This window comes from Lepisma saccharinum, chromosome 30 (genome assembly GCF_977018435.1).
Source record: "Lepisma saccharinum chromosome 30, izLepSacc3.1, whole genome shotgun sequence".
Classification (NCBI taxonomy): domain Eukaryota; kingdom Metazoa; phylum Arthropoda; class Insecta; order Zygentoma; family Lepismatidae; genus Lepisma; species Lepisma saccharinum.
In genome coordinates, this window is record NC_139258.1 from 3,433,020 (window position 1) to 3,549,320 (window position 116,301).

Consider the following 116,301-nt stretch of genomic DNA (forward strand, 5'->3'; position numbering starts at 1 on the left):
AGGAGGTTAAAATCTTCTCTCTGGGGTGAAAAAGAAAAGAACTGCTGTTACTTTGGGTACTTTTTCGTGCATATAGCAACACTTGCAGTAGAGTATCCAATAGTTCCAATTTTGACCACCCGGCGTATTGAGGCGCCATAGTGCTTCTCTTTCGCAGACCCGCGAGTCATGTGCACTGTACCCCCGCGAGTAGGGGAGGGGGAGAGTTCACCATGCTTCCTTATGGCCCGAGGTGGAGGGAAGAAGGGAAAGTTGCGCGGGGACTTCTCGTCCCAAGGTTTTTTTCCTTGTGGTCGATGTGAAACGTAAAGTGACCTTTGATACTAAACTAACCTTGAAAGTGAAAAGATAAACTAAAAATAAGCAAATCACCATGCACTCGTTAAACACCAAAGAACCACGAATCTTTCTGTGTGGTCGGCGAAGAAGAAGAATTTACAGTCATAAACTAGGCTAACAAATTAGTTACTAAAAAGCCACACCAAAGCGACTGAATTCAGTACAAACTTTGAAATGGCATCGCTAACAAAAGGTTAGTATTTCTTTATAACAATAAATGGTAAGAATTTACAATATAGAGAAAGTCTCCAATTTCGTTAATTTTCGGTATACTAACTAATTTTGGCCACCTAATCACGAATCTGTTGTAAAAAACCGGGGATCACGTCTGGAAATTGTACATTTTGATGAAAAATGGTTTGTTAGCACCAAAAACCATCCACGGGTAGCCCCACAAACCATTGACGTTAGCCCCAAAAACCATCCACGGGTAGACCCACAAACCATTGACGTTAGCCCCAAAAAACATCCACGGGTAGCCCCACGAACCATTCACACGAGGTTAGGTTAGGCCTGTTAGGTTAGGTTCCATTAGCACTCATTTCACCCCTAAATTCATCGAAAAAATAGGGATCGTACTAGAATTGAACATCATAAATCATTTTCTTGTAAAACAACGGTGTGGTTGGACACAATGACAGGAGATTACATTTTTGTTCGTAAAACTACGCATATACACCTATATATAAAAAAAATTCAATTGGCTTTTTTTCAAATTTTCAGACGTGACCCCCGGTTTTTTTCAACAGATTCGTGATTAGGAGATCAAAATTAGTTAGTATACCGAAAATTAACAAAATTGGAGACTTTCTCTATATTGTAAATTCGCTCCCAATAAATACCTAATATATGTAGTTCTAAATTATTTTCTTTTTCATGTAGTTATTTTTTATTTTCAAGAAAGTGTTCGAATTTTCGTGGTGCGGATCGAATTCAGTCTTCCGCCACCTTATTTTTCATTTGTAAACACGTTTTATTAGTAGTAGATACACATAATTGAAACAAATAAATAAGCACGTCACAAAAAATGGTCATAATTCAATAAGATATATTTACGTGCAGGGGAAATTCGGCCGCACGATACATCCGCGCACAGTTTTCTAAATTTTGGGGAACTCTTTACTATACAAGAGACGGATTTCTTCAAACACTTTACTATATCAGAGACGGATTTCTTCAAATTTACAGGAGGGTCATTCCATATCAATTCAACCAAAAAAAAGAGGTTTGGGAACCCACCATCTCAGATTTTTATGAAACTTGGTACATTCAATCCTTCCATGGTGGTAAGAAACCACATAAAATTTTTCGCCTCTAACTCATCTGGTTTCAGAGTTATGGTTTCTCAAACTTTCAGCCAACTCTCGTTTTCCTTCATTTCCGAAGCCCTCATTGAAACCTGCAGTGCTTTACAAAAAAAATTCTATCTCGCTCACACATGATTCAATCCTTTTGAAATTTCACAACAATATTAACCAAACAATAGGCATTTCAGAAAAAAATATGACATCACGTGATATCAATATTTTAGTAAAACAAAAAATTAATAAAAAAAATATTAGCGGGATTTTGTTGCCGAAAACATGCCTTGCTAAAATTTCAATTATCATTAAAAGGGAATGAATTAATACCAGCATAAGTATTTTTAAAATTAACCTAGATATGTATTCTAACTTATCCAGCAATAAAAGTTATGGTTATTTTATTCCTTCTATAAATATAATATACTTTGTCTGATATTTGGATGAAATGGCTTCCGGAGTATTAACATATTTTGGTTAACTCAAAATCAATCAAATAATGTGTTATAAATTAATCAGTGAAGCAAACTCGAAATTCTAAACTTTTGTTTATCATTTGAGCATTGTTGTCTTATTATTTCCTTGCTTATTTATAAAATAATTTATCCATATATAAGCAAAATATATATGGTTCAAAAAAATCTTTGTTTAATGTTGTGTTCTTTGTAAGCAGCAGTTTGATGGTATGTCAACATTACCTGAGACAGAATAGCAATGAAGATAATAATAATAATAGTTTATTTTAAGTGTTGAACACAGTATGAAACCTAATACAGCACTAAGTCAAATACAAAAGTACAAAGTTACATGAATAAAATACATAAGCTGCAGAATAACATAACATAACAAGTTAGCACATTTACACTTCAAGTTACAGTTTTCAATGAGATCTATTATGTCTCTGATACTAATAATTGTTTATTGTTATATAATATTGTGCAATTAACTGTGTATTGTTCTAATAATAATAATGATCATATTTATTGAAGTGATGATAACGATTAAACAACCACTATGTTATACAAAATTAAAAAATTGAATACATAATTATAAAATAAAACAGTAGATCCTACAATTTTATACATCAACATAAATTCAAATTGTAGGTTTCAACAAGATCAGCTACTAAACCTCTTGCCTTGTTTATGATGACAATAATGATAATAATAATAATAATAATTTATATTATTTTATTAATATGAAATCATCATTGAACAATATCAGTTATTATGGTATCCCCTCCTGCTTCAACATTTGGTGTTTGATGATTTATCCATGTAGATATTTAAATGTGATTGACCAAAACACAGGTTTGAAAATTACTGAATATTCCATATATTGCCTATATATATTTTTTACCTTTCCATATATGTGCATGCAACATATACAAAAATTTACTTTGTGACACAAGTTGTATACTTTGACACGTTGGATTATCTTGTCCATTGAACTTAGAACCTTTGCCATCCAGATGTTGTTTCTGGTGGATCAACTTTACAACAACATCCCGTTGATCTTCATCCACTTGAGATACCATTCCAAAATACCACAACTGATCATACAAGCAATGTAACATCCAGGAAAGAGTTCATGTACGGTTACAATAAAAGATATGGTGGTTTTTCAGACAGTACGTGACAGATGGGGCTCATCTTGACTGATTCTTCTAGCCACAATGGTGCCTGCAGAATCCAGAGGTCTGAAATTGTAGAAACTACTAGTGCCTGGAACTGTTTGTACATCTGTAAGCCGGTTTCGAAGTGTCAAATGGGTTGAATCAACTTCACCTTTCTCAATAAAGTGAAATGCAATATTTGTAATTTTTTCCACACAGAAATTGTAAAAATCCCCTGTTGTTGTGATCTGTCTCTCAAATGGTGTCTGTAAACTCTCTTTTCGTGCAAAGCGTTTTGCTGTTCCGACAATCCCATTACATTCTGATTTCCCATGGCTTGTTGCAAAATATAACCATTGTGCCTCTAGCTGAAAGTCCTCTTCATGCAGACACAAGTTGAGAAAGTTAGATTTGTTGTTGTATTGAGCAGCACTCCTGTCACGAAAATAGTGTATTTTCTTGACATGTGAATTTTTTTTCAGAAATCTAATGACTATTCCTTGAATTTTGTAAACCATGTTCACATCTTGCTTCAGGTCATTATATATGATGCAGTGTGATGAAACAATCTTTTCCCCAACAGAGTTCTTACAGTAGACTACCACAGGATGTACAGTACATGACTCAGAAGTCCAGTGGTAACCTTGGGCCTCATCTTAGATTGGATTCAATCTTTTATTGTAACCATAGATGAACTCTTTCCTGGATGTTACATTGCTTGTAAGTATGATCAGTTGTGGTATTTTGGAATGGTATCTCAAGTGGATGAAGATCAAGGAGATGTTGTTGTAAAGTTTCTTCACCCCCATGCTCCTTCCCCATCATTCTATTGGCTAAGACATGAAGATACATGTGCAGTACCAATTCCCCATGTGCTGGCTGTTGTTGATCCACCAGAAACAACATCTGGATGGCAAAAGGTTCTAAGTTCAATGGACGATAATCCAACGTGTTAAAGTATACAACTTGTGTCACAAAGTAAATTTTTGTATATGTTGCATGCACATATATGGAAAGGTAAAAAATATATATAGGCAATATATGGAATATTCAGTAATTTTTAAACCTGTGTTTTGGTCAATCACATTTAAATATCTACATGGATAAATCATCAAACACCAAATGTTGAAGCAGGAGGGGATACCATAATAACTGATATTGTTCAATGATGATTTCATATTAATAAAATAATATAAATTATTATTATTATTATTATCATTATTGTCATCTTCATTGCTATTCTGTCTCAGGTAATGTTGACATATCATCAAACTGCTGCTTACAAAGAACACAACATTAAACAAAGATTTTTTTGAACCATATATATTTTGCTTATATATGGATAAATTATTTTATAAATAAGCAAGGAAATAATAAGACACAATGCTCAAATAATAAACAAAAGTGTAGAATTTCGAGTTTGCTTCACTGATTAATTTATAACACATTATTTGATTGATTTTGAGTTAACCAAAATATGTTAATACTCCGGAAGCCATTTCATCCAAATATCAGACAGAGTATATTATATTTATAGAAGGAATAAAATAACCATAACTTTTATTGCTGGGTAAGTTAGAATACATATCCAGGTTAATTTTAAAAATACTTATGCTGGTATTAATTCATTCCCTTTTAATGATAATTGAAATTTTAGCAAGGCATGTTTTCGGCAACAAAATCCCGCTAATATTTTTTTTATTATTTTTTTGTTTTACTAAAATGTTGATATCACGTGATGTCATATTTTTTTCTGAAATGCCTATTGTTTGGTTAATATTGTTGTGAAATTTCAAAAGGATTGAATCATGTGTGAGCGAGATAGAATTTTTTTTGTAAAGCACTGCAGGTTTCAATGAGGGCTTCGGAAATGAAGGAAAACAAGAGTTGGCTGAAAGTTTGAGAAACCATAACTCTGAAACCAGATGAGTTAGAGGCGAAAAATTTTATGTGGTTTCTTACCACCATGGAAGGATTGAATGTACCAAGTTTCATAAAAATCTGAGATGGTGGCTTCCCTGGCCTGGTTGAACTGACGTGGAATGACCCAGGAGAAAGTACTTACACAAATCATTTTCTGTAGCGTTGTTGATGTTCGGGAATGTAGTTTTGATCCATTTTAATGCGAATGCATGTGGTTTTGTACGAAAATCTATTTCCGACGCGATATTGCTGCTGCCGCCATTTGCTTTCTGCACGAGAGCACAATACGCTCCCGTATTGTCCGTATATGCTAAATTGAACGAAAGGAGTGCTAATGGAACCTAACCTAACAGGCCTAACCTAACCTAGTAGGCATACCTCGTCCCCGTGATGGTTCGTGGGGCTATCGTGAATTTTTGGGCTAATGTCAATGGTTTTTGGGGCTACCCGTGGATGGTTTGTGGGAAATAAGGAACAACAGTAAGTACTCGTTAATGTAAGAAATAGACATTATTTTCGTTAGAAATTCATTATTTCACCTAAATAAATGTTCCGCAATGCAGAATAGTACGTTAGCAATGTAAAAAATTGCAAAATAAATCATTGATAGGTGTCTCTGGTATAGTAAAGTCGTAACAAATTTTGCACATTTTTACTACGTGGAAAGGATGTAACAGACATTAGACAACCCTCGGCTAGTTTACGTCCTTCTTGCCCGTTTACGTCTTTCTTGCACACTCCTTCTTGCCCGTTTACAAAACCGTGCTAGCAGACAGCCGGTGCTCCGGCATGCGTAGGGTAAGTAATTTTTTTTTTTTTACACTTTCTGTCACTAACCATTCACGGGAACGAGGTTAGGTTAGGTTCCATTAGCACTCATTTCACCCCTAAATATGTGCCTCATCATCGAAAAATGTCCTCAGTACGTTCAATCACGCAAAACCGTGCTAGCAGACAGCCGGCGCTTCGGCATCCGTAGGGTAAGCAAGTTTTTTTTTTTACACTTTCTGTCACTAACCATTCACGGGAACGAGGTATGCCTACGAGGTTAGTTTAGGCCTGTTAGGTTAGGTTCCATTTGCACTCATTTCACCCCTAAATATGTGCCTCATCATCGAAAAATGTCCTCAATACGTTCAATCACACATATCCGGACAACATTGGTTTTTCTCGATTTTCTCCTCCAGGAAATTTTTCCTCGCCTTGGGATTTACTTTGTTGAATTCCTTATAAAATAACCTTTCCAACAATATATGATACATATTCCTTAGGAAAAGGACGTAAAGTAGAGTCTGACCCAACCCTCCGAATAAGCACAAAGTGTGTAGCATATTAACCCTTTTTCATATTTTCTTAGGAAGTTGTTACAATGCGTTCACTTTGATTTTCATGGAAAAATAGAAGCGATATCGCACCGTTACGTGCGTTCGGTAGCACTTAGAAAAATACTTTATTTTAGTAGAAAAAGTGTTTGTTTCCGTGTAAAAAGCATAATGGCACCTTGAACTATGTTCCGCAATACACAATTGGTAAGTACGAACCATGCGAAACACAAAATATCCAATTTTAATGTGTCTCCGATATACGGAACTGGTACCAAAACCATTTATCCAACATTTGTTAGATCAAGCAGACTTTGCTTGACATTTGTGTGAAATCGTCATGTTCCACTTGCCTTTTTCCCTTCAGTGTAAAGTCTTCATTACTCAGCCTTCATCTTCAGGGTTTTATTATTACTTTGTGGATAGATTTAAGAGTTGAGGTAACAAACCAAAACCCATAAATCTATGAAGTTTGAGACAGAGTATGGCTCTTAAAATATTGGGTCAAATACCACTACAGTGTCGTTTGGATATTCACCATAGATAAACTAGTAAGTCAAATGGTAACGGTTCCGATTGTTTTTATATTTTTTTTATCAAATTCTTCTAGCAGGAAGACTAATTATCGTAGAAATTTGGAAATCATTGTCACATGAATTTGATCCTTCCTTAAAGTAATGAGCACTGTTTGTATTTCGTAAAAAGTTATTTATGCTGAAAAAAGGAAAAAAAAACTTAAAAATTACCTTACGCAAGCATGCTCGCTTGCCATGGACAATATATTTTCTGTTGACAAGCGCCTGTAAGTATCGTGGACTAGTGGGAATTAATGTAGAATTAAATCGGAACCTAAGTAGAATGCATTTATCGACTTTATTTCAATGCTAAGAGAACCAAACCTGTTCTGCCTAACCTAACCACGAAAGCATATATTGAAGAAAATCTTAAGTAATCGCTATAACTCCACAGTATGTGTTAACATGTTGAAATTGCAATAAACAAAACAAACTTGCGCCAGTCAAATTGTTGGTGATTATTACAATTTGAATTAACCACAACAGTGTCCATCTCTTATAGTTGCTTAAGCATGATCTAATTTGTATGTCTAGGGATCTTCATTGTTGCCGCCAAGCGAACCCCATTTGGGACGATGGGAGGGAAGCTGGTGCAAAAGACGTGTGTGGACCTTCAAGAGATAGCAGCCAAGGCAGCCCTTGCCGCAGGAAATGTGAATCCAGAAATAGTCGACTCTGTTGTTGTGGGAAATGCTCGTAGTGTATGTATTATGTCAAATATTTGGTCTAGGAATTAATTCGTGCGGTTGTTACGCACACATTGAGGCAGTAGTTGAAACACAAAGTACATAAATACCTTAAGAAAAATATTGTCCATCGCGAGCCACCACTTTCGCCTATCTGTCAGGCAAGTTACGGATTCCGTGGCGAAAGAAGTCCTCATCCTTTGAAGCGATCCAGTCAGAGACCCATTTTTCGAACCGTTGTCCAATCAAATCGTTATTCATGCAATCGAACAAGTAGTAGTCCGAAGGAGCAACGTCTGGTGAATACAGCGGGTGGGGTAAAACTTCCCATCCGACATTTTCTAAATAGGTTTTGACCAGTTTTGCGACATGTGGCGAGCATTATCATGTTGAAAAATAAGTTTATCACGTCTGTTCTCCCATTGTGGTCGTTTCCTGGCCAGAGCTTGCTTCAAACACATTAATTGTCGTCGATAACGTTCTCCATTGATAGTTTCACCCGGTTGCAGCAGCTCATGGTACACCACACCTTTCATATCCCACCATATGCACAGCACAACCTTTGCACAGTGAGTATCTCGTTTCGGTTGTGATGGACCTCGTTCACCTGGCTTCACCCAGGCCTTTTTTCATTTCGGGTTCTCGTAATGGATCCACTTCTCATCGCCAGTAACAATGCGATGCAAAAACCCCTTTCTTTTCTGTCTTTGAAGCAGCAATTCGCAAATGGTTTTTCGTCTTTCAACGTCTCTGTCTTTCAATTCATGTGGAACCCAACGTGACATCTTTTGAATCAATCCCATGGCTTTGAGGCGTTTGGAAACTGTTGTTTGATCAACGCCTAATGCTTCTGCAAGTTCTTCCTGCGTTTGACACGAATCCTGATCGAGCAATGCTCTCAATTCTTCGTCTTCTCAATTTTTTTGGCTGTCCAGGTCGCTCTTGGTCTTCCAGGCCGAAATCACCACTTCTAAACCATGCAAACCACTTCTGACATGATCGCTCAGCTAGCGCATGGTCACCATACACTTCCACCAAAATACGATGACTTTCGGTAGCACTTTTCTGCATGTTAAAGTAATGAAGCAGAACACCCCGCAAAAACACTTTATCTGGCACGAACTGCGCCATGTTCAGTTGACTACAAAATGCTGTTGTTGACACGTCAATCAACTGCCCTATACTACGAACGATGCGCGCTGACAGGAGTTTTCAACGCATGTGTGGCTACACGGAACTGTGGGACGATATGCTCGTTACGCAATCTCTTGTCCAGGCGCATGAATTAATTCCTAGACCAAATAGTAATTATTTTGAAATTGTCCTCATTTGAACAACCTTAGGATGGTTGTTATTATAAAATAATTTTATAAAATTTACCTCTGTTGGGGCCAATGTGTGAAAATGTAAAATCTGCGAATGTAAAATCAAAAACCTTGTTCCCATGGTAATTAGGGTGGGTTATTGTTTTTATGGTAAGAATTAAGAATACAGAGAATGTCTCCAATTTCGTTAATATTTAGTATACTAACTAAATTTGGCCTTCTAATCACGAATCTGTTGTTAAAATGTGGGGGTCACGTGAAAAAAAATTGTACACTTATGTATATATATGTTGCCACAAACCATTCACAGATAGCCCCCCGAACCATTTCCGGTAAGGTAAGATTAGGTTAGGCAAGCTTAGTTAAAATTTTGTTTGTAAAACAATGTGATACAGCTTTTTTTAAAAATAAAAAAAATGTGAACTTAATATTGGCTTTTTTCCCTATTTCGAGACATGTCCCCCGCATTTTAACAACATATTCGTGATTAGAAGGCCAAATTTAGTTAGTATACAAAAAATTAACGAAATTGGAGACATTCTCTATATTCTTAATTTGCTTCGTTTTTATTTTAAGTATGTAGTAAGGAGTGTGGAATAATATTGACCCATTGAATTATGCTGATTTTTTTTAATAGACAGATTTGTTTTAATTAAGGCTCGGCTGGACCTTTGGCATTTGAATGGGCGAATTTTTCCAAATTTTCTTCTCCATTCGAACAACCTCTTGGATATTTCGAAATATGAAAAATTACATACTCTTAGAATTGCTTCTAGAGCATTGACGTGAATTTTCTTGTGGTTTTCTTTCACTGTTGTCAATGGTTTATCTATAGTTTCATGATTATGTGAGTCTATTAAACTATTGATAATATTTAGACAACAGTGAAAGAAAACTACACGAAAATTCATGTCCGTGCTCTAGAAGCAATTCTAAGCGTATGTAATTTTTCATATTTTGAAATATCCAAGAGGTTTTTCAAATGGAGAGGAAAATATGAAAAAAATTGTCCAACTGAGCCTTAATATAAAATTTGTTCGAGGATGTGGAAAAAAAACAAATTACAGAGATATTTGATTCCAAAGTATGGCTCACGGAAGTAAAGCCCTGCCATTTTGAAAAACTTTTGCTGCTTTTTATTAGTAAAAACCATTTGTATGCACTCTCAAATAGCGAATTTAACAAGTTGAAAATAACTATCAGTCCCAAACCTAACAATCCTAACCTAACGATGTAAAATTATAGCTGCTGCTGTGGAATGTCATCTTGGGTGCTATAATCACTTGCGCAAAGCCTTCGGGCTGTTCTGCTTCATGGTAAGGTAACAGTAGCACATTTCTGGGAGCTAATAGCAACTGAAAAAAGTTCATAACATAATCATCTTAAACCATACAAAATATTTCAATCTTTTGAGGGGATACAGAGTGTCAAGGGTACCAAATGTGAAAAAAACATGAAATGTTGTATTGTGAACGTTGAGGTTTAGCGCAAGAATTATGTATTATGCAGATTAGTATATTGCATAAAATTTACGTACGTAATACAAGGTGTCCACGCTAGAGGGATCGAGAGATAAGTGATAATTTATAGTGAACAGAATGTATTGGTAACATAAACTTTTACTTGATACAAAACTCAGCGAGTTTCAGATGATGTTCAATGCAACTCGATATGTGCACCTTTGGTGGCTCTGCACACATCTAAACGGTATTCAACTTCCCGCCAAGTGTTCTCTAGCATTTGGGGAGTCACAACCGCTACTGCATTTGTGATGTGGCCCCTCAGTTCCTGCAAATTTCTTGGTCTGTCTCCTTGATAAACAACGTCCTTAACATATCCCCAGAAAAAAAATCCAAAGGGCAAATCGGGTGACTTGGGTGGCCAGGCAAGGGGTCCTTCTCTTCCGATCCACATATCGGGGAAACGTTCATCCAAGAAGTCACGCACCTGTCGATGATAATGGGCCGGTGCTCCATCTTGCTGGAAAATCGATCCTGGGGGAAATTGGTCTATGGCGAAGTTCTGCAACATGTCCAGATACACATGTCCTGTGACTGTAGCCTCTAAGAAGAAGAATGGTCCAATGACAGAGTTCCTCGTCAATCCACACCAGACATTCACTTTAGGCATGTCTCTCTCATGTTCTTGAATAACATGGGGCATCTCTGAACCCCATATCCGGCAGTTGTGCCTATTGATTTTGCCGCATAAATGAAAGGTTGCTTCATCCGAGAAAACAATCTTGTCCAGATACGAGTTGTCATTTTCAATTCGCACAAGCATTTCAGCTGCAAAATGTGCCCTAAGCGGACGATCATTTGGCTTTATGTGGTGATGAAGCTCGATCTTGTAAGCAGTCAAATGGAGTCGCTTGTGTAAGACCTTGTGAATAGTCGATCTAGGAATTTGAAGTTCGGAACTAGCTCTTCGGATAGACTTCCTTGGACTCCTTGCAAATGCCGTTCTCACACGTTCGATTGTTGCCTCGTTCACAGACACTTTCGCATGTTTGCCGGTTTGCGGTAGTAAAGAACCTGTTTCTCGGAGTGTTCTGTCCCATTGGAGAATCGCTTTATGACCAGGTGGATCCACATTCCACGTACGACGAACACGGCCTTGAACCCGAGTAACAGATTTCTCTTCTGCTAGCCATAACACGCATTGAACTTTCTGTTGCGGTGTCCACATGTTTTCCACTGCGCGATCGACTACTGAATGGCGCCTGGCTTCCTTTCGAGACAAAAGCTATTGACGTGCATGCGTAACTGTCTGAAAACAGTGTTGCACAATCTCGGAGAGTTTCCCTTTCCTGTCATATGAAAAATACAGCAATATCCTTATCTGGTTTTAAATGGCGAGCATTTATTTCTCGATCCCTCTAGCGTGGACACGCTGCATTTACGTATGCTTTGCCCTCAAAATACCTCGCACCCACTAACCCCTCCTCCTAGCAGTGCCTCTGGCATTCTGTCAGACGCGAGGCAGCAGTGTGGTAAGGAGGGTGCAAGTGCTGAACGTCTTGATTTTGTATGTTTTGTTGTGCACTGTACATCACTTTTACTGAGTTGCTCTAGTAAAACGAGGAAAATCTTTCACGTAATTTTGACATTCGTAAATTCGATTTTGAAAAACAAAAAGTTAGAAGCAATCACTATTTCTTGTAAAACTTTACATTCATTCCTTATTCACAGTGTTATAAATATTATTATTGTTTGAACTTTTTGCCTTCGTCTTAATGTACGTACATGCTCGTCAGTCAAGACATTCTATTAAAACATTCTATGCTTAATAAGACCATATTTATACATTTTTAAATGAAGAACAAAACACCAATATAAGGAAAATAGACAAAATAATGTTAAAAAAGAATAGCCATTTTGTTTTCATGATGTAGAGGTTCTGTTGAAAATCAGTTTCTTCATGTACGTAAAATGCACGTAGCGCTAGTTACAATGTAATATAGGACACGGTAGTGTTCTAGGGTTAAAATGTTGATAGGTTTTTATTTAGTAAAGGACAAAGGAGAATTTTCCATGCTCGGAGTGGCACCTTGTGTATGCTATGGAGTCTCGTGTTCATGTTTATTTGTGCTTTTGCACATTCTATAGAGAAAGAACATGTTAATATTTTGCAAGGAAGCATAACATCTGATGTGTATGTTTGTATTCATAGTGTAATAGGGATTTACAGTGATTTTGTGTCTGCTTTTTTACAGGCCACATCACCTGATGCTGCTTATGTCTCACGACATGTGCTGCTCCGCTGTGGAATTCCCATTGATCGACCAGCTCTTACGGTTCACAGGCACTGTGGGTCTGGTTTCCAGTCAATTGTTAATGGAGCACATGTACGTATTAGACTTCTTTATATATGTTTATATTGAAGTGTGACACTGTTGTCAGCTTGGGGATCATTTGAGTCACAAGGGATTGCAGCAAATCACAAAAGCAAGAGGTTTTCATTTTATAACTTAATTGGCCTATCCTGTCAAGAAGAGGAAAGGAGAAGGATACCAGAGCGAAGCTCTCTCCACACTTACCGTGACCCAATCGTGATGATGCTCAATGTAAGGTTCTGGGTTCGAGGTGCAACTTACTGAAGCATCTCGCACCATAACTTATACGTCGCCTCGCAAAAGTGTCCACTATACTCAATGAATTCTGATTCCAGATTGAGCCAGTGTTTTTCTATTCGGGATGTTTTATACTTTACTTACGATCCCGTGACTCCGACCCTTCATCGAGAGGTTAAAGCCTCTATCCTCCACGGAAAGTCCTCAGAGGATGTGAGGCCAGGATTACATACTCAGTGGTATGCAGCTTTGTCGTTGAATGATCGGGTCGTTGATCAGTCTGGAGAGGTGGACAAGTAGAGCTTTTCCAGATTTCGCTCAGTATCACTTCAATACAGGGTGTCTCACAAGTAATAGCTCAAACTGGCACAGGTGAAAGTACATGATAATAGAAGCAAAAAAATCTCAGTAAACATGGGTCTGCAAACGAACCATTTTCGAGGTAATAGCGAATGTGTGATTACAAGCCACCAGTGACTTCATTGTTTGTAAACGTTGTCCTAGTTGGTAAAAATGGTAATAATGTGTGCGAATGTGTGGTTACAAGCCGTCATTGATTCCATTTTGTGAACACAGATTGCTTTGCTCCTTGCGTGGTCCGACGTTTGCTCTGTGTTTACAAAACAGAACATTTCCGGGAAGTGGTCTTGTAATCAAACAGAACATTTCCGAGAGGTGGTATGGCTTGTACCCACACATTTGCACACATTATTAGCACTTTACCAACTAGGACGACATTTACAAACAATGAAGTCAGTAGCGGCTTGTAATCATACATTCGTGATTATCTCGAAAATGGCTCATTTGCAGAGCCATGTTTACTCAGACATTTTTGCTTCTATTATCGTGTACTTTCACTTGTGTCAGTTTGTGCTATTACTTTTGACACACCCTGTATGTTTAGCTTTAATAGGGAATTCCTCAGTATATATAATGCAAACTATTAAAACAAACTTCTAAACCAGAATTTCGGTTATTTAAAGAACTTGAAAGATTGGTTTGTGTATGCCATTAATCATTCCCCATTGCACATTTTTGATCTCAGGGTTTCCTACATGATTGTATGCAGGGAGAGCTAGGGAGCCGAAGCAAGTGGCTATTTAATAAACATGTGACCGGTGGGGCCATTTCCACTGCTGCAAAGAGAGTTGGCAGGAGAATACTGCTTGTTCCTTCCTGCTTTCAGTGCCACACTTGTCAGATACAGTGTTGCTACATGAAGGGAGAATCCAGGTCCAATTTTAGGTAAAGAGGGAGATTTAATGAAAAATATAGAAATTGCTGGAAGATTTTTAGTTGTGAGACTTGTTTTAAATTTATAAATAAATACCTTAATTTATATCCCTAGGTTCTTACATTCTTTATTTGTATATTTGAGTTTACAATTGTTTACAAATCTGTATTTTTCCATCCGCTAAATGGCATGATGAATGGATAGACATATTGAGTATAGATCAAACTTCATTGCTATAAGAGTGATCGGTGATAAAACTAATAATAGATGCAAAATAATAATCATAAAAATTAAAGCTCGACTTGCATGACCAGTCAGGCAGGGTCACTCATATATCCCAATAATATTGAAATGGGAAGTTTTCTTACCCAACCTGACGGCCCCTGTGCCGGTGTGGTTAGCACATTGTGGTACGAATCCTGGTCTGGGCATGGATGTTTGTGAGTGTCCATTCATCAATTTCATCATGTCATCACTCATCCCCATCTTCGTCAAGAGTGGCACAAGAAGCAAAGTAAAATAAAGCAAATCAATGTTACACAACCAGTTGTGTGGGGTCACTCAGTGCCCCGAGAGTGTAACCAAATTGAAGGATGCCTCTTCGATGTAGACAAGGGAGTCCTAAGAAAGGCACTGTTCCTTGCATGGCAGCAGAAACTCCAATGGAAGAATAGGTGGATGGATGACGCCAGCCATGTCTAGAAACCACCAAAGTTTTGGGCTACTCAATGCCCCAGTGTGCCAACCGTAGGGTTAACATTGAAGCGAGGAAGGAAGGTTGCAAATGTGATAAACTGGGGAACTTGAATACAAGCAAAAGAGAACCATTTTCTTGTGTAGCAACTGCGAGAAGACTAAACAAATTGCTTTATTGTCTGAACTGACCTGGTCTTACTCTTCTTGATACAACTGTATGTAATGATTTCAGCCACACTTATGATGCATAGTAAAACACCACTTCCATAGAAATAGATTGATGACTATCAATATCCACTAGTTTATCCTATTCCTGTAGTTGTTGTACGTGTGTTTTCTTACACCGGAATAATGTTAACCAGAGACTGGTAATTTTTATGACATTCCTGAGTAGTATCTGATTGGCCTACTTGTTCATGTGGCCGTCAAGATGCTGTACATAGAATGTTTGGCATCCGGCGTATGTGTCCCACTGGTCTCTTGTGTCGAACGTGGCTAGATTGTGCATGGCGAATTGATGGACGTAGCTGTCACTTCCTCTGACCAATCGCCAGTAGTTGGATTTGTTGATTCTGTTCAAGGGGTACTGCCCCCCCCCCCCCCCCCGTATGCCGTATGCCTCTTAACAGTTTAACGTTGAACCTGCTGTTCATCTGTCTGGAGATTGTATCACCTTGAGGTTGTTCCACAATCGACCCAGCTGGCGAGATATCATGTTCTCGTATGCATCCTGATCAGGACTGGTTCTTCCATCGCTGGATGTTGCATGAGCTCTATCTCTCCCTTCCATCGTCCTCATAGTAAGATGAAGCAATATTTCAGGTCTCGAAGCTTATGTTGCTTTTTGTCACTTCTCGAAGTAAAAAAAAAATTGAACATGCTCACTAACCTGATGAAGATGAAGCTGGTGTTCCAGCACTTTGTGGAGAGTATGAAGGAAATGATGATGGTTATGCTGCTTCTTCTGTTCTGGCTTGCTTTGCAGGTGGTCCTTGTGTCCACTTTCCTTGCTGTCGTAACTTAGTGTGCACTGCGAACCACTGCTTCGGGTTACGGTGTAATCTAAAGGCATCCGGAACTCGACTGAAGTTAAAATAAACGTGTCTTCATATATATACAATCTAAATCTCTTTTATCATTGACCTTTCGATTCGGTGATATATATACGAGGTGTGGCTAGAAAAAAACCGGATTGATGTTGCTGTGGATAAACGGCAAGCACGTCAAGGTTAAGCGGTGCATGAGTCTATAACGTGATATCCTGCGTATGGACTGTGTGATTTCCCAGGGTGCGCGGCGATCAGTTCCGCTGTAGCTTGTGGATGAAGTGAACCGTACATCTGTGCTCCGTCGGAAAAATGTTAAGTGTGAAAGTGGAATAGCATATTCATTTGTTGTCTCTTATGAAACTCGGAAAATCCGCCACAGAAACTTATGGTTTGTTGAAGGAAGTATACGGAGATGAGTGTTTATCATGCACGCAAGTGTTAGAGTGATTTCAAAGGTTTAAAGAGGGACGAGAAGTGATAGTGGACGACTGGCATCCTGGACGGCCTTGCACGTCAAAACTGAATCAAACATTGCAAATGTCGGTAAATTGATTAAAAAAGATCGTCGCTTGAGTATTCGAGCTATTGCAAAACAACCAACATTATTACATTATGGTTCTGACGACCCTTCGTGAGCGACCAAGAAGACTACAACGTGATTTGTGGAAAAGCAAGTCATGGATTCTTCATGAGGACAATGCTCCTGCCCACACCTGTCAGTCAAGGTTTTTTTTGGCCAAGCATGGGATCCCAGTGTTAGAACATCCACCCTATTCACTGGATCTTGCTCCATGCGACTTTTTTTTTATTCCCAAAGATCAAATCAGCACTAAAAGGAACAAGATTTACGACCGTAGAATCTGTGAAAACAAAAGCGACGGAGGTCATGAACATGGTTTCAGAAAATGATTTCCAGCAATGGAAGATCCATATGGAGAGGTGTATCGATAATTCAGGGGAGTACTTTGAAGAGGATAATGTTAGTATTGTATAAAATAACCAATAAAAGATTTTGTAGCAACAGTCCGGTTTTTTTCTAGCCACACCTCTTATATGGGCAACTGTCCAACGTGACTAAAAGAATTTAAAATGTTAAAAAATATATGCAAATGTAAGAAGTAAGGTTATACTGTAATAATAATAATAATTTATTTCCATAGATGTATAATAACTGATATCCTTGCACTTGATACGATCATTCACTATATCTACATTAGGTAGCCTGCCCGATGGCATAGTGGTAACATCATTGCCTTGTAATCAAGGGATCCCAGGTTTGGTACCAGGTGGAAGGGTGTAGTGGTTCGGATCCCACTTTGAACTGTACGTCCAGTCCCGATTAATCTATCTGTGCTAAAAGTAAACTTAAAGCAAAAACTCAAAATTTTCTACATTATTTGACATCTATTATTTTTTGCTTATTGTAGGAGATTATAATGGGAGATTCAAAAGTTGTTCTTGCTGGTGGGACAGAAAACATGAGCCAGGTGCCATTTGTCATTCGGAACATCCGATTCGGAACAAAACTGGGCACAGATTATAAAGTGGAAGATGCCCTGTGGGTTGGTCTGACAGATTTGCACTGCAAGACTTCAATGGGTATGACAGCAGAAAACTTGGCAGAGAAGTATAAATTGACAAGACAGGAAATAGACGAATACGCGTACAGGTCCCAACAAAACTGGAAAAAAGGTAACGAACTTAAGTTTAAGTTGATTTAACCCTTAAATGCCGGCTTGTGACATACTGTCACAAGGAGTTTTTTCTCGTAGTATGTGACTTTTTGGACATACTGTGTCTCGGATAATGTTCGGATATACATGTATTGAGTTCTGCATGAGTCTAGAGGTATGTAACTAACAATTAGTAAAGTTTAATTTCGTTGTTACTATTTTGGGGGAGATGATGACCATTGCGATTTATTTTCATTGGTTTCAAAAACATCGCTTCTTTCTCAATTTTGGTGTTTCAAAACACACTTTTGGCAATAGAAGTACGACCTTCTGACATCCCCGGTGCCAAAAGCACAGGGGGGCCAGCAGAAGGGGGCTCCTTTTGTAGATTCACGTCCTGGCGTAGCCTGCATGGGGGTCAGATGAATTTCAAATTTCATGTAAAAAATAGTTACTTTTCCTTTTTTCTTCTTCTAACTGATCATGGAAAATGTATTTTTTTCCATCAGGATTATAGCCCAAAGTATACGGAACAAAATGAGGTATCATTTGTAACTCTAACATTCTTAGTCCCGGAAATATAAAATTTCATTTAGAAGCATGCAGAATTTCAAATTTCCCATTAAAAACATGCTCGTCGTTTGAGTAAATACCTGAAAAATCAGCCTCGGCTTCTAAGGGTTAAAACCTGTATGACGCATTGTGCAAGTCTAGTATACATTTGTTTAGTTGTGCATTTTATCCCTATTGGGAAACATATTTCCTTTTATGTTGACTCAGCATCATAAGTTGCAATTATTGAAACATATTTTCCACAAGTACCAAACACTGATTTAGTAATATTTATGTAATGTCTATGGTAATGAAAACAGTTTGATTACTTTATAGATATGTTAATAATACTTAGATTTCTGTAGTGTGCTCCTGTCATTGTAGGCAATATGTCAGTGTTATACCTTTAGTGTCCCAAAACACAGACAATATGCAACTTTGCCTTTTTGTTGTTATTTGGGAGGGTCAGGGTAGGCAAGAGGCATATTTCCATGTTTTGCTAATTTATTTTCTCAGACTGGAGTATACATACCAACCAGTGGTGTATTTTCTTATGTTATCTGGTTTACCACCGGTAACCCAACTTCGCCCATATATGTAGAAATAGCCGTTAAATTTGAAGTTGGCAGATTTTTGTTATTTACTTGCATGCCTGTTTTGGCTTTATATTTCTGTTGTTTCTAATTAATATGTAATAAATATATGCAACATATAATAATTATTTCAGTAAACCAGGTCAAACTTTCAGAATATGCCACTGGTACAAGCATATATCTGTGCTTTTTAAGGAATTTAAAGGGTGTAAGGGGTGATCTTCCACATAGTACACCCAACTGTCAACCTCACTTCCACATAGTACACCCTGGACTGCATTTTGAAGACGAACGAGGCTCTGGCGACTGGCACTATGGCCAGTATAATTTTGTGTGTGTTGTCCTGTTTTTTGTCCCTATGTGTGCTGAGTGCCCGTTTACACCCTCAGCTTTTAACGGAAGTCAGAATATTTTAAGATTTTTAGTTATGCAACGTTATAGTTGTTATTTGTAACGGTAAGGGGCTGGACCCCGTATAATGTGACGGGTGCAAAATAGCCTAAGTGCTGACGCATCCAAAGTTTTAAAATCAAATTCAAAATTAAAGGGTGTAAGGAACCCTTCCACGTAGTACACCCAATTGTCAACCTCACTTCAACATAGTACACCCAATTGTCAACCTCACTTCCACATAGTACACCCAATTTTCAACCTCACTTCCACATAGTACACCCAATTTTCAACCTCACTTCCACATAGTACACCCAATTGTCAACCTCACTTCCACGTAGTACACCCAATTGTCAACCTCACTTCCACGTAGTACACCCAATTGTCAACCTCACTTCCACGTAGTACACCCAATTTTCAACCTCACTTCCACATAGTACACCCAATTGTCAACCTCACTTCCACATAGTACACCCTGGACTGCATTTTGAAGACTAACGAGACTGTGGTGTCTGGACCTACAGCCAGTGGCGTGCCCAATGGGAGGTTGATGGGGGTTATGACCCCCCCCCTTTCGCCCAGTATTCCTAAAAAAAAGAACGTCAAAGGTAGGGAAATATGACAAAATGAGGGCTGACTACCAAGAAAAACTATACATAACCCCTCCCCTTCGAAAAGTTTGCGCACGCCACTGCCTACAGCCAGTATAATCCTTGTAGGGCTGTTTGTGTTGTCCTGTGTTTTGTCCTTGTGTGTGCTGGGTGCTCCTTAGCCTAAGCTTTTAACCCAAGTAAGAATACTTCAGCCCTCCGACGGTACAGTCATGTTATATAAGTTACATTTTACTTACGGTAAGTGGCTGGATTCCATATAGTGTGACGGGTGAAAATAGCCTAAGTGCTGACGCCCAAAATTTCACACTCACTACTCAATTTAAATATTCCTCTACATCCTAGTACAAATTACTTCTCTTGTGGTTTATGGTTCTTACAAGCACATAAACAATTTTTTATGTGATGTTTCAGGAGAACACACACTCCCTTCATCAAACATTTATTCTTAGTTTGATTAATTTTGTAACCTAGCATAACCTAACCTGCATATATATGGGTCAGTGGCGAAGCGTGACATTTTTACATAGTCATTGCAAGACTTGCCAAAGGTCAGGGTCAATCTTTCAACCCAGGAAGGGGAAGGGGGAGGGGGCATTCCTACATTAATAATGATGATAGCAGTGTTCGTACATGACGTGTGAAGTAGAGATGGCTAAATCTATTCTTTAAAAAAAAAATTACATAAAATTAGAAATATTGTGAAACTTTTTTCTCTGAAATTATGATTGCTTCCGAAATCCGGGTAGTAGAAATTTTGAATCAAGATTTTTAGATTTTCCGGAATCCTGATATTTTTGGCCATCCCTGGCGTGAATGAAAGATATGTTAGGGAAAAGGTTCTGTGTGAGTAAGTATGTCTATCACCTCGAGAACAAAAATCTTGATCAATCTTGTCATTTCTAAGCATGGTAAACACAAAACAGCAAGAAGTACTTCGTGTTTTGTAAACCAAGAACATTTTTTCCCCAAAAATCGATATTTGAACCGCAGGATCCAAAAAAATTAAAAGAAGAAATACTATGGAGAAAATAGAATGGATCCAGAACTGCTTTTTTTTCAGTTCTTTCCAGCACTAACCGTGGGGAAATATATAATTTTGCTTACTGATATTTTTTTTCTATGCATCATTACTTTCATCATGTATTCTGTGTAAGTTGCGTTGCATGCTTTACAGTGCTGAACATTCTGAGAAGTTTCATCTTGATGTCACAGAAACCCTGCCATGTTTGTAAACAAGCAGGCTGAAAAAAAAAAAAAAAAAGATCTCTCATGGATTCGCAGACCTGCTGCGATGAGCTGGCCCGCCTGACACCATTGCACTCAACGGAAACACAGCGGGACAGTTGGGCACGGGGAGAGGGGGTGTAGAACTGGGCTCTCCTTTCTATGCGCTAAACTTAGCAAATCTCTTGCGTATTTCCAGCTGTTTAATGGTGTTATCTGACTAATTTTGCTCAAATGTGCGAATATTCTGATTTATTTTTTCTTCTTCCCCTAAAATATTTAAAAAGCAATATTTTTATTATTTTGCTTTGTCATCGTCGCATCTCCCGATGGGTCTGAAATGTGAGTATATCCAAAACTGAAGCACTTGTAAGCATAATGAAATACGATCAGTATAAAAAAAAGCTATTATCACTAGCTTTTACATCAAAACTTATCACATTTAATTTTGCTTGATCGCTAGTTTCTAGATAACTTGCATTCTAACATTAACCCTAGTCGTACAGATAGAATTGCTGTGATCAGCAACAAATGATAATGATGTCTCTCTTACAGCCAATGACAATGGCTATTTCAAGGAAGAAATGGCTCCAATAACCTTAACAATCAAGAAGAAAGAGGTTGTCATGGATACAGATGAACACCCGAAACCACAAACCACGATGGAAGGGCTGGCGAAACTTCCTTCTGTCTTCAAGAAGGATGGAAAAGTCACAGCTGGTTCTGCATCTGTAAGTTCTGTTTGCATGTGCAGAAAGTTATTTACTTAAAACCTTTAGACCGCCGGGCAGGTTTTACGGAAGTAACCCCTGTTTCGCCGAGGCTTTCCCGCTCGAATTTTAAATTTGTACACTTTTTGGAGAAAAATCGTGAGAACTCTGGCACTATGAGAGCAATCTACTTTGGATAACTTTTGTTTTGCAGCTAAAACATCAGGGCAAGCAACCGTGTACAATTCAGAATGCCGAACCGAGGGGAAGGGGGCGAATTTCAATGGAAAAAATATAAAAATCTGGAGTCCCCCCCCCCCTTTTGCCCACTATTTTGGGAAGAGGATGCAAACTTTAGTCTCCGGCCGTATCTGTTCTGACCTGACAAAGGTGTTTTGTAGAATGTGCAACAGGGGCCAAAACGTCCAAATTCCTGTTGTTCTACTTCAAAACGGTTTCTTGCAAATTGTAAGAGCCATCATAACCACAACACAGCAAGCGGTAATAAACACAACACAGGGTAGTTTGGCAAGTGCTTCTCCCTGCTTTCCCTCTCGCGTTTGGAATCCTCCTCTCCAGGTAGTTTCGTCTTCCTTGGCTGAAAACAGGAATACTGAGTTTGAATTCCAGATAAGTAAAAATTATTTATTATTTTTCTTCCATCATTATTACAATGGAATCCTAATATCATTTTCCTGCATTCTATGCATTTTCACCATGGTACACACGACCGGATCAAGAAAGTGTGGGGCGTTACCCCCACACCCCCTATACGCCTTCATGGCGTGGTGCTATGCACAGGGGAACACTTTACCTTTTTTTTTTACCTTTACCCCTGAAAAAACTTGAAATCGACGTTCCACTGTTTATCTTTCCATTGTCATGATTAGAGCCCGGAAGTTTGGCAAAATGCCTCTTTTTATTTACTGCACATATTGATAAAATTTTTCCGGATATACGTTTCTTATGTTGTTTCGAATGTTTTGGAAGCCTTTTCATTTTGCCTATTTGGGACCCCACTGCCTATTTTTAATTATAAAGCCTTTTTTTGCCTTTTTCAATGAAATTTGACATTTTTTAAAAAAAATGTGTATATAAATTATTTTTCTCCCAAAAAACGTTGTTGGCATTTATTTTTCTTCTGTTTATTATGTGAATAATTTTCGCCTTATTTAAGTAACATTGAACTCACACATGTTTCAACATTGCTGAAGGAGAAAAGTGTGAGAAAAAATTATTTCATGCTGAGTCAGTATATTGCCTTTCGGTTAACATTTCTTGTGCATGATTGACTGCTGAAGTGGACATGTTGATTTCGAACACAAAGAAGATATTTCTGAAATCTCCCTCTCGAACCCGAAAATTTCAGGAAGTTGCGATTGAGCTTAGTTTACCTCAGCAACCAGTCTTGACGAGATAGGGAACCTGGATATCAGCAGCTATATATTATGCTAACAACCTTCAAAAAATCAGTGAGGTGATGGATGCTCTTCCAGAAAATGAAGCGGCTTCAATTCGTGAAGTGAAAAAACTCCCGTGCTATTCAAGTTTACTTTTGCACATTATGGTGCATTGCCAGAGACAATTACAATTATAGCATCCATGAAAATCTTCGAGGAATCTATGCAGCAGATGATGGAAGTGCCAGGAGAAAAGGGGTGAGCTGTTGCGGAAAAGTGCAAATAGGTAGTGAGTGCAAATGAGGACTTGAAACAATTGAAAACAATTTGTGATATTCTAAAAGGTGAAAATGCTGTTACCAAAATCAGTCCAGCTACATTAGCTTGTTTTATGTATGCTCCAATAACTTCTGTCGAAGTAGAAAGATCATTTTCTATTATGAAAAACATTCTCTCTGACAGACGACTATCAATGAATGTTTAGAACTTAAAAAGCACCTTGTAGTTATGTGCAATCAAGACGGAGAAAATTGAAATGCTCTTCCCAATGTAGATTTTAACATTTTGCCAGAAATTATAGATAAACGTAAGCGACTTCCAAATGTGCCTTTTTTCGGTTTATTTTGCCTTTTTTTTCATTTTTAGTGCCTATTTTCCACATTATAAATGCCTTTTTGCCTGCCTATTTTAATGAAAATAAATGCCTGAACTTCCGGGCTCGTCATGATAAACCTAACGATATATAGATAAAATAAAATTAGGGAAGCAATAAGAAAGTTTTCCATAGAATCATGTTGTCCCTGTGGTGCTGATCACATCACTTCCAAAATGGCCAAGATCAAGAATGTGTGAGACCCTACCTACACATCTCCTGAATGTGCCTTCATGACACAGTGCTATATGCAGAAGGAACTTTACCTTTTTACCTTTACATAAAACATGAGGTTCATTATTTATTTGGTAATAATATTAAGCCTTGTTTCCATATTAAAAACACTAAAGTTGCTCACCAAAGCAGTTTATTAAGATTTAAAAACACTTTACTTGCATCATTTCTACCCTCTATGAGGTGAGGGTCTTCCTCAGACAAAGAACTTAAGAAAGAAACTGTTTTTAAATCTTAATAAACTGCATTGGTCAGCAACTTTTGTGTTATTATTTATTTATTTAATTTTGATTTGAAGTGTATATTATTCCCAGAAGGCCTCAGTAGAGAATTAGGAACAAAAATTAATGGTAAAAAGAGTTCTCCGTGCTTATAACACCATTCTATTTAGGGGATGTGGAGGTAGGGCCCCACACATTCTCGATCTCGGCCAGTTTGGATGCACCACGCTCTGGCTGACTTTACCCCCAGGTACCCATTGATTTGAGGCTGGGTGTTAATAATAATACCTTGTGAGAGACCAAAATGTCTTGAAAGTATTGGATGGTATCGGTAGATGAATTCCAATCGATACCGATAGATCGGCATCAGTATCGGCTCAGCCCTAATATTGATACAACTTCGCAGTTTTGGCAGTGTCTGTGGAAGTGGAGGAACATAAGCATTGGCTTTGATGAAACGCCACAGGCAAATCGCTCACTGTGAGGTCCAGTGACAGGGGCAAACCAGAATCAGAAAATTCACACAAGACATGCTTCAGAAGGCTTGGCAAGAATGAGACATCTGTCCTGCCATACATGGGGCACACATTGAATGCATTTAAGGTCTGTGTGAAACTTCAAATATCCCTCTTTCAAATGATACTAATATCATGTATTTCTGTTCATTATTGGTGAAGATAAAGTCTTACAAAATCGAACAATCATTTTTCAACAGCCAGTATAATATAGGACATTTCATTGCTCCTATTTTAATAGGTGTATTAAGTTCTGAATTTTTGCAGGGCATCTGTGACGGTGCAGGATCAGTGATCATCGCCAGCGAAGAGGCGTGTAAGCAGCACAACTTGAAGCCCTTGGCAAGGCTCGTGGGGTATGGCATCGCTGGAGTGGAACCCACAATCATGGGGATTGGCCCTGTTCCTGCCATCCAGAAGGTCCTTAAAGTGTCTGGGAAGAAACTGAAGGATATTGATTTGGTTGAGGTATGCATTTCTTTGTACTGAATTTTCCTGTGCATTTTTTTTTTTACTTTTTCATTACAAGTTGATTTCTAGTTACGGACGTTCGTATTAACATCTAATCATTTTAAAGTTCTTGTCGTTGCTATTTTTGGACATGATATGTTGCTATTCAAGATTTTAAGCACGTTCAGTTGTTTAATGGACTCACGGTAATGTGTGGTTAAAAATTTCTGGGTAAAATGTGTACCTACAATGATAGCACCTCACTCACTTTTCATGTAAATTCATTGTTCACAAGCCGACCTCCATGACAAAATAGTTAGCACAGCATGCTACAATGCCAGGTTTGAATCCTGGCCTCGCAAGAGTGTTATTTGCGACTGTCCCTTTATCAAATTTCATCATATCATTACTGATTCTCATCTTCGTGATTAGTCAAAACGGTAAGAAAAGCAATGCTGAGACTGTCTTCTACATTCACAAATAACCAGTATTTATTTTATTTCTATTGTACACATGTTTATGAAATTAACAGGGAGTCATTGAGATTAAGAACATTGTCTGAATGTTAATATTTTTATAGTTGTTGATTTTGAATCGTTTTTGTTATGTCTTATGATAAAAGTTGCAAATGAGTTTGTATCGGATTATTTAAAGTGAAATAATACTTTAAGAAATTAAGTTGTGCTCTTTTAACTGTTGTAACGTAAGTTACATAACATTATGGAAACCCAGTTGAGCGCTGAGGACTGGAAATTCAATTTTAAAATTGTGTAAAGGTCTGCTCATCCTATGCGTACCGTATGGACTATATATTCATTGTAAAGTATAGTAAAGAAAGGTAAAAAGTAAAGTGCTCCTCTGTGCTTAGCACCACGCCATGAAGGCATATAGGGGGTGTGTGGGGTAACGCCCACAATTTCTTGATCCGGTTGTGAGTGGGGGTGATGTGATCAGCATCACGCCCCTGACCGCCTTTACCCCCAGGGTTTCCCCCAGGTACCCATGTCATTCGATGCTGGGTGGCCGCTTCCGTTCCCGGATTTGAACCAGCCGGGGATCGAACCCGGGACCTATAGCATGGTAGTCAGACGCATTATCGACTGAGCCACTGCAGCCATAAAGTATAGTTGCAATGCTAAATAACAAAAATTAAGCAAAATCACCTTTCACAAAATGTCTACTGTGCAACAATGTCATGATTTCTTTTTTTTTTCTAGATCAATGAAGCCTTTGCTGCTCAAACCCTGTCCTGCCAGACAGAATTGAAAATCGACTCCGAGATCCTGAATGTCAACGGAGGGGCAATTGCACTCGGTCACCCGCTGGGTGCTTCTGGATCACGGATCACTGCACACTTAGTCCACGAGCTGAGGTGAGATATTTGTATGCAGAAAGTTCTTCTTTTTTTTAGGCCTTCCCAAGTAACCGTTGGGCCAACTGTACTAAGATTGGTTGGCCCAATGTAAGAACATACTGTTGGACAATATTAATTTTGGCTATTTTTATAGTATAGATTGGTTTGTGTTCTGATATGTAAAATTTATTGTGAGGCCAGATATTAACTCCAGTTCAAATCACTTTCCCATTCATACCCAGCTGGAAATTTTTCCAGTTTGTTCTGATAGCCAATATGAGTTTTTAGACACACTATTGGAACCGATTGCCCAATTGGAACTGATTGGTCAGTTGGAACCGATTGGTCAATTGTAATGAATTGGTTTCTATTGGAAAGTATTTTATTGTTTTCAGTATAATGCTTATGAAAAATTCTTATCTATACAACTGTAAATGCAATTGAGAAAGCATGTGGAATTTGTAACTTACAAAGAACTTTCACATACAAAAACTTTTCAAATATATGAACATTTTTAACTCTGTAGCTTCATTGTGTTTAACACACTTATAGAAAATCGAAAAACATGCTGCTTCAGTCATAAATTGGCATGTTGTTCTTCCTGTATACATGCGAAAACAGCAACAAATTAGGTTAAACAAAGAATCTGACCCACAACACTTGGAAACAAACAAAACACTGTCGAGATCGACTTAGTTGATCAAAAGATTGCTCATTTTTCCAATTGCATTACGTACACAAAAGATTAACCATGGAAATCCCATTTTGCAAAAAAACAAGAACTGATATGGACATTTATTCTAACTACTAGCTGATTTAAGGTTGAGTTGGTTCTTAAGAAAGAGTTCTTCTTAGGTATTTCGGAAGCTAAATCTGACTTCAGTAGTATGCATTAGAATTCAGAAGAAATTCGGTTCAAGTGTGATGTTTTTCCAATGAACTTCTAAATCACAGGAAATGTGGTGTCAAGGATTAAACTACCTATGCTTTGAGTCAATAAACGAATTTATAACATATTGATTCTACAATATGTACAAAATTACAATTGAATACAATTCACCAATTGGTTGAAACCAATACATTCCAATAAAATCAGATTCATTCCAATTGAAACCAATTCAATCCAATTGAAATTTCAATTGGAACCAGTAGAAAATTCCAGCTGGGTGTGGTGTCATTGTTTTCAAGTTACCTTCAAGTGGTTCACAAAAAGCTTTTCTAAGGTTTACTTACTTTTCCACCTTTCATGGAATTTAGTCTGCACATACGAGTGTGTACCCTAAAGAAACCAGAATAACGCTGCGCTGGGCGGAGCTTCCGTAGTACGAATTTTTCCCGCCAGGCAAGCATCGAGCAACTCGTTGCGAGTTCACTGCACCCAGTGGCTTCGCCGGGGAAGGTTGTCTCTGGTCACGGTGATTTTTTTTCGTAAAAGCAGTTTCACTCGCACCTCGTTTTTTGTGATGGCCGATGTAAGAGAACAGTGTGCGGCTGTGAAATTTTGTTTCCTGCTCGGGAAAAATGCTGCAGAAACTGTTGTGATGTTGAACACAGCGTACAAGGACAGCGCTATGGGAAAAACTGAAGTGTACGAGTGGTTTTCTCGTTTCAAGAAAGGTGACATGTTGATTGATGACAAACCCCGTTCTGGACACCCGTCAACTTCCAGAACGGACAAAAATGTCGATAAAATTCGTGAACTTGTGCTCGACGACCGACGACGGACCATTGAAGGGCTGGGGACGTTATCTGGACTATCTTGAAGCCTGGTTCAGCGAATTTGAAGATTTGGGAATGAGAACGGTCTCTGCGAAATTTGTGCCTCGGAATCTGAGTGACCAGCAAAAAGAGTGTCGAGTGGTAACATGCCATGCTTTGAAAGAAGAGTTCCGAAGCATGACTCTCTTGCCCCATGCCCCTTACTCACCTGACCTCACTCCGTGCGACTTTTTTTGTGTTTCCCCGAATGAAGAGGAACATGAAGGGACAGCGATTTGATAACGTAGAAGAGGTGGAGAAAAAAACGAGGAAGGAGCTGTCAGCCATCACAACAGATGAGTTTAAAAAATGTTTCCAAGAATGGAATCACAGATTGGACAAAGGTATTAAGTGTCATGGAGAGTACTTTGAAGGTGATAAAATTGTTTTGTATTCATCCATGGTGGCTGACAAAGGACTCATGAGTGACTACAAGTTAAAAATAGCTTTTACTTTAACAAAATATTGTTTCCAGTACGTGCTGTGACTGAAATATTTCACAAGAAACCAGTGGCGAAGCTCCTATGAGGCTTTTGAGGCCTAGCCTACCCAAGTAATGTTGAACTTAAAATGTTCTTGTACCCTGTAACAATCAAAGTTCATTAAAACGAATTAAACTATGTAATCCGAACGTTTGGTTCCACCGCTCCTTCCAGATATCTCGTCAGTCAGGCCAGAAAGAGGAGAGCGCGTTCGGTCCGAACTGTGAGGCTTTTGACGAAAAGCCTCGCGTTAAAAGGCAGCTACAGTGTGAGCTCTGCGTAGGTGGAAGGGGAGGGTAAGGGGAGGGGACTGCCGATTCGCTGGGTAAAAGTGGCTAGCCTCAGAACCAACCTGTTGTGCTTCTAGACTTCTTGTGCAAAGTGCGTCGTTCACACGCTGCATTGTTGAATGTTATTTTACTTCAAGTGCATGCGCACCTGTGTTTGTGTGTGTGTCACATAGTGTATTTATGTTATAAAAATATAATACTGTGAAATTATGTGTTGAAAACTCTAAGAGGATTTGCAGTAAAATAAATGTAAGTGCACAAGACTTCGTGGCTCTCAGATGCTTAACCTACGAAATCTTGGACACACTGACTGTACAACTGGAAATACGTTTTGGAGATCTTGAAAAAGATAAAATTTGTTGAATTGGTAGACCAAAATAGCTTTGGGGAATATAAACTACATTTTCCTGTGATGAAATTAAGTAACCTTCTGTCCACATATCCATTTTTCAACAAAGAACGATTAGAAAATGATTTTAAGAATATCTATACTGATGAAGAAAAGCATTTACCTCCTGCAGACCTTCTAAAATTCATAGTTAGCAATGATCTTCAAACAATCTACAAAGAAGTAACACAACTTATCAAGTTGGTCTTGACATTACCTGTTACAACAGCTTCCTCCGAAAGAAGTATGAGGACCCTCAAGAGAGTAAAAAATTATCTCCGTAATTCAATGAAAAATGAAAGATTAAGTTCTCTCAGTACAATAGCCATTGAAAAAAAAAAACTGGTTAAAGAACTTTCTATTGATCAAGGCTTCAAGGAAAGAGTAATTGATACTTTTGCGACCAACGAGAATCGACGCATGGACCTGCTGTATAAAAAAAAAATATAAGCAGATTTTTCAGTCTACCCAGTATTTACGCCTTAGCTTCGCCACTGCAAGAAACACTGTTACATGTCACTTATTTTACACTATAATTTACAGCATACTCTTGAAAGTTGTCTGAACAGGAGAAATAATTTTTAAAACTGATTTTGACTCACTTTTCGATAGTTGGGCAATCGTTGGTGCAACGTAAGACCAACTTCAGTTTGCCAACCAACGTAAACCCAATCTTTCCCATGTGAAGACACCAGTTGGCACAACAGTTGTGGTTACGTGGGCTGTTTCATGTCAAAAACATTTTATGTGAAGGCAAATTATAGAGATGGGCCGATATGAAATTTTGGCCGATACCGATATAAAATTTATCGATACTGATAAACGATATTCTACCGATCCGATATAAAATCAGAAATGATCCTTGAAGAACCTGAAAGGTTCATTGACCTCCTTAATAAATGTGTATTTCGAGGTGACTGCAGTGAAAGAGAAGTTGCATATTTAGACATTTACTTTTTTAGAAAGTAGTGCATGGAGATTATCCAAATAAATTTTACCGATAAACCGATATGCCTATATCGGCCGATACCGATAGAGTACCGATTAATCGGTCCCATCCGTAGCAAATTATATAAGGAAAAGTAACTATCATGTGTTTAATTATTTTTTTTGTCGTGGAGAAAGAATAATGGTGGCCTTTGAGTTACTTATGCCGGTATTGGTTGATGTGCCATGCCAAGTTTGAATGTACAGTCTGAATTTTGTGTGTCAGTGCTTGAATATTGTAATACAGTGGACTCTCTCTAATTTGAACTTGGATAATTCAAATTACTCAGTAATTCAAACAGCAGTGTATTACCCTTGAAATCATCTTTAATGATACATGTTTATAATAATAATAATAATAATATAATAACCCATGGCACAACAGCCTGCCTTACTTCACAACTGCCACTGTGGGAGATCATCTGACCAGTTAATTGGGTGACATGTGACATGACAAATCCTGCCTTCCCTGTCATCATTGTAGGTTTCCATGGCAGGGTAAGGTTACACATTTACAGCTCCCCAATTTCCTCACAACGGTGGATGGCCACTGGTCCCATACACAGGCCGAAATCTCAAGAGAAAAGTTGTTACGCTTGCTCCTGGAGACTCAAACCTGTGCACGTCTTGTAGTCGGAGACCAAAGCATGATGCCTTAGACCGAGGGTCCTAGGGCCAGATCTCCCGTATATACAGGATTGTCCCCTTTTTTTAAAGAAATGTCCCGATGTCCCGGAAAATGTTCTCGGGATGCCCATTTGTCCCGTTGTTAGCTAAAGAAAAAACTAATTCAAATTTCAAAATCATTTTATACAACAAGAAATATAAATATGGTAAATTTCTTATATCCGGAAAACGGCTGAAATTTGCTAGTTCATTTAATTTGAATATTCGTACTTACGTATTCTGCATTCAGAAATATTGTTGAAGGTGGCATTTGGCTTATTTCACGGAAATATGCTCTATTTGCAGCATATCAAATAAGTAAGTTCTCTCAGTTTCTTTTTGCCTTCGGTAACATGCAAAATGGCAGTCACCCAAAAATACCTACGCAGCCCCACGAACCATTTCCGGTAAGGTTAGGTTAGGTTGGGTCACATTTAGGTTAGAATAGTTAAAAATTGGTTTAGAAAAAAATGCGTAGCCCCCCCCACACCATTCTCGCATAGCACCACGAACCATTTGCGGAAACGTACCTTCTTCGGTTACAAAAACACGTGTTTGGGAACACTGACCGGCATTGACTGTGATTACGTCATCACACACAGGCAACATCCGGCTGGAAGGAAGTGGATGCAACAGCTTTCATGCATCAGTCACACATTTATATCGAAAAGTAGATGATTTACCGGCAAAATTCAATGAACGATGCGAGAAAACACTTCCCCGAACTTCCACAACTATAAAGAAACTGCATTCGGTAAGTAGTTTCTCCTGTAAATTTGAAGAAATCCGTTTTCCGGATATAAGAAAGTTACCATATATATAAATAACAATTTATAACTAACCTAATTGGATACCAATTACCATTTACCACTCAATCCTCATATTAACATTGGCGTAGAACTGCTCGTTGTCGATTGTCGATATGTCGAATAAGAAGCGACTCACGACTGGCAAAGGCAGTTCTGGTTCTAATACACTATCACTTGTTTCTTTTCTTGGTCAATGGAATCAGAGTGGAGTGGATAATATTCAGGGCTTAGGTGATGTAAAACGTTTTCTTTTATTTCGTCATGCCAAAAAGAAAGTGTTCTTATAGTAGTGATTATTCTAAACAAACGTCCTCATAATGGACGGCCTTGTAATCAAGGTGTCCCGGGATCGATACACGGTAGAGGCACATAGTGGTTCGGATCCCACTTTAAACTGTAGGTCCAGTCCCGATTAGCCTTACTGTGCATAAAGTGCACTTAAAACACCAAATAAATAAATCAAATCTTAAAGGATGCCAACTGTTCACTCAAATATTAATATAGTTTGTCAAAAAGTTAAAAATTCGGCATTAACAATGCTTTAAACTGCAATTGATTTTGTAATGTTTAAAATTAAATTTAACTATATCCATGTCTATATGTCCAGTTTTTTTTTTATTTTCGAAATCTGGCAACCCTACTTAGATCGCACAGTGTTTGTTTATTCTAATTGTGGATGATTCAAAATTTTTTGTGTCCCCTTGGAGTTCGTATTAAAAGTCTCACCGGGACCTTTAGTACATGACCTCTGTCTGACACTTAGTCCGGAGACCGAAGTCCCCTTCCTAGGTGTCGGGCCCAGCTAACGGTTTTGATTCCAGGGTACGTGTGACCGGATCGGTTTTTACCCCCGACGAATAGCCGACTCGTGCATAAAGTGACGTTGAATAATAATAATAATAATCAATAATAATAATAATAATGAAGTAGATAATAATAATGATTGATGTTAGCCAGCAGAAATGCTTTGCTGACTTAACGTTGAACTAAAACATAAATACCAACAGTTATGAGGATTAGTATACTATTTGTATAAACGCAAATCATAGTCAAACCTAGATAACAAAAATGTATATTATATAACACACAAAAATAGACAGATTACACAACCCCTCACTATCATTCAAGCATTCACACACTCTCTCATACCGCAGGGGAATAATTACATTAACATAAATACATTGGCCCTTTTTTAGACACCATGTGATATTTAGTTTTTCTTATGAATATTAAACTGCGCCCGAAGACGTTAATTTGCTTAGAATTAAAGATACTAAACTTTCATCTGCGCGTGCTCAATACATTCTGCCAACGGGCATGACACGTAAACTTTTTATTCTTGCAATGTATTTAGACATTTAAATAATTGTGGTAGAATTATCACTAATGCGCCTTGGAACTTCAATAACATTAGGCTTAGATATCAACTGCAAGGCACACATGTTTACAGAATAAAAAGTGAAGACACTTATGTATGAATATATTAAAAATTGCACGAAGTTAACTTACTTCCTCACTTAGCAAACTTGAGAGGTGATCTCTGCAAGAGATACACGATTTACGCAGTTTTAATCAAATATTTACCGAGTAAAGCATATAAGGTAACATAAATAAACATTATTACTCAACAGCTCGGTGCAGAGCGTGGAAAAACAACAGTATGCTGTGAATATCTCTTCCGAATTAACAATTGTCGTGGAATTTAGATGATGCTGGCGAGAAATAATTATAATCAATACCTTCGCGACTTTTAATTTTAAATACTGGTATCTTTTCGTCCGACGGCCGATCTTTGGAGGCTTGGGTAGATGATCACTCACACATATAGAAAATTAACAGTAGTATACTATACCATCTCGGCATTCTAGACGTTTCAGCGACGTTTATCGTAGTCCTCTAAACGGCGGCGTGACGTTAACCCGCGGTCCTCTTTGCGACACTAACACTTCCCCATGCTACTTCTTTGTAGCGGCACTTCGCAATCTTCTGGGACACACCTTCCTTTTACGCTTCAACATCACGGCGATCATCTTGTCGGCCTCGTAATGGAGCGATTAATTGCTTCGCATCGTCTCTCTCTCTCTCTATGGGGGGACGGCGAAAACGGGCGAAGTTCCTTTACCGGGGGTACTCGTGGATTCTCGCTGCTAATCTCACGCGGGACGTCGGCGTCGTCTCAAGACGCAGTAGGTGTCGCTTCATTATCTCAATCTTCTCTTCTAGACGGTAGATCTAAGTGTGGGCTGGTGTTGCTTCATCTTCCAATTTCTCTTTCTCTCTCCGTAGAATTCTCGTCGGGCGTCGGCGTCTCGACTGGCGGCTTTCGGCGGTATCATTTCATGACTTCTAATTGGGCTGTGGGCGTCGTTTGTGGCGATGTGGCGTTTTAGTGGTGTGACGTCGCGACGCTGAGCGATGATCTGCTGCGTTGTCGGCTTCATGCAGGCTAGGAAGACCCATGGCCCTCCTTCTCTCGTGATTAGCCCGCCATTGTGGTATTAATGTTCCTCGTCACAAAACGAATAACCCGAATCCAGTGCACAGGTCACAAATTAACACGGCGTATTCGTACAACTAGTCACTGTCACTCACTCACGCAGGTTAAAATACACGGCGCGGTAGAAAAAAGACAAAGTCCCAAATCTTTACTCCGACTGTCGCAGAGGTGTTGTCGGTTCAAAAACTGGCGGTAGACTGTACTTGTTTGTTCATTCTGTCACTATATAAAGACAGCTTGAAACTTCGAATACAACGGACTGACTTTTAGGCGCGGGAATCTGAAGTTACGACGTTGATGGTCAAGCGTCCATTTTTTGCCTGGTCCAGCTTCTTCAAGCACACGTGTTGCGTTAGAATGGGGTGAAAAGAATAGTTCTACCCTCATCCGGTACGTAACATGTTCCTTCAGTAATTGGCCTCCCAAGTTGACTTTCCGTCGCCAAATGCACAAAAGTCGCTCAGAAACAGTGAAAGATTTATCACAGCACATTGTTGGTTCCGAGCTCCTACGACCGAAAGGAGGAAAAGTCGACAAAAGCAGAGAAACACAAAAGGTTCAGAAACGTGGTGTTTTTCTGCCGAAGCTTCAAGAGGATACGAAGGTTACAGAAAAATATAAAATAACGAAAACGTAGGTGACAAAAACTGATTGTCATATCTCGCCCCCCCTAACTTCAAAAAAAATTGTAGGCCTAAAAATCGCTCTCGGCTGGGGAGATTTTTGAAGGTTACATATTTTTTCAAAACACCCTGTATATGAATACTTTTTTGAAACACCCTGTATATAAATCTATACATAAAAAATATTTTTTTATGTGAGCACCCTGTATATAAAATTTCACACAAAAATTCCTTGATGATTCACAATAATAATACACAAGTAAACAGGGCTCAAATAATACATAATACAAAAATACATAATGTTGAAAAATAGCAATGAAGTTAATAATATAGAAATAAGTGACATATAAATAAAAACACAAAACAAATCAAATTGTACCTTCCCTTCACTATGTCTCTTAAGTGCCCAATGGCAAATTGCAGATTTCGCGATACCTTTTCATCCAAACTTCCCGTTTCTCTTCAGAGCAGTTCCATCGTTTGCAATTCTCCACGTGCTGCGGCGCGAGATGTTTTCCTGTTACGCAATCATCAAGATCCAAGATGTTCATTGCAGGTTTGCCCTTAGAGAGATATGGTCCATCGTACATGAAAAATAACTTCTTTATTTTTCCTTCGACCTGCGAGCTCAGGCCGTGGTTCTTTACAAACACGAGATCTCCTTGATTGATCTCAGCGCCGGTTCGCATCGCCTTTTCATTCGCCTTTCTCCTGGCGCTCTTGGCACGCTCTACGGCCATCATGATTTTGTCACTGACCTTCGGGTCGCGGTCATCCTCCTGTAACCCGAAGTGACGTATCACATCTCCTCGTTGGACACTTCCGAAGTGAAGCTCTGCGGGTGTAAATCCTAACCTGTCGGACTCCGTGTTGTTGAGTAAAAGTACAACAGAAGTGACATGCTTGCTCCATTCCTGGTGGTTACCGTGACAGAACACTCGCAGCAGTCGCTTCATCTCGCAGTGCATCTGCTCCACCTGGTTCGCCTGCGGCCTGTAAGACGGTGTCCAGAGGGGTTTCACACCGTAAGCATGAAGGATATCTTTCCAGACACTGCTGGTGAACTGTGGCCCTCGGTCTTCCATTAAGCCTCGCAAAACCAGGATCCTTTCATTATCCCCTAAGGACAGCTCCTCTGAGGTAGTTTCAAATCCATCCAAAAATGCAGACGGTAAAACCCGATCAGCCCCGTTGAATCTTTTGAAATGGGTTTTATATTCAAGAGGAAAAATAGCTGTTCTCGCAATTGTGGATGCCGAATAATGACCTTCGCTGCTGGTGGTCGCTAGTCGAGTGGGTAAACCGGGGAAACTCTCATTTACCGCTAGCTCATTGATACTTTTCAATTCAGGCAAAGGGTCCTCGTTATTGCTGGTGGTCGAAGTACCTGGGTTCGTCCTCGTAGCCGTGGTCGTTTCTCGTCTCTGAGGGTGAGAAAGGTCCAAACTGCCCATTCTTTTTTCCAAAGCCTGTATCTTTTGGGAATGGTCATCAACCTCGCCTATTGTTTTCGCCACGCACTCTCTCAAACATTCGGAGTTTTGGTGACAGGTAGCCTCAAGCTGCGCCGAGGATTTCCTCAATACTGCCAAATCCTGGTCCGTCTGGTCTGTCCGTCGCGACAGCGTTGCCAACTGCTGGTCCTGGTCATCAACACGGGAATCCAAGCGAGCGACTTCTGCGTCGAGTTTCTTTTCATTGTCTTGCAAGCGCGTGGAAAAACGTTCAGTTATTTGTTCAGCCGAAACACGCACCACTTCCTGAAATCGGATCTCAAGTTCTTCGATTCGCGCTTGCGTTTTCACATTAGCTGCATTTATCCTCTCATGGAGCCTCCCTTCCAGTTTCGCGTGTTCCGCTTGCAACAATTGCCGTAGCATTTCAAAAACTTGGTCATTGGTGCCGGTGTTATTCTTCAACTCGTCAGCGGCTGGGATGGCTTCTTCCGGGGAAGGGGGAGTAGCGGTCAGCTGATTCAGGTCTTGAGAAGCCGGCGTGGATTCAGTATTTACAACTAAGCCCCCGTGTCCTGACATTCCTGACGAAATAACACAATTACTACAACGCGGCTGCGCTTCGTTCAACGGGTCTATTACACCTAATGGGATTTCAATCCCACAAATTACACAATTCCGTGCTTCGCTCATGTTTCCGTAAATAATTTTACCACTTCTCAATTTCATTAGATTCTTAAAAGCACTCACTATGTCCTGAGGTTGTCAGAAAATAAGTCTACACTTCAAAAACATGAAACGCACTACAGAAAAACAATACAAACAAATAACTATCAAAAGTGCAGAGAGGAGGGCACGACGGGTCCCCTTTTCTGCTACCTACAAAAGAAGCCTACGCGCACACACACAAAAGAAAGTCGCCACTAAATTTGCATGAAATAATTCCTAGAAAATTCGCCCTTGCCGATATTCGCCTACTTAATTGCCCTTTACGTTAATCAAATACGCGCCAAGAATGAATAACGCAAACTCAAAATACTAAATGACACAAAAAAATAATAAAAACGCCACAAGAATACATGTAAACACAAAATACCCAATAAAAGTTTTTCCAAAGCAATGAAAAAAATCCTCACGCTATCTATCAATTAAAAAATGAAAATGTACTTCCCTCGACGAGGGTAAAAGATAGACCGGTCCCTGATCGGGATGCCAAATTCTCACCGGGACCTTTAAGTACATGACCTCTGTCTGACACTTAGTCCAGAGACCGAAGTCCCCTTCCTAGGTGTCGGGCCCAGCTAACGGTTTTGATTCCAGGGTACGTGTGACCGGATCGGTTTTTACCCCCGACGAATAGCCGACTCGTGCATAAAGTGACGTTGAATAATAATAATAATAATCAATAATAATAATAATAATGACGTAGATAATAATAATGATTGATGTTAGCCAGCAGAAATGCTTTGCTGACTTAACGTTGAACTAAAACATAAATACCAACAGTTATGAGGATTAGTATACTATTTGTATAAACGCAAATCGTAGTCAAACCTAGATAACAAAAATGTATATTATATAACACACAAAAATAGACAGATTACACAACCCCTCACTATCATTCAAGCATTCACACACTCTCTCATACCGCAGGGGAATAATTACATTAACATAAATACATTGGCCCTTTTTTAGACACCATGTGATATTTAGTTTTTCTTATGAATATTAAACTGCGCCCGAAGACGTTAATTTGCTTAGAATTAAAGATACTAAACTTTCATCTGCGCGTGCTCAATACATTCTGCCAACGGGCATGACACGTAAACTTTTTATTCTTGCAATGTATTTAGACATTTAAATAATTGTGGTAGAATTATCACTAATGCGCCTTGGAACTTCAATAACATTAGGCTTAGATATCAACTGCAAGGCACACATGTTTACAGAATAAAAAGTGAAGACACTTATGTATGAATATATTAAAAATTGCACGAAGTTAACTTACTTCCTCACTTAGCAAACTTGAGAGGTGATCTCTGCAAGAGATACACGATTTACGCAGTTTTAATCAAATATTTACCGAGTAAAGCATATAAGGTAACATAAATAAACATTATTACTCAACAGCTCGGCGCAGAGCGTGGAAAAACAACAGTATGCTGTGAATATCTCTTCCGAATTAACAATTGTCGTGGAATTTAGATGATGCTGGCGAGAAATAATTATAATCAATACCTTCGCGACTTTTAATTTTAAATACTGGTATCTTTTCGTCCGACGGCCGATCTTTGGAGGCTTGGGTAGATGATCACTCACACATATAGAAAATTAACAGTAGTATACTATACCATCTCGGCGTTCTAGACGTTTCAGCGACGTTTATTGTAGTCCTCTAAATGGCGGCGTGACGTTAACCCGCGGTCCTCTTTGCGACACTAACACTTCCCCATGCTACTTCTTTGTAGCGGCACTTCGCAATCTTCTGGGACACACCTTCCTTTTACGCTTCAACATCACGGCGATCATCTTGTCGGCCTCGTAATGGAGCGATTAATTGCTTCGCATCGTCTCTCTCTCTCTCTATGGGGGGACGGCGAAAACGGGCGAAGTTCCTTTACCGGGGGTACTCGTGGATTCTCGCTGCTAATCTCACGCGGGACGTCGGCGTCGTCTCAAGACGCAGTAGGTGTCGCTTCATTATCTCAATCTTCTCTTCTAGACGGTAGATCTAAGTGTGGGCTGGTGTCGCTTCATCTTCCAATTTCTCTCTCTCTCTCTCTCTCTCTCTTTCTCTCTCCGTAGAATTCTCGTCGGGCGTCGGCATCTCGACTGGCGGCTTTCGGCGGTATCATTTCATGACTTCTAATTGGGCTGTGGGCGTCGTTTGTGGCGATGTGGCATTTTAGTGGTGTGACGTCGCGACGCTGAGCGATGATCTGCTGCGTTGTCGGCTTCATGCAGGCTAGGAAGACCCATGGCCCTCCTTCTCTCGTGATTAGCCCGCCATTGTGGTATTAATGTTCCTCGTCACAAAACGAATAACCCGAATCCAGTGCACAGGTCACAAATTAACACGGCGTATTCGTACAACTAGTCACTGTCACTCACTCACGCAGGTTAAAATACACGGCGCGGTAGAAAAAAGACAAAGTCCCGAATCTTTACTCCGACTGTCGCAGAGGTGTTGTCGGTTCAAAAACTGGCGGTAGACTGTACTTGTTTGTTCATTCTGCCACTATATAAAGACAGCTTGAAACTTCGAATACAACGGACTGACTTTTAGGCGCGGGAATCTGAAGTTACGACGTTGGTGGTCAAGCGTCCATTTTTTGCCTGGTCCAGCTTCTTCAAGCACACGTGTTGCGTTAGAATGGGGTGAAAAGAATAGTTCTACCCTCATCCGGTACGTAACATGTTCCTTCAGTAATTGGCCTCCCAAGTTGACTTTCCGTCGCCAAATGCACAAAAGTCGCTCAGAAACAGTGAAAGATTTATCACAGCACATTGTTGGTTCCGAGCTCCTACGACCGAAAGGGGGAAAAGTCGACAAAAGCAGAGAAACACAAAAGGTTCAGAAACGTGGTGTTTTTCTGCCGAAGCTTCAAGAGGATACGAAGGTTACAGAAAAATATAAAATAACGAAAACGTAGGTGACAAAAACTGATTGTCATAAAAGAGTCCACTGTAATTAAAATTTGTGCAAAATATTTATTAATATTAATCTGTAAGTATTACAATCAGATTATAAGCATCAGTTTACTAGAGATTTGCTTCAAAATATTGAATCATTACATCAGAATATTAAAATCGATATAATCACAAAATACAGTTTTTCCACACAAAACTGGTACAAAATTAAATTGAAACTTCAAATTTTGCATAATTTCCAGACTGCGAAAGTTCCGCGTGGCATTTGTGTGAAGCCTGCGAAAGACCAAAACACTGGAAGGGTATTGGTTAATAGAATCCAACCAATACTGTTCATTATCGATACATTGGCTCAACCCTAACCTAACTAGTAGTAATGTAAATTTATATGTTAGAGTCTGTATTAATTTTCACTGGTTCTTTTGTTCTAGGAGGAGGAAGGCGAAGTATGCCATTGGCTCAGCATGTATTGGGGGTGGTCAAGGAATCGCTCTTCTGCTAGAGAGTGTGTAAAATATTGAGATGACCTGGAAGTGCTCCACAACAAGACTGAAGACCTAAACATATTGCTTTCACCTTGTACAATCTGCGCAATCAACTGAAAAAAATTGTGTACAGGGTGTTCCAAACATAAGCAGAATAACTTCAGGAATGTGCTCCTCGTTTGTAAACAATGAAAATAGATAAACATAGATCCAGAAATGCTTTGTTTCCAAGTTATAGGCTTGTGAGGCAGAATGTCTTTGTCTCCTACAGGTGGTCTAACACTGAGTACTTCACAAAACCCTACAGGAGTTGCTCAAAATGTCCCTCCTGCCTCAAGATTGGCTGCACATTTACGTTACATGGCCCTGTGAACACGCTCCCGAATTCCTGTCTCTACAGCAGTGGTTTCCAACTTCAAAAGGTCCGAGGGCCAAAATTATATCCAGCAGTTGATAGGTGGGCCGCATTTTGGGGGGTGGATTAAAAATTATAAAAATTGTAAGTACTGAACTGAAAATGTAGTACTTTCTCATGACCTAAATTTCTAAAATGAGGCAATAAAACAATAGAATTACAAATCAAAATTGTATAATTACAATTTATTTCACAAAAACCCAATACTTATTGATGAATTGAAAGAAATTAAAGACACACCATACAAATAAGGTGTTCAATGTGAAAATTGAGCCCGATCTGCTTCTTTTATTAAAGTTGTATTTGAAAGTCTCAGAAGGTGAAGCAGTGAAGAATCTGCCAGTCTGCTTCTGTAGCGGTTCTTGATGAAGAAAGAAACACTTTCACACGTGTATGTGCTGCCGAACATCGGTCATTCTTTGCCCAAAACTACGAAGGTTTGAAAGCGTCCCTTTTCTTGCCTAGTTTGAAGGAACACATCGCCTTCCAAATCACGCAATTCAAGTTGGAGAGAAGCTATTTTAATTTTCAATCTTACGTTTTTAGGAGATATTGCTCATTTCGATATTTGAACAAACTTTAACAATCAGTCACAGTATAATCCGAGTTGGAACACTGGAAATCTCTTCGTACTTCCTGCGTAGTAAAACAGATCTCTATAGCGCCTCTCTGCAGTTTGTTTCTGAACACGAAGAGTGAAGCCTTCGCGGAAGCAGGCGAGTTCATTCCACATAGCGAAGGGATGGAATGCATGGTGTGAAGAGAAAGTTATGTCACTTTAGATTCTTCTGATGATCATTATTGACTGCAAAATCAATTCTACCTGTGATATTGTATTTCTTCACAGAGCATCCGTTCCCTCAGTAAAAATAGAACGTATTTTAATAAAAATAAATAAAATTAATGTATTTTGCGAACTGGCTTCGCGGGCCGCAGAAAAAGGCAACGGGGGCCACATGCGGCCCGCGGGCCGCCAGTTGGAAACCCCTGCTCTACAGTATTGCCATCTGCCAAACCATACATCTGATTTGTGTACATGGTCTCAACAATGTCCACTCAAGAAACTATTTTCATTGTTTACATATGAGGAACACATTCGTGAAGTTATGCTGCTTATTTTTGGGACACCCTGTATATACGAGGGTTAAGTCATAAATCATGGCAACTATTTTTTTTCTCGCGAACAGGGGACAACACGTGAAATCTAAGATATACGTTTGAAAGTGTATGGAATGAACCTTTGAATGAAGCCACCAGATGAAGTCTGGATGCAGGAGACTGTCGTAGGGAAGAGGCAGAACACAGGACGTTGGAGAATAGTGTTTTAGTATGAGGCAGATTGGCAGTTGACACACTGCCCCTTTGAAGGCCTCCACCCACCTCACCACTGTTCGATAGGGCATGGCATGCACACAGTGCTTCCCGTAGCTACAGCATCTTGAATAACGTAGTGTGGAAAACTGCACGGTTTTGGGCACTCTGGCTGGTTCCACTCTAATGTGATACCGCTAGAGGCGCTGGTGTTGGTCTCAGTGCTTGGTATTCGGCTGCTTATAATGGAAGTAAATGGAGTTTTCGCTGCAACGTCTGATTCTTTTACGTGAAGAATTTCTATGAGTGTGATAATGGATATGATATTTAGTACAGTGGTCGCGAAGATATTAACGAACATTCTAGACAGTCGACCACATCCTGTTATCGTTATACTTTCATTAATAATACGGGAGAAAAAATACGCATGGTATGCTCTTGGTAACTAAATTTTTGTGTATGAATTAGGTTTATTATTATCATCATTTCTTTTAAAGATATACACACTGAAGCATTTGTATTTTTGATATTTACTGTCTCTTTTCTTCCGCTTTAAACTAATCGCGGCAATGATGATAATGATGATTGCATGAAACGACAAGGTGAAACCCACAAAACGTCCTTAATGCCATCGACATGAGTGTAAGGAAACTTTCAGACCAATGGGACAAGCGACACGGTATGTTGATGTGACCAGTGACACAGACACTTCCAGACTAAATAGCATTCATTGCGCATGAGGGTCGAAACAGTAAACGACACGTTCATATGTCGTATTAGCATGCTACTTGTTACTTCGGTCGGAAAGCTCCTTACAGGAAGAGTGGTCAGACAGAAGTGATGCGCTACAGGGGGAGTTCCCAACTAGACAAGCGACAGCCTTGAAGCAGCACTTCAGTCTATTAGCAAGCGTTTGCTGCTAATTGTGCGAGCAACAGATCTAGGCGACACGATAAGCCACACGTGTCACTTTGTCGCTTGTGTGTCGCTAAAACTGGGCCATTTCCTCAATAGCTTGCAACGTGTTGCCATGGTTTGTTGTTCGCGCATGCACGATGCAATGAGTGTCTTTCTTTAGGGATATTGTGCACCAAAGCGCCATAAGAAAATTAGCACCGATTCTGATCGCACTGCCGTCTATGTTCTCATCCGTCTTGGGAACCAGTTTCTTGGGTTGTTTTCCACACTACGTTATTCAAGGCGCTGTACCGTAGCTCTGTATTGCATTCCCGTGCATTTCTGCTGCGGAGAACTGCTATTTTAACATACGAACGTTGCTCCTGCTTCATGACCTCCATTATCGAACTCTGTCACTCATCGACTGAACTTGGGTGCGTGCTTATTACCCCACCTTTATTCTCATACAACATCTGGTGGCTTCTTTCGAAAGTACATTCCATACACTTTCAAACGAAGATCTTAGATTTTTAGTGTTATATAGTTGCCATGACTTATGACTTAACCCACGTATTTTTATAAAAACTGTGTAATTATTGAAAACAAGTGCATATTCTAAATAATATTAATAAAAAATGAAGATAACCACTTCTGTTTTACGTAGTTTTCAATATATGCTTTGATTTTTAGGATGATGAGTATTTCAAATTTTGTGAATGAAATCCAGTTTTTAATACCTGTGATAACAATTTTGGTGCTGTATCATACTATTGTTGGAGGAGAGGATTATAATAAAGAATCCCCCCCCCAAAAAAAAAACAAATATAAACTCGCTCACTTTTTCGTGTAGCATCGTTATTCTATTTACTACACATTCCTAATTTTTTTCATTTACAATAGTCACTTTATACAGATTTTTTTTACAAAAATGCATTGAGTTAAGAAGTAAGAGGTGTAAGTAATTTGAACCATACTGTCGCACATAATTTATTTTACACTAGAATTTACATCATTGTCCTGAAGAGATCTTGACAGGAAAAAAGTCATTTTCCAACCTGAATTTGACTAACTTTTTCATGGTTGGGCATTGGAAACAGATCCTGGGACCAGTGGCGTTTTCTGAATATTTGACCTGGTTTACGACAACAATTCTTATTTATTCTATATATTAATTAGATATAGTAGAAATGAAACACAAATGCAGGCATGGAGGTGAAACAAAAACAGAAATGTTACAACTTGAATTTTTTTCGGCAACTTGTACCAGATAAAATATGGGAATATGCCACTGGTTGGGACAGTGTACGAGAAACTTCAATTTGCCAGCCAACCTTTCTCACATAAAACTCAAGTTGCTCCTATGGTTCTGATTACTTGCAAAATTTCACAATTTTCACCTTCTGGACGTAATTCATAATGATAGATACCTGGATATATTATTTTTCTACTTGTTTGTGGGGATGAGGCAGACACAGCCGCTTAAGGAAGTCTGTGTCACTTCCTATCCATTTTATTGCCAGGGTCATACTCGCACAAGCTGTGAGATGTTACTGGTATAGCATTCTGTTTTACTGAGAAACGTGACTGTACACGCACACTACTTTTGTTCTTGTATTACGTGTAAAGAGTACCATGTTGAAAGTCATTGAAGAACATATGTATATTTTCATAATGTTAAATAAAATATTGTTACAAAAATAAATATTTTCCACACAAAGTGTCTGTGTCCTTTGATTAATTAAACTAAGTTATACAGCGTGTTCAAAAAGTGACGCAACCTTATGCTGGTTATTCAGCACCTATAACGAAACAAGAAATCTTAATAATCTATTGGAGATTGGAAATTAGTAATGAGATTATATGGTTATCTCCTCCAGACTTCCTCTTGTGGGGTTATCTTAAGGACTCCGTCTAAATTATTCATCCGCACAGTATTCCGGCGTAGCTGTGTTGGTAAGATCTCACAGACAACAATGAAAAGGGTTTTCAACATGGTTCATCGTATCGACTTGTGTGAAGAACAAAACGGCAGTCACTTCCAGCACTTAATGTAAAAAATGTAATAAGAAATGTTTTCCCATAAGGTTGCGTAACTTTTTGAACACCCTGTACCTTTAGGGATTTGAAGTAATTTTCTGTTGAATTTGAGAAAAATGTGTATTTTTTAACGTATAAGGATCATTGGATATAAATACAGTGAAACTTCGATTTTACGTTTTTCAGGGAACCAAGCTGAGAAAACCTATAATATGGGGAAATGTCAAATCGAGGAAAATTTTATGACGTTTTGCTTTCGTTGGACCATCAAGTTTGTTTATTGCAGAAAAATGTAAAATCGGGGTTTCACTGTATATAGTGAATAATCATAAATATTGTTGCTTCAATACCCTTAAAAGCTGTTTCCTTCTTCCACATGTCAGGGTGATATTGTTTAATAGGGCCATAGAGCTATAGTTCTCAGGTCCACTGCAATGGTAACCACTTACTTTAGAACCAACATATAGAGGCTATCCATGAGTAAATGAGAACAAATCAGGTGGCACATTCGATTGTGAAACTAAAGCACAATAACTTCAGTTTAGTCTTAAGTATTACTGCATGTGGGAAATTCAGAATTGTACTTGCTGCTTTTTTTTCTATTTGTGCGTCAGATCCTTTTTTTTATCTATTTGTGTGTCGGATGATATGGATCACATAAAAGCATTTAAAGGCAAGGAAAAGAAGAAAATCTTTATAAAGCAAAGGATTTTTGAGATGTATTTGAAGAGCAACCAAGTAGTAATGTGTGATTGTTCCAGGATGAAATACAGGGTGTGGCAGAAATAACACTCTGATTTCATATCTAAATAACAAAGCAACGATAGATATTATGCAAAGTTTCATTTCACAGTTGGAAAGAACAAAGTTTACCATTGTGTTGCACATTTGCGAATAACAAAATGGACCACTGTGTTGTACAGTTACAATGAACAATATGTAAAAAATTGCCACGTCACCATTTTGTGACATTAGTTCACTGTTTTGAAAGTGACGTCGTCCAAATGCCGAATGTGCACAGTCTGAAGTCTCGCCCTGAAGTACTGCATTACCCTCCTACTCATGTCTGTTGATATTGTTGTGATTTCCTGTCAGAAAGCATCTTTCAGTTCATTGGTCATCCTTGGCTTTCCTTTGTAAACTTTAGCCTTTAGGTACCCTCCCAAATAGAAGTCTCAGGGTGCGAGATTCGGGGAATGAGCTGGCCATGGAATGTCACCTCATTGTAGTGAGATCAGACACCCTGGAAATATTTCACATAGCACGTTCATCGATACGCATGCTGTGGCACCATCCTGTTGGAACCACACAGCTAAATTGCTACGTTGGTTCAATTCCTGCTGCAGGAAGCTACTCAAGGCCACAACCCGATTTGCCCGCATCAGGTAGCGGTAAATGCGAGAGTAATATCCCAATACATATTTTAAACAAAATGGTAAACCTTGTTCTTTCCAACTGTGAAATAAAATTTTGCATAACATCTATCGTTGCTTTGTTATTTACATATGAAATCCGGGAGTTATTTCTGCCGCACCCTGTACATTTACATTTGGTAATATTTATGCATACTTAATTGAAATTACTTGTTCCTGCACAAGACTGGCACTTGAAGCATATAAATGTTTGTGTGCGTACAACTATGTTTCAAGTGGAGAAGTGCAAGATGTACGGACATATAAAATTGTGGAAAAGGTTTGGTTTGTTGTGGCTTCAGTTGTGGGGATCCAACAGGAATCAGTAATGTATTCCTGGACACACATATGCATGAAAGATACTCCCACCCATAGCAGATCTATCTATCTGTCTATATATACACTCACACATACCGGGTGATCCATTTGAGATGTCAGAAAACATTAACCACAAGAGGTTAATGTACGTATCTCTTAGCAGCTTGTTGTAAGTTTCGAGTGAGTGGAGGTTTATGGACTTCAGCCACATGGCGGCGCTAATATGCATGGTAACCAGTGATGTGCTGTAGACTATAAGTTTACGTCTACATGCATTGTCTACACGTAATCTACGCGTAGATTACCTTGGGTTGTAGTTTACATAGACTACGCAGACAATCTAAAGTGCATTAAAATTAATTTTCAAGGGTTTCGTGAAAGGAAAGTGACATTTTCAACTATATTGATTCCTAACGAAATGAAAAGAATCCTATTTAAACCAAAATTTCTCTTCTCTTCTATCATCAACTATGGAAAAATATAAATAGTAATATGCAAAAAACAACAAGAGATGGCAGTCGTGAGGCAAAAGTAGTCTTTTTTCCATAAAACACTAGAATATTTCCTGTATTAGGTTTCTTCCTAGGTGAGAAATTGTTCGAATTTGGAAGAAAGAGTATGAAAAGTTGTCCTCACACATCAGCAACTGATACGCAGCATAATTTTCTTTTAATTCCACGGCGCCCTTTGCTAAGTTATCACCTTTCGCCATGTTGTTTACATAGATTACGTAATCTACGTGTATAAAATAGTCTACGTGTAGAATGTAGACTATCGTTGTTTACGCGTAGACGCACATCACTGATGGTAACAAAGGTGGTGATCACGGCACCAGGGGGTGCTCATTCGGCGGCGCAGATCGTATGCGCAGTTGTCCGTGGATGCATGACGTCACCATCGAAACACTCGGCACGGAAAAGGCTGGTTCCTTATGCAAATATTGAGAAATTTGACAACGAATATCTTCTAAAATATAGTAGCAAGGGAAAAGTTACAACTTTTACTGTTAAGATTCATCCTTTCTAATCAATTTATCACAAAGTTGATTCAAATGTGTAAAATGGTTTTTAAGAAATCGTGTTACGAAGGAACCCCTGTTTTGTTCTCTCCATGCTTCCAATGTAAGGGAGTTTTAACTTAAGTGCGTTGGATTTCTTTTTGCTCATGTTTTGAAATAAGATTATTTTGTTCTTGTCAACTGAAATCATGCCTAAATGCTATGGAAAGCTGTGAAAACTATTATCAGAAAACTAACGGAAGAAAACTAAAATATCACAGCTTGATTGATATAAAAAAATGCGAGATTGCCCATTTTTGTGAAAAAGGCATTGTGCGAGATCTAAAAGCAGAACTTTGTAATATTGTATGTAAATGTAAGGGTGTAATAAACGTGACTGCTTCCCAGGCACGTATCCAAGAGGGGGGGCTTAGGGGGCTCAAGCCCCCCCGAAAGTTTTCGGTTTACACTAGATAAAATGAGATTTTTTGTTTCTTGTGGTGTCAAATAAAATAATGTGACGTTAATTTAACGAGAGAAATAATTATCGAGGCAAGACGGAGAATATTCTATAACCCTGTTATTGGTAACAGCTCGTATCCAAGGTGGAAATCAGGGGGCTCAAGCCCCCCTTCAGAAAATTTTCAGTTTACGCTAGATAAAATTAGGTTTTTGGCTTCTTGAATAATATGGTGATAATTTGAGAGAGATAATTATCTAGGCAAGACGGAGAATGTTCTATAAGCCTGTTATTGTTAATAGCGCGTATCCCAGGTAGGGATCAGATGGTTCGAGCCCACCCCCCCCCCCCCCGCTCCCCAAGGAAATTTTTCAGTTTACACTGATAAAATTAGGTTTTTGACTTCTTGAATAATGTGACGATAATTTAAGAAGAGGAATAATTATCGAGACAAGACGGAGAATGTTCTATAACCCTGTTATTGTTTATAGCGCGTATCCAAGGTGGGGATCGTAACTCGTGGACTCCTCCCGCCAGGAAAGTTTTCATTTTACACTAGATAAAATTAGGTTTTTGTCTTCTTGAATAATGTGACGATAATTTTAGGAGAGAAATACTTATCAAGGCAAGACGGAGAATGTTCTATAACCCTGTTGTTGATAATATTGCACGTAAACTTTTCTTACACTTTCCGTGTTGTCGTAGCGAACTTGAACACTATGTAGAAGAGACTTGTCAGCATTTGGAAGCTGCACAACAAAGGTAGCGCCGCAGGTAGGGCGATTCGGATTCATTGTAATTTTTTAATCTCTGGAAAGCGCGAGAGAGAACGTTCTTGAAAAAGCGAAGGAGTCGGACTACTGGCAATATTTACGAATCGTGATATCTGCGAAACGTTCTAGAATATAATGAGGATATTAATACGCGGCTTCAATTTCCCGGTTGATCTGTAGAACAGAATAGGTGGAGACTTCAGAGGTAAGTGTGACAATTCATACAGTCGATTAGTGATCAGTCAGTGTTCATTGGTTGCTTTATAAGATCTAGTGATTCAAAAATGAAATGGACTAAAAACCGTAAAGTAACGAAGTCTACCACTAGTTCCAGTTCGGTCCCAAAGCTAAAGACATTGACGACAGCGGAACTTCGAGTAGTGCTACGAGTAGTTCGGGTGGAAAGACGAAGAGATCGAAGGTCTCTCTCTCTCTCTCTCTAAAGTGAATATTTCGGCAGTATCGGGCTGGGCATTGGAGCGATTTATTAAAAAAGAAATAAGCTGCACAGATCAACTGAAAATCAAAGTTTTGAGTGATGATTTCGTTGTGCCAGGACCAAATTTTGTGCATGCAGTCCGAGAATTTCATGGCATAAAAAAATACTTTTGTTTAAGGCTACTGGGTTCGACACACACTCAACAGACAATTTTGGACACTTGCGAGTGCTTAGGCATGAATATGAACAATTTGGTGGGTTTCGGCTTTTATAAGAGCTGCAAACATGGGAGGACAAGACACATTAGTGGTGTTCAGGCTCGAATGAGAGAGAAATATTCGTGAACTGCCTGATTCCAGTTCCCTGCACACAGTTTGAATCTTGCGTTGTCGAGTGGATTGTGCATTCCGTGCATGTGTAACACCTTCGTAAAAACACTTCTGGTACATAGATGTTTTGATGCCTGATGAGAAGAAATGGACAAACATACAGACTGAGATGGTTCCGGCACACAATATTAATGCATGGAAACAAAGGAGTTGAGTGGTAGAAAATGTTCCGATTTCACGTTCTGATTAAAATGACAGCCTTAAACAGTGGCGACGATTTAGGAGACAGTTGCCCCCCATTCTTTTGCCTCCACACTATCACACTATGGTCTCTATTTTGGAACCCAATTGCCACCACTGGCCTTAAACATACAATTGTGATACCCCTTTAAAAAATGGTGTTCAACCGCCGGCCCGAAAGAAATTCCTGGATACGTGCCTGTTGCTTCCCGTAAAATATCACTGCACTCTCTGCACTCTCCACGTTCTTCTTCTTCTGACTTTTCTTTGGCGCCGTCAATAGCTTCAACACGTTGTTTTTTTTTTATATATATTTGTCACATATTTGTTTTAATTAGTATTCAGCTCGTTCCGCCACCTGAACGCAGCAGCTACGGCTCAAAGGGCAGTGTAGTTACACCGGAAGAAGGCTCGGAAATGGCAGGCTTCAGAAGTTAACTCATCCAAATTAAATGTGCTCTCTTTAAATTTAAATCATAGTTCACAAATAATTTGATTAAAAGTTTTAAAAGTATCTGTTTTATTTAATAGCGTATTAATTGGTTCATTCTTCTCCAGCATAGCCATAGGCAGTGACCACACTAGAGGGGGGGGGGGGGCAGGAACGCCTAACAATTCTCGTTCGACAATTTCTCTCTCTCTCTTATCTGCCCCCAGTAAAACGACAAAAATAAATAAATGAATGAATGCTCTTTTAGCCAAAATATGCATTTTTGTGTCGTATGTAACGGAATAATAAATATGATTGCCCCGGGAAAATATGATTTACCTCTCCATCTTTACTATTGCGCCGTCACTAGCTACAACATATTTTGATTTCTATTGTTCCCACATATTTATTTTAATTTTAGTATTGTGAATCATATTCCACTGTGTTACCTCACGTAGCCCCCCCCACACACACACAAGTACGACTTCAGTTGTAAGTTTTAGACTAAGCTTGTCAAATATCCACCTATATCTTTGTATTCTTGAGCAATTTAAAAAAAAAATCATTTCGCCCCTTCTTCTGGACTATTTCATAGGAATGTTTCCCCACTGGAAGCCCCTTTGCAGATCGAGATCCGGGGCTATAGCCTTCCCAAGCCAGCGTCCCCTCCAAATACTCTCTTGGCCTCATGAAAGACAAATATATGTATTTCTACGAAATATTAATTTGACTTGGCAGTTTCTCTTTTCGAACAGGAATAAGTTTTAAATTTTAATAGCTTATAAATTTACACTATCAATTTTGAGTAAAGGTTTTGCGTAACCCTAAAAGTACATTTAGAGACTGCAAGGTCAACTCTCGATATTTCAGATATATTAATAATTTTCATCACAACATCTTGTAATAATTATTTGTTACTTCAATAACCTCCTCGCAAATGTTTCTCGCATATTAAAACATAGATGCCAATTTCTGTTTATTTCCTTGTAATGCTAATCTCCGTGGCGAAGTGGTTAGCACAACGCTTTACGATGCCAAGGGCCCCCAGGTTCGAATCCCCGCCCGGGCATAGGTCTACTTTCCTTTCTTCAATTTCATCATATCATCACACATCCTTATCTTTGCGATTAGCCATATGTGACAGATAAGCGAAGTAAAATAAACTAAGTCTATTAATCAATTATTTTTTTAAACTCTTTAATTCTTCTTTAGCATGCTACGTTTTTGTTAAAATTATATTACGATTTGTAAAATGACGAAATTCTAAAGGAGAACACGCAACTTTCTTTGTAGCGCATCGGTCAGAAAGTTTCAGGAATATGGATTTTCAAAATACATTTTTTCACATGTACTTTGCCCCCTTTTTAAAGTAGCGCGTTTTCAATTATGTTACTAATCATTAAAAGGATGCCTCAATACCATCTTGGAGGATGACAATTATTATTTTCCCCCTCCTAAAAGTAATAATATACTTCCGCTCTCTGAATCTCCCATATAAATGCTAGGGGCCGTCTGCTTCAGCCGAGCTCACTGCTTCTCCGGTGACGTCACGCGTTCGTGCAAGATCGGTAATCTTCGGATGGGTTTACCTAATCTCTATATTCCTTGCACGGCACCACCACGGTCGTGTATTTGAAATTTTCGAGTATTACATGCATGCTACTGCTGCCACGCCACGCAGCTGAAGTCAGTAAACTTCCACTCATTCGAAACTTACAACCTTTCTGCTTATTTTACAACCAGGGGCGGTTACTGTTATTGTTCCAGTGTTGCATAATGACCGGATATTTTGCAACAAAAATGTCATACTTTTTGTTAGGCCGTGTCCGGATTGGCAAGCGCTCCGGACCGTTGCTCTCGTGTGCCGTCGAAGTCACGTCCAAATACGGTTGTCACTTTTCCCGCCAGGTGTCAGCCCGAACTTCACCCACCGCGCTCTTGGGCGCAGGCGCACCACACGGAAGCAGAAGGCAGACGCCAAACAAACATCACAATGATTTTCACCTATTTACCACTCATATTAAAAATGTAACATGCTATTTCATCATTTACAATTTTTCTACATTCAGTATTATCGATAAAATGTTAAAGTATCACTAAGTTTTACATCGTCTAATCAGTAAATGTTGTCTGTACAAAGTGAAAGTTAGAATATGGCTGCCAAGCGCATGGTCACAGCGAGCTCAAGCGTGCATCTGTCGCGCCTCTCTGCTCTCCCCTCCGAGTCTACGTCGGCCGCAAATTCGGACAACGGAGGTTGGCTTAGTCCCCGGATGGAACGGTGCCCTAGGTGACATCTGCTGCCGAATCGGACGCAGCCTTAGTATATTTTTTCATTTGTTTTCCCATTAAATATATTGAACATAAACAAACAATTTTGCCCTTCATTGCTTCATAAAGCAAATTCCATTATGATCTGTTAAAGAAAAAGAGGCAACCTGCAAGATTTCACAGTATATGAGTAGATGTACAGGTACGCGTTGCAAAGCGTATCAATTTCTCAAAGTATTTTAAATTATCTTCATCCAAATTCGAACAGTTTCATTAAATAATAATATGTTTCCTAGTGCAAGAGCATAATACAGAGCATTCCGTGACATTCGCTACGAGACTCGGCGGCAACGGGCCGGCGTCAGCCATTGTCTTTCCCGGTGAACGGGTCCACGACGGGTCTCTTTCCCTCAGTTGACGTTGCAGACTGACGCCGCCATAATCCTCCCTCGGAAGTTGTGTTCTGTCGTGTCCGTGTGTTGAACATTGTGGCTTAATATGGCACCACAAAAGTTTACATTACAACAAAGGATTTATCTTGTCGAGTGTTACTTCGGAAAGAGGAATTGTGGAGAAGTGCGACGACGTTTTGGAACGAAATTTCCTGGTGTTCCCGTTCCACATAGGACCACTATATTAAACCTCGTAAAAAGGTGGTAAGTTCTGAATAAGAGTTGAAACAAAAACCCACGTGTACTTACTGAAGAAAAACTCGATGAGATAGGACAAAGGTTAAAACAGTCTCCTCGGAAAATCTATCCGCTGCCTCTCACAAGATGCGGGTGTTTAAAAAACCACAGCAATTTTAGAGCCGCTAAAATTGTCAACTTGCAATTTTTATTTATGGGGAAATCTAAAAATAAAGTATAGTCAATCCGCACACCATCCGTGTAAAAAATAAAGTTATACAAAGACAATCCGCACACCATCCGTGAGTTAAAAGAGAGTATTGTACGAGAAATCGGGAGAATAAAGTAGACGAACTTGCACGTGTAAATGCCAATTTCCATCGGAGATGCCAGGAATATGTTGCAGCAAAGGGAAATCATTTTCAACACCTTCTGTAGTCAAGGTTAGTGACTCGGCCAATTTTAATAGCCGCACTGTCGCGGACCCCGTTCACTGGGAAAGACAAGCGCTGACGCCGGGCCACTTGCCAACAAGTCCAAATATTTCCACACAAGAAATATAATGAACAGAGTGAAACTTTTCACCCCTCGTTTTTCCACTGGATATGCTCATTCATAGACATTTGTCTGTGGCCCATGCAACTAAGCCCAATGATGTAAATTCTGCAGTGCACCAATACTGTAAACGTTAGTCGGGTTTCTCACAGCCGCACGAAAGTTCTAGCGTGGGTGATATCAACCTAATTATTCTATGATATCAATCATGCTTTTTTGTTTCTTCTTTAGTACCTGCATAACTCGGCTCTGGGACTCACTCAGCTTATAATTAATGCGTATCTGGCGCCAACCCTGGAAGGGAAAGGCGACCGGAGCGTGGTACTGATCGCATCATCTCCAAAAATGCTTTATATCTCGTCATTAGTGACGTCAAGAAGCTTATTGGATAATAATCTGTGTCTGTCATTTTCTATTCGTCAATTAATATAATCTGTGCATGATATACAACTATGGCGGCGAAGAGGAAACCAGATTCACAAGTCCCCGCTGAAGAGAGTGATTACTTATCCATCAGGCCGTTGTATGTATATTTTTTCTAATTACGCGCAATTTTTTTTAAATGACTAGTGTTGTAACTTTATTTTTCGTATCCCAAACTGACAGCTCGTTGATTTGGAATGAATGCCACATTATGTCATGCTGAAATGATGCTTTGCACTAAAAAAGTTTGTGTATAGAAAGTAGGTGATCGGAATTAACATTATTTTGGTACTTGTTTACTATCCTTCGGACAGATTTCGTACATAGCCCCACGAACCATTTCCGGTAAGGTTAGGTTAGGTAGGGCCACGCATAGGTTACAATAGTTAAAAATTGGTTTCGAAAAAAAATATTCGGTACTACTTTACTATACCAGAGACACCTATCAATGATTTATTTTGCAATTTTTTACATTGCTAACGTACTATTCTGCATTGCGGAACATTTATTTAAGTGAAATAATAAATTTCTAACGAAAATAATGTCTATTTCTTACATTAACGAGTACTTACTGTTGTTCCTTATTTCCCACAAACCATCCATGGGTAGTCCCAAAAACCATTGACATTGACCACGGTGGCTCAGTCGGTAACGCGTCTGACTACCATGCTAAAGGTCCCGGGTTCGATCCCCGGCCGGTTCAAATCCGGGAACTTTTCTAACGATGGAAGGGGCCCCGGCACCCACCCAGCGTGGAATAACATGGGTACCTGGGGGGTAAAGGCGGTCAGGGGCGTGATTTATTTATTTATTTATTTAATTTAATTGAAACACAACAGGCGCATGCCCAATTACAGTGTTCAATATGGGATGACACCATTACATAAACAAGAACATAACTAAGAAAATTAACAAGAAATATGAATGACGCAATATTCATTTTACATTTAAAAACAATTGTGAGAAGAAATTAATTATTAGATTATAGAAGCAAAGGGAACACAGAGACAATACAATAATAAATGAAGCTAAACTGTTGGATATAACCTTACAAGCTGAATGAAAACCAAAATTCAATGAACAAAACAAAACAAAACAGAAATTCAGCGATTAGATCTTTTGTTACAATTACATTTAAATAGGTCTACGCTTGGATTATTCTTAGAAACTGAATTAAATAACTTGCACATTCTCCTCATGGGTTCAGCTTCGGTCATTTTGGTTCTTCCAAGGGGGATTTGAAAGAGATCAGTTCTGGGCCTTAACATACAGTTTGGCACATAAAAATTTAAATTCGACAACAGATTAAAATAATCTATTTTACCATTGATAAGCTTGAAGAGAAAAGTTATTTGACTTGTTTGCCTCCTTTCGTCGAGTGACGGAATATTAAAGATTTCGCGTAATATGTTGCTAGGAGTGAGTTTTGGATATGTACCATCAAGTTTAAATAGTAGATATCTGAGAAATTTATTTTGAAGCTTTTCTAATTTTTCGATATCTTTCTTGAATTGCGGGTTCCAAACAAGAGAAGCATATTCGAGTTTAGATCTGACGAGCGTATAATATAGCAAGAGAAATGTTTCCTTTTTTCTAAATTGATGACCCATTCTCATTATAAATCCCAAATTTCTGTGAGCTTCGCTTAAAATGCGGGCAATATGTGATTGGAATGTTAACTTTTGGTCAAAAGTGACCCCTAGGTCGGTAACTATATCCTCACTTTGTACTAACACATTAGAAATAGTGTATGAATGTTGAATAGGGTGTCTGTTGTGGGTGAATGATACAAGTTTACATTTCTTTAGGTTTAGGCTGACTTTATTAATTTCACACCACTGAAGCAAGTTATTCAGCTCTTCATGTAATATCGTACAGTCATCAGCGTTTTCGATATTTTTGTATATTTTAACATCATCAGCAAAGATTAATGTCTCACATTTTGTGAGTAGTTCTGGCAAATCGTTTATAAAAATTAAATATAGCAAGGGACCAAGGTTCGACCCCTGTGGGACTCCCGAACTGGCCACGAATTCGGTTGATCTGCAGCCTTGATACACGACATATTGTCGGCGGTTCTGCAGATAGGAAGAAAGAAGGGTAATAAGTGGAGGAGAAAGGCTATTGTTGGCAAATTTCTGTATTAATATATCGTGGTGAACTGTATCAAATGCCTTTGAAAAGTCTGTATATAAAACGTCAACTTGCCCTTTATTAGCTATACTGGGTGCAATGTAGCTTGTCAGTTCGACAAGATTGGTTACGGTTGAGCGTTTTTGGACAAATCCGTGCTGTTTGGGGGAAAGAATGGGTTTAATATGAAAATATATATGTTTGTATATTATCTGCTCGAAGAGTTTTGCTGGTACTGACAATTTTGCAATAGGCCTGTAGTTACATATGTCAGCCTTATCAGCGGCTTTGGGAATCGGACAGATTTCTGTTGTTTTCCATATTGCTGGAAATCTCGAAGTTCTGACAGCCAAGTTGAAAAGGGTGTGAAGAGGGTACTTAAGAATTTCCGAACATCCTTTAATTACATAAGGGGGGATTGAATCAGGGCCGGCGGATTTTTTAGGTTTCAGTTTTTTAATGGCTTCCTCAATTTCATTTAGCGATATTTCAGAGATATTTAAGATACTAGGAAGTGAGTTCATGTTTACATTAGGATGCGGATCTTTGTAGATAGATGGTTCCTTGGAATATACGGATTCAAAATACTTTGCAAAGAGATCTTGGACACTTTCATCATCGTCAATGGTTTTATCATTATACTTAGTTGGCTGCACGGGTGGATTTTTTCTTTGATTTTTAATGAAGGACCAAAACTGGTTAGTATCGTGAGCAAGATTGACCTCTGAAGCCTCAATATAGTTTTGGTAAGCTTTACTGATCTCCCATTTTAATTTCGTTCTTAAGGTTTTATACTTAATTTCGTGATGCGTTACATTTCCCATTCTTTGTTTCCATTTTTTGTGGTGACGTGATTTTGCTTTCAGATTTTTAATAATTTCCCGCGTGAACCAACATGGGTAAGATTTTTTTACAGAGGAGCGAGAGCGTGGAACACATTCATTAAAAATGCTTTCGATTATTTCATAAAATTTATCAACGGCAATCACATCACTCCACTCACGACTGGATCAAGAAAGTGTGGGGCGTTACCCCCACACCCCCTATACGCCTACATGGCCTGGTGCTATGCACAGGGGAACACTTTACCTTTTTTTTATTAGCCCAAAAATTCACGATAGCCCCACGAACCATCACGGGGACGAGGTATGCCTACTAGGTTAGGTTAGGCCTGTTAGGTTAGGTTCCATTAGCACTCCTTTCGTTCAATTTAGCATATACGGACAATACGGAGCGTATTGTGCTCTCGTGCAGAAAGCAAATGGCGGCAGCAGCAATAGCACGTCGGAAATAGATTTTCGTACAAAACCACATGCATTCGCATTAAAATGAATCAAAATTACATTCCCGAACATCAACAACGCTACAGAAAATGATTTGCGTAAGTATTTTCTCCTGTAAATTTGAAGAAATCTGTCTCGGGTATAGTAAAGTGTTACACACCATTCTCGCATAGCCCCACAAACCATTGACGCATAGCCCCACAGGTGTCCGAAGGATAGTAAACATTTACCATTATTTTAATTACAAAAGAAATGAAGCTATTTATACATAGTCACAAGCAAAAACTCAATTTCCAATTACAAAAATATGACTGCTGACCTCCGCGTTGAAAGAGAAGGGGTCCAGGTTTCGAATTCTCGATAAATTATGAATATTTTTCATTGGTTCAACGTCCACTTTTTCGTACTAATAAAATTAACCTTTCATCAAGGAAGAATAACTTCAGGGTAACAGTGGCGCCGAACGGATTTAATCATTTTTACAGAAGAAACTACTTACGGAAATTAGTTTCCGTAGCATTCTAAAATTTTATGGAGGGGAAGACTCTACTTTACGTCCTTTTCCTAAGGAATACGTGTCATATATCGTTGGAAAGCTTATTGTATAAGGAAGTCAACAACGTAAATCCCACAGCGAGGAAAGGTTACTTGGAGGAGGAAATCGATAAAAACCGATGTTGTCCGGATATGGCGTAATTGAACGTACTGAGGAAATTTTTCGTTGATGAAGCACATATTTAGGGGTGAAATGAGTGCTAATGGAACCTAACCTAACAGGCCTAACCTAACCTCGTACCCATCGGTTACCACCAAAAGTCAATAAGGACGTGAAGTAGTGTGTAGCCAGTGGAGGTATTTTCTTCCATCGTGGAATCTATTCGACCGGGAATTCATGTATTTTTGAAGAAAAACATCTCTCAGACGCACAATGACTGTTGCTTCCTCTACATGATGTTCCGTTCATGTTCATAATGTAACCCCCTGTCAGTGTTTCCAACCATGCCGTTGTTTTGCAAGAAGTGAAGGTGATTTTTTGGTAAATATCCATTATCGCCCGAACGGATTTCTTGAAAATACAGAAGAAACTACTTACTGAAATCAGTTTCTGTAGCATTGTCGAAAGTTCTTGGAGGTATTTTCTTTCGCGGAAACTGAAAACTTCACCATAGAATGCTGCAGAACAAGAAGTAATAACTTGTTATGTAAGGAACTTGCATTTTCTGTAACATTATGCCGTTGTTTCATTATGTACGTGCAGATGGCAAAAGCATCTAAAGTCATGTGGTCTCGCCAGTGTTTCCAAACGTGCCTTTTCTTTACGAAAACTTTTTTTAACTATGCTAACCCAACCCAACCTAACCTTGCCAGAAATAATCCGTGGGGCTATCGTGAATGGTTTTTGGGACTATTGTGAATGATTTTTGGGGCTATCTGTCAATGGTTTGTGGGGCTATCGTGAATGGTTTTTGGGGCTATCCATCAATGGTTTGTGATGACATAATGAACACGAAAGTAGGTATTTTTTGGTTAAGAAGGTTGAAACACTACATACCCACTCCAAATCGACAAAACACAAGCACGATGATCCATGACGCGTGCATGCCATATTGTCTGTTACCCAAGCGGAACAAGGAATACAAATAATGAAATTATGCCATTATACTTTTTGCACTAAAACAAACACAATTTTTCACATACAGAGTGATTTTTTGATTCCTTTCTTTACATCTGTAACACACAATATGGTGGGCACATTTTGACTCACGTTGTTGTTATGCAGTGTTTCCATCCTTTTTCACCGAAAAATACCTACTATGGTGTTCGTCATGTGTGAAAATTTTACATTATGCACGGGTAGCTGACGGATGGCCCAGGTAGCTGATGGATAGCCCCATGAACTATTCACGGATAGCCCTACGAACCATTCACGGATAGCCCCACGAACCATTTCTGATAAGGTTAGGTTAGGTTAGGCAAGCATAGTGAAAAAAAAAAAAGGGTTTGGAAACACTGACAGGGCCTTACATCATGAAACGTACGCAAGAGCAATGGCAATTGTGCGTTGGTGAGTTATTTCTCTTGAAAAATAATGATTTCCCGGTCAAATATGAAAGAAAATACCTCGATGAATGTTGGAAAGCTTGGAGAAACTCATTGCCGTAAGTAGTTTCTTATGTAAAAATGAAGAAATGTGTCTCCGACATAACGAACTGTTACCATAAGAAGGAATATTTATTGTTTATTTAGAAAATGTTTTGGCGGTTGAATACTTCTCCATGTGCATGAGTTGCCTCTCGTGCTGCCAAACTTAACTGCTGAGCTGGCCAATAGTCATCTGACATGTTGGCTCTGGCGGAGAACAGGTGATGACACGAGCAGGAACTTCACAGTCATCCAGAATGTTTTCATCATCAGTTTTACTTGTTTCGGAATCTCTGCCATCCTGGGACTCAGGAGAATAAATGGGATCAGAATTGGCACTTTCAAAGCTGTCATCCTCGAGTTCAGACTCTTTGTTTTCTAATAGTTCCCTCTCTAACAGGCTCGTCAAAATCATTGTCTGTGCTTCGGAAAATGGTTTGTTTTCTTTCTTGGAGCCATGAAAACACTGTTCACAAAAATACTATGAAAGAAATAAACACTCTTCGCAAATGTACACAACTCGAACCATGAGGTATTACGGACCAGGGCAAAAAATTGAAAATAAATCACATTGTTTCCTAGTGTGTTCCCAATATTTCTGGGAGCGATTTTACAATACCGGGAATTTCTCCATTTTGTTTCAAATTCGGCATACTCACTAAATTAGGGCTCCTAATCACGAATCTGAAGTTAAAATTTGGCGCTCACGTGTCAAACTTGCAAAATAAGAGGGTCAGTCATCGAAACCGACAATGCACAATTGCTCATTATTTATTGCAAGATTTTCTGTTTCGAATACTTAAAGAACGAAATATATATATTCCTGATATTACTACGACCCCAAAAATTTAACTATGTTTCCTAACCTAACCTAGCCTAACCTAACCATGCACCAATGGTTCGTGGGGCTAGCGCCAATGGTCCGTGGGCCTAGCCATAATTCAGGAATTTCTATACATGAGCGCCAAATTTTAAGTGCAGATTCGTGACTAGGAGACCCAAGTTAGTAAGTATCTGAAATTTCAAACAAATTAGAGAAATTCCCTGTATTGTTAAATTATACCTATTTCTGTATTACTTTTGTTCATAAAAACATAATTGTAATGTAAATAGAAAGCAAAATGCACTAGGTGGGCCTATCAGGCACCATCTTTGAATGCGTGTTATTTGAGACACTCATGCCAGTGAAAGTGTATAATAATTGGTTGGTAATAATGGTAATTTTTGTAATTGTTATAATTAATGAACTACACTTATATAAACAAAAAAGCATTAATGAAAAATTATTATGGTTTTTGAGAGTTTTAATGAATGGTAAAATATGTGTATGACACTCATTCAAATTGGTTATTATTTGTTATTAACCTTTAGATGCTGAGGCTGATTTTCCAGGTATTTGCAGTAATGCAGACCGTGTTTTTAGCAGAAAGTTTGAAACCCTGCATGCTTCTGCGTTCAGTATACTTTGTGACATATCACGCCGCAGACGTGAATCGAACCTAGGACCCTGGCATCATAAATAAATAAGCTAATCACGTTATAAAAAGGGTCCCCCTGAAGCATTGAAAAAGAGCTTCTTAAAAGCTCATCGCGGCAGCATCCTTCAGCGGAGTTGGAAAAACTCCGCTGACATTGCAGTAGAAAGTGAAATCAGTAATCAACGTTCTTGCTCAGAATTGCCGTTGCCAAAGGACACGATCGAAGCAACCGTCGTAACGGCCGATAGTTTGAATTTCACTTAAATAGATCGCGTGAAAAAATATCAGCCTTAGTTGTCTTCCGTTTTCCGTCAGATGAAGTAGTTACAAAAGAACTCCGTTTCTAGTTGTTTTCAGTTTACGTTGAATCCAGTTATCGCAAGAGAGCTCCACAGGCATCATAAGTTCAAAAAAAGGAGCGAACGAACGATCGGGATGTTAAAGTTATCGTTTAGAAAATCGGTCTACGAAAGTACAGAGTTTGGAGCCCGGAGTTGCTCCCTCGACCATTTTCTTACAGAGTAGGACCACGTCGATCCAAGGACCAGCGGAGAAGAGATCGCCGTAGAACTTCAGGTAACGAACATTCCTTATGTCTTTCCTCCCCCTGCCTGTTCAGTCAAAGGTAGTGTTTTTAAATATATGTCTGTGTGTTCTTATTTATTTTAGTCCCCTTGCAGTTTGAGTGTCGACGTTGCTCTTCAGAGCTACCCCCTTCCTCTTACAATGTTCCTCTCGCTCAGCAAGCGAGTGGCTAAAGGCTGTCATAGCCCATCAACGATCCCCCCTTTTAGACTTTATACGGTGCTATATATTTTCCGTAATTAGTTAGATGAAAAAGATGAAAGAAAGGGAACATTACTATTTTTTTACATGAAATTTGAAATTCATCGGTGCCTGGTATGTTTGCCATTGATGTGAAAAAAATTATGCACTTATTGATAATACTTTTGGAGAAAAGAAAAATTCAATGCACTAACGCCGAGCATGTTTTCAGCGTGAAATTTGAAATTCTGCATTCTTCTACATGAAATTTTATATTTCTGGAACTAAGAATGCTAGAAGTGCAAATGATACCTCGTTTTCTCCAGTATACTTTAGGCTATAATCCTGATGGAAAAAAAATGCTTGTATTTCCAAAAGTGTGTTTTGAAACACCAAAATTGAGAAAGAAGTGATGTTTTCGAAACCAATGAAAATAAATCGCAAAAAAGAAAAATTACATTTTTTTTACATCGCCCCACCCCCCTTAAATAGCAACAATGAAATTAAACTTTACTGTTAATTACATACATACAGACTCATGCAGAACTCAAAACATGTATCTCCGATCGTTATCCAAGTTACAGTATGTTAAAAAAGTAACATACTACGAGAACAAGTGGCTTGTGAAATCACTATCACAAGCCGTAAGAGAAATACCTGCTATGACACCCGTGTCATAACCCTTTAGGGTTAGGATTGATGATTATTGTAATTAGTAAATAACTGCATATATACAGAGCATTCCCTGACATTCGCTACGAGACTCGGCGGCAAGCGGCCCGGCGTCAGCGCTTGTCTTTCCCGGTGAATGGGTCCACAACAGTCGCATGCTACAGTCTGTTTTTTTCGCTCTCTTTCCCTTTCTGTTGACGTTGGAGACTGACGCCAGTATAATCCTCCAGATTGTGGCTTAATATTGTACAAGAATCGGAAGAATTACTACACAATATGAAAACTGTAATTTTAATAGCTGACTCTAGCGACTGTCGCGGACCCATTCACCGGGATTGACAAGCACTGATGCCGAGCCGCTTGCTGCCGAGGCTTGTAGCGAATGTCAGGGAATGCTCTGTATAATCAACAAAGGAAGCAGTGATTCAATAACAAATTGGTTTCTTGAATTCTAATGATAAAAAAGAGTGTGGGGTGAGCCCCCATTCCTCGGGTAAGCTATGGTTAATGCATTAACTGTGTACATAAGATTTATTTGATTTGATGTACTATATATGTATTATATATATACTATATATAGTTGAGACTGGTTTAATCTAGTTTACCATTGTATTTACTTTTACAGGGGAGCAGGACAAGAAGTTGGGCGATCATGTATCATGCTGGAATTCAAAGGGAAAAAAATCATGGTAAGCAGGAATGGAATTTTACTTCTTAAATAAATATTAAAGGAATGAATAGAACTTAGATATGTCCAAACTCTCCGCTCCATGGAGCTAGCTACATCCTAGATTTGCTACCAAAGGTTAATTGAAACTTTTACGATTCTTCTTGGTAAAATATTTGTATTGAAATAATTGTTTTATGGACAGGCAGATGGAGCAGTTGAGATGATGTATGTCCCGTTAAACTTTCATTTGGAAGATTTTCAACTGGAGAGAAATTTCGATAGCTATTCCATTTACTCGTTTCTGATTTATCGACAGGTTACTTTACTTGATGAAAAGATTCTCTCAGGCTATCGACCAGGTGAGTTGTGGAAAAGATTCCAAGCTTTTGAGTGATTGCAAGTGATTCTACAGGGTGTCCCACGAACGGCGCAACTGGGAATTAAGAGTGGCGTTACTTTGTAACCGAAACCTGTACATACATAAGTCATACACCAAATGTTACCCCTGTCCAAGTAGATATTTTTAAACATAGAAACAACAAACGGGATGCAGTGTTGTTCATGCAGTGTTGCCAAATGTAAGTGAAAGTGTAAATTTATATTTCCACAAAGCATGGAAAATTGCATGTCAAACATTCGTACGGAAATTTGGACGTCAATTTCCACCTTGGGTAGGTGGACTATTTCGCCATCTATAGTTCAGAGAAGAAAATCGATCGTTTTCGCGTATAGCCAATCCTGAAATGCCTCGTAAAGGCGTACCGGTCCAAATGGGTGTTTTAAAAAAATTATGAGGTACAGTGGCAACACTGTTGATGTTTGAAGGCAAGAAAAGGTGTGTTTAGTGATGGTCTATGACATGGAAATACTGGAAACAGGAAAAAAAGAAAATGAAAATTATGGTGAAAAAAGTGTTACTTACCTACTCCTGGCAACCATGCAATGCGATAAGAGCACCCACCGAACGAGAACAAAAGAATCAGTTAGTTGTGTACTCAGAACTGTTTGAGCCGTGCATTTCGCATTGTTTGTAGGGGAAGATTAGAATTGTTCTGTGAAATGAAGTACTCTTTGGAAGAGAGTGGAACATTATTTTTGTTCAAAATCGTACGCTAGTGTAAAAACTGTGTTTCGCGAGAAATATCCGAATAACAGTGTTCCAGAAAATTCGACGATATATCGACTTGTTTCCAGATTTCGTGAAACAGGATCAGTTAATGACAAACCCTACCACAGACAACCACCAGTTTTGACACAAGGTGTGCAGCAGGATGTGGAGCAGAGAATATCACAATCTCCCAGGAAATCTGTTCATAAACTTGCTGCACAGTCAGGTGTATCAAAAACAACAACTCACCGAGCGTTAAAACAATTGCACCTACGTGCACATAAGGTACAGGCTGTGCAAGAACTGAAGGAAGCAGACAAAGGTGCACGTGCAAGATACTGCCAGTGGTTTAGAAATTTTATTAGAGACAATGGTGTGAATATTTTGGATAAGATTTTTTTCACTGATGAAGCATGGTTCCACTTAAATGGATATGTCAACAGTCACAATTCTCGACACTGGTCAAGTAACAATCCCCATTTGTTACATGAACAATCACTTCATCCACAAAAGATCGGTGTGTGGTGCGCGATTTCGCGGAGAAAAATAATCTGTCCATTCTTTTTCAACACAACAGTTGACGGAATAGTTTATCGTGACCTTATCACACAGTTTATTTCTCTGTTGGAAAGTGATGAACGTGATTGTTGGTTTCAACAAGACTCCGCAACATGTCACACGTCTAATGAAACTTTAGACATGTTGGCAGAATTTTTTGGCCATCACATTATAAGCAAAAACCTATGGCCCGGTTGCTCCTCGGATCTGACGTCTCCAGATTTTTTTCTGTGGGGTTATTTGAAACAAACAGTTTACATTAATAACCCAAGAACACTTGATGATCTAAAAATAAACATTTGCACAGCCATTAACAATATAAACCAATCAACCTTGCATAAAGTTGCTTCCAACATGATAAAACGTGTTGATGAATGTCTCAGGGAAAATGGTTGTAATTTTCAACATCTTTTGTAAAGCTAAACTGCCTGTTAAGCGCATTGCATGGTTGCCAGGAGTAGGTAAGTAACACTTTTTTCACCATAATTTTCATTTTCTTTTTTTCCTGTTTCCAGTATTTCCATGTCATAGACCATCACTAAACACACCTTTTCTTGCCTCAAACATCAACAGTGTTGCCACTGTACCTCATAATTTTTTTAAAACACCCATTTGGACCGGTACGCCTTTACGAGGCATTTCAGGATTGGCTATACGCAAAAACGATCGGTTTTCTTCTCTGAACTATAGATGGCGAAATAGTCCACCTACCCAAGGTGGAAATTGACGTCCAAATTTCCGTACGAATGTTTGACATGCAATTTTCCATGCTTTGTGGAAAAATAAATTTACACTTTCACTTACATTTGGCAACACTGCATGAACAACACTGCACCCCGTTTGTTGTTTCTATGTTTAAAAATATGTACTTGGACAGGGATAACATTTGGTGTATGACTTATGTATGTACAGGTTTCGGTTACAAAGTAACGCCACTCTTAATTCCCAGTTGCGCCGTTCGTGGGACACCCTGTACTTTCTACCCTGAAGATGAGAGTGACGTTAGCTCTCGAAAGCTTGGAATCTTTTCCACAACTCACCTGGTTTCTAGCCACAGGAAGTTTATTAATGGAGGAGATAGTTCCAGGTGGTGGCCGCGGTGGCTCAGTCGGTAACGCGTCTGACTACCATGCTCAAGGTCCCGGGTTCGATCCCCGGCCGGTTCAAATCCGGGAACTTTTCTAACGGTGGAAGCGGCCCCGGCGCCTACCCAGCGTCGAATAACATGGGTACCTGGGGGAAACCCTGGGGGGTAAAGGCGGTCAGGGGCGTGATGCTGATCACATCACCCCCACTCACGACCGGATCAAGAAAGTGTGGGGCGTTACCCCCACACCCCCTATACGCCTTCATGGCGTGGTGCTATGCACAGGGGAACACTTTACCTTTTTTACCTTTTTTGATAGTTCCAGGTTTGTTCAGGTCTATTTATATTATTTTCCAGATCTATATTTTTTTAAACAAAGAAAAGTTGTTATTGTTAATAACCCGTAGCAGAAGGCCAGTTTGCAGTAACTAGCAAAAGCAAGCTGAGTTCTCACCTTTAACTGCCGTGTAATTCATATCCCTTGGTAGTAGTATATTTTTTACATTTTGTTTTTACCAGAAAAGTTCTAAAAATTATTAATTTAAGTTCTAAGCATATGTTAATTTATCTAACAGAAACTCACAATTGATTCTTGGACATTTTATCGATAAAACTGAATTTAGAAAAATTGAAAATGAAGAAATCACATGTCACATTTTTTAACATTAATAGTAAAGAGGTGGAAATCATTGAAACGTGTGGTTGGCATCTGCATTCTGTTTCTATCCTGTGCGCCTGCACTCTAGTGTGGGGTGGGTGATGTTATGGGTGACACCTGGTGGGAAAAGTGACAACCGTAATGCAAAGGGAGCTGTAGATTCGGACGACTTTGACGGCACATGAAAGCAACGGGAGAGAATGGAACGGAGAGCTTGCAAATCCGGACACGGCCCTTCTGTTACAGACTTTGTTTCATAATAACTACGAACACAGGTAACACATTGTTGCAACACTCCACTGCAACTGGCTACATGAAATGGCATCCTCTCCTCTAGTGCTCCTCTTCCTACCAACCACGACAAGTTATTGCGCCAGCAAAATATTCAAATTTGAAATGTGTCAGTCTGCTCCTTATCACCCTTTATAATGGAATTAATAATTATACATTTTGCACTAGCTTGTTGTTTTTACGGCATTATTATTTGAACAAGTTTAACTTATTGTTGAACAGATACTTCAGTGTGTGTACTGTCACGTTTAGGCCGTTCGCCGGCTTAAACTGCTTGGCTGCGAGAGGGTGTATGTATGGGGGATGGAATAAATTACGCTCATTGCCCCTTTACCAATATTTAAGGTGAGAAAATACAATTACGCACCAATTGTGCATTTATTTCAGTATCGCCCGAATGGGCACTGCTACTAAAACAAACCCTGGGTGTATCCAAGAGTATGAATTTCTCTCCATGTTGCAAGTGCAAACATTTTGTTATGTTGATTATTAAGCTGGACACGATGTTTGAAATATGATGAATAAGAATTTTCGGAATCCCATGTATTCCTTATGGGGAATCAACTTCAACTTCAACATCAAGTTACGGCTAATCAAATGGAAGTTTCGACTTTTCCGCTGGTGAAATTCATCTTCAAACTGCCCTCTTCCCGTTGACATCTCTTTCTATTCCATCGGAAGTTTTATATTCACAAGAGAATGAATCAAATCATACTCCCATATGATCAATGCTTTTTTCCTTGCCTCCTGGCAGTGTTGCCAAACCTGATGGGCATAAAAGAACTAAATTTCACCTTAAATGGAGTTAAAACTGACTCTCATGGAGCTAGATTTACGATGGCTGGATAAAGTACCTTCTAGTGTAATGTTAGTTGTCAAAAGGGTGGGGCACTGCTATTATCGTTAACTCTAAATTGATGACAATTTATTCTTAGTTTTCAATATCTAGATCCGGCGGTATAGCCCATCTCAATAATCCACCGATGGTGGTATGAAATCGAAAGTAAAGAATTCCCTGACGACAATATTATGTCAATTTCACATCTAACATTGCGCTGTAAAGTAGTAGCTGGGGAGATAAGAGAGAGTGACGCAGCCAATATAACAATATCACGTCACATACAAAATGTATAATTATGACGAAAGGTGGTCTATGTGGGTCGGAATCAGAGATGGCATCATAGTGGGGCACGGGGGGTGGGCGTCCCAGTTCACAGCTGAATGAGTGCACGAAAGATTGATTTAGTTTATTTTACTTCACGTTTTGTGCCGCTTGGCTAATTTGGGAAGATGGGGATGAGTGATGAAATTGATGAATGGACATTCGCAAACAACCAAGCCTGAGCGGGATTCGAATCCGGGACCTTTGGCGTCGCACCACGATGTGCTAACCTCTCGGCCACAGGGTCCGGCTAGAGTGCACGAAAGAGCCAGATCTGGCTCCAAGAGAGCTAAGTTGGCACACTGCCATGGACGGAAGGGCTTGGGAAGACTCCCGTGGAAATTGTATCGCATGCCCTTAATAGAATCTGCTCAAGCGAGAGAGAGAATGATCACGCACGAACCAGCAAGATATATAAACACTAATGAGAAACCCAAAGTGTCACCACTGTACCTGGTTTCCTTCGTGGTTCCTTGGCAGAGTCACGACGTGGCAGTGTCGGTCCATCAATGGTGTCCTCAGTGGGTTCGCCTAAACCTGTTAGATGAACCAACTTAACACGGTCACTCCAACTTAACACGGTCACTCGCAACAAGCTTCGCTTTCTCGATCCAGACTCTCTCGGCGACCTCTCATCACCTGGGGAGTGCTGGCATTTCTGATTACATAGCATTTTATTTCCGGCTTGTGACAGTACCATACAACTAAAATTCCATTCTGTTAGGTGCACTGTTGTCGATAATGGATCATTTATTCACTTACAGTTGGATTGCGGTATTCATCCAGGTTTGTCAGGAATGGATGCGCTTCCATTTGTGGATCTCATAGAAGCAGATGAAATTGATATCCTACTTGTTTCACAGTAAGTATGATGTAGTTCCGGTATATTTTTTTGTTATGTGCTATATGGCTACTAAATATGTAGAGGGCCTTTCCACGTCAGTTCAACCAGACCCGTGATTTCAGATTTTGATCAAAATTGGCACATTTAATCCTTCAATGGTGGTGAGAAACACACAAATTGTTTTGTCTCTAATTTGTCTGGTTTCGTTTTTATAGCTACCCAAACTTTCAGTGATTCATTCTTTCTTCTGCTGTCTTGGGGGGGAAAAGATGTTAACCAAACAACAAGGATTGCAGAAAACAAAATACGGCAACATATCACATTCATATTTTATTACACCAATAAATGAATAAAAATATTATCTGATTTTTTGGCTGAAAATATATTTTACTAAAATTTGAATTATCATTGTAAGGGAAAGGTGCAACACCAACATAAATATTTTTTTATACTGAACTTGTTTGTATGGTCTAATTTACCCAGAAATAAAGTTGCTTTTATTCCTTCTGAAAATGTGACAACTTATTTCTGAATTTTTCTCAATGTTTATATGCAATGGTATTTATCGCACACATACAATTTTTTTTTCAGTCACAGTCATTTGTGGCTTTTTTTTTTAACATTAATGCTACAGCGTTTAATAATACAGGGCATGGTATATCAACTCGACAATATTTTTTTGCTTTTGCCCAACTGAAAGTAATGTTTTCTTATTCTTTTATCTCGTATTTTATTGATAATTTTTAGTGATTTTATTTTTATTTCAGTTTTCATCTTGACCATTCAGGTGCTTTGCCCTGGTTCCTGCAGAAGACCAGTTTCAAGGGGCGTTGTTTCATGACGCATGCAACTAAAGCAATCTACAGATGGCTTTTGTCAGATTACATCAAAGTCAGGTGAGAGATAAAGCTACACACTTTATTTTTTAGTATGCTTTGAAGATTGTAACAGATGGGTTGGTTTTGCATCCCTTCTTGCTTTTGTTCAGCAGGAAACAATTGCTTTTCAAGTTTTATTTCTACTCTCAAGTTGCGTATCAAAGAAAAAGTCAAAAATATATTTTCCTACATTTATTACAGAATAACCTTTAGCAAACAATTATAAGGTTTAATGTGTAAATTCCTCAAGTCCCTGCTTGTCCTTTGTTTATAAATGTCAACTTAATACTGTTTATAAATGTCAACTTAATACAAGGTTTCAAAGCGGTACTTTGGATTGTTTTGATGAAAATTGCTGTAGCTACACACTTATAATAAATTGAGTTCAAAATAACAACTGAATAATATCACATTTACTTACGTGAACCATGGCTAGCCTGTTTGTTCTGAATAGCGCTATTCTTTCACCCTTTGGTGATTTACCTTCGTTTTAATCACTAAATATGAGAGCTTTCATTATCACTTTAGCACTTTTCTTTCCCTACACTTCCTTTAGCCTTTAACTCAGATCCAACTTGAAAATCCCAGGAACAGCTGGCGAAATCTCCTCCAGACGATTGTGCTATTGTTTAATCACTCGTGTCCTCAGTGCAACTTTCAGGTCGACCAACTTGGACCCAACTATTTTCGAGGATTCTGAAAACTAAACAGGAGAGTCACCGAACTTAAAGATTCTGAGTTTCATTTCTCAACGCGAGATGACATTTATTCATGTGCATGTGATACAGTACTGTATCTCCTTTTAAATTTGTTGAATTTTGAAATACATTTGATTTTGTGCATCGGAACCATGGACTTTGGGAACCATGTTGTTTGCGAGTGTCACCAGTTTCATCATAGTATTACTCATCTTCATGATAGCCAAAAGTAGCAGAAAAGCAAAGTAAGAAAGCCAAATCAATAACAATTACAAGGGAGAGCAAATGAAAACCTTCATTTGTTTTTGTTTCTTGTCTAGTAGATTTCTGTATGTAAGGTTGCGCAAATTTCCTGCTTTTTAGCACAGACGTATTGCTCATATATTATCAATAGAGCCCGGAAGTTTGGCAAAATGCTTCTTTTTATCTACTGCATATATTGATAAAATGTTTACGGATATACGTTTGTTATGTTGTTTCGAATGTTTTGGAAGCCTTTTCATTTTGCCTATTTGGGACCCCACTGCCTATTTTTAATTATAATGCCTTTTTTTTGCCTTTTTCAATGAAATTTGACATTTTTTTATAAAAAAATGTGTATATAAATTATTTTTCTCCCAAAAAACGTTGTTGGCATTTATTTTTCTTCCGTTTATTATGTGAATAATTTTCGCCTTATTTAAGTAATATTGAACTCACGCATGTTTCAACATTGCTGAAGGAGGAAAGTGTGAGAAAAAAGTATTTCATGCTGAGTCAGGATATTGCCTTTCGGTTTAACATTTCTTGTGCATGATTGACTGCTGAAGTGGACAGGTTGATTTCGAACATGAAGAAAATATTTCTGAAATCTCCCTTTCGAACCCGAAAATTTCAGGAAGTTGCGATTGAGCTTAGTTTACCTCAGCAACCAGTCTTGACGAGATGGGAAACCTGGATATCAACAGCTATATATTATGCTAACAACCTTCAAAAAATCAGTGAGGTGATCGATGCTCTTCCAGAAAATGAAGCGGCTTCAATTCGTGAAGTGAAAAAACTCCTGTGCTATTCAAGTTTACTTTTGCACATTATGGTGCATTGCCAGAGACAATTACAATTATAGCATCCATGAAAATCTTCGAGGAATATATGCAGCAGATGATGGAAGTGCCAGGAGAAAAGGGGTCAGCTGTTGCAGAAAAGTGCAAACAGGTAGTGAGTGCAAATGAGGACTTGAAACAATTGAAAACAATTTGTGATATTCTAAAAGGTGAAAATGCTGTTACCAAAATGAGTTCAGCTACATTAGCTTGTTATATGTATGCTCCAATAACTTCTGTCGAAGTAGAAAGATCATTTTCTTTTATGAAAAACATTCTCTCTGACAGACGACTATCAATGAATGTTGAGAACTTAAAAAGCACCTTGTAGTTATGTACATTTTGCCAGAAATTATAGATAAAAGTAAGCGACTTCTAAATGTGCCTTTTTTCGGTTTATTTTGCCCTTTTTTTTCATTTTTAGTGCCTATTTACCACATTATAAATGCCTTTTTGCCTGCCTATTTTAACGAAAATAAATGCCTGAACTTCCGGGCTCTAATTATCAACTTTGAGTTAGTGCCTGTATGCCTTAAGAAGAATAAGTCTTTGGGGTCCACGTGCAGTCACTTATGAGCCTCTGCGAAGGCCTTTCCACCCATCTGCCTGCGAACTAAGGCCATTGTCGAACTTTCTCCTCCATTAATAAACTTACTGGTGTGTGGTAGGCATGCACAGAGATATTGAATTATCGTTGGCTGAGAAAGTTCTGTCTCTCTTATTCTGACAGTCGGCAAGAAACCACTCCTCTTCACTGGCGCATCATATGTTAGGAGACGCCATCTTTGAAATGTCAAAAATGGCGTTTTGAAGCTCACTTAATCAGTGTTGCAGCCTTGAGGTGGTTTTTGTAGAAAGCAGTTCATGCCTCATGTAAATTTGAGCTGTATACAGTCTGTGGTACAATTTTTATTGAACTTTTAAGGTTTTCATTTCACTTGTAATATGATTGTCTGATTGTATCCTGAACATCATCGACTTGTCTTCTTTTTTACAGTTCTAAGTATATTATTTGTTCTCATTGAAGATTGACTGTGTCATTGGACATCGAATATCTAATTTTCCCTCATTGCATTCTTTAACCTAGAATTTTATTTTGTGTGTGCAGCTGATTTACTGCAATGCATTTATTTCAAGTGTTCACTTTGTTCCTTCACAGTTTACATATACGTTTCACGTCTGCAACTTTTCTTGCCTTTTTAACATGTTTATCTCATTCAGTATAAGTTAAGTGTAAACTAAAGTTCCCCGAGCATATAGCACCGAGCCATGGATCCCAGCCATTTTGGAACTGGTGTGATCAGCATCACAATTCTGCCGGCTTTACCCTCCAGGGTTGCCAACAGGTATCTATTGATTTGAGGCTGGGTGAACCCGAGAGCCACTTTATGTGGGCGACAAGGCTGGAAAAATTCCTATCTTAGATCGATCGCCCACCCCAGAAATCGAACCTGTGTCTCTTGCGTGCCAATCAGATGCTCTACCAACGAGACCCACGGATCTTTCCCATTCGATATAAAACTTTTAATTTTTTTTTTACTTGTATTGGAATAAAAACATTAATGATTTTAGCTTTCAATTGAAAATCTCTGCATTTACTGCCATAGTAAGAAGCCGCGGTAGCTCAGTTGTTAGGGCATCTGACTATCATGCGAGAGATCCGGGTTCGATCCCTGGCAGTGGAAAACCGAGACTTTTTCCGCCTGTTCAAGCGGCTCCGGTGCCCACCCAGCATCATATAAAGTGGGGACCTGGAGGAAACTCTGAGGGGGGGAGGCAGCCAGGGGCATGGTGCTGATCACATCACCCCTGCTTTCAGCCGTGATCAAGAACGTGTGGGGCCCTAACCCCACACCCCTATACGCCTTCATGGCGTGGTGCATAGCACATCGGAACACTTTACCTTTTTTTTTATTTACTTCCATAGTAACATTGCAACGGATCAGATGCTGTACACTGAAGCCGATCTGGAGTCCAGTATGGATAAAATAGAAACCATCAACTTCCACGAGGAGAAGGATGTTTGCGGAATCAAATTCTGGGCTTACAATGCAGGCCATGTGCTAGGGGCAGCCATGTTCATGATTGAGATAGCAGGTGTCAAGGTATGGAGTTTCATTTATTTTACGAATGGGAAAAAATATCTGGTACTCAATCAGAATCTGCAGATCGATTTGGTGTTTTAAGTCTACTTTATGCACGAAAGGCTAATCGGGACTGGACCTACAGTTTAAAGTTTGATCCGAACCACTGTTCCATATGCCTCCACCGGGTATCGAACCTGGGAACCCTTTGATTACAAGGTAACGATGTTACCACTATGCCATCGGGAAGGCCCTGGCATCTGCCAATATAGGCAGTTTTTAACAGTTTTATATCAGTAAATGATGTGTAATTTATGCATATAAACATAAAATGCATATGGTTTTTAGTTTTGTAAAGTAAATGTCTAATTCATAATTGGGAAAAGAGAGACGCGGTAGTATATAAATACGGAGAAACTAATACTCACTTTTATCCGCGAAGCTGTTTTTTCTTTTTCGATTAATTTCACTGAACAAACGCAAATGGTACTTCCTCTCCCCCCTTGATAACCCAGGTGTATACGATGCAGAGTGTGAATGCAAGGCTCATTACATCGGCAGGTCCATCAGATCTGTCAATGAAAGAATCTAACAGCTTCTGCCGGACCGTGTGGCTGAGTGGTTAGCACATCGCACTGCGATGCCAGGGGTCCCGGGTTCGAATCCTGCTCAGGCATGGTTGTTTGTGAATGTCCATTCATCAATTTTCATCATTTCATCACTCATCCCCATCTTCGCAAATTAGCCAAGAGGCACAAAACGCGAAGTAAAATAAAATAAATCAATCAATTAAATCCAATAGCACCTAACAGATGCGAAAAAAGCCCAACCCACTACTGGTCTTCCTAAACATATCAAATACAATAGCCATGAAATTGAAAAGGTTCAAGTGAAACACACTGCCCACATGCTCGTAGACACCAAAATCAAGGAAATGCACACCATAATGCACTTCCCACACGAGCTAAACATCGATAGCGGGCAAGCGCACCACACTTGGATTCCCCTACTACAACAGTTATCGCCCGGAAATAGCAGACGACACAGACAGACACACACAGTTAACAACAGCGCACCTAGCGGCAGCCAGAGAACTACAAACAAAAGACACATGCCAAGCAACAGTACAGCAAGTTCCAACGAGGATGGAGGCAGTGGCCACTGAAATTAATCGAAAAAGAAAAAAACGGATAAAAGTGAGTACTAGTTTATCCGTATTTATAAATGTCTAAATGTGCACTTTCTTTTCCAAAGGCAAAACCATGATAAAATGCACAAAAATTAATATTCAGGAAAATTTTGTAATATTTTGATGTGAAGATCAATTTGCGTAATGGAGGAAAGTGTAAACTTCAGGAATGTAAAATCGTTGTTGCTCTGTAGTACTATGTAATGAATAAAAAAAAGTAAAGTGTTCCCCTGTGCATAGCACCATGCCATGAAGGCGTATAGGGGGTGTGGGGGTAACGCAATGTTCAAAATATTAAAACTTTTTTTTTTTAATGTGTTAAGATAGGATAATTTTTCAAATGAGCTAATACTCTCCTATTTCTTCATAGGTATTATACACAGGAGATTTCTCTAGGCAAGAAGATAGGCATTTGATGGCAGCTGAAATTCCAAACGTTCACCCAGATGTCCTTATTATAGTACGTATTAGCTATTTGTAAAACTATTCTTGCATTACTATTGCAATGTAGCACAAGAACTTTCATTGACACTTCAATCCTTACTTAAGAGAGTGACATATTTTTGTTAGCAATTGATTTAAGTAATTTTTATGTTAGTGTCATACAATTTTCTTAAAGGAATAGAATGTTGCATGGTGAAAAGTTTATTTTAAACAGATTTTGTCATCACACCCAGGTTCCTTGGTTTGAATTAGGGCTGTCTATTCTCATAGCCAGTGCCTTTTTCTGGAAAGAAAGTTTCTGACACTCTTCAGTTTGGTTTAATAGTGTTACTTTGTTCATTATAAGAATTACTCAGAATATTGTACCATGTGTTTGTAAATGATCATGCATCTACAACCTTAGTGACAATGAAGTTCGACCAGTCACAAATATAGGAGTGCGTTGTGAAAGAAGGAGAACACATGCATATGCTGAACATATTTTATTCAGCAGGCTACATGGAACAAAGGAAAACATAAATTTCCGCTGCAACGCAGCAATGTACGGTGTCCACACAAAATAAAACATTTTTGTCCATCTACACGTGACATTGAAGTTCGACCACTGTTAGAGGGGATCCTGTTTACCATGGTGTGACGCCACCCCGTCAGCGAATAACTGTGGCAATGTGTCGGGGCATGCTGCGGACGAGTCGTTCAAGGTATTCCATATTGATGCGGTGCCATTGCTCCTGCAGGCAGGCGATAAGAGCAGCCACTGTCGTGGGTCCCCTCTGTTGCACACGTCGCTTAAGAACACGCCACACATTCTCAATGGGCCAGAGGTCGGGACTCGATGGTGGCCATGGCAGAGTTCGCACGTGATGGCGAGTCAACCATTCTCTTGTCAGCCGCACTGTATGAGGCCTGGCATTGTCGTGTTGAAATATGAGACGCCGCCTGTGGAACAGGTGCCTTCGCACTGTGGGAAGATGCCGCTCCAGTATGCGTGTATAGGCGTGTGCATTCACAATGCCCTCACAGACGTGTAGTGGGCCAACCCCAGATGCCGTCATGCATCCCCGTACCATCACTGACGCAGGTTTCTGTACCCGACTTGCATAACATTTTGCTTCATTCTGTTCCTCCTTCCGACAAATGACTGTTTTCCGTATTTTCCCGTACACAACATTGAAAATGGATTCGTCCGTCCACAAAACCCTGTTCCACTGCCGAAATGTCCATCCCCGGTACATTCGTGCCCACCGTAGTCGATTGCCTTTGTTCAACATGGAAAGGAAGGGTTTACGTTTCGCCTTGTACACTCGGTAACCGCATCGCTGTAGGTAAGGGCGAATGGTTCTGGTTGACACTTAAATGTGAAAGCGTTATCGAGTCCACAGTCGTAATTCGGCCACAGAAACATGATTGTTGGTCTGGATATAGCGCCTAAATATCCGTAGGTCACGCACGCTCAGCAGGCGTTTTCGACCGGGGGCCTTACCTGGCTCTGTAGTACCCGTATTTTGGTGGTGTTTGATGATGCAGTGGACGGTTGACTTCGGTAAGTTCAGTTGGCGCTTTTCCCGTTCACTGAGTCCATCCCGTTGCAACTCCACCACTCTTCTCCTCACGGTGTTGTCAATAGGTTTGCCCCTGGCCATGGTGATGATGCACTGCGGTTCCTCGGTGCACAGCACGCGCTTATATATGGTGGACTCCCTTATCGTGTCCGTGACGTTACGCTTTCGTCGAATGTGCCACTATCTGGAATTTTCCGTATGGGTCTGGTGCCTGGTCGAAGTTCAATGTCACGCGTATAGTTCCCCATTTTCGTTCTTTACGTGACCTTGGGTGCAACATGCTGGGATCACGATTCTTGCCTGCTCACACGCCTCCTCTTTCACACATGCATCACTTCTGCGGGTCACCCATTCCACCGCCTATGCCTCTGTGCATTTAATCACGTATTCCTTTCTGGTCGAACTTCATTGTCACCAAGGTTGTATGTAGTTTCACATATATTTCTTTCTCTTGTATGTACGCATTGCGTGCATTATAGAATTATTTTCTTGTAGTTTACGGTTATTACAAGCATAAGAAAACAGTTTTTCTTTGTGACGTTTCAGGAGAACTCACGCTCCTTTCATCAGACATTTATTTTCATTTTGACTAAAGATACAGTTATAACAATGGTTAGTAATTTTTTAAACAAAAAGAATCCGTTATATAATGGATGTTGTCAATGTTACTTTTTTTTTTTTTAAAGAAAACAGACTGCTTCTTTTCACAATTAAGTTGCTATATTACAACAATGTAACATTGACAACATCCATTATATGACGGATTCTTTTTGTTTAAAAAATTACTAACCATTGTTATAACTGTATCTTTAGTCAAAATGAAAATAAATGTCTGATGAAAGGAGCGTGAGTTCTCCTGAAACGTCACAAAGAAAAACTGTTTTCTTATGCTTGTAATAACCGTAAACTACAAGAAAATAAATATATTTCTTTCATTTAAATGAAGTATTACAAGGTTTTTCTCTCCTACACGAAGTTGCTGATACGGCATACTGTATTCTGCTTAGTGTCAGAAAAAAGGCACTGCTCGTAGCTATCTACCAGGATTATACTTTAAAATATTCATAATTTCACATGATCATCGTTAAATGATAGAATCCATTTCTTCCCACTTTGTTTTTGTAAATATACGAGGCGTTCCGAAAGTGCCTCAAGATGGCACAAGTGGTTAGAGCGGGACGCGTAGTTGTGTGGAGTCAGTGGTGAGATAACTGTGGTATGGGAAACATGGGTGCGTGGATACAGTCTCCCGCCGAGTGCAAGGTACCTGTGGTAAATAGGTTTTTCCACGCTAAGAAGCTGTCGGTGTCAGAGATGGCATGGTGATGCCTGAATTGGTGGAAAGTGTGCAGCAAGCCATGCTGCAGAACCAGCGGTTTACAATGTCCGAACTCTCACGTCAGTTTCCGCAGATTTACTGTTCCGTGCTGCATGAGATCATCACCCAGCAACTGCAGTTTCTCACGTTGTGTGCACGATGGGTTCATCGTGGACATTTGTGCAGCCTGCTGTGCATTTTCTACACCATCTTCGGACAATTCCTTGACTAATGTCATTCTGTCCATACACTTCACGCAACTGCTGTTGGATCTCTGACGCCGACAGCTTCTTAGCGTGGAGAAACGTGATTACTGCACGTACCTCGCACTTGGCGGGAGACTGTATGCATGCACCCATGTTTCCCGTACCAGAGTTCTCTCACCTCTGACTCCACACAACTGCGCTCGTTCCAGGTTATGGATACATGTTCCTCCTCCACTCCTGCACAAGTGCGTCCTGCTCTGACCACTTGTGCTATCTTGGTACACTTTCGGAACTTCCTTTCTGGATGCACCTCGTAATAAAAATTATGCATATTATATAATTTCAGGATATTTACACTTCATGATAATGTCATGTGGCATTTTTGCAGACACCCAGACCTGCAAAGCTATTGGCAGGTATCAATGATTAAATTCCAAATAATAATAGTTTTTCTTGTATGTACGCATTGCTTGCATTATAGAATTATTTTCCTGTAGTTTATGGTTATTACAAGCATAAGAAAATAGTTCCTCGTTGTGACGTTTCAGGAGAACACACGCTCCTTTCATCAGACATTTAGTTTCGTTTTGACTAAAAATACAGTTATAACAATGGTTAGCAATTTTTTAAACAAAAAAAATCCCTTATATAATGGATGTTGTCAGTTATATTGTAATATGGCAACCTAACTGTGAAAAGAAGCAGTCTGTTTTATTTTTATTTCATATTTTTTATTTTTTTTATTTTTTTAATTTATGAATCTCAAATATCATCAGGTAATTCAAAGTCATCATTGTTTTCACAAAGTCTCTTGATGTTTTCTGTTACATTAAATTTTAAAGATGGTGGCTTACTCCATTTGTGAAAAAAAACAACTCCATACTGGATCTATGTTACCATTTTCATTATTTAATTTATTCCAGTGTTCTTCTGCAATGAATGAAGCTTCCCAGACATTCAACTCTATGTTTCCCATCAATCTTTTTAAAACCCTTCTCTTAATCAAATGCTTCTCTTCGATGATATGAGTTGACACTCTTAATCAAATGCTTCTCTTCGATGATATGAGTTGACAAACCTGTTCTTGGGTTTAGATTTGTAATGTCCATTATATAACGTACTCTTTTTGTGGCCGCGGTGGCTCAGTCGGTAACGCGTCTGACTACCATGCTCAAGGTCCCGGGTTCGATCCCCAGCCGGTTCAAATCCGGGAACTTTTCTAATGGTGGAAGCGGCCCCGGCACCTACCCAGCGTCGAATAACATGGGTACCTGGGGGAAACCCTGCGGGGGTAAAGGCGGTCAGGGGCGTGATGCTGATCACATCACCCCCACTCACGACCGGATCAAGAAAGTGTGGGGCGTTACCCCCACACCCCCTATACGCCTTCATGGCGTGGTGCTATGCACAGGGGAACACTTTACCTTTTTTTTTTTTTTTTACTCTTATTGTTTAAAAAATTGCTAACCATTGTTATAACTGTATCTTTAGTCAAAATGAAAATAAATGTCTGATGAAGGGAGCGTGTGTTTTCCTGAAGCATCACAATGAAAAACTGTTTTCTTATGCTTGTAATAACAGTAAACTACAGGAAAATAATTCCAAATAATAACACTATCATTTTGCAACAAGGGATAAAAATTGTAACAACAAAACTTTTTCTAGTGTATCCCACCTCTGGTATTTTTCCAGCAGCTAACTTCATCTCGTAGCTAACATTTTTCATTCAATCACTGTCTAGAAAGCAGCTATGTGGCATCCACTTTTACAATTCTAGAACCCTCTGAAAAAATCATGTGTGTACCTGTGGCCCAAAGTGATGCGTGTGTTGTTTATGTCACTACTTTTCTCTGTCCAGCAATGACAACTCTGAGATGGAGTTGAAAGCTTCGACTGACAAAATGTCTGCCAACATGAAATGTAAGGAGCTTTTTATTGACACAGCAAGTTTTACTCCTATATCCAAACTGCATCGCTTACTGCGCCCATCTTACCAACGAAGACGGGACCAGTCGAGAAGGCCGTGCCCAGGGAGGGGCAACCAAGGTATTTTTCCTGCGTGGGGGAGCAAATGAGGCATATTTTCACCCCATAATAGTATTGTTCCCACATAAAATATTGCTTCAGTTTGAAGTTATGTTCCTGCAACGCTCTTGCAGTAATTAACATTATTACTGTGATTGAAATGAAATTACACATGGGTTAAGTCATAAGTCATGGCAACTATTTTTTTTCTCGCAACCAGGGGACAACACAAAAAATCTAAGATATAAGTTTGAAAGTGTATGGAATGTACTTTCGAAAGAAGCCACTAGATAGTGTAGGTGAACAACGGTGGGGTAGTGGGGTGAGTGACAGCTTTCGAAAATAGAGGTCATGAAGCAGGAACAACGTTTGTACGTTAATATAGCAGTTCTCCGTACAAAAATGCACAGGAATCCCATACAGAGCTACGAGAAGCACTGGGTGGGCATGCCATAATAAGACACAAGTGGATAACCTCTGTAAATATTTTGAATGTTGTTAAACAGTGTAGTCTTGCGTGCTTGTTGTTGATGCCATAATAAAACATTGTTGTCCAATGTCCTGTGTTCTGCCTCTTCCCTACGAGAGTCTCCTGCATCCAGACTTCATCTGGTGGCTTCATTCGAAGGTACATTCCATACACTTTCAAACGTATATCTTAGATTTTTTGAGTTGTCGTGTGTTCGCGGGAAAGAAAGTAGTTGCCATGACTTATAACTTAACCCTTGTATGTGTAAAATATGTACAAAGGCTGTCGCAGAGAAGGTGAGAGAGATTTTTTCCTGGCTTTGCAACACTGCCTATGGTTTTGGCACTAGTCGCGTCATGTAGGATGACTCATTCTGTTTCCGTAGCAAGTTGTCACATGTTGCGAAACCACGTTAGTGAGCAGCTGTGTTGATTTACGTGGAACGTGTTTCGTTTACCCCTCCAGGTTTTTGTGTCTAACATTGCTTTTCGCGATGAGTATTCAAGATGAAGAGCGACATGCCATAAAATTTTGTTAGCGTTTAGGGAAAAGTGCTGCGGAAACATATGCAATGTTTCAACAGGCATATGCCGATCAAGACAGACTGAGTAGAGCCACAGTATTACCAAGGAGTCATTGAGCAAAAAACATGCCGCATTTGAAGAACTCCTTCATATTGCACCACGATAACGCACGCCCGCATACCGCGCGAGCTTTTCAGGATTACGCGACGAAGAGAGAAATAGAAATTTTCCAGTATACAGCCCAGACCTTGCACCCTGCGACATTTGGCTATTTCCACTTTTAAAGGCCGCTTTACGTGGTCGTCATTTCATGACGAACAAAGAAGTGATCACCGCAATGCAAGTTTTCTTCAGTTGGCTACCTGACGACGAATTTCACATTCACAAAGTGGCAGGAGCGTATGGACGCTTGCTTAGCTGTCGATGGTGCCTATTTCGAAAAAGATGTACGTCTACTCGATATGGCTGATTCTGAATAAAACTTTTGTGGTTTGTAATATTTTTGTTTCATTTTAATGATTCTTGGAGGGGTCAATGTACATGCTTGTCTTTTAACTGCTACGCAGTCACAACGTTTTGACCTATTGCGCTCATTTTGGTCTCAATCGGCAGCTAATGAACCAAATTTTCACCCTAGTACATTTGCTAGCCAATGGAGGTCGCTGTTTTCCTATACTGGAATTAGTGTCACCTTCTCTGAGACAGCCTTTGTACTTTTTGGTTAACCTTCATTTGATGTCCATGCCATGAGATGGTTCTTACTGTGGGTGGCACTTGATCTATTTTCAGTGAGCTTTTAAAATTAATAGGTTCCAAGTAAATCAAATTAAGCAACCTAGGTGCAGAGTTTTTTGTGTGATGTTTAACATTATTTTCCACACTTCATCATAAACTTCTTTCCTTCTAGGAATCCACATACGGTACTCACATTCATGAGAAGAGAGAGGAAAGGGAAGCTCGATTTACGTCACTCGTTCACGACATTGTAAACCGTGGAGGCAGGTGCTTGATCCCGGTGTTTGCTCTCGGTCGTGCACAGGAGCTTCTTCTGATATTAGGTATGTTTTGTGGGGTAAAGAAGAATTTTAATTGAGAAGAAAAAATAAGTTGAAGCATTTAAAATACTTGAGAGTAAAAACTTTTTGCCTGGTTCGCACAAATACGAGGTGTGGCTAGAAAGAAACCGGACTGTTGCTACAAAATCTTTTATTGCTTATTGTGTACAATACGAACATTATCCCCTTCAAAGTACTCCCCTGTACTATACCGCTCCATATGAATCTTCCATTGCTGGAAATCATTTTCTGAAACCATGTTCATGACCTCCGTCACCATGTTCTACGGTCGTAAATCTGGTTCCTTTCAGTGCTAATTTGACCTTTGGGAATAAAGAAAGTAGCACGGGGCGAGATCTAGTGAATAGGGTGGATGTTCTAACACTGGGATCCCATGATTGGCCAAAAAAGCCTTGACTGACTGCCGTGTGGGCAGGAGCATTTTCCTGATGAAGAATCCATGACTTGCTTTTCCACAAATCACGTCGTCATCTTCTTACTCGCTCATGGAGGCTCATCAGCACCGTAATGAAATAATGTTGGATGACAGTTTGACCTTCGGGTACCCAATTCGAATCAATTCACCGACATTTGCAATGTTTGATTTAGTTTTTGACGTGCAAGGCCGTCCAGGACACAAGTCATCCTTGTCGTCCCTCTTTAAACCTTTGAAACCACTCAAACACTTGTATGCGTGATAAACACTCATCTCCGTACACTTCCTTCAAGAAAACATAAGTTTCTGTGGTGGAATTTCAGAGTTTTTATAAGAAACTTCACATTGATACGCTGTTCCACTTTCACACTTAACATTTTTCCGACGGAGCACAGATGTACGGTTCACTTCGTTCACAAGCTACAGCGGAACTGAGCACCGCATCACGTTATACACTCACATCGCTTGAGCTTGACGCGCTTGCCGTTTGTCGACAGCAATATCAATCCGGTTTTTTTTTGTAGCCACATCTCGTACATGCTTGTTCTGACATGTTCTGTGGCACTGACCTCCATGGTGGACAGGTTAGCACAACGTGCTACGATGCCAGGGGTCCAGGGTTCGAATCCCAGCCTGGCCATGGGTGTTGTTTGAGTGTCCTTTCATTAATTTCATCATATCATCACTCATGCTTGTCTTCACGATTAACCAAATGTGGAAAAAAAAAGGCGAAGTAATATAACTCAAACCAATCAATGTACTGTGACTCCTTTTTGATTTTTTAAATTTTTACATTAATCTCCAAGTTCCCACAAATGCGATGAAACTAGCTGGTACAAATTGTTTAAAAAGTGTGGATGTACCAAATTGACCCGAATATAAGGTCCCCCTGAATATAAGCCACACCCTAAAATTTGAAGGAGCGGAAAGGAAAAAGAGATGATACCCAGTATAAGCCGAGGGAAGAAAAGATTAATACCGGTAACCATTTACCGGCAGATTCAGGGAAATATAATTATTTAGTAGATGTGCTGTACCTACTTCAAAGGTAGCTTTCTGTTAACTACTGGCACAGTACTTATTAGGCAACAAAGTTTGCCTTTTCACCGCCATCGCTATTGTCACTAGCAGCAACCCAACGTCGCACATTAGATTCGTCAAGTCCTTATTTCCTTCCGGCCTCTCTGTTGCTTGTGGCTTTAGTGTAACGAACAACTGCAAGTTTGAAACTTTCATCGTAACTACGCCTTATTCCCAGGCTTTTCGACACAATCGTTCATATGGGCGACAAACCTTTAGATCCACTTCAGTGGAAATGAATACCTGTATAAGCTTAGAGAATACCGAACACAATCTTAATAAAATTAAACAGTATGTTATAAAGAACACCAACAGTTTTTACAATGCCCAGTTAGAAACAACAATGCTATTGTTGGATAACATTATGGTATCTACAATGCGGCCAGTTTCTACAATGCTATTGTTATATTATCGTTATTTCAAATGAGAAAACAGCACTTTTTTAACAGCATATGATTTGACGAAATGTCATAAGGTCGCGAATATAAGACTCATCCTAATTTTTCACAATTGAAATTTGGATAAAATGTGTGTCTTATATTCGGGCCAATACGGTATTTTTTTAAAAAAATTACATTGGTAATTCACTTGTACATTTTTTACATTTTGCTTGTTTTGTGTTACTTGATTGATTCATTTGCTTTATTTTACTGTGGTTGTCTGCCACTACTGGTTAAGTGCAATGATGACGATGAATGTTGATAAGATGAAATTGAGCAGAAGGCGAGCACAAGGAACACCATGCCCAGGCCAAGATTTGAACTCTGAACCGCCTGGCATTGTAGCATGCTATGCTAACAACTCTGTCACAAAGGTCGGCATTTTATGTTACTTTTCTGCATCTTGGGCTAATCACAACAATGATGGTGAAAGATAATTACATGTAATTGAGAGGAAAATGCAAGGGAACTTAAACCAAGACCTTCATTGTTAGAAATTGTTTGTTGATACCTCACAACAGCTAATAAACCACAAAATTCCTGACATTATGCTGTCGATCTAGAAGTTCTGTGTTCATTTATTAACACAATGTTTATGACTTTATATCTGACTAGTTGATTGCCCGGGTATTTATTTATCCCAATCTTCTATTAGACAGGAAAATAATGAATTCTAACTATAGTGTAAAATGAACTTGGAGTTGAACGGCATTGGTAGTGTCACTATTCACCACAAAAATTATGGATTCCACTCTAATATCGGTCGTTTTCGATTATTTTTACATGTCACCTCCTTCCCACCCTGGGTGCTTGGGGTGACTTGGAGTTGAATGGCATTGGGAGAGTCACTATTCATCTTAGCAACCCCGAAAACTATGGATTCCACACTAATATCGACCTTTTTTTATTATTTTTACATGTTGCCCCCTTCCCACCCCCACCCCTAGGAGTGCCAGGGGTGTCTTACCCCTCACAGTATTTATTTTCAAATTGTAAGTCATATGTGTACCAAGTTTGGTTGATATTGCTCCAGGCGTTCGAGAGTTATGCTGGAACAAACATACACACACACATCCATTTTTATATATATATTTGGTCTAGGAATTAATTCGTCCACCTGGACAAGAGATGGCGTAACAAGTATATCGTCCCACAGTTCCGTGTATCCACACATGCGTTGAAAACTCCTGTCAGCGCGCATCGTTCGTAGTATAGGGCAGTTGATTGACGCATCAACAACAGCATTTTGTAGTCAACTGAACATGGCACAGTTCGTGCCAGATAAAGTGCTCTTGCGGGGTGTTCTGCTTCATTACTTTAACATGCAGAAAAGTGCTACCGAAAGTCATCGTATTTTGGTGGAAGTGTATGGTGACCATGCGCTAGCTGAGCGAACGTGTCAGAAGTGGTTTGCACGGTTTAGAAGTGGTGATTTCGGCCTGGAAGACCAAGAGCGACCTGGACAGCCAAAAAAATTGAGAAGACGAAGAATTAAGAGCATTGCTCGATCAGGATTCGTGTCAAACACAGGAAGAACTTGCAGAAGCATTAGGCGTTGATCAAACAACAGTTTCCAAACGCCTCAAAGCCATGGGAATGATTCAAAAGATGTCACATTGGGTTCCACATGAATTGAAAGACAGAGACGTTGAAAGACGAAAAACCGTTTGCTAATTGCTGCTTCAAAGACAGAAAAGAAAGGGGTTTTTGCATCGCATTGTTACCGGCGATGAGAAGTGGATCCATTACGAGAACCCGAAACGAAAAAAGGCCTGGGTGAAGCCAGGTGAACCAGGTCCATCACAACCGAAACGAGATATTCACTGTGCAAAGGTTATGCTGTGCATATGGTGGGATATGAAAGGTGTGGTGTACTATGAGCTGCTGCAACCGGGTGAAACTATTAATGGAGACCGTTATCGACGACAGTTAATGCGTTTGAAGCAAGCTCTGGCCAGGAAACGACCAGAATGGGAGAACAGACATGATAAACTTATTTTTCAACATGATAATGCTAGCCCACATGTCGCAAAACCGGTCAAAACCTATTTAGAAAATGTCGGATGGGAAGTTTTACCCCACCCGCCGTATTCACCAGACGTTGCTCCTTTGGACTACTACTTGTTCGATTGCATGAATAACGATTTGATTGGACAGCGGTTCACTTCTTCAGAAGATATCGAAAAATGGGTCTCTGACTGGATCGCTTCAAAGGATGAGGACTTCTTTCGCCACGGAATCCGTAACTTGCCTGACAGATAGGCGAAAGTGGTGGCTCGCGATGGACAATATTTTTCTTAAGGTATTTATGTATTTTGTGTTTGAACTACAGCTTCAATGTGTGCGTAACAACCGCACAAATTAATTCCTAGACCAAATATATTGCTTGTTTTGATCCTAGTTGTGCTTGTTTGTATTGAGTATCATGTGGACCGTTCATTAGAACTTTAACAATTGCTTTTTCCAGATGAATACTGGAGCCAACATCCAGAATTGCACGATATCCCCATATATTATGCCTCCTCACTGGCAAAGAAGTGCATGGCCGTTTACCAGACATACGTAAATGCGATGAATGAGAGGATACGAAGGCAGATAGCTATAAACAATCCATTTGTTTTTAAGCACATATCGAATCTTAAGGTAAGTAGTACCTTGTTTCATCAAATAAGATGATAACTTATATCTGAAAAAGTAATGGGAAATTTAACACACTTGAATACACTTGTTGCGGTATGAATATGAATTTTTCACATGCTGATAAACACTAATTTCATCCAAGTGTTTGTAAGTATTAAAGAAATAGGGCATTTTTTTGCAACTTTTACTATTACTTTCATGTTTTGTAAACATAGCTGAAATTAGGTGTAATGTAGCAGAATGGTTTGGGAATTTATGTGAAAATTTGTGGAGGATTATTACTAGAGCATGGATTTTAGGCAAAATGCCTATTCGTTTCCGACGCTGGTAGAAGGTTCTTAACATTCTGAACAATATTTTATGTTGCCTATTTCACCTTACGTTGCCTTTTTCAAACATTTTTGCCTTTTTTGTCATTCCGACAAGGCATTGTTGCCTTTTTTGCCTATTTCACCTTACGCTGCCTTTTTCAAACATTTTTGCCTCTTTTTGTCATTCTGGCAAGGCATTTTTTAAAATTATATTTCTCTTCTTCTATTTGATTTCCTTTTTCAATAATTCTTGTTATTCAAATTATTATTTCAAATTCAACCAAGCCGTAATCTGTCCACAGTTGTTAAAACTGTAATTTCTTGCTGGTAACCTTGTTTTAGATCTATACCTAAATTCCTAAATTCATGTTGTTTTTTTTAGGGGATAGACCACTTTGAGGATGTGGGTCCTTGTGTAGTGATGGCTTCCCCAGGTATGATGCAAAGTGGCCTCTCGAGGGAGCTGTTCGAATCGTGGTGCACGGATGCTAAGAATGGAGTTATAATCGCTGGTAATTTGATTTCAAGTCTTTTCGCTCTTGACCAATTGTATTTTGATTATTTTATTATTTTAAGATAAATATTACTCTGGCTGCTGTTAGGTGTGCTGTTGTTAACTGTGTGTCTGGGTCTGTGTCGTCTGCTATTTCCGAGCGACGATAACTGTTGTAGTAGGGGAATCCAAGTGTGGTGCGCTTGCCCGCTATCGATGTTTAGCTCATGCGGGAAGTGCATTATGGCATGTGTTTCCTTGATTTTGGTGTCTACGAGCATGAGGGCAGTGTGTTTGATTTGAACCTTTTTAATTTTATGGCTATCGTATGTGATACGTTTAGCAAGACCAGTAGTGGGTTGGGCTTTTTTCGCATCTGCTAGGTGCTCTTGGATTCTTTCATTGACAGATCTGATGGACCTGCCAATGTAATGTGTCTTGCATTCACACTCTGTATCATATACACCTGGGTTATCAAGGGAGGAGAGGTAGTACCGTTTGTGTTTGTTCAGTGAAATTAATTGAAAAAGAAAAAAACAGCTTCGCGGATAAAAATGAGTACTAATTTCTCCGTATTTATATACTACCGCGTCTCTCTTTTCCCAGTTATGAATAAACTTTTAATTAATTTGTTTTATTTTTATGGACATAGACATATAATTTATTGTGGATTTTTAAGCTAAATATCTAAACATGCAGTTAATTTTTTCAAAGCAAAAACCCACAAACATTAATTTAGTAAGTTATTGAACTATTCCTGCTTCTCAAGGAACATTTACAATGTTATATCAGATTGGTAAAATATCGATGCATATTTCGTTTTTGGTGGAAACACGAAATGTGAAATAACACACTGTAATGTTAATTTTCATGTTTTTGAAGCGTGTGAGATGCATTCTCCTACCATGTTTTGTCACGAAATGATGCGAAATTTACTGCAAAATGCGAAATAGACTCTTAAACACGAAATTTAAAGAATTAGTGTATTATCCTGAGTGTCATGCAAATCATTGAAAATTTATTAATTCTGCTGTAAATATTTGAGAAGCAAAAATGGATTCCTTTACACAGGAATAAACTTAATACTCTGGTAACTACATAAATGTGCTATTAGAAGGGAAATGGTTATTTTTTGTAATAAGTGCAGTTTTGAAAATCAGGTTGAGGCTTATATTCACCATTTTAACACCAAAATTTCGATTTTATATACCACTTTTAATCCCAAAATGTGCCCATCTTTCGTACTGAAATCTTGATCCTTTATGCACAATAAATATGTGACTTTAATTATCGGTGTGGGTAAATTTTATAACTGCCAATACTGTGTTTGTATTTCAAAGTTATTTTCTGTACTTAGACATTCACTTCATAGTGCACGCTTTTAGGCATTTCTTCAGTTATAGTACTTTTTGTAAAGTTTGCATTATATGGCAAAAGGGATTCGTTGTATTTTCAGGTTATTGCGTGGAAGGAACTTTGGCTAAACTTATTTTAACTGAGCCAGAAGAAATAACTACAATGTCAGGCCAGAAGATTGTCCTCAAGATGTCAGTAGACTACATATCATTCTCAGCCCACACAGATTATCAGCAGACAAGTGAATTTGTTCGAACACTGAAGCCTCCACATGTGGTAAGTAATAGTCATTATCTTCTATAGTACTGGATTCACTTATATGTAAGTCAATATATAAGTCGCAAAATGAAATATCTTCGAATTGCTGCAATGTGAAATTAACATACTGGTAATGTGCGAATTACTCACAATTAAATACAAACTTTAGGCTAAAAGATTAAAAATCGGCAACTTACGTGTGTGAGTATGAGATTTTTCGTACTACGTTTCGGAGGTTACACTACCTCCTTCTTCAGGTTGAAACGATGTTATTCAGACACCTGACATGGTGCCTCGTCGTGAAAGTGAAGGTTAAGGATTTAGGTTAAAAAGTTGCTTGAAGGACACTTTCTAAAAAAGAATATAAATTACACATCTAAAACCGCGCAATACTATAAAAACAAAAGAACATCCAAGGCTGAAGTTGGCGAACTGCTGACCAATGCTCAGGGTAGGCGAATGCACGGTGTCAGCCCGTACCTGGGGAAAGAGAACTTCCCCTCCTCAATTCTTCCAAACTGGGGCTCGGGAGTCACCAATCCAAGGAGAAGTCGACCTCCACCTCGGCGGCTTTCCTGACCTCAGGAGTAACATGGAAGCCCATCTCGTCCCTAAACACTGCGGCTTTATCCCATTTTTTAAAGAAATTAACCCAGCCGTCTTCTAAATTCCCATCGTCCCTATTAAGTTTATTCCAATTTTTCGCGCATATATAGGCAGCTTCATATACGTTTCTGTCCAATTTATTGTTAACCTCCCTAATAACTTCCCTTTTAGCAATCTTATGTCGGTTAACCAATATGTGTTCAGATAATCCAGTTTTGGGTATGCCCTCCTTTACGTCTTTATCATGCTCTCCCCACCTAACTTGCATACTTCTCCCGGTTTGTCCCACATATTCCTTTCCGCATTCACACACTATCCTGTATACTCCCTTCCGCTCTTCAGGGTTATTGCGCTTATCCCCCCTCCCTTTCTTATAGGATGTAAAGTGCTTTTCAATACTCCGGGGCGCTCTTACCCCACATTTTATTCCGTAACCCCTCACGGACTTTTCAATTTTCTCTGAGACCCCCTTAAAATACGGGATCCCGACAAAATATGCGTTTTTTTCACCGTTTCCTATCTCAGTTTTTTTATCCTCTTTGTCATTTTGCGATGTTTCTTGCCTAACAATCCTTTTGGCTTTCCTAGCTACTTTTTCCAGGTCGCGGATAGTGTACCCATTCTTTACCCCCACCTTCCTTATCCATTCCCCTTCTTTCTCTTTCTCTTTCTCGTCATTGCACAGTCTTTCGGCGCGAATGAAAAAGTTAAGAAAAACATTTAATTTAGTCCTATTCGAATGTTGGGATCTCTTATGGAGGTACATCTCTCCAGCTAACGGTTTATGGAAGACCCCGGTTACGATCCGTTGTCCGGTTTTAGTAAGGCACAAGTCAAGAAAGTGGATCTTTCCGTTGGCCATATCTTCCCTAGTAAACCCAATCCTGGGGTCCTGCTTCCCCAATTGGTCGAAAATGCTGTCAAGTTTGATTTCATTCCCTATGATGAGGATGTCATCTACATATCTCCCATAATATTTTACCACCCCCCTCCCCCCTGCATGCTCCATAGCGGCTTTTTCGACGTAGTGCATGAAGATGTTGGCCACAAGACCAGAAATGGGATTGCCCATGGCCAACCCTTCTTTTTGTCGGAAGATTTTATCGTTAACGTAGAAGTAATTGTACCCCGTAATGAGAAAAAACCATCGGACGTACTCCCAGGCGACCAAGATTTCAACGTTTTGGTCGATCAACCATCTATACAAACAATCCCCAGCTTTGTCCCGGGGGACACTGGGGTACAGATTAATAACGTCGAAACTACAAATTACGTCCCCTTCTCCTATGGTGAGTTTCTCAATAGTTTCTTTGACCATAAGAGAGTTTTTGACGCTATACGGAGTGTCCATATTCATTTTTCCCATCCTCTTAATCTTTTCTTTAGCTAAACCATATCCTGGATGTGCATACATGGGGATGATGGGTCTGAGGGGAATCCCCTCTTTATGGGTCTTAGGTATCCCAAAGGCCGTAGGAATATTCCCTTCCTTAACCCCCTTAAGTAATTTCTTTTTTTCCGCGCTTCCCAAGGTAAAACTGGTTTCAATGCCTTTCCTGATTTCTCGTTTGATTTTATTAATGGGGTTAACTTTGATTTCTTCGTAGTCATTACTTCTAAAACTATCTTCCAACTTACTATGGTATTCCTCTTTCCCGATAATAACCATTTTGTTTTCCTTATCCGATCTAACCAAGTATACGTCACTTTGTTTAACCCATTTTTTCACGTTATGAAGACTCCCCCTAAGCTTACTTTCCGTTTTTCCCTCTGATGTCCTATGATTGGTAACGGGTGGGCCTAGTTCCCTTATACTTAGGTGCATTTGTTCATCTATAATGTCACGAATTTTTACCCTGACATTGGATTTATCTTCTTTTTCGTCTAATTTTCCCACTATTTTCTCCGCCGCTATGACGAATTCCTCTTTTTCGAAGTTTTTATCCCTAATGGCAAACTTATGCCCCATTTTCATAATCTCCGCTAAGGCCTTAGGGGGTTGAAGTTTTGTTAGATTTAAAATATTGGCTTTATTTTCATCCTTTTTTCTGTCCCTATTCTCTCCCTCCTTAACTCCCTCGTTAATTCCCAATTTAATCAATTTCCTCCTAATTGTTTCGATATCTCTTACTTTCGCCTGTTCGACTGTTCTAGAATGACGTTCCTCAATGCGCCCCCATGTCACCTGGTCTAATCGTCCTCCAATTTCCAAATGTAACCTGTAACATTCAGAGTTGAGCCTATCCACCTGTGCATAAGCCTCCCTTATGCATTTCCCCAGCATTCTAAACTGTATTTCCCTCTTTTGATCCAGCCCTTTAAAACTAAGGGGTTGGTACCCCCACTTTAAAAAACTCGGTAAAAAACCCTTCTTCCTACAATGCTTAAGGAAACCAATCCTAATTAGGGTCTTATTAAGCTTAATCCTCAACTTTTCATATTTGCGCACTTTCCTCCCCGTATCGAAGATCAATAACATACTGGTAATGTGCGAATTACTCACAATTAAATACAAACTTTAGGCTAAAAGATTAAAAATCGGCAACTTACGTGTGTGAGTATGAGATTTTTCGTACTACGTTTCGGAGGTTACACTACCTCCTTCTTCAGGTTGAAACGATGTTATTCAGACACCTGACATGGTGCCTCGTCGTGAAAGTGAAGGTTAAGGATTTAGGTTAAAAAGTTGCTTGAAGGACACTTTCTAAAAAAGAATATAAATTACACATCTAAAACCGCGCAATACTATAAAAACAAAAGAACATCCAAGGCTGAAGTTGGCGAACTGCTGACCAATGCTCAGGGTAGGCGAATGCACGGTGTCAGCCCGTACCTGGGGAAAGAGAACTTCCCCTCCTCAATTCTTCCAAACTGGGGCTCGGGAGTCACCAATCCAAGGAGAAGTCGACCTCCACCTCGGCGGCTTTCCTGACCTCAGGAGTAACATGGAAGCCCATCTCGTCCCTAAACACTGCGGCTTTATCCCATTTTTTAAAGAAATTAACCCAGCCGTCTTCTAAATTCCCATCGTCCCTATTAAGTTTATTCCAATTTTTCGCGCATATATAGGCAGCTTCATATACGTTTCTGTCCAATTTATTGTTAACCTCCCTAATAACTTCCCTTTTAGCAATCTTATGTCGGTTAACCAATATGTGTTCAGATAATCCAGTTTTGGGTATGCCCTCCTTTACGTCTTTATCATGCTCTCCCCACCTAACTTGCATACTTCTCCCGGTTTGTCCCACATATTCCTTTCCGCATTCACACACTATCCTGTATACTCCCTTCCGCTCTTCAGGGTTATTGCGCTTATCCCCCCTCCCTTTCTTATAGGATGTAAAGTGCTTTTCAATACTCCGGGGCGCTCTTACCCCACATTTTATTCCGTAACCCCTCACGGACTTTTCAATTTTCTCTGAGACCCCCTTAAAATACGGGATCCCGACAAAATATGCGTTTTTTTCACCGTTTCCTATCTCAGTTTTTTTATCCTCTTTGTCATTTTGCGATGTTTCTTGCCTAACAATCCTTTTGGCTTTCCTAGCTACTTTTTCCAGGTCGCGGATAGTGTACCCATTCTTTACCCCCACCTTCCTTATCCATTCCCCTTCTTTCTCTTTCTCTTTCTCGTCATTGCACAGTCTTTCGGCGCGAATGAAAAAGTTAAGAAAAACATTTAATTTAGTCCTATTCGAATGTTGGGATCTCTTATGGAGGTACATCTCTCCAGCTAACGGTTTATGGAAGACCCCGGTTACGATCCGTTGTCCGGTTTTAGTAAGGCACAAGTCAAGAAAGTGGATCTTTCCGTTGGCCATATCTTCCCTAGTAAACCCAATCCTGGGGTCCTGCTTCCCCAATTGGTCGAAAATGCTGTCAAGTTTGATTTCATTCCCTATGATGAGGATGTCATCTACATATCTCCCATAATATTTTACCACCCCCCTCCCCCCTGCATGCTCCATAGCGGCTTTTTCGACGTAGTGCATGAAGATGTTGGCCACAAGACCAGAAATGGGATTGCCCATGGCCAACCCTTCTTTTTGTCGGAAGATTTTATCGTTAACGTAGAAGTAATTGTACCCCGTAATGAGAAAAAACCATCGGACGTACTCCCAGGCGACCAAGATCAACGTTTTGGTCGATCAACCATCTATACAAACAATCCCCAGCTTTGTCCCGGGGGACACTGGGGTACAGATTAATAACGTCGAAACTACAAATTACGTCCCCTTCTCCTATGGTGAGTTTCTCAATAGTTTCTTTGACCATAAGAGAGTTTTTGACGCTATACGGAGTGTCCATATTCATTTTTCCCATCCTCTTAATCATTTCTTTAGCTAAACCATATCCTGGATGTGCTTACATGGGGATGATGGGTCTGAGGGGAATCCCCTCTTTATGGGTCTTAGGTATCCCAAAGGCCGTAGGAATATTCCCTTCCTTAACCCCCTTAAGTAATTTCTTTTTTTCCGCGCTTCCCAAGGTAAAACTGGTTTCAATGCCTTTCCTGATTTCTCGTTTGATTTTATTAATGGGGTTAACTTTGATTTCTTCGTAGTCATTACTTCTAAAACTATCTTCCAACTTACTATGGTATTCCTCTTTCCCGATAATAACCATTTTGTTTTCCTTATCCGATCTAACCAAGTATACGTCACTTTGTTTAACCCATTTTTTCACGTTATGAAGACTCCCCCTAAGCTTACTTTCCATTTTTCCCTCTGATGTCCTATGATTGGTAACGGGTGGGCCTAGTTCCCTTATACTTAGGTGCATTTGTTCATCTATAATGTCACGAATTTTTACCCTGACATTGGATTTATCTTCTTTTTCGTCTAATTTTCCCACTATTTTCTCCGCCGCTATGACGAATTCCTCTTTTTCGAAGTTTTTATCCCTAATGGCAAACTTATGCCCCATTTTCATAATCTCCGCTAAGGCCTTAGGGGGTTGAAGTTTTGTTAGATTTAAAATATTGGCTTTATTTTCATCCTTTTTTTCTGTCCCTATTCTCTCCCTCCTTAACTCCCTCGTTAATTCCCAATTTAATCAATTTCCTCCTAATTGTTTCGATATCTCTTACTTTCGCCTGTTCGACTGTTCTAGAATGACGTTCCTCAATGCGCCCCCATGTCACCTGGTCTAATCGTCCTCCAATTTCCAAATGTAACCTGTAACATTCAGAGTTGAGCCTATCCACCTGTGCATAAGCCTAAAGTTTGTATAATGTGAAATTGTTTTATGAATATTAGTCCTTGCACTGATCCTTTCCGCAAGTGTTGGTGTAGGTGGCAGATGGCGCTAGTAGTCACATTCTCGTGCGGTTGTGAGTCATTCGAGTGCCAAAACGTGCCAGTATGGAATGGAAACATCCCTCATCACCCAAGACGAAAAAGTGCAAGGTTACCCAGTCAGCACAGAAGGTGATGGTCACCGTGTTTTGGGATAGTAAAGGCATCGTACTTGTGGAATTTCTACCCCAGGGTCACTGCAGCCACGTAGTGCAGAACCCTGATGAAGCCATTCGCAGGAAACGTCCAGGTGCTTTGAGAGATGGAATTCTTCTGTTCGATGACAACGCTCGTCCACACAGTGCCAATACCACAGTGGCTCACATACGGTCCCTAGGTTGGGAATGACGAACATCCTGCCTACAGTCCAGATTTGGCACCATCCGAATTTCATCTCTTCGGCCCACTGAAGAATCACCTGGGAGGTCACCGGTTCCAGGATATGGAGGAGGTCCTTCAGGAGGTTACCAGCTGGCTACGACACCAACCACAAACCTTCTTCGCTACTGGCTTTGAGGGACTCGTGAAACGCTGGGACAAGTGCCTAAATGTTCATGGAGATTACATTGAAAAATAAACTACATTTCATCAGGTAACGTATTGGCACTGTGTGGACGATCGTTGTCATCCAACAGAAGAACTCCATCTCTCAAAGCACCTGGATGTTTCCTGCAAATGGCTGACCGTAACTTCATTCACGGTTCTGCAATACGTGGCTGCAGTGACAGTGTGACCCTGGGGCAGAAATTCCACAAGTAGGGTGGCTGCGGTGGCTCAGTCGGTAATGTGTCTGACTACCATGCTAAAGGTCCCGGGTTCGATCCCTGGCTGGTTCAAATCCGGGAACTTTTCTAACGATGGAAGCGGCCTCGGCACCCACCCAGCGTCGAATAACATGGGTACCTGGGGGAAACCCTGGGGGGTGGTCAGAGGCGTGATACTGATCACATCACCCACACTCATGACCGGATCAAGAAAGAGTGGGGCGTTACCCCCACACCCCCTATACGCCTTCATGGTGTGGTGCTATGCACTGGGGAGCACTTTACCTTTTTTACCTTTAACTATTTCAACTTTTCTTTCTATTCCATTTTGCGACTTATATATTGACTTACCCTCGTAATATTTAATGATACAGATAAAGTATAAATATTATAATTGACACTCTTTTGTAAAATTGCAAACATTTCATGAATAGCCTGAATGACTCATTCACTTCCTTAAGGAAACAAAGTTGCATAATCGAAATTCCTTTTTAGGAACCCAGGAAATATGAAATAATATTTTAGATTTGTAAGAATAAAAATATATAACAATAATGGTGCACTCAAGAGTACACCCGGGGCTGCATGCAGGCTAATGAGGCTCTGGTGCCTGGATTCATGGCAACTATAATCCTCCATGGGGTTTGTGTTGTGGTGTCCATACATATTTGACACTATTCCTTCTTCCATTTTATCTTCATCTTTGCGATTAGCCAAAAGTGACAGAAGAGCAACATAAAATCAAATCAATCAGTGAATTGCGTTCCTCGTGTTTGCAGTCTGTTGCTCATCCATGTGCTCATCCATTCATATTTAAAAATTGGATGGCCAAGCTCCATGGCAGAGTGGCTACAACAGCGTGTGCAATGCCAGGTTCGATTCCTGCCCTGAGCATGAGTGTTCTTTGCGAGTATCCTTCATCAATTCATCATATCATCACTCACGCGGCCTCCCTGATGGCATAGTGGTAATGGTGTCACCTTGTAATCATCCCAGGTTCGATACCTGCTGGAGGCACACAGTCGTTCAGATTCAATTTTAAACTGTAGATCCAGTCCTGATTAGCCTTTCTGTGCATAAAGTGGACTTAAAAACAAAAAATCATCACTAGAGGCACAAATTTTGTGTAAATAAAGAAGCAAAATTTCAGTTAAAAAGTCAATTTTGGGTTCAAAATTGGTAATAAAATAAAATTTCAGTGTTATAGCAGTGAAACTTCAGACCAAAAGCTATATAGAAAATAACATTTAGGTTTTAAAATTGTGAATATGATCGTAAATTTGATTTAAAAACTACTTAATATGTAGACAAAATAAACATATCCCTTGTAATAGCACATTTATGTAGTTACCAGAGTATTAAGTTTATTCCTGGGTAAAGGGATCCATTTTTGCTTCTCAAATATTTACAGTAGAAAGAATTAATCAATTTTCTGTGAATTGTATAACTCGCTTCAGAAAGTGTAACGTTGGTAAATACACAGAATTTCGTGTTTAAGAGTCCATTTTGCAGTTGATTTCACATCATTCAACGACAAAACAGGGTAACGATGTATGCATGCCTCTACTCATCACTCATACTCATCTTCGTGATTAGCCAAAAGTGGCAGGAAACCAAATTGCATCAATCATACAAACTGGAGTGGCTTGTGTTGCTTGTCACTTTTTTCTTGAAAGATCACTTACAGTCACTTTTGATGTAAATTGTAAAGTTTTATATGTGTATCTGTGCTCCTTGTTTTTTTGTAGCCAAGCACTTTACTAATTTCCACTCTGCTTCCGTATTGAACAATTTCAAATATTTTAATGTTGTAGGTTCTAGTGCATGGGGAGCAGAATGAGATGAACCGACTGAAGGCAGCTCTGATGAGAGAGTACGAAGATGATCCAGAGACGAACATTGTGGTCCATAATCCTCGCAATACGGTGGCTGTGGAGTTGTATTTTAGGGGAGAGAAAATGGCGAAGGTAAAATTTTAAAATATTACGCATGTTTGTGAGTTTTTCTTAATTACAATCAAGGATTCATATGAATGGATTTCTGTCTCATACGTTTTTTGCAGAAATAAGCATGGAATGCATTTATTTTTAAATTAAAACTTGAAATACTGAGTTGTTCCAGATGCAACCTAAAAATTCTCAAAAAAGAATCTAAAATTATAAGAAAATAGTGTATTTTTTTAAAAAAATGATCCATAAAATTAGTTTAGTTGTTCAATTGTATACGTGAATTTTTCACAAACGAGAAAAACATCTGCAGTGGAATCTTGATTTTTACATTTTTTAGGGGGACCGAGTTGAAAAACTTAAAATGCAGGAAAGTGTAAAATGAAATGATGGAGAATTTCATATCATTTTGCTCTGCTGGGACCCTCAGGATTGAATGTATGAGGTTCAGTCAATAAATAATGAGGCAGAGGATATTTCACAGTACTTACATAACGAACCTCAGAAGTATTGACTGTCTTTTGTAAAATTGCAAACATTTCATGAATAGCCTGAATGACTCCTTCACTTCCTTAAGGAAACAAAGTTTTCATAATCGAAATTTCTTTTTAAAAACCCAGGAAATATGAAATAATGTTTTATATTTGTAAGAATAAAAATATATAACAAAAATGGTGCACTAGTCGCAAAATGGCATGCTTGTAGAACTCCTTTGGCTGCTGTTGGAACCAATTGCGCATGTACTCCTTGGCGTCATCGTCCGATTGAAACCGTTGTCCCCGCAGTGCTTTTTTGAGCTCACCGAAGATGTGGAAGTCACACGGGGACAGATCTGGACTACAGGCCCAGGCTTCCCACTTGAAATTTTTCAGACATTCCTTTGCTGCATTGGCTCTGTGTGGTTTAGCGTTGTCATGCAATAGGAGACACCATGCGAAAGGTGACCGGGACGTTTCAATGTGATTGCCTTCCTGAGCTTCGTTAACGTTTCACAATACCGCTGGGCATTCACCGTATCTCCAGGAAGTCGACGAGGAGCAGTCCCTTGGGATCGAAGAAGAACGAAAACATGGCCTTGCCGGCACTCTTGAACTTTTTTGGTTTAGGGGAATCTGCATGCTTCCACTGCCGACTTTGACTAGACACAACCGCTGCTCGGTTAGCAGCCTTTGCGCATACCTTGCCAGACACGTAACGCCGTATAGCGGGAAAACGTGTGCGAATCAGTTTCGTCACACCTGCACCTCCATTTTGGGCCCGTCGACCCATTTCTAACTACCATAATTTTGGTGTAATATCCTTTGCCTCATTATTTATTGACTGAGCCTAATATTATGCAGGAAAATGTAAAATCGGGGTTCTACTGTATAAACTAGACATTTTAGTGAAAAAATCAGACTTTGGCATACCATGCCATTCTTCTGCCAACTGGCCTATTGAGACAGTCTTGGTTATACCTGATTTTTTGATTCCACTGTTTTACGTGTGGGAATTATCTGCACAAGATACGTCTCCTGTGTTTGCCAAATCAGAAGGTAATATTTAGCTCCACACTGGGAGATTCTAGATACCATCAACAGCATCAGTGTTTCAAAGGCAACAGTGAAAGATCAAGCAAAACCAGGGCTGGCTCAGTTCATAGGCGTCAGCAGACCCTTTGTTTAACGGGAGGGGCCAAAAACCTTGATGAAAGTTCAGTCTGGAGAGAAATAACACTTTACATCTCACTGTTTAGTTCTATTGATGGGCAGGGAACAAGTTGATATTTAGTGTGTGCCTGGACCCACCGAAAATCCCCTTAGTGTAGTTTTAGGCATATTATATATTAAATGCAACAATGCAGGGGTAGAACTGACGAATAAAATGTATGGGAGTGTTATTAACAAGAAATTTGCTAGAGAACGAAGCCGGATAGTTCAATTACATAGGAAATAATGCACACCCCTCCCTCGTAGTTGCTTCTGACTTTCATTGGCTTGATATACTTCATTTTCTTTAAGAGTATATTATATATATACATAACGGCGATAAGATTCCTCTACACTAAATGTCAAAGTGAAAGTATATAGGGGCATGGACTTCAGAAGGTAAGGGGGCTAGGATCACCGCACTTCCCCGTGGAAAATGAATGCCAACCTAAAAGTACATATTCCACACATATAGTTTGATTTCAGTCACAGTAATTTACATTAATTATTTAACGGGGATGCAGAAAGTGATAATTTCAAACTCAAGTGGTGTTTTTTGAAAGGCCAACACTGTAATGGGGGCAATATGCCTCGTTTACTCCCCTGAAAAAATATCTTGCTTGCCCCTTCCTGCAAAAAAATCTGCGGAGGTCCATGATTAGGGGGGGGGGGCAATTTCCCCCTCTTGCCCCTACGTACCCTCACCTATGGCTCAGTTGGTACAACAATGGCATGGTGTGTTAGACACCCAGGTTTGTGTCCTGGTAGAGCCTACAATTTATTCAAAATTGAAGTTGTTGAAGCAAACATATACTAAGGACGTTCAATATATAAGTTTCCCTGTGCTATAAAATATTGTATAAAGCAATGCCATTAAAAAGAAGCACATGGTTCACAAGCGACATCCTTCGTCTACAAGGAACAACAATCGATTCGTTATCAGACGTGAAGGTGCATGCGCTCAAGGGCGAAAAGTAAATGCTTGTTCGGAAAACGCGGGCTCGTGTTATAAGGAGTCCAGAAGCATGGATGCTAAGGGCGTTCTGCTTATGAACTTTTTGGAACGAGGAAGAACAATTAATGCTGACCGTTATTGTCAAACATTGGATAAACTGAAAAACGCAATTTGACATAAGCGACCAGGTCTCCTGTCAGCTGGTGTCATTCTTCTTGACGATGACGCTCGCCCCCACTCAGCAGTGCAAACACAACACAAAATTGAAGAATTGGGGTGGGAACGGCTGCCCCACCCTCCATACAGCCCCGATTTAGCACCGAGTGATTTCCATCTTTTTCCGGTGTTAAAGTCTAAATTGCAAGGTTACCGTTTCAAAACAGATGAAGACGTGAAGCGGAATGTGAGAATAGTGCTCAATAGCCAGAGCCCTGATTTTCTTGCAAAGGGAATGGACAAATTGGTGCAACGGTGGGACAAATGCCTGAATCTCTAAGGGGATTATGTGGAGAAGTGAGGAAGGGTCCTCCTACACATGTACATTTAGTTTTCTAATGTATCTTAAAAATAAAATTTTTTACAGCATACGGAAACTTATACGAATTGAATGACCCACATATGTAGATTAAATTTAATTACAACTGGAACTGTCTTAGTATAGGAAAATGTATTGAATGGAGCACCCTTGTTTCTAGTTTTATTCAATGTTTGAGTAAGTAACACACTGAACACTATCTTCATGCAACAATATCTTTGCAGGTTATGGGGTCACTAGCCGTGGACAAACCCAAGCCCGGCCATCACCTCTCAGGTATTCTAGTCAAGAGGAATTTCAACTACCACATGCTGGCTGCAAGTGATTTGTCCAGTAAGTTATTGTTTGCGGAATTGTTTTTGAAATGCAATTACAATAGGTACCCTCTAGTTCGGCCACCTCGGGACCGAACCGTAGGCCGAACGAACCAAAGTAATGCAAAAAGACCAATAAATCCTATAAACGGTACGGCCATACATTAAAATTAGTTATATGGTAGTTTAAACCACTCTCATTGTATTTTCTATTTTTGCGCCAGTCATTAACTGTACTTTTACCGACTTTAACCCATCTGCATACATTTAAATGCCAATTTTTTTTGCCATGAAATACCATTTAAATTTGTCTATCTCCCGTGAAGGTTGCACAGCAAGACAAGATGTCAAATATTGTTTAAACTATCCAAGCAATTTACGTGAAAATTTTATATATTGAAGTGGAAGTATAGTAATAAGTATGCACATATGCAGTTTACTCGAAAGATAATTAGAAACTCGCCTAATAAATTTGATCACACACATCTTTCCATTCCATTTCCATTCCTCAACCTTTTATATTTTTCCTGCCACAGCCACCTCTTCCTCTCTTTCAGTACATTCTTCAATTTTACTAACACAAAATGAACCCCCGTGTTCATCTCCACTTCCAAAATCCACATTTTCCCCTTCATTGCTATCGAAAAGCAACTTTTCAATCGCAGAATCTTCTGCAACATTCTTATGCAACATGTTTGCAAGACGTAACAAATGAAGGTTTGTTTACATGAGAAATTACTGAACAAAACATGCTTGAAATGGTATGAAAACTTAGCAGCACAAACATACACATCATAGATTTGAAAGATAATACAACCTCTGCCATCTATTGAATGAAAAAGAAACTGTGTGATGAAAATCGGGAACCTGTCGATTCGACGGGAAGGGAACGTCCAGTCAGGCTGTCGATTCGACGACTAGGAAAGCGGATGGGTTAAGATCGTTGCAAATAGAATTGGACTGATTCACTTTTATCTATGCGCTGTAGAGCCTGTAATCTTTGTTCCATAGTCACAAATGTATGTTTCCATTTAGCACTCATTTTCCGATAGTACACATACACACAAAACAACGCAGCGCACAGAACGGTACAGTACAGACGAAAAAACAAACAAAATGCGAGCAGTAAGTCCGCGCAATAGCAAGAACTGTAGACGACTGATCTGTACAGCACAATACTTTCCAGTGTTAGACAAACAAGTGGTGACTTGTCGTCTGCAAGGCGGCAGGAGCGGGCCGAACCAACCGAAGCCGAACTAGAGGGTGCCTACTGTAGGTAACTCCATTAAAAGTGAAGCAAAACTATTAGGGCCGAGCCGATACTAATGCTGACGTATCGGAAAATATCGGTTTGAATTCATCTACTGATACCAGCCGATACTTCTTCAGCATGTTGGTTTTTCACGGGTCCTCAAAAATCCCGTGTGACACTTCTGCGGAGTCTAATTATCCTGAAAATTATGCAAAAAATTATATTTTGTGATTACATAATATCTATTTTAATATTCTTATGTAATTCTTGATCAATATTTTTGAACAAATTTTAACCCCTTCCCTGTGAAATTTTCTGACTAAATGGTTTCCCATTCTGTGTATTTTTTTCTGAGTTTGCGTAGTAATATTTTTTAAGTAGCTACTGCTTCAGCACAATTCATCCGAGTATCATGGTTCATACGTCTTTCTCTTCAGAATAGAACAGGCTTTCAATTTGTACCAGTCACATGTGTACATCAAGTATGAGGAAAGAGAAATTGGGGATAATTCGGGAAATTTCCCTCCGAAAAATCCCTTTTGGTAACTTTGAGCCCTCTGGACTGGCCGTGGATATAGGTACCCAATTATAATCTACCTTGAAAAATACTATGGTCTATACGTAACGTGTCCGCCAAGTTTCATTGCAATATATTCAATAGGTATGAGGGATGAGGGAAAAAATATTTCACAATCCTGTTTGTCAATACTATTAGATACTATTATAAATTCACAAACTCAAAAAACTTCTTCTTTTAATTCTTCTTCTTCTTCTTTGTCAGCACTGAAAATCGTGACTTAATAGAAGGTCGTTGTTTCTTCAATAGCAAAACATATGTTTCACCAACATAAAATGTATTATTCCGTTCAACACAGGTTACTTCAGTTAGAGATGTTAGCAGGTATAATATTACACCCAACACAGAATAAGCTATAGTGACCAAGGGCGTAATATTACGCCGAACACAGGGAAGGGGTTAATTATTGCAATTTTCAAGTATCTGTATCGGTGGGAATATGTGAGATTGGTTCAAAGTGGTATCGGCTCAGCTCTAAAAGATATCAAATTCCAAATTTGTTGGTGTATTTAAATCAGTCATGTTATATACAGTATTAGCAACTTAATGACTTAAGACTGACTATCTTATCTGTTTTACTATAATTTTCCTTTACTGTCTTGATGTCAGCAAAAGAAAGAAGTATGTAAAAATTAAGGATGGGACAGATTAATCCATACTCTATCGGTATCGATCGATATAGGTGTATCAGTTTATCGGTAAAATTTACAATTATTTTACTGATCCGATATATCTATAAGTATGTTATAATTTAGTGCAAAATCTGCCTTTTGTTATAATTTTTATGGATAATTTCCATGCCCTACTTTTTAAAAAAGTAAATGCCTAAATATGCAACTTCTTTTAAGATAAAAAACACTTTAACATGTAATGTTTCAACCCTGTATCAGGATCTTCCTCAGATGAAGAACTGCCTTGGTCAGCAACTTAGTGTTTTTAATATGGAAACAAGGCTTAATTATATTACAACTTCTTTTACACTGCAGTCACCTGGAAACACACATTTATTAAGGTTGTAAGGACCGTTGGGAATTTTATATCGGATCGGTAGAATATTGGTTATCAGTATCGGTCAAAATTTCATATTTCATCCCTAGTAAAAACTATTATGCCAAAAATTCTATACTATAACTGAGAAATAAGGTCAAGTGATTATTTTTACTGTCCGCTTTACGAAAACAGTCTTCTTAAACCCAAATATTTATGGGCAAGATCAATCCAATCTTTTCCATCCTTACGATTTCCTTTAGGTCCATCTTCGTCTTGGCCTTCCTACTGGTCTCTTACCATCAGGTTTCCCAACAAGAATCCTGTAAACTCTTCTTTCCTCTCCCATTCGTGCCGCATGGCCTGTCCATCTAAGTCTTCTTGATTTAATTATTCTAATAATATCTGGACATGAATACAAATTATGTAGTTCTAATTTATGTAACGTTCGCCATTCACCTGTCTCCTCATCCGTTTTAGGTCCAAATATTTTTTCTAAGGATTTTTGTTTTCAAATACTCTTAATTTATGTTCCTTTTTGAAAGTAAGGGACCAAGTTTCACATCCATGTAATACTACAGGTAAAGTTACTGTGTTGTATATTTTAACTTTTAGTTTCTTAGATATTATACGAGAAAAGTAATACACATTTCCTGAATTAAATCTGCTTTTTATTTCCTCTTTAATATAATTTCCAAATTAAAGAACGTTTTAAGTTACTCTTTACACAAATTATTTGTTTTCCTTTTCTCACTAGCCTGTTGCTCAGATTGCATTGTCTTCAACTTTTGCGATATTTTGTGCTTGGCGTCTAACGGCAGCTAATTATCAATCTTTCTGCTTGCTAGAATACACCGACATGACAATGAGCCAGGTTGTCCAGAGGCAGGGTGTGCACTACTCTGGCAACATCCCCCTCCTGAGGCACCTGCTCACACAGATAGCCGGAACTGTGGAGATGGTGGAGGAAAAGCGGCTGAGGGTCTTCGATTCAATCGATGTCATCATGGACAATAAAGTTCTTACCTTGGAGGTGAGTTTTTGTAACTTTTGCTTGTTCAGTGTACTTAAGGCAGTAAGCTGTACTCATTTTCAAGTTAGTATACTGATCGGGTGCCCAACTGGCGGCTGACCTTTTTGCTACATAGCTCCATCTGTCCACCAATCGTCTTTGGGGGTGTGTGCCTTGACGTGTCAACAACCTCTGCAGTGAACTAAAAGCAGTAGAGGTAACATCACTCTCCCATTACAATGTTACCAAATGTACGTCCGTTTTTGTCAGTTGTTTTATTGGCTTGTTTGTACAGCATTGCGGTGTTTTGTGTGCTAATTTTCCATGCTTTGTGTACTATTATACAACTTTACCCAGTAACAGCGCTGACCAACACTCACACACTCACTCTCTCTCTCTTTCTCTTCTCTTCTCTCTCTCTCTCTCTCTCTCTCTCTCTCTCTCTCTCTCTCTCTCTCTCTTTCTCTTCTCTATCTCTCTCCTCTCTCTCTCTCTTCCTCTCTCTCTCTCCCTCTCTCTCTCTCTTTTCTTCTCTCCCTTCTTCTCTCTCTCTCTCTCTCTCTCTCTCTCTCCCCTTTCTCCCCCCCACACGACACGAACATGTCCGATGTCAGTCAATGAGAATTCAACCGATCGCTGATATGACCTTTCCTAATTACCTTTCTCGTTGTACAAATGTTTATTGTTAGTTTTTAATCTCTTTAACTTGATTTCTGTGTTTAGTCAATATTTAGACCTATCACTGATAATGTCAGGATAGTGATTGACCTTGATGTACACCCAACGGCAAAAGAAACGGTAGGCGAATTGTCCATCAGCATTTTCATCCAGTCTGTATTTCACAATATGATGATAATGAATTGAAATAAAGACGTCAATAAGCAAAGGGCAATGCCTGTTTCGCACAAACATAATTTCATTCCTTAAAATACGTAGGCTGTAGAATAAAAAAGTAATGAAAGTAACGATGGACAATTTGCCTACAATTATCTTTGCCGTTGACTGTACATATCTTGTAAGAGCTGTTTCCATGGGAATTACGACTGTGTTTTGTCTTTAGTTTGGGCTTTGAGTTTTAAAAGAGTCGTCAAGCTGAATTGTAAGAAGCTCTTATATCTTTGACTGCAATGAATTTATGCACATAAGTATTTATTAAAACGTAAAATATATTTCTTGTTCTTAGTAAAAACTAGACTTTGATTTTATATGAACAACTAACGACTAAGATATTACTCATACCCTGAAAGGCATCAAGTGAATGCTGCAAGTCTTCATGTGATTATTTATTTTTTGGTGTTTAATTTAAATCATGTTCTTTTGACTAAGAGAACGTGTCATCGCTGATTCCCTGTTTCCCAGCCACCAGTTGTAATTGTGAGTGGTATAATCAGCACTTGCATATGCAGGATTTTTTCGGGAGGGGGCTGGAATTTTAAAGGTGGATATTATTACATACCTTTGTTCTAAGGGGGAGGGATACACTACAAAATATTTCATAATTATTAGGGATGGGACCGATTAATCGGTACTCTATCGGTATCAGCTGATATAGGCATATCAGTTTATTGGTAAAATTACCGATTATTTTACCGATCCGATATATCGATAAATATCTTATAATTTAGTGCAAAATTCTGCCATTTTGTTGTAATTTCTATGGACAATCTCGATGCCCTACTTTCTAAAAGGTAATTGTCTAAATATTCAACTTCTTTTGCACTGCAGTCACCTCGAAACACACATTTGTTAAGGAGATCAATGAACATTTCATGTTCTTCAAGTACCATATCTAATTTTATATCGGATCGGTAGAATATCGGTTATTGGTGAATTTTATATCGGTACTTTAATGGGCCAAAATTTCATATCGGTTCATCCCTAATAATTATCCATTTTAACTTAGGTTGTAAAAGTTGTTAAAAGACAAAAATAGTAATTGATAGTCACATATTTATTGCAAATAAAAGATAAAGATTTCGATATAATAACTGGGCATATTTTGGAATGAAAGTGATATATAGAATGGCATATCAGTGTTAAAATCTATGTATATAAAAATGTATGTAAGTGTGTGTGTGTGTGTGTATGTTTGTTCCGGCATAACTCTCGAACGCCAGGAGCAATTTCAACCAAACTTGGTACATGTATCACTTGCAATCTGGAAAGAATACTTTGGAGGTAAGACACCCCTGGCAACCCCTAGGGGTGTGGTGGGAAGGGGTGACGTAAAAATAATCGAAAACGACCGATATTAAATTCTGCACAAACAGACATCTGTGACTCTATGCAATCCACACAACGATAGTCTTTCTTGGGTTGTCTAACATTCAGGCTGATATGACTTTGTGTTCCGAAAATGCCCGATATTAGTGTGGAATCCATAGTTTTCGGAGTCGCTCCCAATGCCGTTCAACTCCAAGTTCATCACCTGTCGGCATGGAGGGTGAGAGGCGGGGGGGGGGGGATAAAATGTCACAAATGACGTAGATTAGTGTCGAATCCATAGTTTTCGGAGTTGCTAAGCTAATTGGTGACATTCACAATCACATTTAAAATTACGAGGCGTATTTTTAAAGTAAGTACCGTTTTGAAATTCCACCACTGCAGCGCTGCGGTCGGTGTCCCATGCATCTGCACTGTGTACCTACATCTGTTGCCAAGCTACAGACGCCATTGCAGCAACAATCGATCGTGTATACATTTGCTTTTGCGTATTTAAAATGCCTCCGCCGACTGTGAAATACGTGCTGTTATTAGTTTTCTTAGTGCTAAAGGCGTGAAAGCAGTTGAAATTCACCGTCAGATTTGTGAAGTGTATGGACGAAACATTATGAGTGATGGAATGGTACGCAAATGGGTAAGAGCTTTCAAAGATGGCCGAAAGAATGTTCATGACTAGGAACGGAGTGGGCGACCCTCAGTGATCACTATCGATTTGGTGCAGAAAGTTGACAAAAAAGTGAAAGAGAACAGACGCTTCACGATTTCTTCGTTATCAGAGGAGTTCCCTGAAGTTTCAAGAAGTGTTATCTACGAAATTGTTACCGAACGCTTAAACTATCGAAAATTGTGCTGACGATGGGTACCAAAAATGTTAACCGAGGTGCACAAAAGCAAACGTTTAGATAGCACCTTGACTTTCCTTGTCAAGATCTCATCGCATCATTTGGCTGGGAACAATTTGATCATCCTCCATACAGCCCCGATCTAGCACCCAGTGACTACCACGTGTTTCTGCAACTGAAGAAGCATCTCGGAGGTCAGCGCCACGATGACGACAATAGTTGCAGAGGCTGTCAACTCAGGTGGCAAACTTCTATGACGACAGAATACAAAAGCTTGTTGTTCGATATGATAAGTGCCTTAATATTGGTGGCAATTATGTGGAAAAGTAGATAAAAGTGTGGTCTTTCATGTAACAATAAAATTGTTACAAAAAGTTTAATTGTTTTTTGTACATATCAAAACGGTACTTACTTAAAAAATACGCCTCGTAGTTATATTTTACACTATAGTTAGAATTCATAATTTTCCTGTCTATAATACAAGATTGGGATAAATAAATAACATGGCAACACTGGGTAATCAGCTAGTAGTGAATAAAACCGTAAAGGTGATTTCAGAACTACACTTATTACACAAAATTACCATTTCACTTTTAATAGCACATTTTATATAGTTATTAGAGTATTAAGTTTATTCCTGTGTGAGGGAGTCCATTTTTGCTTCTCAGATATTTACAGCAGAATTAATAATATTTCTGTTCAACTATCATTACAGGGAAATAAAGTGGTTTTTTTTTGGGCCAGGATTAAAATTGAAAATATATTCACAACTAGTTTGTTTTGGGGGAATATTTTGCATAAAATGTTATTTTATTTTGAACGATGTTGAATGATTGATTGATTGAGTTGGTGTTTGAAGTCCACTTTATGCACTGTAAGGCTAATCGGGACTGGACCTACAGTTTAAAGTGGGATCCGAACCATTATGTGCCTCCATTGGGTATCGAACCCGGGACCCCTTGATTACAAGGCGGCGACGCTACCTCTGCTCCATCTCGGAAGCTACTAATGTTGAATGAACATAATTCATTTGATTTGCATGTAAAGTTGAAGACACAATGCTTATTTATTAATGTGTTAAATTATTATACAGTGGTCTGGAAAGTTATTTGAAAGTGTCAGCAAAATCTGCAAAAGTTTGCGATTTGATTGAGGCGGGATTGATTGAATTACTGTTTTAAGTCCACTTTATGCACATTTAGGCTAACTATGACTGGACCTACAGTTTAAAGTGAGATCCGAACCGTTGCTCCACCACAAACATACAGCTTTGATTCCTGGTTGAACCACAAGTTTCAAATAATTCAATATTGTACAGTTTATCCCACACTTCTAACATATTTCAACTTGATATTTCAGTGGATGGCAAGTCCAGTGAATGATATGTATGCTGATTCAGTATTGTCGGCCATCTTGCAAGCAGAATCCTTGGAGGAAATGCCAAAGTTCTTCCCGGTTCCTCCAAAAATGGACCGGATGCATTTTAAGGTTTGTTTGTTATCAGTAGACCTCTGATTTTTTAGTTCCTAAGAAGTGTACTTTTGTAAAGCTTAAATTAAAAAGATGTTTTTTATAAACAGGTGAGAATAAAATTTTACCTAATTCCTCTAATTAATTAATTAAATATACTAATAGAATCATAATTTCTGAATCAAATTAATTAAGATATGCAATTAGGTAATTAAGTAAAACTAAACTAAATTTTTAACATGGCAACAATATTCCATTCAAGATTGTAACACTAATGTGCAATGCGGTTGAAATAAGCTCATCACAAAATGAAGGAACGTTCTGATTTTCATGGTACTTTGAATGAAAGAAAACGAAAAAGGAAATAATAATTAAAACTTATTACTGGCCAAATAATGTGATATGGAGTGTGTAAATGCCTTAATGGAAGAAATCTTGTGCTGCTTACATTTTGAACTTTTTAGAAAAGAAAAAAACAGGTGACTCATTGAATAGGTAGGATGTCATTCAGTTTTGATCGGCATAGCAACAGTTTTAACCTTTTGGGTCCCAAGCATCACGATCGAGATACCCAAATGTAACCCTAACAGTCCCAAGCATCTCGATCGAGACGCTGTGTCTAGGTCGTAGTTTTTACATTATAACTTTTCTATTTTTGGCTAGAATTTCGATTTTTTAAATATATTGTTCCTAACAAATGTATTTAACAGAAATGTTTCTTGCACTTTTTTTTTCTTCATGAAAATGGAGGGGAAAAGGCAGGAAAAGGGATTTCTCTTTTGTGTCTCTTTTCAAGGGAAAATTTTTGCCGACAAAGGAAGACTGGCTTTGTTGTTCTAAAGCAATGCTTTTCACTCCCGCCTGGTAACTGCATTCGAAGGAAACTTGTTTATCAGTATCCGATGTCAAAATGAAAGTTTTCTGTGTGGGTGCAAGCAGTGGGGGGTGGGGGGGGGGAAGACTGGTTGTTGAATCTGCGTTGTGAGAATGGAATTTCGAGGCCCAGTGAAGGAAACCTTTGTTTTTGAGCACAAGTTGCAACACAGGTTACCCTGCATTGTCTAAAAATATAATTTCAAGCAGCTGCAAGAATCGGCGCTCATTTTTCACTGCATTCTAGCTTTTCGTTTGTTGTGCGTAGGTGTGTGTCGTTTTGTGCCCAAGTGCGAGAACACTTTTTGAGTGAAGTGACAGACTTCCAAGGACTTTTTTGTCATCTACGTGTTTTTCTTGTGGTGTGAAAAGTGATAATTTCTATGCGCATTTTTTGAATTTTTCATATCCTTTTTTTTTTGGGGGGTGCATTTTTTTAAAAAAGTATTTTTCAGGGGATTTCCCTCCTTTCCCCCTCCATATGTACGCCGAATGTGCATAAATTATATATCGTCTGAATCTGTGATTCATTCTGCGTACAACAGTATATCTTTCATGTTTCTAGGGCATTTAGTTTCTGAGCTATAGTCATTTCAATGTAACTCTGCAGTTCGCTCAATTCTGAAGCTTGAGACAGTGGCGTACAAGCCTTTCGTTTCAGGGATACAACTCGCGTTACATTGGCCATATGACAATGATGCAAATATTTTTCTGTTTCTTGCATGCCAGCGATAATTTCTATGTGCATTTTGAACTTTTCCTATCCTTTTTTTGGGGGGCAGGGGGGGAGAAACCTCATTTTTTTTTAAAAAAAAAAGTATTTTTCAGGGGATTTTCCCCCTTTCCCCCTCCATATGTACGCCGAATTTGCATAAATTTCATATAGTCTGAATCTCTGGTTCATTCTGCGTACAACGGTATATTACTCATCTCTCTAGGGCAATTAGCCTCCGATCTACACTCATTTAATTGAAACTCTGCATTTTGCTCAAAATCGGCTCGGGACCAAGGGGGTTACATGTGAAAATGGCTTTGGGACTCAAAAGGTTAAGACCTACAACTAAGACAGCTATTTCTTGAACCTGCATTATACTGTGCATTATATACGAGATATAATTTTTGTCACTTTTCCCCAACAAAAACCAGGGTGCGCATTATACACGCATAAATACGGTAATACAGACAATGTAAAATTAAGTTCCAGTGTGTTTTAGAATTGAAAAGTTAATTTGTTAAGTTTGCTAGGATAAAACTCAGTGTCAATGCACTACAGATTTGATTAGCACTTTATTGACAACAAATGTTTTTCTACTTTGACTTGGATAAGTAAATGTAAACATAATTTTATTTCCATAATCTTCTTTTCCACAATAGGAGTGCCTGATTGAAATGCTACAAGAGATGTTTGGAGAGGAGTCTGTGCCAAAAATATTCAAAGGAGAGAAACTGTATGTGACCGTGGATGGGAAGAAAGCGAACATTGACTTGCTAGATCTGGTAAGTTGGGCATAGTAGCAGGGATGAGCTGGCATTAGAAGATACGAGGGCAAATCGAAAAGTCTTTGCGCCTAACTATTTATTGCCAGATTACAAACCATAGAAGAAAAACAAGATATACACAATCTTCTACGTACTGTTTGCTATTTTTCCACATAATCACCACATCTGTTGTTGAGGCACTTGTCCCACCATACCGCAAGTTTCGCAATGCCCGTTGCATAGAAGGTGCCTGGCTGATCACGGAACGAACAACGTTCTGCACTTCGATGTCGTTCGTGAACCTCTGTCCTGCCAGGAACTTCTTCAATGGACCAAAAAGATGGTAATCACTGGGGGCTAGGTCTGGACTGTATGGGGGATGCTTCATAATCTCCCACCCCCATGACTGAAGTTTGGCGATTTTTTTTTCGCGAGCGAGGAACGAGTCGCTCATTGTCCTCCACAATTTCAAACTCCTTGCACCACCACTGCACACTTCGCACTGATAGACACTTGTCCCCATACACTGGCTCCATTCCCCTGTGGATATCTGTGGCTGTTTGTCCTTTGCACCATAAAAAACGAATAACACTTCCTGCACTCTCCGGCCGTCTTTGCCAACTGATAACAGCGCCATGCCGTGGAAGAAATCGGAAGTTACAATATTGCCGGCCGTTCCAAGAAAAGCCTTCTGCATCGCTCGTATATCTCGCTTTTGTAATAACACTTACACATGTGTAACAAGCTAGAAAAAAAATAGGCGCAAAGACTTTTTGATTTGCCCTCGTACATTCATCTAAGGTCTCTCACATTCTCGATCTCAGTCGTCGTGGAGATGATGTGATCAGTTTGGAAAGTGAGGAAAAAAAATCAAAGAAGCAACCTTTGTACATATACCTTTTTATTCCAAGAGCCAATAAGCCATCCCAGTGTAGAATTCAAGCAAATCTTGTTTCCTTTTGACTGGAATTTGAAATATAATAACTTACATGTAGCATAGAAGATAGAGTAGGTTGTTCTTACAATGGATTCTGGTCTGTCATTAGTTTGATCCCTAAATGAAATTTGTTCACTTGTAAATGAATATAGGTAAAATGAGAGACAGTGGACGATAACAAGTTAACGTCTAATAATAAATAATCAGTCACTAACATTCAGACAAATATTAAAATTTCAAGACTTTGATGCTTTACAGCATTGATGTGATGAAGCAAGAAATGTACAGATTCCCATGTACTTGGAGATAATCGTTGAGACAGAATCTTATATCAGTATTTAACTGATTCCAATATACATTATTATTAAGCCAAGTAAAAAAAACATGCCATCGTCAGCATGGTATAAGTTAAAATGTTCTAAAAATTCTGTTCGAGTCACGTATATCTTAATTTTCGTATTTTTCTTATCTTATACCAATGATAGTGAGTGATGATTATGTGAGATTGATAAGCGGATACACACATGCCATGCCAGGATTCAAACCCGGAACTTTTGGTCGTAAGATCTGGAGTTGACCATTCAATGCACCCAGCCACAAAGGTGGCTATTAACTGCTCTTAATATATTTATTGTGGTTTTGTGATTGATTGATTTGGTGTTTTAAGTCCATTTTATGCACAGTAAGGCCAATTGGGACTGGACCTACAGTTTAAAGTGAAATCTGAACCACTTGTGCCTCCACCGGGTATCAAACCTGGGACCACTTGATTACAAAGTGCCAACGCTACCACTGCACCATCGGGGAGGCATATGTATTGTGGTACAAAAGGATTTTTTACATACTGTAGTAACGGGATAATTACAAAATTTACATTCACAAGAAAACTGCTTCAAAACCACATGTGAAAACATTTTAAAAAGAGAATCACTTTTTAAATATTTTTCTTATTGTGAATCTGTGATTATGTGAACATTTGAGAAAGTAGAGAACCACATTTACCAGGTTTTTTGTCCTTACAGGAGAACAGCACAAAATTCAATTGTATTATACATGTGAAATGTTATCTTGTCTATGATAACAATTGTGAAAGTTGTAAAATGGGTATCAGAATTGGTTTAAATATCAACCAGTTTACCTGTTCTGATAATTAGTATTCAGCATTGGAAATTGGCCTCATTGCATCCCTAACTTGCATTGCATTTACTATCTACAACAATGTAAAAGTTTCGTCACTCTCCTAATAATATATATTTTTCCCATAGGATGTTCGATGTGAAGAAGATGAAACATTCCAACAAATTGTTCAAACGGCAGTAACAAAGCTGTTTCAGTCCTTAGCACCACCTTAAATGTGATGTCTATTTATACTTTTGTATTATATGATCGAATAAACTATGTTTTTAATAGTAAAGCCATTCAGTGTTTTCCTGTATCACAAGCTTTTTCGTTATTGTATTGTAAAAGTGTGATTCTTAATGGATTGCAATAATGATAACCTTTATTGAGCTGTATATAAATAATGAACTATCAATAACTCCCCTATGATAAAGATTTTAAAAATATGTCACTATTTGAAATTGAAGTGGTACACATGGTTTGAAAATGGAAAATACAGTAGAACCTCAATTTTATATTTTCTGGGGACTATATTGAAGAAACGGTACTATTATCGTATGAGGGAAACACCTACGAATCATATATTTCGGACTTCTTTACATTGCTAACGTGTTATTTTCGAATGCCGAACATTTCTTAAGGTGAAATAATGCATTTATAACTAAGATAATGTCTTATTTCTTCTATTTACGAGTACTTACTGTTACTTGTTGTTTCGAATCTATAACACATTATGGCCGTGATAGTGTACTGGTTTAGGGGGCGTTCTGAGTGTGTTTTGTCGATTTATGCAGTGTTGCAACCTCGTTCACCGGAAAATATCTACTTTCGTGCCCGGATTTGAAATTATGCTAATACGTCGCAAACCATTGACGTTAGCCCCACAAACCATTGACGTTAGCCCCACAAACCATTGACGTTAGACCCAAAAACCATTCACGTTAGCCCCAAAAACCATTTTCCGTAAGGTTAGGTTAGGTTAAGTTAGGTTAGGCAAGCATAGTTAAAAAAAAATACTAGACACGTGGTTCTAGTGAAAACACGGTGAGGCTGAAACACTGGCTACGGGGTTGCATCATCTTAACACACGGAACATTGCACTCTCATGCAGAAAGCAAATGGCGGGAGCAGAAACAGCATGTCGGACAGAGATTTTCGCAGAAAACAACATGCATTCACATTAAAATGGATCAAATCTACATTCAGGAACTTGGCCCGACCCTGTGGCCGAGTGGTTAGCACATCGCGCTGCGACGCCAAGGATCCCGGGTTCGAATCCCG

At 39.2% G+C, this 116,301-nt stretch overlaps 2 protein-coding genes across 2 annotated transcripts; both read left to right on the forward strand.

The window, feature by feature from the left end:
• Positions 1–228: 228 nt before the first annotated feature.
• Positions 229–45,140, forward strand: LOC145981964 (3-ketoacyl-CoA thiolase, mitochondrial-like). The gene is made up of 8 exons (XM_083115471.1): positions 229–532; positions 7,610–7,776; positions 12,802–12,933; positions 17,565–17,829; positions 21,739–21,914; positions 25,183–25,383; positions 26,583–26,737; positions 40,756–45,140. Exons 1-8 carry the CDS (start codon positions 514–516, stop codon positions 40,835–40,837), a joined length of 1,197 nt encoding a protein of 398 aa, XP_082971597.1. The 5' UTR covers positions 229–513; the 3' UTR covers positions 40,838–45,140.
• A 9,616-nt stretch (positions 45,141–54,756) lies between these two features.
• On the forward strand, positions 54,757–115,315 carry Cpsf73 (cleavage and polyadenylation specificity factor 73). The gene is made up of 16 exons (XM_083115540.1): positions 54,757–54,845; positions 63,844–63,907; positions 69,517–69,614; positions 70,364–70,492; positions 74,182–74,359; positions 75,898–75,987; positions 82,983–83,133; positions 87,554–87,729; positions 88,420–88,549; positions 89,987–90,162; positions 98,626–98,778; positions 102,160–102,268; positions 105,914–106,098; positions 110,502–110,630; positions 112,860–112,982; positions 115,167–115,315. Exons 1-16 carry the CDS (start codon positions 54,775–54,777, stop codon positions 115,251–115,253), a joined length of 2,049 nt encoding a protein of 682 aa, XP_082971666.1. The 5' UTR covers positions 54,757–54,774; the 3' UTR covers positions 115,254–115,315.
• Positions 115,316–116,301: the final 986 nt, after the last annotated feature.

What these genes read in the sequence shown, in the direction of transcription:
- LOC145981964 (XM_083115471.1), top strand. An exon ending in TTGTGGGAAATGCTCGTAGT is followed by an intron (nt 7,777 to 12,801) that starts GTATGTATTATG and finishes GCTTTTTTACAG; the next exon opens with GCCACATCACCTGATGCTGC. An exon ending in CCAACAAAACTGGAAAAAAG is followed by an intron (nt 17,830 to 21,738) that starts GTAACGAACTTA and finishes TCTCTCTTACAG; the next exon opens with CCAATGACAATGGCTATTTC.
- Cpsf73 (XM_083115540.1), top strand. Translation starts at nt 54,775, where the DNA reads ATGGCGGCGAAGAGGAAACCAGATTCACAAGTCCCCGCTGAAGAGAGT. An exon ending in GATATCCTACTTGTTTCACA is followed by an intron (nt 69,615 to 70,363) that starts GTAAGTATGATG and finishes TTTTTATTTCAG; the next exon opens with TTTTCATCTTGACCATTCAG. An exon ending in GGAGCTTCTTCTGATATTAG is followed by an intron (nt 83,134 to 87,553) that starts GTATGTTTTGTG and finishes TGCTTTTTCCAG; the next exon opens with ATGAATACTGGAGCCAACAT.